The 123,510-nt window shown below is 62.5% G+C and overlaps 6 protein-coding genes, 2 long non-coding RNA genes and 2 other non-coding genes across 35 annotated transcripts; 5 read left to right on the top strand and 5 right to left on the bottom strand.

Moving 5' to 3' along the window:
* Nucleotides 1-9,518: 9,518 nt before the first annotated feature.
* AANAT (aralkylamine N-acetyltransferase) lies at nt 9,519-13,350 on the top strand. 3 transcript variants are annotated; one of them, XM_008250906.4, is made up of 6 exons: nt 9,519-9,728; nt 10,270-10,520; nt 11,289-11,350; nt 11,785-12,012; nt 12,264-12,418; nt 12,681-13,350. In XM_008250906.4, exons 4-6 carry the CDS (start codon nt 11,850-11,852, stop codon nt 12,984-12,986), a joined length of 624 nt encoding a protein of 207 aa, XP_008249128.1. In that variant the 5' UTR covers nt 9,519-9,728; nt 10,270-10,520; nt 11,289-11,350; nt 11,785-11,849; the 3' UTR covers nt 12,987-13,350. The 3 variants fall into 3 exon arrangements, with proteins under 3 accessions (XP_008249128.1, XP_069916367.1, XP_069916368.1); XM_070060267.1 differs by lacking the exons at nt 9,519-9,728; nt 10,270-10,520 and adding an exon at nt 10,761-10,906; XM_070060266.1 differs by lacking the exons at nt 9,519-9,728; nt 10,270-10,520; nt 11,289-11,350 and adding an exon at nt 10,760-10,906.
* Nucleotides 13,351-13,678: 328 nt separating this feature from the next.
* RHBDF2 (rhomboid 5 homolog 2) lies at nt 13,679-39,550 on the bottom strand. Of its 8 annotated transcripts, none has more exons than XM_070060264.1 (19): nt 39,422-39,550; nt 27,896-28,087; nt 22,386-22,542; nt 21,684-21,808; nt 21,211-21,406; nt 20,918-21,121; nt 20,101-20,229; nt 19,725-19,843; nt 19,412-19,606; nt 18,075-18,186; nt 17,801-17,875; nt 17,441-17,602; nt 17,204-17,313; nt 17,042-17,105; nt 16,844-16,938; nt 16,538-16,613; nt 16,356-16,456; nt 15,353-15,506; nt 13,679-14,814 (listed from the first exon to the last, which is right to left on the bottom strand). In XM_070060264.1, the coding sequence occupies exons 3-19, from the start codon at nt 22,527-22,529 to the stop codon at nt 14,395-14,397; spliced, it is 2,481 nt and encodes an 826-aa protein (XP_069916365.1). In that variant the 5' UTR covers nt 22,530-22,542; nt 27,896-28,087; nt 39,422-39,550; the 3' UTR covers nt 13,679-14,394. The 8 variants fall into 8 exon arrangements, with proteins under 8 accessions (XP_069916365.1, XP_069916366.1, XP_069916360.1 ...); XM_070060265.1 differs by having other exon boundaries at nt 15,353-15,404; XM_070060259.1 differs by having other exon boundaries at nt 16,538-16,557.
* Nucleotides 39,551-53,821: 14,271 nt separating this feature from the next.
* Nucleotides 53,822-63,794, bottom strand: CYGB (cytoglobin). Of its 4 annotated transcripts, XM_070060257.1 has the most exons (5): nt 63,656-63,794; nt 62,292-63,580; nt 57,542-57,773; nt 57,154-57,317; nt 53,822-54,894 (listed from the first exon to the last, which is right to left on the bottom strand). In XM_070060257.1, exons 2-5 carry the CDS (start codon nt 62,426-62,428, stop codon nt 54,861-54,863), a joined length of 567 nt encoding a protein of 188 aa, XP_069916358.1. In that variant the 5' UTR covers nt 62,429-63,580; nt 63,656-63,794; the 3' UTR covers nt 53,822-54,860. The 4 variants fall into 4 exon arrangements, with proteins under 4 accessions (XP_069916358.1, XP_069916359.1, XP_051694322.1 ...); XM_070060258.1 differs by lacking the exon at nt 62,292-63,580; XM_051838362.2 differs by lacking the exon at nt 63,656-63,794 and having other exon boundaries at nt 62,292-63,634.
* A 529-nt stretch (nt 63,795-64,323) lies between these two features.
* Nucleotides 64,324-78,498, top strand: PRCD (photoreceptor disc component). 11 transcript variants are annotated; one of them, XR_011383335.1, is made up of 5 exons: nt 64,324-64,763; nt 65,023-65,088; nt 66,851-66,913; nt 68,037-68,840; nt 78,158-78,498. It is a non-coding gene; the product is annotated as a photoreceptor disc component (long non-coding RNA). The 11 variants fall into 11 exon arrangements; XR_011383338.1 differs by having other exon boundaries at nt 78,143-78,498; XR_011383336.1 differs by lacking the exon at nt 78,158-78,498 and adding an exon at nt 76,638-77,667 and having other exon boundaries at nt 68,037-68,319.
* Nucleotides 78,499-80,263: 1,765 nt separating this feature from the next.
* Nucleotides 80,264-85,232, top strand: LOC138843036 (uncharacterized). Of its 3 annotated transcripts, XR_515529.4 has the most exons (6): nt 80,264-80,386; nt 80,427-81,181; nt 82,289-82,482; nt 82,686-82,740; nt 83,933-84,015; nt 84,910-85,232. It is a non-coding gene; the product is annotated as an uncharacterized lncRNA (long non-coding RNA). The 3 variants fall into 3 exon arrangements; XR_515531.4 differs by lacking the exon at nt 80,264-80,386 and having other exon boundaries at nt 81,028-81,137; XR_011383344.1 differs by lacking the exon at nt 80,264-80,386 and having other exon boundaries at nt 81,040-81,181; nt 83,933-84,057.
* LOC127488559 (small nucleolar RNA R38) lies at nt 82,536-82,610 on the top strand. The gene has a single exon (XR_007916303.1). It is a non-coding gene; the product is annotated as a small nucleolar RNA R38 (small nucleolar RNA).
* On the top strand, nt 83,774-83,854 carry LOC138846356 (small nucleolar RNA R38). The gene has a single exon (XR_011383838.1). It is a non-coding gene; the product is annotated as a small nucleolar RNA R38 (small nucleolar RNA).
* A 1,500-nt stretch (nt 85,233-86,732) lies between the features above and the next one.
* LOC127488557 (testis-specific serine/proline-rich protein) lies at nt 86,733-91,411 on the bottom strand. The gene is made up of 3 exons (XM_070060256.1): nt 89,875-91,411; nt 87,880-87,979; nt 86,733-87,337 (listed from the first exon to the last, which is right to left on the bottom strand). The coding sequence occupies exon 1, from the start codon at nt 90,847-90,849 to the stop codon at nt 89,959-89,961; it is 891 nt and encodes a 296-aa protein (XP_069916357.1). The 5' UTR covers nt 90,850-91,411; the 3' UTR covers nt 86,733-87,337; nt 87,880-87,979; nt 89,875-89,958.
* On the bottom strand, nt 86,733-102,914 carry ST6GALNAC2 (ST6 N-acetylgalactosaminide alpha-2,6-sialyltransferase 2). 2 transcript variants are annotated; one of them, XM_070060255.1, is made up of 9 exons: nt 102,791-102,914; nt 98,631-98,691; nt 94,474-94,648; nt 93,870-94,038; nt 93,435-93,573; nt 91,428-91,531; nt 89,875-89,958; nt 87,880-87,979; nt 86,733-87,337 (listed from the first exon to the last, which is right to left on the bottom strand). In XM_070060255.1, the coding sequence occupies exons 1-9, from the start codon at nt 102,868-102,870 to the stop codon at nt 87,170-87,172; spliced, it is 1,080 nt and encodes a 359-aa protein (XP_069916356.1). In that variant the 5' UTR covers nt 102,871-102,914; the 3' UTR covers nt 86,733-87,169. The 2 variants fall into 2 exon arrangements, with proteins under 2 accessions (XP_069916356.1, XP_008249121.3); XM_008250899.4 differs by lacking the exon at nt 102,791-102,914 and adding an exon at nt 101,609-102,117.
* Nucleotides 102,915-103,883: 969 nt separating this feature from the next.
* LOC138846131 (uncharacterized) lies at nt 103,884-104,282 on the bottom strand. Its single transcript, XM_070060893.1, has one exon. The coding sequence runs from the start codon at nt 104,280-104,282 to the stop codon at nt 103,884-103,886; it is 399 nt and encodes a 132-aa protein (XP_069916994.1).
* Between the last annotated feature and the right edge of the window lie 19,228 nt (nt 104,283-123,510).

Below are 123,510 nucleotides of genomic sequence, written 5' to 3'. Positions count from 1 at the left end.
AAGCGGAGTGGTCGTCCAGGACCTGGGCAGGGGCCGAAGCGGGGAGGGCGCTTGGTCCAGAGGCCGTCCATGCGCTCCCGGGCGTCCCTGCCCGGTGCTGGGCGGTGCGAGGCTGCCTCTGGCTTCCAGGTGTTTACAGGCTCTCCGGAAAGGCAAAACAAACACGCGTTAAGCAGCCTGTCCGCAAGGCTCTGATAGACACGTGAGGGAAGGTCGCGCAGCACTGGAAGGTCGCGCAGCACTGGGCCGGGCCGGCGAAGGGGAGTCGGGGAAACAGTAAGAAAGCAAAGCAAACGTCAGGGCCCCAGGGTTTAAAGCCATCCAGAGGCGCCGCCCGCATCCCATATGAGGGTTGAACGTCCAGGCTGCTCCACTCCCCGTCCAGCTCCCTGCTAGTGCACCTGGGAAAGCAGTGGAAGACGGCGCAAGTGCCTGGACCCCTGCCACCCGTGAACCAGCAGATGGAAGATCTCAGTCTATCTCTCCGGCTCTGTCACTCTTTCAAATAAATAAGTAAATCTTTAAAAAAATTTCGATGAGTTCAACGTTCCACAAGGCCTAGCGTGCATAGCAAGAGATAAGATAATGAGGTGGTTAAAAGATTCCAGTTCCAAGAAGTAGAGGATAGCCCTGGCGCTTGGGCCCCTGCACCCGCGTGGGAGACCCAGATGAAGCTCCTGGCTCCTGGCTTTGGATCCGCACAGCTCTGGCTGTTGTCACCATTTGGGGAGTGAGCCAGCGGATGGAGGATCTCTCTCTCTCTCTCTCTCTCTCTCTCTCTCTAACTCTGCCTTTCAGATAAATAAATAAATCTTTTTAAAAAGATTTTATTTGAAAGACAGAGTTACAGAGAGAGGTAGAGACAATGAGAGAGGTCTTCCGTCCGCTACTTCACTACCCAGATGGCTGCAATGGCCAGAGCTGCACTGATCCGAAGCCAGGAGCCAGGAGCTTCTTTTGTCATGTGGGTGCAGGGGTCCAAGGACCTGGGCCATCCTCCACTGCTTTCCCAGGCCACAGCAGAGAACTGGACCAGAAGTGGAGCAGCCAGGACTAGAACCAGTGCCCATATGGGATGCCGGCACTTCAGGCCAGAGCTCTAACCTGCTGCACCACAGCACCTGCCCCGGATAAATAAATAAATATTTAAAAAAAAAAAAAAAAGGATTCCAGTTCCACAGATTCTAATTTTTGACATTGCTACTCACTAATGTACATAAAGGTAGGCACAATAATTAACTTTTTCACCTTAAAAAGTGTTCATTCACTTGAGAGGCAAAGGGGGGGGTGCCCCCATCTGCAGGTTCACCCCCAAATGCCCACAGTGGCCGGGGCTGGGGGCGGGGCCTGAAGCCAGGAGCCCGGAGCTCAACCCAGGTCTCTCACGGGTGGTGGAAACCCAAGCACCTGAGCTGTCACCATGGCTTCCCAGCATGCACTCCGGCAGGAAGTGCAGTCAGGGGCCGAGTACCCAACCCAGTATCCCCTGCGGGATGAAGGCGTCTTAACCAGTGGGCCAGACGGCTGCTCCTCGCCTTAGCTTTGTCGCCTGTAAAATGGGGTGATATTGTTGTGTCGTCGTTCAGCTGAGAGGGCTGGATGAAGTAGAACCACGCCTCTGCAAGCTTAACCATGATTGTGATGTTGAAAACCCGTCTAAGCCCAAGCTCCAGGCCCCCAGAACTGTTACTGTATGGTCTGCTCCGTGTCGCCGTTTCAAAATATAAGTCATTCAACCAATTAAATGTCACCTAAGTCAGTTCCAAAAGATTTAGATAATATTCTCAGAGGACAGATTCACGACGAGTGGCTAGAAAAAGTTAAGAATCCTCAAGAACTGGCCCGAATCTTTCTCAGTCTAGTTCATTTTCTGCAAGACCATCAGTAAGAAGGCTGATATTACAGTATCCAGGTTCTTCAAAGCCGGCGAGCACCACCCACTTGTTCACTCCCCAACCGGCCACAATGAGGGGCTGGAACACGATGAAGCCACCCAGGTCTCCCACATGGGGCCCAAGCCCTTGGTCGTCTCCTGCTGCTTCCCCAGGTGCATTAGCAGGAAGCTGGATGGGAAGTGGAGCAGCCGGGACTTGAACCGGTGCCCACACAGAGGCCAGCGCTGCCGGCAGCGGCTTCACCCACTGCACCGCAAAGCCAGGCCCTACCCAACATTCATCAAGTACATACCATACCATGGCCTGTGCCGGGCTCTTCCACACGCATTATCCTGTGTGCTACCTTGGACAAAGGAGCTGTGGCCCCCTTCCACCAGCATGGAAACACCAGGGGCCTAAGAGGTGGAGACCTCGCTTTGCAAGCAGAGGGGCTGTGTCTCCAGCTGTCTCTCTGCAAGCTCCTGACTGACAGGGGCATCCATGTGTCCCTGTGTCCACGGGGAGGGGGTGGAAGGAGCAAGTAGGCCGAAGGGGCGGGGCAGTGCCGGCCTCAAACCTGTGTTTGATGTGAAAAAAAAAAAGACCCAAATGCGTTTTGCATCCTACTCGAGCGCACGCCTGTCATTTTGACGTAAAAAATAGGGATGTGCTTTCTGCCCTAATCCTTGAGGGAAATCGGCACTCCAGGAAGATGTGCCGCGTTTACTCTGCAGCTTCTTGTAATAACAGCTAATAATAGCTGCCACTTACTGAGCTGGAAACGTCCTGCCAGGCACCAGGCTAAGTGCTTTGCATAGGGTATTAGGAACCCGCCGGGTTGCAGGTAAGAGTCCCCGATGTCGAATGCTGCCGGCTTCCTCACCAGACGGAATCCCAGAGCGCGGGGCTCGGGTCACGTCTGCCTGGTGCAGGCTCAGTACAGGCTGAGTGTTGGAACTCAGTCAATCCTGTGTCAGCTGCCGGGTGTCGAAGGCCCACCTGGGTTCCCCTGCCCCTCCCCCCCACCATGCCCCTACACAATGAGCTGAAGCTTGGGGCAAGAGACTTTGACCTCCTGGGCAAGCCTGCAAACCCTTCCAGCTGCCTCCAGTCAGTTCCTCCCCACCTTTCAGTGACCGCACTGGGGCCCGAGGTGCTCTGGACGCCGCCCCAGACCCGGAGCCCTCAGCCGCTGTCCCTCCCTCCCAGGCTGGCCAGTGGGGTGAGTGTGGATGGGCACGCCTCTTAGTGTCTATTTTCATCATCGTAGAGAGATCCGTAGAGAAGAATCTTTATGTGCTAACCAAGAAACCTGGTCCCCCGGGGCCCCCACAGCTGGCTAAGGGGAAGAGAGGAGCTCCCTTGTTTACAAATGTGCCTGCCCAGGCACCCAGCCAGTCTGGCCACGCCCCAGTTGAGTAGGGTGGGCAGAGTGCAGGCAGCTGAACCGATCTAGGGGAAGCAGGCCTGTCCCGCCCGTATCTTAATCAGCCAGGGCCACCTCCCCAGACCCAGCTCGGCTCCCCCCCTCCCATGCCTCTCTGTGCCAGCAAGTCCCAGGCTGGTCCACAGAACTCCCTCCACCCTGGACCAGGTGTCTGGGAGGCTCTGTGGCGTAGCCGAAGGCACCAGGGTGAGAGGCAAGCAGCCCCGGAGCCCTCCCGTGCCCCGGTGTGTCCAGCCGGTCAGAGGCCTCTGTGTCTGAACCTCGGGCTGGGGTTGGTCGGGAACCAGGTGCTTGTGGAATTACTGGGCCGTTCCTGCTCCTGCAGTCTCACTCCTCCTCACACTGATGCCCCAGGAGAATGGCGGGCCTCGCCCAAGTCGCCCGGAGCCATCTCACCGTGGGCTGCAGTCCTCTGGGGGCCGCGGTGAGAGGGCTGAGCCGGCGGTGAGAACCAGGATTGCAGCCTGTGCTTCCCCCTCCTTCGTGGAGACCCAGGGGCCTGGCACCCTGAACGGCTGGGCGGCTTGAAGAAAGAGACAGACAGGGCCGGCGCCGTGGCTCAATAGGCTAATCCTCCACCTTGCGGCGCCAGCACACCGGGTTCTAGTCCCGGTCAGGGCGCCGGATTCTGTCCCGGTTGCCCCTCTTCCAGGCCAGCTCTCTGCTATGGCCAGGGAGTGCAGTGGAGGATGGCCCAGGTGCTTGGGCCCTGCACCCCATGGGAGACCAGGAAAAGCACCTGGCTCCTGGCTCCTGCCATCGGATCAGCGCGGTGCGCCGGCTGCAGCGGCGGCCATTGGAGGGTGAACCAACGGCAAAGGAAGACCTTTCTCTCTCTGTCTCTCTCTCTCACTGTCCACTCTGCCTGTCAAAAAAAAAAAAAAAAAAAAAAAAGAGACAGACAGCTGTCCTCCTCCAACCGGGCCCCTCCCCTGCCCGCTCCGAGGCCAGGCTCCCCAGCACCGAGTCCCGGGTGCTTCCTGGTGCGACCAGCCACACGCACAAAAGGCATCTCCTGTCCTGGTGGTTTCTCACCCTGGCTGACGGCAGCGTCACCTCCCACGCTGGCCACCTGAGAGCCCTCTCGCTTAAGCTTCACAAGCTGTCAACACCCAGGTGTCGGCCCCTGGGTCCCCAGTGACATCTGTCATGACTGACTGGGCTGTTCCCCTAGGGCAGGGGTGAGGGAGGTGGGTTAGGGCGCCCGTGGGAGTGGATCTGCACTTGAACCTGGCCCTGCCACCGGTCACCGTGTGACTCGGGCCACTTATTTTACGTCTCAAGCCTCAGATTCCTTTCTGCAGAGTGGCAACAGCGCCACTGCCTCCTCTACAGGACCACTGGGAAGTCCAGTGCCGCCACGAGCCGAAGGGCTTTCCACCGCACCTGCCAAGTCCGGTCTGGTAAACACGACCTCGGCCAGCCGTTCGTCTCCGTCTCCTGCCTACACTGTCGCTGGGGTCTCCTCACCGGCTCCAGGCCGCCCAGTCTACCTGCCACCTTGTTCCAGGACTAATCGAAAACGCACACGTGCTCATCAGACGTGGGGGCTTCACCTCCTCCCGTAGTCCGCCGGAGCACGGCACATGGAGCCCTTTGTGGTTGGGTTCCCTCCCCGCCCCCTGCAAGCCCATCTCCTTCCCCCATGTGGTTCGAGTTCCCTGCACTCTGGCCTCAGCTGCTCCCTTCGGGGACCCTGGCTGTTCGATGCCTTTGCACTGGATTTGACATCCGGGAGTTTTTCATCCTCTGATGAAAACTGACCCGGAGCCAGGAGCCAGGTGCTTCTCCTGGTCTCCCATGGGGTGCAGGGCCCAAGCACCTGGGCCATCCTCCACTGCACTCCCTGGCCACAGCAGAGAGCTGGCCTGGAAGAGGGGCAACCGGGACAGAATCTGGCGCCCCGACTGGGACTAGAACCCGGTGTGCCGGCGCCGCTAGGCGGAGGATTAGCCTAGTGAGCCACGGCGCCGGCCTGGGGAACCTTCTGAGTGTCTCAACCCCGCGCTTGCGCCATCACAGTCGCTTCCGGGCACACCCCTCTCCTGTGGGACCAGCAATGCCTTGAAGACAGGAGCTGTGTCTTCGTCTAGCACATGGTAGGTGCTCAGCAAGGGGAGAGGCTCCCTCCTGGAGGTGCCAGGAGGAGCCGGGAGCGTGTGGGTCTGGAACTGGAGGATCCCAGACGAAAGGGTTCAGATCAGAGCGTTGCAGAAGGAGAGCGCGTTGGTACGGAAACACTTCCCGGTAACATGGAAACAGTTCCCGGTAACAGGGCTCGTCACCCTGGCAAGTCCCAGTTCGAGGGCAGCTCTGGGAAGCCTGGAGGACACTGCCTGTGTAGGGGGTGGAGTTACAGCACAGGGGGTTAAGCCACTGCTTGTCACGCCCACATCCCTTACTGCAGCGCTGGTTCGAGTCCCAGCTGCTCCGCTTCTGATCCAGCTCCCTGCTAATGTGCCTGGGAGAGCAGTGGAGGACGGCCCAAGTGCTTGGGCCCCTGCAGCCATGTGGGAGACCTGGATGGAGTTCCTGGCTCCTGGCTTCAGCCCAGGCCAGCTCTGCCCTTTGTGGACAATTGGGGAGTGAACCAGTGGATGGAAGATCTGTCTTCATCTCTGTCTCTCCTTTTCTGTCACTTGGCCTTTGAGATAAATAATGTTTGGGGGAAACAATGAAGTGATGCCCCCTACCCATGGCACACGCGCAGCCTCTCCACAGTCAAGACCCCCTCCAGGGGCCCATTTATTCCTGTTGCTACACAAGGCCTCACCCACCCACAGCCTTGTATTGGTGCTCACTCTTTTTTTTTTTTTTAAGATATCTTTTTTTATTTATTTATTTGAAATGAGAGTTACAGAGAGAGGGAGAGACAGAGAGAGGGAGAGACAGAGAGAGAGAGAGAGGTCTTTCAACTGTTGGTTCACTCCCCAAGTGGCTGTAAAGGCTGGAGCTGGGCCAGGCGGAAGCCAGCAGCCAGGAGCTTCTTCCAGGTCCCCCCTATGTGGGTGCAGGGGCTCAAGCATTTGGACCATCCTCTGCTGCCTTCTGAGACACATTAGCAGGGAGCCGGATCTGAAGTGGAGCAGCCAGGACTCAAACCAGTGCCCATGTGGGCTGCCGGCGTCATAGGCAGCAATTTAACCCGCTGTGTCAAGGCGCCAGCCCGGTGCACATTCGGTGCTGCGTCTCCTCTGGGTTTGGACAGGCGTGCAGTGACCTGCGTCCACCCGACAGAACCACACAGAATAGTCTTGCTGCCCTAAAAATCCTGTTTGCTTTGGGGACATTGACTGTTACGGGTCAGACAGAAGGAGGGGAGTCAGGAGGGAGATGGAGGGAGAGCCGGTGGCGGGGTGGGGAGGGCACGGTGTGGCTAGCAGTGTCCAAGGCCAGACAGGCCCCCTGCAGTGAGCTTCCTCACACACACTCACACTCACACACATACATGTTGCTGGATTCCTTCTTGGCCCGCTGTGGTGTTTCTACCCAAAGAGGTGAGGTCAGAGCTGTCCAGGTGGGTGATGGGGAGAACCTGCCCATCTCAGGTTGAAGGCAGGCAAGGGCATAAGAAACAAAGACCTGTCCCTTCCTGTCCTGGGCCTGGGCAGAGCTGTAGAATCCCCCTCCGAGCAGCCGAGGACAGGTGCAGCAGGCACCGGGGACACAGGAACACGGCCAGGAGGGGAAGGCAGGTACAGGGTGCTTCAGAAGGGCTGCACCCTGGGCCTTGGGGGGCCCACGTGTCCCCCGCCTCGTCCTGGGCAGGGCCCCCAGTGCCCTGATGCAATGACAGCAGTTTTGACCAGGCGTCTCTTGATCTGTGTTACGTGCTAGACAAAGATTCCACTCGCAGAAAGTTGCCTGCGCTAAAAAGGTTTGAATGCCCCCTGCACAGGGCGGGCTGCGGCCCCTTCTCTGCCCACGAACGGGAAGGGAGGTGTGGCATGAAGGCTGCCTGGAGAACAGCACTTCCAGGTGGTTCTCAGCCCTGGTCCACCTGCTACTCAGCTGGGAGCTGCTCCGCCCCCAGGTTCAGCCCTGGAGCGTTAAGTGAGCCCCAGCGGGGAGGGACCCAGGTGTTGGAATTTCTCAAACTCCCAGGTGATTCCATTGTGCAGCCGGGAGTGCGAGCGGTGGTTTGAAGCAGGGAGTGTCGTGTGGGATCGGAGCAGCACGCGGCGTCACATGTTAGAGGGGCTTGCAGGCCCGGGGCCCGCCGCCTGCCCACAGCTCAGCACGCCCTCCCATGCCCCCGTCATGGGATGCCGCTCCTCCTGCCGGCTCCCTCACTACCCTGTCCCTCATCTGTGCTGGCCACTCCCTCTCTCAGACCTCACAAACAGGGTTGCCAGACAAAATATAGGCTGCCTGAGTATATATATATAAAGCTGAACTCTTGGGTAGACGCCAATTTTTTAAAATTATGCTCCAAGTATTGCATGCATCTACTTCTATTTTAAAAGGTGTTCATTGTTTATTTGAAATTCAAATTTCACTGGGTGTCTTGAGATTTATTTATTTATTTATTTGAAAGTCAGAGAGGTCAACAGGGAGCTGGATTGGAAACAGAACAGCCGGGACTGAGCCAGGCGCTCCGATATGAGATGTGGGCATCCCAAGCAGTGGCTTAGCCCACTGTGCCAGAATGCCTGCCCCCTCTTTTTTGTTTTTTAATGACATCTCTTATTTATTTATTTGAGAGAGAGCGCGTGAGCGAGTCCACCCACTGGTTCACTTCCCAAATGCCCTCGATGGCCGGGCCTGGGGACCTCTTTGTGTCTCCTACATGAGTGACAGGAGTCCAAGCACTCAAGCCGAGTCACCCCCTCCTCCCAGAGTGTGCATGAGTTGGAGGCTGGCACCAGAGCCGGGAATCTAACCCAGGGGCTGGAGGCTGGCACCAGAGCCGGGAATCAAACCCAGGCACTTCCAGGTGGGACACTGGAGCTTTAACTGGCTCTTAACAGCAGCCTAAACACCTGCCTTGCTCTTTAAAAAAAAAAAATTATTTGAAAGGCAGAGTTACAGAGAGCCAGAGGCAGAGAGAGAAAGAGAGGGGTCTTCCATCCTCTGGTTCCCTCCCAAAATGGTTGCAACAGTCGGAGCTGTGCCAATCCGAAGCCAGATGCCAGGAGCTTCTTTCAGGTCTCCCACATGGGTGCAGGGGCCCAAGGACTTGGGCCATCTGCTACTGCTTTCCCAGCCATATCAGAGAGCTGGATCGGAAGTGGAGCAGCCGGGACCTGAACCAGTGCCCATATGGGATGCGGGCCCTGCAGGGCAGGGCTTTAACCTGCTGTGCCACCGCGCCCTCCCTCTGCCTCCCCGTTGATTACTTTCCCTCGTTTCCGGATGCTCTTGTCTCAGCGCTGTCCTTCGCAGCAGTGTGTGTTGTTCCCTCCTGCTCACCGGGGGAGGAGCCCCGGCACTCACCCTCTCCTGCCCGGGGGTGGGGGCTTGACCCCCAGTTTGGCCGTGCTCAATCTTCTGCATCCTCTTGTCCTCTGAGGTGCCCTGTGTCTAGAGGTGTCCACTCCGGGTCAGCAGTCCTAACACAGCAGGTGTGATTGGCCACCAGGGGGTGCCAAGGAGTCAGACGACAAGAAGCGACCCAGGAGACCTCTCTGAGACCCTTGAGGTTGAAGCAAGTCTGGGACCCCCAACGGGCCAGAGGAGGCCCAGCCAATCCCCAGAAGCCTGAACAGGGTTTCCAGAGGGGGAGAGTTGGGAAGTGCCTGATGACGGGCAAGTGAGGCAGCAGCTGAGCCCAAGGTTTGGGGGGTCTGGGAGTATCCTCTGACAGAATAAAGGGCCCTGGGAGAAGGAGACCCCACAGAGGGGGAGAAAGGGTGCCTGCAGTGGCCGGGGGTGTCTGGACCCCTCGTGGGTCTGCCCAAGGTCAGGGGCACCTGCCGTGGGCTCAAGGGCAAGAGCGCTGCGCCCTCTGCTGGCTGATCTTGGAAGTGCGTCTGCAGGGGGAGAGCAAGGTCTGGGGCTTGGCAGCCGGGAGGCACGTGGGTCTGAGCTGCTGCAGGGGGCTGGCACAGATGGGGCAGGGCCAAGGATTAGGGGAAAGACCGGCGGGATGGGCCTGATAAGGAAAGAGGTAGAGAAGGCAGGACAGGGGTGTGGAGGGGAAAGGGGGAGCCTGGTCAGTGTGCTGGCTGGAGAGGTGGGGACAACCCCAGGAGTGGGTGGGCAGCCTTGGGGATGCTGGAAGAGCAACCCCCTGAATATTTAAGTAAGCTCCAAGGAGACGACCTGTGCAGACAAGTGGACACATGGCCAGCCTGGCGCACGCCCCCAACCTCCCCCACCATAAGCATTCCAGGTCAGCGAAGCGTTCTGTGCCCCCTACAGCCTGATCCTGAGCGTGACTAGAACCCAGGCCCCAGCTGCTCCAGGTGTGTGCCCTGTGGCTCGGCCTTCCGGTCCCCTTGGCTGTGCATTCCAGGGGCCCTTGAGCCATGGGTGGGCGTTCAGGTTGCTTCCTGCTCTTTGAGGTTCTGTCGGGTCCATGGAGCAGTGGGATTGTGGGGAGCTGTGGGATTCTGGGGCGCAGTTATCCTCAGCTTTAGCAGTCACTGCCCAGGTTTTGCAAACTGGCCGCTGCCCCGTTGGGACCTTGGGGGCAAGGCGGGATGGGGAATGGGGCGGGAACACGGGTGGCGCAGGAACTTCTCAGCTGAGTTGGTTTTTGCGGTAGGTAGACCAGATGGTGCAGAGCAGGGTGGGTGGGGACTGAGCTCCGCTTCCGGATGTGGGAATTTTCCCACGTGCTCTGGGCAGAGGTGCGCGTGGGGTGCCGGAAGGCGTGTGGGCAGTGGCTGTCCAACCGCGACCCTTGCAGCGGCTCCCGGCTCCCGGCTGTCCGCACAGCAAGGCCGCTACCGCGCCCCCACCAGTGCCCTGTGGCCCTGCCAGATTTGGGGGTTTCTTCCCCAGGCTGAGGGGCTGCTTCTGCACGATGCCCTTCACTCCTGGAGAGCCTGACTCGGGGACGCCACCCGCGGACCTGCAGGAGCGCCGGCCGTGAAGACGTGAAGACATGAAGACATGAAGACGTGAAGACGGCCGGCCTGGGTCCGCCTCTCCCGCTCAACCGGGAGGCTCAGACAGGCTGTTTGGTCTGGGTCTCAGTTCCCTTCCCTACACGGAGGGGCTGACACCCACCTGGAGGGGCCGTCACGCGGGAGGTGAGTGCTATGCCTGGGCTAGACCCCCCCAGGCCCGTGGCTGAGTTGCTGGTGCCCAGCCAATAGGTGACAGAGCCGGGATTACAGCCAGATCCCCGAGGCTTAGCCCCGTGCTGTCTCTTCCCAAGCTCGGGGGCCTCGGTCGGCCACGCGTAATCCCATCTGCCTCCTTGCGCCGGCACTGACGTTGGCTGCCCAGCTCTGCTGGCATCGCCCTGCCTGGTGGCTCGGGAGGCGGGGCGGGGGGCGGGGGGATTCAAGTCTCAGAGAACAACATCACATGCTTCCCCGGGTGACACCTGCTGCGGGAGTCTCCCAGGCGGCAGGGCTGGATTTTCCCGGCTCCTGCACCCGAGCACGGGCCCCCAGCTCTGCGGAGGGAGGAGGTAGGGGCCCCCTCCCCCCAGTCTTGGATAGTGTGACCCCTCCAACCCGTGGCTCTCGGGCTTCGGGAAGGAGAGCTTCTAGACCATGGGGAATTGTGGGAGCCGTGGGCTTTTTCCGTCTGAAGTGGCCTTAAGAACTGTGCACCTGCAGGCTGCCCTGGGAGAGGCCCCCGGGGTGGGTCTGCAGTCTGATGAGCAGGGGTAGGGGAGCGGCAGGTGTTCTGTGTGCCCTCCGTGACTGCTCCTGCCTACGTCCCCCGCTCTCTGTAGCCTGACTCCCTCCCACTGCCCTCCCACCTCCGCCCCAGCCCAGTCCTGTGTGTGGGCAGGGGCCCACTCTGTGGCTGGGTAAGAGGAGAGACTTGGGGTCACTTTTCTGTAGGACTGAGGCTGCCTAGAAAGCTCCATCTTGCGCCTGAGGCACTGAGGTCTCCCTCTGGCCAGGTAAGACCCCACGGACGGCGCACGGGGGCCGGGGCACTGGCCTGCCCTGCAGTCGCATCAGAAGTGGTCCATGGAGGCTCAGGGGCCCTCCCTCCCCTCCCACCCTGGGCAGCAGCGCTGGGGGCCCCAGACTCCGCTGAAGCCTGCTCATCGCTCCCCCTCTCCCTTGGGGCTCAGGTGCACCCAGAGGGCAGTGGGACCAGAGCCTGGAGGTTTGCGGGGGCCACCCCACACATGCATCCCTCTGGGCTGTGAGCAAAGATGGGGAGAGAGCCCGGGCCAGGCATCGCTTAGAGGCTTCCCCGGGGACCAGGCTTCTGGGAAGGACCCATCGCTCTGGGGGCTGACCCCACCCCAGTTCTGGCTACAAGAGGCCAGATTCACTGCTTCTCTGGAGATGAGAACTGGACCCACGGCCATTGCCATTCTGACAGGTGCTGGGGGCCCTCCTGGGCCGGAGGTCACTGCCAAGGCCTGGTCACCCCAGGGAGGCAGCAGGATGTCCACGCTCAGCACCCAGCCCCTGAAACCCAAGGCCCTGCACCCACCACCGGGGTCCCCGGAGTCCCCAGGCCACCAGCGGCGCCACACGCTGCCCGCCAGTGAGTTCCGCTGCCTCACCCCAGAGGATGCGGCCGGCGTGTTTGAGATTGAGCGAGAAGGTGAGCAGCTCTGGGAGGGGCCCCTTCTGTCCCTGGGAGAAGACCCTTGGGTGTCCTGTCCTGAAGGCCAGGTCCCAAGGGTCAGACCACGTGTGTGCATTCAAGAAAGTCGGGGGGCAGCAGCCCTGTTCCCATGCTTCCCTGGAGAGGGAGGGGTGCGGTTTCTGGGTGGACCCTCAGCGGGCAGTGCATGGTGGGTGGGCGGCACATTGACCCCCTCCTCCACGCCTACCCCGTGCCTCCGGCCACAGCCTTCATGTCCGTCTCGGGCAGCTGCCCCCTGTACTTGGACGAGATCCGGCACTTCCTCACCCTGTGTCCAGAGCTGTCCCTGGGCTGGTTCCAGGAGGGCCGCCTGGTGGCCTTCATCATCGGCTCACTTTGGGACAAGGAGAGGCTCACCCAGGTAAGGGTGGGCGTGGCTGCAGCTCCGGAAGAAATAAGCCCTGGGCTGCGATTTTCTTGCCCCAAGAGCGGGGAGCTGAGTTGCTGGGTCCCTCCCAGGCTCCTAGGCTTCACCCAGGGGGCTGGGATGTGGCTCCCAAGTCGGGGTCCTCCTTGTGTGCAGAGGGGCCCCCAGTGGAGGCACTTGGAGTCACCTGCTCTTGGCCTGGGCTGCATGGCTTGGGGGAAGCAGGTGCCAGAGGAGCTGCCTGGCTCACCCGCAGGAGTCGCTGACGCTGCACAGGCCCGGGGGCCGCGTGGCCCACCTGCACGTGCTGGCCGTGCACCGCGCCTGCCGGCAGCAGGGCAAGGGCTCCGTCCTGCTGTGGCGCTACCTGCAGCACCTGGGCGGCCAGCGGGCCGTGCGCCGGGCGGTGCTCATGTGTGAGGACGCCCTGGTGCCCTTCTACGAGAGGCTCGGCTTCCGCGCCGTGGGCCCGTGCGCTGTCACCGTGGGCTCCCTCGCCTTCACTGAGCTCCAGTGCTCCGTGCGGGGCCACGCCTGCCTGCGCAGGAAGAGCGGTTGCTAAGGGGGCTGCCCGCCTGGCCCCCGGGCCCCTCCTCTGCCCCAGCTGAGTGTGGCCGGAGGGGTTCCCGCCTGCCCCGTGCTCACAGCCGGGTGCCCTGTCCTCTGTGCCTGAGGCCAGGCTGGATCCCAGGTGCCCAGTCCTTTCCTGTCCACTCTCGCTCACGCCCACACTCGCTGCCCTTAGTCCTGGACGCAGGGTGCAGGGTCGGCGGTGGCAGCCCTGGGCGCCTCTTCCCCAGCCCATGGGCACCCCGTGTGTCCCCTCTGCCTCCCCAGGACCCCCTTCTCTCCCAGCTGCCCCCACCCGACCCCAAGCCCTGTGCTGGCTCCTGGGTCCACAGAAATAAAACAGCTTTGCCCCCAGGGGCTCCTGGTGCGGTGCGGTGCGGTGTGGAGGGTGCAGAGGGTTGCGGGCGAGGCACAGGTGCAGTGAGGGGGCTCGTGGCAGGCAGGACGGAGTGGCCAGGCCTCGCCTTTGCCCCCAGGGCAGGTCCTAGGCGAAGGCAGGGGCGGGTGGCGGCGGGAGAAGCCAGGGGAGTGAAGCCAGCGCAGCTGTCCCCCGCGGCTCCGGCCTGGCTTCTGATGCCAGGCAGGCTCCGAGCACGCCCACACGGTCACGGGTCCCGTGGGCCCTCTCACCCCCGGAAGTCCCCAGCTTTCTTCTCCCTGAGGACTGGGCTTAAAAGTCACGACTTCTGTAAAGACCATTTAATACATCGGAGACGTCATCCATACAAAGTTAGCATTACTTTTAAAAATTAAGACCATGATAGAAACTGGTAAAAATAAACAGGCCTGATCGGGTCTCAGGCGCCCCAGCGGGAGCAGGTCCTGAGGCGGCCCCCGCCTGGGCGGGAGGGAGGCCGTGAGCGTGGGGGTGGGGGTGGGGGAGGCCCCAACACTGGAGACAATCCCTGAGGCAGAACTCTGCTGAACGGGGCCAGGAGGGTGAGGCGGGGCCCCCGTTGTCCATTTGCCAAAAACGAGCCGAGACTCCTGGTGCCCCAGCCTGGAGGTCTCTGCTCTTCCTCTGACCACCTGGGAGCCTGCATGGACAAGCTCGCAAGGCCACAGGGGAAGGCAGGCTGGGCTCCCAGGGCAGAGAAGGGAGAAGAGGAATGGGCGCCATGGTGGGGACCCCCGTTCTGGGAGCAGCTGCGGGGTGGCTGGGTCCCTAGCGACGGCCACTCACGCTGACAGCCGGGAGAAGGCACTGGCAGAGGCGGCCGCTGAGGACGCCGGGAAGAGGAAAAAACCCACTCCCCAGAGGAGGGCCCCACAGAGAGGGGCGACGTCAGAGCCTGGGACCCAGGCCCGGGAGAAGCAGGTGCCCTGAGTGTCCCCAGCGTGGCCCAGGAGTTCCAGGGAGCCCGCCCTTGTCGACGCTGGCCCGGCCCTGGGGGGGGCGGTCAGTGCAGCACCTGGTCCAGCTCGTACTTCTCGCAGAAGCGGCCGGTGAAGGGGAAGCAGGTGAGGTACTCGATCCAGGGCCAGTTGATGGGGTAGATGTAGAGCCAGAGGACCAGCGAGGAGAACAGGCCGGCGAAGACCAGCAGCGACACCAGGATGAGGGCGCGCTTGCGGTACTTGTCGCTCGTGCCGAAGGTGATGTAGGGCAGGAAGGCGAAAGCCAGCAGCAGGCCGCTGAGGAAGCCGAAGATGTGCGCGATGTTGTCGATCCAGGGCAGCAGGCCGCACACGAACAGGAAGAGCACCACGGCCGCCAGGTTCAGGAAGGCCTTCCAGGGCCGCTCCAGCAGCTGCCAGCTCTGGAACAGCTCCACGAAGAGGCAGGCGAGCAGGCCGAACTGCGAGCCGGCCGGGCCGACCTGGGGAGACGGGGCGGGGCGCAGCCGGGCACCCCGAGGCTCAGGGGCTGGGCTCAGCGCGAGCTGCCGGCCCAAAGCCAGCAGCAGCCCGCAGCCCTCTCGGGGCGCCGCTGGCCGGCTGTGGCCGCGCCCCATGCGGCTTGCTGGACAGACAGGCCTGCTCCGGGGAGCATGCGGCGGGAGGGCACGCCCATGAGGGGTTAAGGTGAGTCGTGGCAGTGTCACACGGCTCAGCCTGGAGACGCCAATCCCACAGACAGATGGCACGGTCTCAGGCAGGGTCACGGAGCGCCGAAGCGGTGCACAAGGCCTCCCGGGAGGTGACATCTGAGCAGGCAGGGGGCGGGACCTCAGTTGACTCAAGAGTGCCACCATGGCCGGGATTAGGGTCTGGGCGCTAAGCCCTGAGCTTAGCCGTCCACCTGCTGCTGAGCCTGGTATGGGAGGGGCCCTGGGTCCTCCTGCCAGACCTGGGGGTGGGCAGGGGCAGGGAGCACCACGGCTTTGGGCCCGGAGGGTCCCGTCCCCACGTCCCTACCTCTGCCCGGTACGGGAGGAAGATGGCGCTGGCGAGGTTGCCCGTGATGCCACTGAGGATGAAGATGAGGGAGATGCGGTGCCAGCCGGCCAGCTTCTCCAGGTCCCGCAGGATGGTCATTTGGAAGACCACAGACACGAGGCAGTGCACCACGCTGGGGGCAGCACAGCAGGCACCGGCCCTCCCACACCTGCCCACGGCCGCCAGGGGCACTGGGGGCTGGCGGGGGGGGGCCTGTCTCTGGGGGCTGGCAGGTGGGGGCCTATCTCTGGGGGCCAGCAGGGGGGGCCTGTCTCTGGGGGCCAGCAGGTTGGGGCCTGTCTCTGGGGGCACTGGGGACCGGCAGGGGGCCTGTCTCTGGGGGCTGGCGGGTGGGGCCCTGTCTCTGGGGGCACTGGGGGCCGGCAGGGGGCCTGCCTCTGGGGGCTGGCAGGGGGGCCTGTCTCTGGGGTCTAGCAGGGGGCCTGCCTCTGGGGGCTGGCAGGGGGGCCCTGTCTCTGGGGGCACTGGGGGCTGGCAGGTGGGGGCCTGTCTCTGGGGTCACTGGGGGCTGGCAGGGGGCCTGTCTCTGGGGTCACTGGGGGCCGGCAGGGGGGCTGTGTCTCTGGGGGCACTGGGGGCCTGTCTCTGGGGGCCGGCAGGGGGCCTGTCTCTGGGGTCACTGGGGGCCGGCAGGGGGGCCTGTCTCTGGGGGGCACTGGGGGCCTGTCTCTGGGGGCTGGCAGGGGGGCTGTGTCTCCGGGGGCACTGGGGGTCGGCAGGGGGCCTGTCTCTGGGGGCCTGTCTCTGGGGGCCAGCAGGGGGCCTGTCTCTGGGGGGCCCTGTCTCTGGGGGCACTGGGGGCCGGCAGGGGGCCTGTCTCTGGGGGGCTCTGTCTCTGGGGGGCTCTGTCTCTGGGGGCACTGGGGGCTGGCAGGTGGGGGCCGTGTCTCTGGGGTCACTGGGGTCTGGCAGGGGGCCTGCCTCTGGGGTGCGGGTGGGCAGCCGTCCCGGGGCCTCTCACCCAGCGTGCAGGAACAGAGACAGCCAGAGCCGGTAGAACTGATCCGGGACCTCGGGGTTGAGGAACGGCAGCAGCCCGCACACCTTGTTCAGGCAGTGTACCTGGTGGGCCGGCGTGGCGGTCAGGCCCGCGGGCTGCAGGGAACGCAGGAGCCCCGGCCGTTCCCTGCCGCCTCGCCTCACCTGCGAGCAGAGCGTTGCTTCTTCGTGGAAGTAGCCCTGCATGAATTCACAGTACTCCCGCGTGGTGATCTCGCAGCTGGGGACAGGCGGCGAGGGCACATCGCGTCACCTCGCCCGCAGCCCCGTGTGGGACCAGCAGGCGTCGCTGGCAGAGACCTCAGCCCGGAGGCCCCCCGCCCTCTCCCTCATGCTGTGGGCTGCCCCCATGGGGCACCGGGGAGCAGCGTCGGAGGGTACTGGCTCGGCGCAGGACGGGGTGCGGCAGCATGGGAAGCGTGGCCCTGGCGAGGGGCACCGCCGGCTCACCTGCCCTTGGTGCCGATGCAGCAGGGGCGGCCCTTGATCTCACAGTCCATGTGCGGGAAGCTGGTGTGGTTGCTCTCGGCCTGCTCCGTGCAGATCTGCAGAGGGGCAGACGCCGACGGGAGTGGGGGCCCGGAGGGCGGGACAGCTCCCCACCTCTGCCCTTCTCAGACCTCTCTCTGCCCAGGGGCGCCCCCTCACCGGCCACTTGGTGATATCGTCAGGCCAGATGTGGGCACCGCTGGAGGCCGGTTCCTCGCAGGTCCTGGGAGGCAGAGGCCAGACTGGGCAAAGTGAGGGGCCGTGGCACCCCCAGGGTCGCACCCACCTGCCACTGACGGGCGGGGCCGCACGAGCCCCTACCTGGGGTCCTGGTGGCACACAGCCCCTGACGTCCGCTTCTGGCCCAGGTCAGACTTGTCCAGGGGGGGCCCTGTGTCTTCCTGCCACTTGATAAAAGTGGCCAAAGTCTCCTGGAAGGGAGATGGTGATGTCACCCTTGCTGGAGCGGGCACGGGACCCTCCAGCACAGGGCCTCTTCCCACTGAGACCCCAGCTGGGTGCCCGGCTGGGGAGCCCGGGTGAGAGGGCCCGGCGCACCGAGCAGTCCTTGCGCAGGGTCTGGATGCAGCCCGAGTGGTCGTTCTGGACGCAGCAGCCCGAGTCCCGCTCCAGGTCTCGCTCCCGCCGCACCAGCCGCTCGATCTGCTGGTCCTTCCGGATGCACGGCGAGAACTTGGCCCCCAGGTGGATCAGGTCGATCTGGGGGGGGCGGGGGTGAGCTCCGGCCCCAGAGTGGGGAGGGGTCCTCTCCCCACCTCCGCCCCCCTGCTGACTGGCCCGGCTGGGGACCACTCCGGTCTCAGATGAGCCCCCCCAGCTCCCCTCCCCGCCCGCCCTCACCGAGCTGGGGGGGTCTCAGATGAGCCCCCCCCAGCTCCCCTCCCCGCCCGCCCTCACCGAGCTGGGGCCGATCCAGAAGTTCTCCTGCTGGATGTACTTGACACTCTCGTACACACCTTTGTTACGCAGCACCTGCACGTGGGCGGGGCGAGGGGCGGTGTCAGCCAGGCACAGGCCCCGGGCAGGACAGGGGCACTCGGGCAGGGACCAAGCCCCCAGCACCTCCTGCCTGGGCCCAGGTTGTTGTCACAGGAGAGATTCGGCACCCATAGCACTGAAGCCCCTTGGGGGAGGCTGGGATCCCCCCCCAGGGAGGGGGAGCCCCGCTCACCAGCTGGGTGGTGACGTGCTGCGCGAAGCCAATGGGCGCGGTGCCGTAGGTGCAGATCACCAGCAGCGTGATGATGATGTGGACGAAGGTCAGCCAGTAGGTGAAGTAGGGCCTGCGGACAGGGCCGGCGGGCAGCACTCAGGTCCTGCCCCGGCTCCCGCTCTCACACAACTCATCTTTCCCCGGAACAAGGCGGAGAGGCCCCTTGGTGCACCCCGCTCCCTGTTTAAACCCCCGGCGGCTCCCTCCTGCCTGGGGATGCAGGCCCAGGTCAGCTCCCTCTCGCGGGCTGCCCGGCCTGGCTGTGCTCGCTCGCGTCTCTGGCCTCGTTGCCCTCCTGTGCGCTTGCAGCCCCTGGACCGCGCCAGGGCACCGGCACATGCCAGGGGCACCTTTCCCACCGCCCCTCGCCCAGCTGACGTCTGCTCTCCCTGATCACCCAGCCCGTGTCCGGTCGCTCGGACGCCCATCATTGCTTGAGCTTTTTGGGATTTGGGATCCAGCATCCACGGAGGGGCCGCCCACTGCGGGACTCACCCCTCCCCAGTCGTGCGGCCGCTCCGTTGTGGTGGTCCCAGCTTTTCAAACACTTTTATCTAGTTGTTTACATGTTTTAGAAGCAGAGAGCCAGCGCCCATCCACTGGGTCACTCCTCAAATGCCCACGACAGCCGGGGCTGGGCCAAGACAAAGCCAGGAGCCAGGAACCCAACCCGTCTCCCAGAGACCCACTGCCTGCTACTCCTCGGGTACACCTTAGCAGGAAGCTGGAATCGGGAGTGAAGCTGGGACTTGAACCCAGGCACTGCTGTGGCCACTCCACTGGCCTTTCAGCTGCTGGGCCAAATGCCTGCCCCTCACTGCCCCAGCCTGTCCCTGGACGCACTCTGTGGCCCTGCTCCCTTCTCCTGGGGCCTGCACGTGGTGGCGCTCCGTGCTTTGCTGGTGACTGCCACCTGGGAGTGTGGCCGGGGACGCAGGCGCAGAAGCAGGAGGGAAAGAGGCAGCAAGCGCCCGAGGCCGTTCCCGGATCACACGCGTGTTCCCGAGGCCGTTCCCGGATCACACGCGTGTTCCCGAGGCCGTTCCCGGATCACACGCGTGTTCCCGAGGCCGTTCCCGGATCACACGCGTGTTCCCGAGGCCGTTCCCGGATCACACGCGTGTTCCCGAGGCCATTCCTGGATCACACGCGTGCGCCCACGGACAGGGCTCACCTGTGTGCTTGTCACTGACCCCCTGACCCAGGAGAGGCTCAAAGGGCCGGCTGAGCAAGGGGGCGGTGCGGGAGGCCCGGGGAAGCGGAGGCTCTGGTCCCCGGGGTCCCGCTGTCCTCACCGGTGGCTGTCGAAGCTCTCCAGCTGCCGCTGCACGGTGCTGCTGATGCTGCGCCGGTAGCTGCGGTTCAGCCAGTTGCCCACCACGCCCAGCCCGTAGTGCCGCTTCTTCCGGTCGAAGGCAAAGTGCTTCACCGTGGACGCGATGCGCCGGCCCCGCTTGGTCACGGGGCCCTGGGCTCGGCCGTACTCCTTCCTGGGGGGGACAGCGGCTCTCAGCCAGGCAGCAGCTGGTGCACTGGCCCTGGCAAGCGTGGGGGCTGGGCTGAGACAACGGGGCGGGGGGGCGGCGGGGGAGCCAGCCCAGCACTCACAGAGGGATCTGCACCCTCTCCGGGGACACCGGGGAGGCCGAGCGAGGGCCGGCGCGGAAGTAGTTGGCAGAGAGTGGGGGAGACTCGAACACATCATCGGGCATGGAGCTCATCTCTTCCTGGGTGGGGGACACGAGAGACGCGGCGTCAGGATTTCACTGTCACAGAGACTGGCCCCCGTCAGCCCTGGGCGGGGAGACTTCCTAGCAGGGGCCATCCCCAGCCTGGGTCCTCACGCACTGGGTCGCGGCAGCTCCACGCAGGGAACACCCATCCCGCCCACGAGTCTCTGTGTCTCCTGGGACCCGGCAGAACACGATCAAGGCCAACGCCCGCCCCCCGCCCGGGTCCCTGAGGGCCCACACCCCATGCTTGCCTTACTAAAAAACGAGGAGTCGAAGGTGTCTGCCCCATCGACCGCGTCCTCTTCCAGGGAGCTGGGGTAAGCAAAGCTGCGCTTGACCACCCGGCAGCGCTGGCCCGTGGCTTCCAGCACCGAGCGCCCCTGTGCAGGGGCGGGGGCACGGGCATCAGGACTGGGGTCCAGCACCAGGTCCCCAGCCCTCCAGCACCAAAGGACTCATGCGATGTCTAAGATCTGCCCAGGGAGAGGCAGCCCCCGGGGTGGGGGGTGGAGAGAGGCCAGGACGTGGGCTTTCACCACGGCCTGGGGTCAGCTCTTCCCTGGCAACCTCCCAGCCCTCTGGTGTGGGCAGCTGGCCCAGCGCTCAGAGCAGCACAGGATTCACACCCTCGCTGCCGAGGCTCCAGCCACGTCCTCCTGTCCAATTTCCCGGCACGGCACAGCAGACCCCACCTCCAGCCCCCACGGAAGCCCCCTGCTCCTGCTCTCCACCTCCGGGCTCTGCACAGGCCACTCCCTCTGCTGAGGACGCCTGCCCGTCCTGGTGCACCTGCCTCGTTTTTCTCGGCTCAGCCCCACACCTTTCCTGCTCGGACGGCTGACACCTGCACCTCTGGCCCCGCAGCCCTCCCTCCCCCCATCCCACCCCCACCGCCCGTGCCAGCGTCCACAGGGGCGTGAGTGGCCAGCACACGCCCACTCGCCACCCCCCAGCTCGGGAGCCCCTGCAGAGCGAGAGGCAGGGGAGGACTCCCGAGGGAACTGGCGCTGGGCTTCGGGGTCCCGGCACGTGCTCTGGGCGAGCAAGCAGCCTGGGCCAGGGGCTCACTTTGAGCAGGGCGGCAGCGGCCTGGAAGCTCATGTGGGCCACAGACATCCTCTTGCGCCGGGGCAGGTGGGAGAGGCCGGAGCGCACACTGCTGAAGGAGGTGAGGGACAGCACCCCGGGCGTGAGCGGCGGGTGCGGCGCGTGGGCCCGGTCCACCTCGTCCGGGTGGCGGAAGGCCCGGCCGCGGGCCAGTGGATCCACGATCTGGACGGGACGGAAGCGGTGAGCAGAGCCCCCCCGGGGAAGCCGCCCCCACCCCACCCCCGGGCCGGCGCGCGCCTCCTGGAGCCCACCTTGGGCAGCTTGCAGGGTTTGGGGGACTCGGTGCCCTGGAAGGACGGCACCTCCTGGCTGGGCAGCTCCAGCTCCCTCTGGCAGGAGGCCTTGAGGCGGCCGTAGCGCACGCTGCAGTGGTGCAGGCTGCGGTGCTGCCAGTGCTGCCGCTTGCCCTCCCAGTCGCCGCTTACCCCGAACCACTGGGCTGTGCCCCTGCGGGAGCAGAGGAGGTGGGCGTGTGTGAGGGTGACGGCGCGTGTGCACCGAGTGCGCGTGCGGGGAGGTGATGCCCACGGCACAGGTGGGGAGCAGATCAGCCTTCCAGCCCCCATGGAACCCAAGGACCCGGGGTGCCGGCTGGGAGGGCCCGGCCCCTGGAGCTCTCTCCACCTCCACCATTGCTGCGCTGGGCAGGGGGACCCGACACCCGCCCGCTCTCGGCTCTCTGCAGGGGCCTGGCCGGGGCAGGGCCGGGCCTCGGGGCGCTCACTTGCGGATGCTCTGGGACAGGGAGGCCTGGCGGCGGAAGCCGGGCCGCTTCTCCGCGCCCTCCTGCCATCGGCCCCGCGGCTCCTGGAGGCTGATGCTCTTCAGGTAGGCTGGGTTCTTGGGCCTCTGCGGGCACAAGGGAAAGAGAGGGCGGCGATGTGCGGGGCCCACACCGCAGGCTGCCTCTGCCTCAGCCCCTGCTGGGAAGAGACTGTCAGTCCACGTTCTAATCGGCCCCTTCCCGAGGTTTCCAGCTCCCCGCCCGCGCCCGCCCGGCCTGCTTCGGTGCCTGGGCGGGCGGTGCCTGGGCGGGCGGCCGGCGCACACAGCTCCCCTTTGTGTGTTCAATGAGCTCTTTATGCGGCCCCAGTCGGTCCTGCGGGCTGGAAGCGGGGAAGCTCTGACACTTCTCGGCCTCCCCCGGGAAGTGGGCGCTGCATGGGCAGCCTCTGGGTGACAGCCCAGCCCTCAGACGAGGCAGTGAGCCTGGGCAGCGAACAGGAAACGGCCAGCGCCAGGTGGAGGACAGTACCACCTGCCACCCAGCCTGAGTTCAGGGGCCCACTGCAGACCAGGAAGGGGGAGGGGGAGGTGTGAGCTTTCCGAGCAGTGGCTCTGGGGGAAGTGAAACCACCCGAGGGGCGTCGTCTGGGCACACCTGTGGCCCGTGGCGGGGCAGCAGACCCCCAGGCCGGGCCCTCACCTCCGGCAGCATGCTGTCCTGCTCCCCCGGGGGCTGCGTCTCGGGCGGTGGGATGGTGATGGACAGGTTAGGCGGCTTCCGGCTTTGCAGGCGGCTGCTGGACACGGAGGAGAGTCTCCCGCCATTCTCATCAGCAGATGCCATGCTGGGCAGGGGGCTGGAATGAGACAGGGAGAGGTGGCACGACCCCACGGGTGGTGGGTGACTTGTGGCAGGGTGGGCAGCCCCGTCCGAGAACAAACCTGTCTAAAGCTGCTTCAAACCGAACTCTGACACAAAGCCCAGGCCACCTGCCCTTCATTTGCATAGTCTGGGAGGCCCTCAACCTCCCACCCACTCCTGCCACCTCTGGTCTCTGCTTCAGGCAAGAACCAAACCTCCGGGGCCGGCGCTGTGGCATAGCGGGTAAAGCCGCCACCTGCAGTGCCACATCCCATATGGGCGCCTGTTCAAGTCCCAGCTGCTCCACTTCCAATCCAGCTCCCTGCTATGGCCTTGGAAAGCAGTAGAAGATGACCCAGGTCCTTGGGCCCCTGCACCTGCGTGGGAAGAGGCTCCTGGCTCCTGGCTTTGGATTGGTGCAGCTCCAGCCGTTGTGGCCATTTGGGGAGTGAACCAGTGATGGAAGACCTCTCTCTCTCTCTGCCTCTCCTCCTCTCCCTGTGTAACTCTGGCTTTCAAATAAATAAATAAATCCTAAAAAAAAAAAAAAAAAAAAAAAAAAAAAGAACCAAACCTCCAAAGGCACACAAAGCGGCCAGCATTGTGGCACAGTGGGTGAAGCTGCTGCCTGTGACACTGGCATCCCATACAGGTGCTGAGTTGGGTCCTGGCTGCTCCATTTGCAATCCAGCTCCCTGCTAATGTGCCTGGGAAGGCAGCAACAGATGGCCCAAGTGCTTGAGCCCCTGTACCCATGTGGGAGACCTGGATGAACCTCCGGGCTCCTGGCTTTGGCTTGGTCCAGCACTGGCCATCGCAGCCATCTGGGAAGCGAACCAGTGCATGTAAGATCTGTCTCTCCTCTCTCTGTAACTTTGCCTTCAAATAAATAAATTAATTAAAAAAAATTTTTTTAAAAAGGGGGCTAGCATTGTGGTATGGTGGGTAAAGCTGCTGCCTACAATGCCGGCCTCCCACATGGGGCTGGCCTAAGTCCTGGCTGCCCCACTTCCGGCCATGGCAGCCACTTGGAGAGTGAACCCTCAGATGGAAGATCTCTCTCTCTCTCTCTCTCCTTCCCTCCATCTCAGTAACTTTGCCTTTCAGATAAATAAATCTTTTTTTTTAAAAAATATGATCTAACAAAATTACCTTTAAAGAGATAAAAAAACAATGAATATGCTTATTTAAAAAAAAAAAAAGCATGAAGCTGAGGAATTCAGAGCTTGAGTGACCTGGCCACTTGGTCAGGGCAGGGCAGCCCCAGGGCCACAGGGGCAGGGGCAGAGTTTGGGGGAGGACGAGGAGAAGGCTCCAGGACGGGCAGGTGCCCTGAGCCACTGAGCAGGTGCCCAGGGCTTGGCTGGGCAGGCGCCTTCTACAGCTCGCAGTGGCCAGGCTATGCAGGGAGCAGTGGCTCCGCCCAACTTCCAGGGAGGAGAGAAATCCAGGAAGCTGGTCCTGTCCCGGGGCCGCCCAGCTCCTTTTTCAAAGATATGTGGAACTGCCACCTACCTGCGGCTTTTCTCTCTCCACAGTGGGAAAGGATTTTTGTTTAAAGATTTATTTTATTTATTTGAAAGAGTTACGGAGAGAGGTAGAGAGAGAGAGAGAGAGAGAGAGAGAGAAAGGTCTTCCATTGGCTGGTTCACTCCCCAAATGGCTGCAATGGCCAGAACTGAGCTGATCTGAAGCCAGGAGCCAGGAGCTTCTTCCGGGTCTCCCACGTGGGTGCAGGGACCTAGGGACTTAGGTCATCCTCTACTGCTTTCCCAGGCCATAGCAGAGAGCCAGATGGAAGAGGAGCAGCCGGGACTAGAACCAGTGCCCATATGGGATGCTGGCACCTCAGGCCAGGGCATTAACCCGCTGCGCCACACCGCCGGCCCCTGGGAAAGTATTTTAACAGAAGTGACTTTGGTGCAGCGGCTGGAACAGTGGCGTCCCACAGTGCCTGGCTCAGCTTCCTGTCAGTGCGCACCCCGCGGGCAGCGGGTGATGGCGCAAGCCGTGTGACTCCTGCCCCCGACGTGGGAGACCCAGCGGGGGTTCCTGGCTCCCAGCTTCGGCCTGGCCCAGCGCCAGCTGTTGTGGGCATTTGGAAAGTGAACCAGCAAACGGCGATCTGTCTGTCTCTGTGTCTTTCAAATAAAATGAACTTAAAACATTTTAAAATCTAAAAACTAACACGTCAAGGAAGTGCTGGATGGTCTGGCATCCTCGGTGTCTCGGAAAGGAGGGTGGCGGGGAGTCCTGAGCTCACGGGGGCGGGCCTGAGGCCATTCTCACGGGGGTGCTGGTTATACGAGGAGGGTCCCAGCTGGCTTGGCCTCTGCTCCCTGGCCCCCTGCGTGAGCCTGCCTGTGTGTGCCACCCTCACCATCCTCACCAGACCACAGTCCCCAGACCCCAGACCCCATGTATAACCCTGTCTCAGACTACGAGCCTCCACAACCAGGAGCCGAAATCACCCTTCTCCCGGCATTAGCAGCTCCTCCTAGGGGCTGTTCCAGCGACAAAGAGCTACCCGGTGCTCACCACAGAAAGAACTGGCAACAGCCCGCGCCGTGGCATGGCGGGGTAAGCTGCAGCCTGCGACCACGGCTCCCGTACGGGAGCACAGGTTTCATTAGGTCCTGGCTGCTCCGCTTCCGATCAAGCTCCCTGCTAATGCGCCTGGGACGGCCGTGGAAGATGGCCCCAGTCCTTGGGCCCCTGTCCCACTTGTGGGAGACCAGGGTGGGGTTCCTGGTGCCCAGTCCTGGCTGTTGCAGCCACTGGAAAGTGAACAAGCAGGTGGAAGATCTCTCTCTCTCTCTCTGTGTCTCTCCCTCTGTCTCTGCACTCTGTCTTTCAAATAAATCCATTTTTAAAAAGAGAGGAAAGAGGGGCTGGCGCTGTGGTGCAGTGGGTAAAGCTGCTGCCTGCAGTGCCGGCATCCCATACGGGCACCAGTTCAAGTCCCAGCTGTTCCACTTCCAATCCAGCTCTCTGTTATGGCCTAGGAAAGCAGTGGAGGATGGCCCAAGTCCTTGGGCCCCTGCACCCACGTAGGAGACCGGGAAGAAGCTCCTGGATCCTGGCTTCTGGTTGGCACAGCTCAGGTCATTGTGGCCAATTGGGGAGTGAGCCAGTGGATGGAAGACCTCTCTCTCGGCCTCTCTCTCTCTCTACCTCTACCTCTACCTCTACGTCTGCTTCTCTCTCTGTGTAACTCTGACTTTCAAATAAATAAATAAACATTTAAAAAAAGAAAAAAAGGGAAGAGAAACCCCACAGAGGCTCAGAAGAGTACAAGGCAGGCCGTGAACACAGACAGGGCCGCCTCTGCTTCTGCAGGCAACGCGTGCACTCACACAGCTCACACACCCGGCCCTGCGTGCGTGTGGCCAGACCGCTCTCCCTGCCGACTGCTGCACACGCCCTCTGCCTTTCTCAGCGATGGCAAAGCTCTCACCGAGCGGCACGCGCCACGGCGTAATTGCTGGCCGCCGGCTGTTCAGGATGCGTCTGGCCGCTGAGGCTCGTACCTGGTGTCGGCACGCACACCTCACCCCTGCCTGCACCGCGTGTGTCTGTTTGAGCACCATCACATGACGGCGTTTGGGAAGCAGAGCGGCTGGGGAGGGCAGGTGCACCCCGGATTTCAGCGGCTCTGCTGGCAGCCCCGCACAGCCGAGACGGCGGGCACCTGCCTGGGGCTCTTGGCCACTCCGCTGTGACCTCACCAGGGTCATCTTGTTCAGCTCACCTCCAGCTGGGCCCTGAGAACTTCTCTGCCTAAACCCCCAGCTGTTTCCTCTCCTCAACTTCCCAAGGTGCCTGGCACGGGTAGAGCTTCCCCGCCCTCTTTGTTCAAGGCCAGGGACCCCGCACCCACCTTCCAACATGGGTGCTGACCCTGGGGGTGCACAGACGGAGGCTGGGGGCGTGCGTGGGGTTAATGTAGGGGTGGGCGGCTGGGCACCGCAGCAGCCACATTCCCTCCACACCTGTCCTTCTGCCTCCCTCTCCTCTCACCTGGGGACCACGCCGGCCTCCAACACCCCACCACTGTCACTCCTACGCAGCTGCTGGGGCCACCTGTCTTCCTTTTCAGATTTATGTATTGAAAGTCACAGAGAGAGAGACAGAGGCAGAGACAGAGACAGCGAGGCCTTCCACCCGCTGGTTCACTCCCCAAATGGCCCACCCGGCAGGGGCTGGACCTGGCTGAAGCCAAGAGCTTTGTCTGGGTCTCTCACATGGATGCAGGGGCCTAGGCACTTGGGCCGTATTTCCTGCCTCCCAGGCACATTAACAGGAAACTGGATTACAAGTGGAGCAGCTGGGACTCAGACGGGACAGATGCCAGCACTGCAGGGACTCAGACATTGGACCCCCTGCTGTGACCACACTGGACCCCCTACTGTGGCTGCACTGCACCCCCCCCCCCGTGAGTGCTCTGTTCCCCCTACTGTGTGCCTGCACCCTACTGTGTGACTGCACTCCCCCGCCACGTGAGTGCTCTGTTCCCCCTACTGTGTGCCTGCACCCTACTGTGACACTGGACCCCCTACTGTGTGACCGCACTGCTCCCCCTACTGTGGGACTGCACCCCTCTGAGGGGCCACGGGGGGGATGGTAATGGGGATGCGAGGGTAAAATTAAGGGGAGCACAGCTCCTCCTCCGGGTCAGGAAAAGGTTCTGAGATGGAGAAGGTGACCACCGCGCCACCGTGAGTGCGCTAAAGGCCACAGTGGCTTGTGAGGTCCACCCCCAGGAAGCCCTGGGGAAGGGAGCTGGAGCAGGAGCGCTGGCGTCCCACCTCGGGGCCTCCTCTGTCCCACCCCGGGGCCTCCCTCATGGCAGGGGGCAGCTCCTTCCCAGCCCCTCCCCTGGCAGTCCCACCCCAGGGCCTCCTCTGTCCCACCCCAGGGCCTCCCTCACGGCAGGGGCAGCTCCATCCCAGGGCCTCCCCTGGCCATCCCACCCCAGGGCCACCCTCACGGCAGGGGGCAGCTCCATCCCAGGGCCTCCCCTGGCCGTCCCACCCCGGGGCCTCCTCTGTCCCACCCCAGGGCCTCCCTCACGGCAGGGGGCAGCTCCTTCCTAGCCCCTCCCCTGGCTGTCCCACCCCAGGGCCTCCTCTGTCCCACCCCAGGGCCTCCCTCACGGCAGGGGCGGCTCCATCCCAGCCCCTCCCCTGAGCCCCCACTGCTCCTGGCACTGACCCACCCCACCCACCGTCCACTCTGCCGCATCCAGTGCTGTACGCCTCCAGCGTGCCAACCCCACAGGAGGCATCAGGAAACCAGACGGGGAACAAGCGGCCGGCACCGCGGGCCCTGGGCACCCAGCTTCCTACCCGCAGAATCTGGGCTCGGCGTGCTGCTCCTGGGCTCGGCGTGCTGCTCCCTGGGCTCGGCGTGCTGCTCCTGGGCCCTGCTGGAGGCCGTTAGAGTGCGTTGTCTCCCCACTCGGTGCAGCTGCTCTGGGCTGCAGCCTCAGCTCGGAGCACTCGGGCTCAGGTCAACCAGGAGCCTCCCTGGCTCTCGGCCTGTAAGGAAGGAAAGGCAGGCTTGAGGGGCAGGCCCACCCTGCATCTTCTCATCTCCCAGCCTCAGTCTCACCATCCACAAAATGGGAACAATCCCACCCCATCAGAGAGGCTAAAGGAGAGGGATTAAAGGCTCCTGGTGGGGGGCTGGCGCTGTGGCCTGCAGCTCTGTCAGGCCACACGGGCACAGGTTCAAGTCCCGGCTGCTCCACTTCCAATCCAGCTCCCTGCTAACGCGCCTGGGGAAGCAGTGGAGAATGGCTCAAGTCCTCGGGCCCCTGCACCTGCATGGGAGACCTGGAAGAAGCTCCTGGCTTCGGCCTGGCCCAGCCCCGGTTGTTGCAACCATTTGGGGAGTGAACCAATGAATGGAAGATGTGTCTTTCTCTCTCTGTGCGTGTGTAAAACTCTGCCTTTCAAATAAATACATAAATCTTTCTTTTAAAAGGTAGAGTTAGAGAGAGGCAGAGGCATAGGTAGAGAGAGAGAGAGGTCTTCCATCCTCTGGTTCACTCCCCAAGTGGCCTCAATGGCTGGAGCTATGCTTATCCAAAGCCAGGAGCCAGGAGCTTCTTCCAGGTCTCCCATGTGGGTGCAGGGGCCCAAGGACCCAGGCCATCTTCTACTGTTTTCCCAGACCACAGCAGAGAGCTTGATCGGAGATGGAGCAGCTGGGGCTCAAACTGGTGCCCACATGGGATGCCAGCACCACAGGCAGTGGCCTTACCTGCTATATCACAGCACAGGCCCCTATATAAATCTTAAAAAAAGGGGGGGGGCTCCCAGTAGTGTTGAGCTGAGCACCTCTGGGTGCCAGGCAGCCAGGGGCAATGGCTCTTGGGGTGGGCGCTGGCTTAATGGCTAAGACCCCAGGTCCTGTATCCATCCCACACTGGAGTGCCTGGGTTCAAGTCCCAGCTCCAATCCCGACTCTGGGAGGCAGCAGTGATGGCTCACGTCATTGGGTCCCTGCCACCCAGAGTGAGCTCCTGGCTCCTGGCCTGGGCCTCAGCCCAACCCTGCCCACTAGGGGCATTTGAGGAATAAACCAGCAGACCCGAGTTCTGTCTCTAGTTAAAAAAAAAATTAAAAACACCACTGTTGGGGCCAACAGGGCAGTCAGATGGCCCCGTGTTTCCATTTGTTTCGATGTTACTTAATGGATGCGTTTAAGAATCCAGGAACCGCTGGCTGTCCTCCGATTAGGATTTCTTTTTGCCTGGACCCCCATCAGCCTAACTAAGGCAATGTTCAAGGGATCAGGAAGTGTCTGGTTTTCGTTAACAATCCGTCAGGGATGTGAAATGAGCCACTTGTCAGTGAGCTGGGTTAGTAAGTCCTGCAGCTGGGCTCAGAGAGGCGGTGTGGCCTGCAGTGGGCCCCCCAGGGAGGGCCCCAGGGCCTTCGTCTTGCACTAGGCCGGCCTCAGGCCCCTGCCGGCACCGCCCTGCTGGGTCCTCAGCACCCTTGGAGGGAACAAGATACGACCACTTTCGCTCTGGAAGGAACGGAGGCTCAGAGGGGCTCAGCAGCTGCCCAAGCTCACACAGCCAGGAAGGGGTCTTGAGGTCTCTCAAGCTGGGGTGCACCTGTGGCTGGAACCCCTCTCCAGGGGCCTGAGCCGAGGGCCCAGCGCTCATCAGAGGCCCGGGGCTGCCGTGGGGTTAGGGTCAGTTCAGACCCCTCTGACGCCACTGGGCTCTGCCATTTACGCTCTGCACACTGGGATCTGGGTTTTGGTTGTCAGAGCCCCCCTGCCCCCCGGGAGCAGGGTGTTGGGTGAGGAGGGGCTGCCTTAGACTGGTCTCGAGGCAAAGCCCCGGGCCCAGGACATTCCTGCTACTTGAAGGCTACACCGGGCCCACGCTGTGACACACAGGATTACAGCACTGCCTGCAACGCGAACCGAGTCCCGGCTGCTCCACTTCCGATCCAGCTCCCTGCTGGTGCACCTGGGGAGGCAGTGCAAGCCGGCCCCAGTGCTTGGCCCCTGCACCCACCTGGGAGACCCAGATGGAGTTGCAGGTTCTTGGCTCCAGCCTGGCTCAGTCGCAGCCGTTGTGGCCATTTGGGCGTGAGCCTGCAGAAAATCTCCCTAAATTGTGCCCTTCAAATAAATTAATCAGGAAAAAAAATTCTCGACTAACAACCTTGGCTTTTCTCCATCTGTCCCAAAGGGCAGGGAGTATTCTTTACTATTTTAAGATTTACTTATTTATTGGAAAGGCAGAGTTATGCAGAGAGAGAGGGAGATACACAGAGAGAGAGATCTTCCGCCTGCTGGCGCACTCCCCACATGGCTCAGACGGCCAGGGCTGGGCCAGGCTGAAGCCAGGAGCTTCAATCAGGTCTCCCATGTGGGCAGCAGGGGCCCAAGTAGCGGGGCCACTCTGCTGCTTTCCCAGGCCATGAGCAGGAGCTGGATTAGAAGTGGAGCAGCCGTGACACAAACCAGCACTGGTGGCGGCTTTACCCAGCACGTCATGACGCCAGCCCCAGGCCCACATTCCCAGCCACGCACGACAAGGCCCACCAAGACCACAGGCAGACGCCCGGCTGGCTCCACAGAGCCCCGGCAGCCGCTGGAGGATGCCACCCGGGGACAGCTCCAAGACAACAGCTTCACCAGAGGCCTCTGCAGGGGAACTGCCCGGCCCGGCCTCCTTTGGGACCAGGATGCAGGAGAGGGCACTGCCCCAGGAAACTGTCGCCGCGGGAGGGGGAGGAGGCAGAGGAAGGCTGGGGTGGGACCACACCGCAGCTCAGTGATCCAGGCAGACAGGATCCTGGAGCTGGCCACAGCTGCCCGGAGTCAGCACTGCAGGATGGCTGGGGCGGGACCACACTGCAGCGCAGCGATCCAGGCAGACAGGATCCTGGAGCTGACCACAGCTGCCCGGAGTCAGCACTGCAGGTCTGCCCCCGCCTGGCTCCCCCTGGCTGCTTCGGGAAGCCCGCCTGTCATCACCAGAGTCGGTCCCTGTGTCCCTGGCTCTCTCACGGCACCTGCGGTCTGCCTCCATGTGGGTGAACCCCACCTGACCTTGGGCAGCACAGGGCCGGGCATCGGGCAAGCCTCCATCAGTGGCTAGAGGCCGGGAGGCTGGGGTGTGCGAGCGGGTGTGGCCGGGCTGCTCACCCCACGTCCTCCTGGACAGGAGCCGTCTCCCCTAATTCTGCAGCCAGTCCAGGAAGCAGCAGCCCCCAGAGGTCTCTACGAAGAGCTGCCTGCTCTGCCCCTGAGCCCACTGCAGAGCCTGGGTGTGGGATGCTGGGTGCGGTCCCCTAGCACAGCCTGTGCCCCCCCAACCCCCCAGGTCTTTGGGCGCCATCAGCACTCCCTTAGGCACTGAGGAACTGCCAGTCAACCCCCCCATTCTAAGGCGGTACCACTCCAGCTGGGGCCTTGGCATTTGTGCCAATCTCCTGGTGGGAGGGGCAGAGGACAGGGGAGACTGGACCAGCCCCAGGCAATCCTGGGGGTCACAAAGAGGGGCTGTCTCCAGAGGGTTTGAGGCAGGGCTGGGGAGCGGGCACATTTGCCCAGGACAGCCGTCCCCACCACCTTCACGGGCAGCAGTCCTGGTGACGGCCTGCGAGCAGCTGCACCCTCAGGCCTCGGTCAGACCCCAGGAAGCCACCGCTCTCCCCAGCCCGTCTCGGTCAGACCCCAGGAAGCCACCGCTCTCCCCAGCCCGTCTCGGTCAGACCCCAGGAAGCCACCGCTCTCCCCAGCCCGTCTCGGTCCAAGACTGCCTCCCCCGGCTGTTGCAGAAGTGGGTAGGCCTGAAGCCAGCCCCTTCCTCAGGGCTCGGTGTGTGTGGGGGTGGTGGCAGGTGTGGGGCCTGCAGACCCACCCTGGGCTCCACTGCTGCCCACACCCAGGAGAGGAGGAGCACCTCTGGCTCAGGCCAGGCGGAAGAGGGCGCCGGGGCTGCCTGCCCAGTCTAACCCAGCCCAGGAGCACTTGCTCACCACTCAGTAAACTGTGACATCCTGGCCCCAGCCTTCCTCCCGCTGGCCACAAAGGCACCCACTGCTCCCTCCAGCCTCACAGGCAGCCAGGGGGTGGGGGTGAGAGGTCTGAAGGCCGCCCCCAGGAGGCGGGGCCACAGCCACCTGCTCAGGCTGGAGACTCCCAAAGGGCCCATGGGAGGGGGTTGGGGTGGGGGCCTGAGAAAAGGTGAGGGTGGAGTCCAGACCACCGAGGTGCCCCTGGGTTGGGGCGTCTGTACCCCACCCTGCCCCACTGTGGATGGGACGGTCTAGGCCAGGCGACAGCCAAGCAGGCTCAGAACCACTGCCAGGCTGCCTGGAAATTGGGTTTCCCGAGGGTGGGGCTGAGCACTCCAACCAAGGGGATCTGTTCCAGCCAGGGTCAGCAAGGCTGGCCCAGGGGAGACCCCCACGACAGACCACTGTGGCCAGCCCAGGTGGGGGCCACAGGGCGCCCCACCCAGCGCTGGCCTCCCAACTGCCCCAGGCGCGGTTCTACCTGTATCCAGGGATCTGGCTCCAGTCCCCTTCCCCCTCTCCACCTGCCCGCCAACGGCTCCCACACCAGCAGCTCTCCGGAGGGAGGCTGGGAGGGGCCCTCGCGGGAGGAAAGAGGGGGCCCACTACCAACCGCTGGGTGTGACCAGGAAGTCCGGGGCCTCCCGTGGGAAGGAGCCCAACCAGCTGTGCGGAGGGCGGGAAGAAACCGCCACCTGGCCCGGCCACCTCCAGCCCGGCCCGTCTGGCAGCCGTGGGCGTCCGGGGAGCAGGCAGCGAGGAGAGAAGGGGCTGGGCTGAATCACAGGATGACAGGGTGAGGGCCGGGGGCGCCGCCGCCGCTGCAGCCCCAGAAACCGAAACTCATCCTCCCGCTCAAGGCCCTGCTGGGAACTGGGGCATTTTTAGAAAGTCGCGAAGAGGAAGCTGGGCCCGTGCCGGCCCGCTGTGCAACGCAGTTCTGCTGACCGCGGGAACCCGGGGACGTGGAGGATGGCTCCTGGAGCCCTGGCCCCCCGCACAGGGCATGGGATGGAGCAGAGCGCGTGGGGCGGTATTTGGAAGTCAGGAGAGGAAAGCGGGCACAGAGAATGGCGATTTGCCTGCGCGTGACCATGGACACCAGCGTTAGGGCAGGTGGAGGGGCACGGGCAGTCATGGTGGGAAACCCGGCTCTGCCAGCCCAGAACCCAGCCAGGAGCGAGCTCCCGGCCCCCACTTCCCCAGAGGGGCCAGGAGCGGGGGTGCGCACCTCACCGGCACACACGCTTCGCGCTGGCAGCTGGAAGGGCCAAGGGTTTGCGCCCCCGAGGCGCCTCGACCACACGGCCTTGCCTTCTTTCTCCCTCTCCCCAGTCTTGCTCCAAACTCAGATCCAATGATACATGACGGCAGGGGCAGCTGCGGGGCTTGGCCACCCGCCAACTTCTCCCCGTCGGACCCCGGGCTCCCCTCAACCCAGCTCGGGCGGCTTGGGTGTCATGGGCAAGCAGGGCTGAGGGTGTGAGCCTGCGCGCCTCCAGGCAGCGGCCCAGTTCCTGGAGCGGTGCAGACCCCCCACCCCTCTGCCCATCCATTTCTAAAGATCCCCTCGCCCCTGGGGTTGGCAGAGACGTGAAGGACCCCTCTCCAAGCACCAGAAGTGGGCTGCAGGCGCCCGAGCCTGGGGTCCTGGAGGCTTAGGTTGCAGCTGGCAACAGACAGGGGCAGGTGTCACGGGAGTACAGCTGGGCCCCCAGCCGGGCACACTGCTGGGGCCCACCCACCCTGGCACCTTCAGGACCCCTCTGGGAACCTGTGGACTCCAGCGGCTGCTGGTGGAGACAGGCGTCCGGCTGGCAGCAAAGCCGGGACGCAGGTGACCGGGGCGGAACCTGGGACGGGACCTTCCACACCCCCGGCAGGCAGCAGCAGCTCCGAGCGCCTACAGGCTCAACTGCAGGACTGGTGGACAACGGAGAAAGAAGCTGAGTTCTCACAGGACCCGAGGCAGCCATGGCCGGCGCTGCTCAGGGCTGGTGGGCAGCAGTGCACGCCCCTGCACTCCACTGGGGGCTTCCTGCCGCCACCCCACGTACATAGGAGAGCTCCGTCTTGGGCTTGCAGCGAGAGCTCACCCACTTCCCACCCCTTTCCCCCACGGTCTGGCTCCAATGAAAACGCTGCCTGGTGTGGGACACAGATGAGGGGCCCAGCCTTAGCTGCCGTGCAATCCCGGGCAGGCCACTTGGTCCCTGGCCGTCGGCTTATTTATACTTAAGGTGCTGGAATCCTCCCTGTGGTCTGAGAAGCCGAGTGGCTTCGTACCCCTCACCAGGGCTCACCCCACAAGCGTGCTCAGCTAAGGAACCAAGTCTCACCCTGTCCCACGAAGCACACGCACCCTGCCCAGCACTGCCCGGCCACACACAGGCCCAGGAAGCCGGCCTCACCTCGACACGCTGGACACTGGGGCCAGCTCTGCTCCTGTCTGTGGCAGCCCCTTGGCAGGCGGGCAGGGAAAGCCAGGCAAACACTTTTGGGCTTGTAAACATTCATTAAGGAGCTAATAAACCTGATCTCCCAGAACCTTGCCCTGGGGCTCTCGGCTTCCCGGGAAGAGGCTGGCCCCAGCCCCGGTGGCTGCAGCACTTCAGGGTACTTGGACATGGGCCCAGCGGGCTTGCGAAGCCACCTGCTCGCTGCCCCTGCCCACCCGCCGGCAGCTAGGCGATGCCTCGCGGAGCAACGGGAGCTAGACTCAAACCTGGCCAAGCCGCCTGCCTCGGTGACACTGGGCTCACCACTACTACCGAGCCTGCTTCCTCTGCTGCCCACCGGGCAACGCCCCGGCACCGAGGGAGCCAGCAAAGATGGCACGAGGTGACGAACCCGCAGCGCCTGGCATGCGGTCCACAGCCGGCTTCTGGCTGAGCTCGGCCGCCACCGCTCACTCGGTCTCTGCATCTAGGCCACGAGGCCCAGACAGGTTAAGTCACCTGCGAAAGGCCTCACAGTCCAGCCCTGGCCATGTCCCCCCTGCAGCCTCGTGACACCCAGGGACTGGACAGGCTAGAGGGGGCGGCGCCGAGCGCTGGGGCTGAGCAGTGGCTCCCGAACCCCACCGGACCCCCAAGCACAGTGTGCACACCTATCTTGGGGAGCACTTCTCAGCTGACACTGGCCTGGCAAACGCCGTCTCACCGAGGGCGAGAGGCAGCTGTCACGACACTCAAGGCTGAGAAAGCCCCCGGGGTTCAGGCCCAGAGCTTCAGTTCCGGTCCTGCTCCTGCCCCCAACCCCACACTGAGACGAGGGCCTGGGGAGAGCCAGGGGACGGGGGAAAGGCACTTCCTCTGCCAGGGACCTGCGGCAGGAAGCCCTCCCTGGCCCACCCGCAAGGCTGCTGCACAGGCCAGGAACACAGCCGGGAGGCAGAGACGAAATCCAGGGTTCTGAAGGTTACCCACTCCCGGCCCCAGGAGCACAGCGGAGGGCCACGGCCTCCATGAGCCCTCCGCCCCTCCCTGCCCCACACAGAGCCTCCACGTCACGCGCCCAGCGGCCCGGGAACCCTCCTGCACAGGAGTCCCAGTTTATGCCTGGATGGAAACCCACCCTCGCTGCCCCTGGCCACCAAGGCACGGAGGATCTCAGCCCCACGGCCGCCCCGCTCTCCTCCAGCCCGCGACAGCCCATCAGGTGGGGCTTCTGCCATTGCCGAGTCTGTGCCCGGGCCCCGGCCACACTCCGACAGGGACACCTCCCCTCACCGTGCTCCCGCCACGGCAGCCTCCCTGGCACACTACTGCCGCCCCACTGTGCAGCTGGGAAAACCAAGGAAAAGGCCCCTGAAACACCCCGCATCCCACTGCACGTGCTCCCGTAAACCCTGTGCCTGGGACTTGTTTCTGGGCTCCTCCCCGAACCCAAGACCAGCCCCCTCACTCTGGGTCAGCGGCCCTGATCGGCTGTCCCCCTGCACTGTCCACCTGCTGCCCCCACCTTCCCCGTGGGGTCGGGCAGCCCTGGGGCTGGCACTACTGTTCAGTGGTGTTTGAATCACAACCCACTCGTGTCTGGACCCCGGGTGATTGTAATAAGAGAGCCCATCTCTCCTCCATCGGCGGCTGAGACGCAGGCAGGGTGCCTAGACGTAGCCCCGGGAAAGCCGCCATCCCTCCCGGTGCCGACGAGGCCGTGGCCAGTCCCAGGCCCGCTGCTGCGCCAGCCGGGCTGCCGCCCTGCCACTCCCCCTGCCTGGCTCAGCTGGGAAACTGGAGCCACTTCCGATGTGATGCGTGAGCTCACCCTGGAAACTCCCGCGGGCGGCGGGGACGCTGGGGCCTGCTCCAGACGCCCGGGGGAGGGGGGCTCGCAGAGGGAGACACAGCCTGGGAGCCAGCCAGTCTCCCCAGGGGCACCAGGGGCAGGCCCAAAGGAAACACCAGGTTGCTCACCCAAGTCACTGGCACAGGAGCCGGCCTTGGCCACGTACACGTGTGTGTGCACGCGCTGCCCTGACCCAGACCTTGTCCTGGAGAGTCTACACGACAAGCAGGACGGGGACCCTGGCAGAGGGCCGCAGTGGTGTCCAGAACACAGGTCAGGGAACCCCAGCCAGGCCCAGGCCCCCCGTGCACCTGCGGCCCCCACGCACCTGCAGTGTGGCGTGTTCCTCCTCCCGCAGGGACAGAAGCCCCCTTCCCGGGCAGGAGAGGGAGTGTGGGCTTTTCCACCAGGCACAGCTGCGGCTCAGGAACCAACAGGCCAGCAAAGAGTCACTGTCTGGTCTCTTTAGCAGGCTTGGGGTCGGCAGCCAGGGTTCAAACCTGGGCACCGCCGCAAACCAGCAGCTCTGAGCAGACCGGAGGGCTCGGCCTGTGCCTGGAGAAGACAGCGGCAGCCAGGGCCGCTAACCCTGCTCTGTTCAGCGGGCGAGGTGAGTCTCACCCCAGCCTTTCACCGCCAGCACAGCCGGCCAGCCATCCAGAGACCCCTGCCTGCCCTCTTCCCGCACCAGGCTTCCCAGGCAAGGAGCTGTGTGTGTGTGGAAGTGAACGGGACAGGGGCTGGGGACACCAGCGTCCCTTATCAGAGCACAGGTTCGAGTCCCGGCTGTTCCAGTTCCTATCACGCTCCGGGCTAATGCACCTGGGAAAGCAGCGGGTGACGGCCCAAGTGCTTGGGACCCTGCACCACGTGGGGGACCCGGATGAAGCTCCTGGCTCCTGGCTCTGGCCTGGCCTAGCTCCAGCCTTTTGGAGAGTGAATCAGCAGACGGAAGAGCTCTCTCTCTCCATCTCTCCCTGTCACTCTGCTCTCCAAGTAGATACAGCATTTTTTTTTTTTAAAGTAAGAACAGGACAGGAGTAACAGATCCTGTAGGAAAGTGGGGAGGGAGGGCCGGGAGGTAGCTGCCCCCTCCTGGTTCCCAGGAAACTGACAGCACATTCCTAGAGCCCAATTTGAATGACTGCAGCTCTGACAGTCCTCCCACTGTCACCTCTGCCCGGCTAAACGCCAGGGGCGGGGGAGCCTCACTCCTCCAGCAGTGGGTACCACGCTGGGCCTCAGCCGAGCAGGGTTCCCACGGCCGCACGGAGGGAAGACGGGGGGCCGCAAGGAGTCAGGGGCCCTGACACCGCTCGGAGGTTGCTTCCAAGGTGTAAAATACCAGGATAGCTCCGTGTCTGATCGGAGGAAAATTCCAGATCACGTGGCAGGAGGCATCCGCACCGGCCTGGGCCACCCGGCCGGGAGGGAATCTATGGGGCAGAACTCAGCCCTGCCCCTCCTCCACTCCCAGGGATATTTGAGCTCCAGGCTGCCTGCGCTGCCCTACACAGGAAGCCGTCCTTGGGACCAAGGACTCCAGCCTGGGTGAAGCCAGGGCCCCTGCTCCAGCCCCTCCTCCACGGCACCCGGACCCACTGCCTGGTGGGACCAGGACTCCAGCCTGAGCGGGGCCAGGGCCCCTGCTCCAGCCCCTCCTCCACAGCACCAGACCCAGTGCCTGGTGGGACCAGGACTCCAGCCTGGGTGAAGCCAGGACCCCTGTTCCAGCCCCTCCTCCACGGCACCCGGACCCAATGCCTGGAGGGACCCGGACTCCAGGCTGAGCGGGGCCAGGGCCCCTGCTCCAGCCCCTCCTCCACGGCACCCGGACCCACTGCCTGGTGGGACCAGGACTCCAGCCTGAGCAGAACCAGGGCCCCTGCTCCAGCCCCTCCTCCACGGCACCCGGACCCGCTGCCTGGTGGGACCCGGACGGCTCAGGCCCCGTGGAGGACTCTCGCCAGGGCAGCAGCCGCCTTCGCACCTCCTCATGCCCAGCTCAGTCGGGTTTATTCCCGAGTTCCTCCCCTAACTACTGGGGAGACCCAGGCAGGGAGGACGAACAGGTGGAGAGCGACTCGGTGGTGGCGGCCCAGGCTGGCTAATTCCCGGGGGCCTGTCCCGCGCAGCGGCTGGGTGCGTGGCAGCGCCCCCGGCCTCCGCCCAGCACACACGGGTGGCGACAACACTCAGTCCTCCTGACACTGCCCCAAATCCCCCGCCCCCCACCCCCTGCTCTGAAACACCCCCAGCTTCACTCCCCGCCCCACAGACACCCACAGACACCGGCTTGATAGCGTTTCACCCGCAGCTGCCGGACCCCTGGGGCCCCAGGCCCTGTCACTTGGGACACCGAAGCCCCTCCCCACGCACCGCACCTGCACGCCCTCTAGCCCCGCCCACGGCCTTCGCCCGCCTTTCACCACCTGGGTGCCCTTTCTGCCATGGCGGAAGGGCCCCTGACTTCCAACCCGTGCCCTGCAGGAGCCCCGCAGTCCAGAAGTCAGGGCCCCGGGATCCAGCCCCGCGGTGGGAGCCGCCTCCCCGACCCCCGCCCCTGCCTCACCTCGTCCCGAGGCAACGCACGCACCCCGGGCCCGGCGGCCCCGCGCGCCCCCACGAGAAAGCGAAGGCGGAGAAGGGTCCGAGGTCCCGGCACTTGGGGGACCAAGGCAGGACTGCCCGGTGCTGTCCGGACGGCCCGCTCTTCCTCCCAGGGCTCTAAACTTCTGCCCAATCGCCGTGCCCCACATGCGGTGACCCCTGGCCCGAGGACCCCTGAGGCGTCTAACCCGCGCCGAGCCCAGGGGCAGACAGACCCGGTCCAGCGGCGCCGCCGGCGCCGGCCGAGGCCAGCCCAGGGCTCTGGCCCGGCTCACGTGGGCCCCGGGCGCTCGCAGGGCGGGCACCCGCCCCGGCCGCGCGGCCGCGCACCCGCGCACCGCCGCCGCAGGCAGCCTCGGGCCGGACCCTGGGACCCTGAGGGCGCCTGCGGCCCAGCTCCGCCCGCGGCCCCGCGCTCACCTCCCCGCGGCCCCAAGTCCCGGGACGCAGCTCCGCGCGGCGAGGCCGGAGGCTGGGCGGCGGCTCCTCGGGGGCGGGGCGCCGGCTCCCCGCCTCTTCCCTACCTGCGCGCAGGGGGCGGGGCCGAGCCGCGGGGCGGGGTTTGCGTGGGGGCGGGGCCGAGCCGCGGGGCGGGGTTGGGCATCAGGGAGTGCTGGGGCGGGGCCGAGCCGCGGGGCGGGGTTTGGCGTGGGGGCGGGGCCGGGCCTCGGGGCGGGGTTGGGCATCAGGGAGTGCTGGGGCGGGGCAGGGCCTCGGGGCGGAGTTTGTACATCGGGGGCGTGGTGGGGCGTGGCCAAGCCTCTGGGGCGGGGCCCGCGGCGCCCGCCTCCGCCCGCTCCCCGGGCTGACGTCGCCGCCCTCCTCGCTCCCCCTAGCCGGGTCCCAGCCCCGCAGATGGTCTCTTCCCGGGACCTCACGGTTGTCAGCTGCCATCACCGGTCACCCTTCTCAAGAAAAGCGCCCCCCACCCCGGCGCTCTCACCTCAGGCCAAACGGACCTGTACCCGGCCCTGTCAGCCCGGGACCTCCGCCCTCGGTGCGGCTGCCGCCTCCGGGAAGCCTGCTCTGATAACCTCCGCCCACATCCTCCGAGCCCGGGCCGGGTCTGTCGTCTGCCGGCGGCCGCAGCTGGTGCTGGCCTGCAGAGCAGCAGCCCCGTGCTTTCTGACCGTGGGAGTCGGGAAGGCCTGTTAGCTAGGGGTCATCGGATGTGGGGCCGCGGTTCAAATCCTGCTGCTGCCCAGGGCGGCCAGTGTGGCCTCAGTCACGCGAGAAGTGTCGGGACCCCTGCTGGCCCTGCTGGCCCCGGGGGAGCCGAGGGCTCTGTCCAGCCCACCCCATCACCAATGGTCCTGGGCCTCTCCGCTCAGCTGCTCCACTGGGTAGGGACAGGCATCGCTCCCTCCCGCACCCACAAGTGGGACCCCACACCCTCCCACCTCTGCAGGGCAGCGGGAGCCAAGCTTGGTGACCTGTCCCCTCCTGCCCAAGGGCATTGACCCCAGGGCCTGCCCACTGGGTGTGACAGCGGCGGGAGCGGGGTGGGGGCCCCAGGCCACACCCAGCCAGAGCCTTCTCCCTCCTCGGACTCCCAGGGCCTGGCCCAGCCTCTCCCCGGGGGGGACCCAGGACGGGGACGCGGGAGGGGCCTCATCCTGGGCCCTGCCCCCCCCAGAGGCCTGGCCCAGCAGAGACGGGCAGTTTGGAGGGGGCTCTGGCCGCGGAGGGGTGTGTGTCTCGTTTCAGGAGTGACCTGGGCGGGGCTCTGGGGTTGAGAAGGGAAGAAGGGGCTCCCGGCTGCTGGGGTGACCCAGAGAGAGGCGCAGGCGCCCCCGACCCCACAGAGAGGCGCAGGCGCCCCCGACCCCACAGAGAGGACGCAGGCTGGGGGGGGCTCGGCCCGAAGCTGGGGGTGCTCCTCCGTCTCAGACAGCGGCCGTTGGCTTTGCCCCCAGCGTGTCCTGGGGTTCTGGGCAGATGGGGACGCCACCAGGGCGCGTGGGCAAAGTCTGGCGCTCCGCCAGGGGGAAGGGAGAAGCCAGCGCGTGACAGGAAGGGGGAGGGCGGCGGGCCATTCCGGACCCTTCCTGCTGACTGCCTCACAGTCTTGCGCCATCCGAGCCCTGGCACAGCGCCAGGAACTGACGCCGCTGTTACCACCCCATTTTAGGGATGGGGAAAGTGAGGCAGAGAGAGGGAGCCCATTCACAGCCTGACCTTTGAGCTGCCACACCCGAGCCAGCTCCAGGGAAAGCCCCCGGGAGGGGCGGGGCGCCTGGTGGTGTTTCGGCTGATGTCAGGGACTCGTCCCCTAGGAGGGTGGCCAGCTGCCCGGCCATGCAGGTGCAAAGATGCTGACCCAGCCTTGGCCGCCACAGCGATACCTTTCCCTCCAGAGAGACAGGGGTGTGGTTTGCTGTCAGTGCAGCTGTGAAAAGCTGATACGGGTTATCGCCAAGGCACACTCAGCGAAAAGGAGCCGGGCACGGGAGGACAGCCCCACTCGCCCACCTTTAAACAGGGTGCACACTGGTCGTCCACAAAGTTTCCGACAGAGGGGTGGGCATGGGGCAAATTGGGGGAGGAGGGAGGTGCGCGTTTTCTTGAACACCCTGTGTGTGTGTGTGTTACTGTCAGAATCCAGAGAGGGGGCCGGCGCTGTGGCGGAGCGGGTAAAGCCACCACCTGCAGCGTCGGCATCCCATGTGGGCGCAGGTTCTAGTCCCGGCTACTCCTCTTCCGATCCAGCTCTCTGCTGTGGCCTGGGAAAGCAGCGGAAGATGGCCAAGTGCTTGGGTCCCTGCACCCGCGTGGGAGACCTGGAAGAAGAAGCTCCTGGCTCCTGGCCTCGGCCCGGCCCAGCCCTGGCCATTGTGGCCATCTGGAGAGTGAACCAGAGGATGGAAGATCTCTCTCTCCCTTTCTCTCTCTGTAACTGTGCCTCTCAAATAAACAAAAATAGATCTTTTTTTTTTTTTTTGACAGGCAGAGTGGACAGTGAGAGAGAGAGACAGAGAGAAAGGTCTTCCTTTGCCATTGGTTCACCCTCCAATGGCCGCCGCGGCCAGCGCGCTGCGGCCGGCGCACCGCGCTGATCCGATGGCAGGAGCCAGGAGCCAGGTGCTTTTCCTGGTCTCCCATGGGGTGCAGGGCCCAAGCACCTGGGCCATCCTCCACTGCACTCCCTGGCCATAGCAGAGGGCTGGCCTGGAAGAGGGGCAACCGGGACAGAATCCGGCGCCCCAACCGGGACTAGAACCCGGTGTGCCGGCGCCGCTAGGCGGAGGATTAGCCTAGTGAGCCGCGGCGCCGGCCCAAAAATAGATCTTAAACAACAACAACAACAACGCGGTGAGAGGGGAGCAGAGGAGCTGGAACTGGATTTGGATCTCGTCCGGATTCGGTGCCCGCTTGGTGGCTTAGCCCGCGGCATGGTAAAGTCCGCCCCGTGTTTTCAGTCTTCAAGGCCATCCCACGAGGCGGGCTGCCGTTGTAAAGCGAGAAGCCACAGCCCTTTGTCCACAGTGGCAGGAGTGGGGGTCTCCCCAGCGAGGGCCACACCCCCGAGACCCCGTCCCGACTCACCCAGGCACCCTCACAAGTGAGCAGCTCAAAGCGGCTGCGATGACATTCCTTCGAAGGGCAGCTGGGAGTGAGATTCGGGCGTTCGGGGTCTCTCTCAGCGCTGATTGAAGATTCTCCTGAATGGGGGTGCTGACTCCTGCGGAGACCCGGCCCACACCCATTGCAGCCATCGGGGCAGCCATCTGTGCCAAGCCCTAACTGGGGAGGGTCAAGGCGGGGAGGCTGTGGGCCAGGTGTCCCAGGGGCCAGGTGAGTGGAGCAGACACAGGCCCTCAGCCGCTCTTTCCATCTGTGCCCACCTGCAGGGGGCAGGGTCCGGGGGAGCTGGCCCGGGTGGGATGACGGTCAGGAACCCCCGGGGTCTCAGGTGGACCCCGGAGCTGGTGTTGATGGTGCAGAGTCTCCATCTAGTGGTGACAACTGGGTATTGCACCCAGGGACCCCAATGGGAACCTGGGGGAGGCGCAACCTTGCTCCTAGTACCTGCTGTCTCACTAGGGAACCCGGCAGCCCTGCCTAACTTAGATATAAGGGCACAGTAAGACGTCAAAGCCCATGCAGCTGTCTCCCTGCCGTCCTGCCTGCCCCTCAGCCTCTCCCCACGTGCTTAGGACCTGGGGAGGCACCCTGATGGCCGCTTGCCGGGCAGAAGCCAAGGAGGAGGCTGATGGGGTAAGACACCGCCTGCTTCCGTCCCCTCCCCACGGCAGCCCCGAGATCCGCCTCCATCTGCTCCTCATAAAGCCGCTCTCATACGCGGTTCACTCCCCAAATGCCTGCAACAGCCGGGCTGGGCCAGGCTGAAGCCGGGAGCCTGGAACCCAATCTGAGTCTCCCACGTGTGTGGCAGGAACCCGGGCACTTGGGCCGTCTTCCGCTGCTTCCCATGCTCATGAGCAGGGAGCTGGGTCGGAAGCAGAGCAGCCGGGGCGGGAACTGGCGCTCTGATGGGGGAAGTGGCGTTTCAAGTGGCCCTTAACCCACTGCACTACAACGGCCACCCCTCGTTTTTATCTTTAAGTCGCACGTCGTAGTTATATACTTGTGTTTATTAGGCATTTATTAAACCAACATTGTACTTTGAAAGTTGACAAACACGGGGCAGGAATGAGGCCTTTACCCTGCATTCCCAGTAGGAACCCAACTTCCGAGGAGCCACATCCCAGCTGGGGCAGGAAAACCACAGAAGAGTCTGTCCGTCTCGGAGAGCCTGGTTTGCATCCTGGCTCTGGCTCTGCTCCAGCTTCCGGCTGTCGCACACTCTGGGAGACAGCAGGTGGCGGCTCAAGGCCACTGACCCAGGTGGAGTTCCAGGCCCCTTGCTTTGGCCTGACTAAAACATTTGGAGAGTGAATCAGAGAATGGAAGACCTCTCTCTCTCTCTCTCTCTCTCTCTCTCTCTCTGCCTCTCCTCTCTCTCTGTAACTCTGACTTTCAAATAAATAGATAAATCTTAAAAAAAAAAAAAAAAAAAAAAAAAGGACTCCGGTCTCAGCGCACGTGGGTGAGTGATCCCGGCCAGGCCTGGCTGGGCCCTGTGGCTTAGGGTCCCGCATAGGCAGCCGTGGAGGGGCTGGCCAAGCCTGTAGGCTCCCGGGGCTCCCCTGCTTGACCCCAGCGTCTGTCACGAGGTTCTGGGCTTCCGTCTCCCTGGCTGCGGCCCAGAGGCTGGGCTGTCTCCGTGGGCGCGTCCCCTGGGCAGTAGCTCAGGTTCCCGTTGGTTTAATGCTTTGCAGTCACTGCCTTGAAATTCTCCGTAGTTTTATCTTTGAACTTGGGGTTGGAAGTGATGTCTAGCTGGGCGATGGTGCGCCCAGGTGGGCGGGGGAGATGCGCGTCCTTGGTGAGCCCCGAGCACGCGGGCTGGGGGACCGGTCCCACGCGGGAGAGTGGCAGGATCGAAGGGGCGCGTGAGGAAAGTGAGGTAGGAAGCCGCTGGCTTTCGCAGGGTGCGGGTAGAATGCACACGGGAAAGAAAACCGGTCAGATGGGGTTGGCGCAGCGTCTCGCCGTTCCGGTCGGGATGACGCACGCCGGCCGCGGGGCTTGCACCAGCTGTGGGGAACAAGCTGTGTCGTTTTGCTGACTCTGCGTCTCAGTTCACCGCTCTTGAATTGGCACGGGAGAACAGGCGTTGCGCAAGACAGAGACGACCCGTAAAATTCCTGCAAGTAGTTTAGACGCTTGTTACCAGATACAGAGCACTGGGGCTGGCGCTGGGACACAGCGGGTGAAGCCCCCACATTCCATGCTAGCGCCGGTTCAGGTCCCGGCTGCCCCACTTCGGATCCAGCTCCCTGCTAATGCGCCTGGGAAAGCAGTAGAAGATGGCCCAAGTGCTTGGGCGCCTGCACCTTAAAGAAGCTCCAGGCTCCTGGCTTTGCACTGGTCCAGCTCCACAGCTGTTTGGGGAGCGAACCAGCTGATGGAAGATCTCTCTCCCTCTCTCTCTCTCCCTCTGCCTCTACCTCTCCCTTTCTGTTAACGTTACCTTTCAAGGTAAATAAATAAATCTTTTAAAAAAAATCTGGCTGCCCCTCCTTCTAAAGGAAAACATGGGTATGCCCTTGCCAAAAAAAAAAAAAAAAAAAAAAAAAGAGTCCAGGGCATTAAATCATGAGCTGCCCGGGCACTGTGGCCCAGCAGGTCAGGCTGGGGTGCACGCATCCCCAGAGCAGGGTCCTGCGTCCAAGTCCCTCCTCGGCTCCAGTCTGATCCAGCTCCCTGCCAATGCACCTAGGAGGTGGCACGTGATGCCCAAATACCTGGGCCCCCGCCACCCACAATGGGAGACTGGGATGGAGTTCCTGGCTCCTGGCTTCAGCCTGGACTGGGGCATTTGGGGAGTGAACTAGCAGATACACGGTCTCTCTCTGTCACTCTGCTTCTCATATAAGTTAGAATGAATTTAAAAACACCTAAAATACGAGAACTGCCGTGAAGCAGCAGGTGGGAGATTCCGTCGTGACAACTCAATGAGAGGACAGCGACAGGACGAACTTTTTCTATTTCAGCCCCCTCCCCTTAAAGATTTATTTATTTATTTGAAAGATGGAGTTACAGAGAGGGAGAGACAGGAAGAGAGAGGTCTTCCATTTGCTGGTCCACCCCTCAAATGGCTGCAATGGTCAGGGTGGGGCCAGGCTGAAGCCAGGAGCTTCTTCCGGGTCTCCCCCATGGGTGCGGGGCCCAGGCACTTGGGCATCTCCGCTGCCTTCCCAGGAGCACTATTGGGGGCTGGATGGGAGGTGGAGCAGCCGGGACTATCGGGCGCCCGTACAGGATGCCGGCACTGCAGGTGCTCGCCTTCTACACCACAACGCCAGCACACACACACACACACACACACACACACACACACACACCCGCCCAGGCGTCGTCACTGCTGGGCCAAGGCAGTCTTTTCCGGCCACTCCTACTCTGTGTCCTGAAAGAAGCAAATCTCCATGTCTGAGCCAGCGCCGCAGCTCACTAGGCTAATCCTCCGCCTGTGGCACCGGCACACCGGGTTCTAGTCCCGGTCGGGGCGCCGGATTCTGTCCCGGTTGCCCCTCTTCCAGGCCAGCTCTCTGCTGTGGCCAGGGAGTGCAGTGGAGGATGGCCCAGGTGCTTGGGCCCTGCACCCCATGGGAGACCAGGAGAAGCACCTGGCTCCTGGCTTCGGATCAGCGCAGCACCAGCCGCAACGCACCAGCTGCAACATGCTGGCTGTAGCGGCCACTTGGGGGGTGAACCAACGGAAAAAGGAAGACCTTTCTCTCTGTATCTCTCACTGTCTAACTTTGCCTGTCAAAAAAAAAAAAAAAGTCTCCAGGTCCACAAGCCGTGTGCACGAAGCCAAGCGCATAAGCCCACACACGTGGCTGGCGCTGGCACTTAGAAGGTTAAGCTTGCGCCTGCAGCACCGGCAGCCCATGTGGGCGCTGGTTCTGGTCCCGGCTGCTCCTCTTCTGATCCAGCTCTCTGCTGTGGCCTGGGAAAGCAATAGAAGATGGTCCAAGTCCTTGGGCTCCTGCACCCGTGTGGGAGACCTGGAAGAAGCTCCTGGCTTTGGACCAGCTCAGCTCTGGCTGTTGCGGCCATCTGGGGAGTGAGCCAGTGGATGGAAGACCTCTCTCTCTGTAACTCCTCTCAAATAAATAGATTTTTTTAAAGAAAAATGTAAAAACAAGAAGCCCACCCACAGGGCACCTCCACCAGGGCAGGCAGTGGAGTGGGGGTCGGTGGTAGCCTGGGCTCCACAGGGCCTGGGGCTCCCTTTGCTTGGATCCCAACAGTGGCAGTGGTCGTGCAACCCTGCGACGGGCCCAGGGCCTCTGCGTCGCTCTCCAAAAAGCTTCTGAGTTGGTGTGATTTTAGTGCCTTCAAGGAAAGCCCCCCGGGGCCCACCCAAGGCAAGGGGCTTGTGTGGTTGTCAGCAGGGGCCTGTCTCCCTCCCAGACCTCAGGAGGTTGTATTTGGGAGCAGAGTCATTGCACACAGAATGAGCTAAGATGAGGTCATCCTGGAACTGGGCGGGGCCCTAAACCCGCAGGATGGGTGTCGTCATGAAACTGGGAAGTGTGGAGGCAGGGACACCCCGGGGCGGGCAGCCTGGGACCCTGGGAGGGCGCAAGGCCTGGGCGGGTCGCGTCTCGAGTCAGACAGAGGCTGTCACATGTTATCAGCACCGGGCAGTGAGGGCCAGCGCCGAGTCCTTGGGTGCCAAGGCAAAGTCACAAGGAGTCCCTCTGGGCCCAGCTGCTGGCGCACGCATCAGCCTGACACGCGGGAACCCGGGTCTGCACACTGGGACCACACGGTCTCTCTCTCACTTTTACAATTTATTTATTTATTTATCTTAGAGGCGGAGGGACAGAAATAGAGTGGGGAGAGAACCCCCCACCCACTGGTTCACTCCCCAAATGCCTTCAATGGCCAGGGCTGGGCCAGGCTACAGCCAGGAGCTGGGAACCCAGCCCAGGCCACCCACGTGGGCAGTAAGTACTGGAGCCGTCTCCCCTGCTTCCCGCGGTGCCCCAGGAGGAAGCTGGGTTGAGGAAGCGGAGGTGAGCGTGGGACCCACGCGCTCCCCTGTGGGATGCCAGGGCGGCGAGCCGGCAGGGCTCGGGGCCAGGGGAGCCCACACAGGCATCAGGGCCTCCGGCAGCAACCATGGCCTCACAGAGCCAGGGAGGGCAGGACCAGAGCCTCAGCCAGATCCTTCTTTGGGGACAGGAATCTGGGGACGGTGGGGCCAGCACTGTGCACTGGGGTTACACCTCTGCCCGTGACCCCCGCAGCCCCTATGAGCACCGGTTCAATCCGGCTGCTTCAGCTCCCCACTATGGTCTGGGAAGGCAGCAGAGGACGGCCCAAGTGCTTGGGCCCCTGCTACCCACGTGGGAGACCCGGATGGAGCTCCTGGCTCCTGGCTTCCGCCTGGCCCAGCCCTGGCTGTCGCAGCCATTTGGGGAGTGAACCATAGAAGATCTCTCTTTCTGTCTCTCACGCTCTCTTTCAAATGAATAAATGAATCTTTTTTTAAAAAAAGTTAACACTCTCTGGATGAGATTCCCCCTAGATTTAGGGGAGCCCTAAGTCTGATGACACGCACTCTTATGAGAGAGTGAGAGAGAGAGAGAGAGAGGTGGAGAAAGCCGCGTGACCACAGGGGCAGAGACCGGAGTGTCGTGGCCACAACCGAGGAACGTTGGGGCCGCTGGCCGCTGAGGAGGGGGAAGGACCGTCCCCAGGGCACTCAGGGCGGCCCCAGCGCCCGAGAGAAGCCACTTCTGTCGCTTTGCCCTGGTCTGGGCTCAGAGCTCCCTGCTGAGGTCTTTGGGTCCCCTCCCAACGACGGCCACCGCCGCAGAGCACGGCTTTCCCGGCATTCCCGGTTCTGAAAGCAGAACCCTGGTGCCCTCCTCCCGCACTGCATCTTAGAGCCCCCCACCCTCACCCCCAGCTTGGGAGCCGCCCCCCCCCCCCCCGTCCTTTCTCCTCCACCGACTCCATCATCACTGTGGCCTCGTGGTCCCAGGCATATGAGGGACATTAGTTTTTATTTGAAACTTTTTTTTTTACTTTATAAAAATTTATTTATTTATTTGAAAGGAAGTGTTACAGAAAAAGAGTGAAAGAAGGAAATTTTTAAATGGCTGACAAACTATGATTATTCAGACTTAAATATGTGGCAGATATTTTCTTTTTTTCTTTTCTTTTTCTTTTTTCTTTTTTCTTTTCTTTTCTTTTTTTTTTTTTTTTTTTTGACAGGCAGAGTGGACAGTGAGAAAGAGAGAGACAGAGAGAAAGGCCTTCCTTTGCCATTGGTTCACCCTCCAATGGCCGCCGCAGCCGGCGCACCGCACTGATCCGATGGCAGGAGCCAGGAGCCAGGTGCTTATCCTGGTCTCCCATGGAGTGCAGGGCCCAAGCACTTGGGCCATCCTCCACTGCACTCCCGGGCCATAGCAGAGAGCTGGCCTGGAAGAGGGGCAACCGGGACAGAATCCGGCACCCCGACCGGGACTAGAACCCGGTGTGCCGGCGCCGCTAGGTGGGGGATTAGCCTAGTGAGCCGCGGCGCCGCCCTGTAACTTTTTTTCTTACAAAATTATATTGAACATTTCCCCCCGTTTATTTGAAAGGCAGAGAGACAGAGACGGAACAGTTTTCATCCCTAATGATCACACAGCCCGCGCTGGCCAGGCCAAAGCCAGGAGCCAGGAGCTCCACCTGCATCTCCCTCATGGGAGGCAGGGGCCCAGGCACCTGCTGTGGCCCAGGGTGTGGGTCGGCGGAGCTAGAGTGGGAGCAGAGCCAGGCTCGAACCCAGGTGCTCCGATGTGAGACGCACGTGACCCAAGTGGCATCTTAATCATTTCGCTGAACGCCCACCCCTACTATTAATTTAAAAAAATCACGCTTGGGGTTAAAGCACCACCTGCAACACTGGCATTGCTTAGGAGTGCTGGTTCGAGTCCTGGCTGCTTCACTTCTGATCTGGCTCCCTTCTAACGCGCCTGGGCAAGTGTCAGAAGATGGTGGCAAGTCCTGGGGCCCCTGCCATCCATGTGGGAGACCCGGATGGAGCTCCAGGCTCCTGGCTTCGGCCTGGCACAGCCCTGGCCACTGCGGCCGTTTGGGGAGTGAACCAGCAGAAAGAAAATCTCTCTCTCTCTCTCTGTCACTTTGCCTTTCAAATGAATAACTCCATACATAAACCTTTCACAAGTTTTATCCAGTGAGTGTCCAGGCTTGCCCACGCGTGAGGCTCGGCGCTCAGGACGCCCCTGGCCTCTGGGCTGCCCTCCCTTCGAGCTCACGGTACACACGTCCTTCAGGAGGTGCCCTGACTGGGGGCACCCCGCTCCCTCCCACACGCACGGCTCCTCAAGTGATGAGCTTGGCTGGGCAGTGAGGAGAGGGGACAGCCAGGGCGGCCTCACCGTCACCCCCTGGCCGCAGCACAGTGCACCGGCCCGTCCCCAGGATGTCCTTGGAGACCACCTCCCCAGCCACCGCAATGGCCTGTCGGTGTCCTCCAAGGTGCTGCCAGGGTCAGCGGGTGATCCGGCCATGAGCCCGGAGCCCTCCTGAACGGGGCTGGGGTCACTGTCAAGGGGACCCCAGAGAGACCCCGGCCCCTCCCACCACGTGAGAACAAAGTGAGGAGGGGGCTGTCTATGGCTGGCACCCCAGACTCCAAATGTGCCAGCACCTCCATCTTGGCCTTTTGGGCCCCCAAAACCGAGGAAGGAATCGCCCCTTTCTCTTCCCTGGGGACCTCCCTCCTGCAGCCTCCCCCACCCCCGCCAGGCCCCTCTCTGCCCCTCTGCCAGGGCTCAGGCCGCGCATGGCTGGCACCACTGTCTCCCCACTCCATCCGGCCCTCTGCCCCACCTCTGGCCCCTGCAGACCCCACCCTGAACAGGCCTCGTCACACCCTGGGCGGCTCTCCCACTGCTGGCTGTCTTAGGGCTCTGGACCCCAGGAGCGTGGCCGCGTAGCCGGCCGTGGCCACCCAGAAAATCCCTCCCCTCCCTCCAGCCAGCTTCAGGGCCCCTGGCTCCAGGGCTCACTCCTTTTTTAAAAAATTATTAATAGTGATGTCTTTTTTTTTTAAGATTTGTTTTCTTGAAAGGCAGAATTACAGAGAGGGAGAGCCAAAGAGAAAGAGAAGGAGGTCTTCCATTCACTGGTTCACTCCCCAGATGGCCGCAATGGCCGGAGTTGGGCTAATCTGAAGCCAGGAGCCAGGAGCTTCCTCTGGGTCTCCCATGCAGGTGCAGGGGCCCAAGCACTTGGGCCATCCTCCACTGCTTTCCCAGGCCACAGCAGAGAGCTGGATGGGAAGTGGAGCAGCCGGGACCAGAACCGGCGCCCTATGGGTTGCTGGCACTGCAGGGCAGAACCTTACCCACAATGCCACAGCACCAGCCCCAGGCCTCTCTCTCTTCCCAAGCTCTGTGCTCAGGGACCTCATGCAATCCCCACTTCCGGTCCCAGCCGACATCTTTGCCATGCTGCAGAGCCCAGCCGCCTGCCACACACCTCCTGCCGAAACTGCCCTGCCCTGGTGCCTCCCCTCAGACAACAGCGGCTCCACTTGCCCACGTGAGCGGGCCCCGAGGATTGACCCCTGGCTGCTGCAGGGGGCACAGAGACCCTGTGGCGACAAAGCCAGAAGCCACAGGAAGTCATCTGGGGCTGGCGGCTGTGCCCTTTGCCAGTAACTGCGGAAACGGGGGCAGTGGTGCAGGACCACACCGTGGAGCTGGTTGGACCACAGGTGGGCGCCTCCCGCAGGGCAGCCGAGGGCTTATGTGGTGGCCTCGAATGAGAGCCCCGCCCACTCACAGGACCGAGAAAGGCTTGGGCCAACCAGCGTCTTTCCGGGGCAGGTGTTACCCCCGGGCCACCGGGACCCCCTATCGGTGCCCCCTCACTTCCAATGCAGCCCCCTGCCGAGCTGCACCCTGGGGGGCAGCACCCCGTGGTTCAAGTACTTGGGTCCCTGACACCCACAGGGGAGACCTGGACGGAGTTCCAGACTCCTGGCTTTGGCCTGGCCCAGCCCTGGCTGTTGACGGCTTCCAGGGAGTGAACCAGCAGATGGAAGATCTCTCTCTGTCTCTGTGCCTTTCAGATACAATGAAAAAAACAAAGTTTTGGAAAAACCAGTATTAATAAACGAACAACAGCGTCTTGGGGCTGAGGAGATGCCGAGAGGGCTGGAGGCCCAGGGCCCGGAGCTGCACCCCCACCCTGGCCACTGCAGCTTCCCAGGCTCAAGGCGCTGTGCTGCCCCACCCCCCCACCACTTCCAAACCTAAGACTTCTCACTTAGGGAGCCTGAAAAGCTCCTGACTCAGTGCCTCCAGCCCAAAGGGGCTGCCAGAGTCCCAGCTGTCACCCTACTGTGACAGGTTCCTTCCCCCAAGGAACCCTCCTGGTCCTGAGCAGGTGCCGGGAGTGGGGACCAGGGAGGGGCTGGGCCAGCAGCCGTGTGTGCGGTTTTAGTGGAGCATCATTAGCTGTTTCTCCTCATCCTCGTGGCTCACGGGTGGGTGTTCCCACGGGTGTCTACAGCGCTTCTTGCCTCTGGCTCCAACAGGGCTTTAAACCCCCGGGGACGGGCGACCCTGGGCGGCCAGTGGCTGCGGCTGCGCTTCCCGCCGCGGCCAGCAGGGGGCGCCGTGCAGCCGCTCCGTCGGGAAGCCGCAGCCCGCGCACTCCCAGGCCCCGAGCTCAGCCAGGGGGAGCTGCCCGGCGCGTGTGGCTCTTCGGGGAGCGGGCTCCCTCTTCGTGTGGGGCGCGCAGCGGAAGCCCAGGCCGCCCCCGACCGAGAGCCCACCCCGCACGCTCTCTCCCCTCGAACTTGCTCTGCCCGGGACCCAGGCAGCAGCCCCCGCCCCCCAGCCGTTCGCGACCTGCCAGTGGCGTCGTCCTGGGGGCAGGGATGCAGGGGACATTCCTGGGGGGTCAGGGGTGCTACGTTCCAGAAAGATCTGCCGTGGTGACCACCTGAGGAACAGTGTGGGGGGGGCTGACTCCTCAGATTCTCCCCGCCCACCTCAGGCCTTAGGTCCTCCCCGTCCCACCACGGCCAGGCCGAGCCCACCGGGACCACCCACCACATTGGTTCACTGTCCTCACTACTGCCCTGGCCCCAGCACCGTGCACCCTGCCCCCCACCCCTGCCTTGCAAGGCGGGGTTCACGTTCACTCCTACTTAGGTGATACGGCCGGGTGTTGTTCAGCCAGCACCCGGGACAGCGGGTGACCCTGCCCTGGGTGCCCCACTTCCCACCCAGCTCCCTGTGAATGCGCCTGGGAAGGCGGCAGAAGATGGCCCAGTGCTTGGGCTTCTGCCACCCACGCAGGAGACCCGGATGGAGCCCCTGGTTCGCGGCTTCAGCCTGGCCCAGCCGTTTGGGGAGTGAGCCAGTGGCTGAAAGTTCTCCCTCCCTCTGTAACTGTGCCTTACAAATAAACACATTTTAAAGATCGCAGCTCAGAAAGGCTGAGTGACTTGTCCAGGGGCGCACAGTGTGCAGGAAGTCGGGCCCTGGCCTGCGGTGCTGCCTCCCTGGGAGGGCATGGCCCGCTGCACCCTGCCGGGCTCGGCACAGCTCACCATGGCGCGGGGCCGTGCCCTGCTTTCTAAGAGCGGGGCTCACCGTCCTCTCCACATTTCCACCCTGCGTTCGCATGCTGCGGCCCGGAGGGGGAGGTTGGGCCGTGCTGCAGGAGGTCAGACTTTCCCTGTGTGTCAGCTGACGCTTCCCAGGCAGCCCGGGCGCTCCCCCGGGGCACGGCTGCTTCCTGCCTCTCCTGCAGCCCACGGGTGGTGACCTCCTGTTCCCTCGGGGAGCTGACGCTGCCGATGAGGTCTGCAGGCCTGGCCCAGTGGGCTGGGGGGCAGAATGGGGGGCGTCCGGGAGCCGGGGGCTCGGGGAAGGAGCGGGCTTCCTCTCCCAAGCACCGCGGGCTGGGCCACCCGGTCCAACGTGCGGCTCCCCCCGTGTCCCCGCACTCAGGCCCAGGAGGCCAAGGTCACTAGGAGCACTCAGACCCACAGGACCCTCGATTCCTTCCTCACTGACCCTGCCCTTGCCAGGAAATTTCTAGAACAATAGCCCTCGTGACCCTGACTTAACAAGGGAGGGGCCCCCAGCCACCAAAGCCCCCATTCTGACGGCCTGGAGCAGCCAAGGCTCACGCGCAGGGGAGGAGGGACCTGGGGGAGGCCCCAGCCCCGAGCGAGGGAGCGAGGGAGCGGCACAGACGCAGGAGAACGGTTGGTTTAATGGCCCGGGGTCCGGCTACACACGGGAGAAACCACGACAGGACAGGCAGTTACGCGGATGGAGGAAGACGGCACGGAGGAACACAGGTGCAGCAGCCACAGCGGCAAACATCCCGGAGGACAACACATGTGACCAAGGGGCACACGGGGTGCGGGGGGGCTGCTGTGCACAGAGACCCACTGCCGGTCGGGGGCCGGGCCGGGCAGGGCAGCCCTGGGCCCTGAGGCAGAGGGATGGGGCCGGAGGAGGCAGCGTCTGTCTGGTTCTGCCACCTGCCGAGATCCCGGGGAGGGGGAGCTATCACACAGGGGTAAGGCTGGCAGTGGAGGTGTCCCTACTGCCCCTCCCCCCACAGCATCACCCTGCCCGGAACCTCTGGGCCTCTCCGTCTGTCCTTGGCCATGGGAAGCCAAGTCAGTGAACCTAAGCCTTCAGGGGAGGGGCCGCAGGGGTGTGGGAAGCCGGATGACCTCACTCCAGCCCACGCTGCGCCCCTGGGGGACTCGCACCCGCCAGAGCCCTCTGCCTCCTGCCCCACACGCGGGCGGGCGGGCCTGCAGATACAGGTGGTAGGTATGTACTGTGCATATATATATATTATATATATTTATAGAGAGAGGTTGTATATAGAATATATCTGTATATACGGTGTGTGCGTGATCTCTACATGGTGAGACGGAGGCCTCCGTGCCGGCCGGCAGACACGGGGCTGGCTCCCTTGTCCTGCTTCCCGCCAGCCGCCAGCCACGTCGGAGAGTAGAAAAGCTAAGAGCGGCCTGGCTCTGCAAGGCGGAAGGGTCCCCGCCCGCCCCGCGCTGGGGTCAGCATCTGGGCAGCCGCCTCCCGGCAGCTCCAGGTGTGTGTGGGGGGACAGCGGCCACCGCGGAGGCCCCCTCTGGGCAGACGCATCGGGGATCCCTCCAGCTTCCTTGGCACCCGGAAATGGAGGTTCAAGGAGGGTCTTCGGAACTCGGCCTTCGCTCAAGGTGCTGCCAGGGACGGGGGAGGTGGGAGGGGTCCTACGGCCCCGAGGAGGGCAGCGTGGCCGGTGGGCTGTGGATGAGACAGGAGATGGGGGGAACAGGTTATGGGGAGCAGGGGAAGGGCACCTGGGGGAGGCAAGGCCGGGGCCTTCCTGCCCCTGAGCCCCCAGACCCCAGTTCTAGCGCCCCCTCTGCTGTGACCTGGGTGGCTTCCTGTACAACGTGGGTGATGCCTGTTTCGGCTGCCTACGGGGGCTGCAGTGCCAGGAGCTGCGTTAAGGGAGTGTTTCATGAAGTGGGCGTTTAGCCTAGTGGTTATACCTCCCGCATCTACACTGCCATGCCTGGGTTTGAGTCCTGTCTTCCGGTCCTGCTAATATGGACCCTGGGAGGCAGCCCAGATGGCTCAGATCACTGTGGGAGACCTGGCTTGTGATCCTGCCCCCCCCCCCCGCCCCCAGCCATGGCAAGCATTTAGAGAACGAACCAGGGGACGGGAGTTCTGTCTGTCAAATTAAAACAGAAAAGTGTTTCGCAAACAACACGAGCTCTTTCTCTGTTCATGCTGAAACGTGGTGCCTTCTGTCTGGCCTGGCGCCGACCCCCTCTGGCCACCGTCTTCCCTGCCTGTGCGGGTGGTCCCTGTGGGCTCACTGCCTTGTGCCCCCAGCTCTGCTCCACCCACACAAAGGCACACACGCCCTGACCGCCCTGACGCAGAGACAGCTCAATAAACAGCGGCGCCTGGCCCATCCCTGCTGCCGATAAGAGGCGTTGGATGGAGCCTTCTAGAAGCTTCTCTGTAACTCCATCCCCCGCCCCACCCTCCAGTCCAGCTGGACCCTGGGAGGAGGGTGGGTCTGCAGGCCTGGGCCCAGGGAGACTGGGGTGGGGGGACACGGTGGGAAGGCTTCAGGGGACAGTCCCAGACGTGACAGCTGGGGGTGCCAGCAGGGAGGGTGCAGCGGCCCAGCCGGGCGGGCAGTGAGTCCCGGCCAGGACCTGGCGGGCTCAGTCTACGGCAGCAGGACCAGCGGCAGTTGAGGCAATTTGAGAGTTTCCTGCTGTTTGGGGTTTGGCGAGATCCGGGTCCCTGCGGGCGGGCGGCGGGGTGAGCAGGCGGGGCGCCGGCCATGTGTCTCTGATTCACTGGGGGCTCGCGGGCCGGCTCGCTCTCCCGTCCCTGTAGGCCCCTGGAAAAAGCCCTTTCTCTAGAAGCAGGAAGCTTGTCTCCTGGCTGTAAACAAAGCTGAGCTGCCTGGGGAGAGGGGTGGGAGGGCAGCCCCCTCCCCCTCCCCCTCCCCCCACCACCCACTGGCTCCTCCCGGCCCCTGTGGGTGACAGCTGGGGTGGAGGAGTGACCCCAGCCCCCGGCTCTGCCAGTGCCCTCCTTTGCGGGCAGGTGAGGCCCCCTGCTTGCCCCCTGTGCACTCCAGGGTCCGCAGCGGGCCGGGGCCAGCTGTGTCCATCTGGATATGGGCCTTGCTGCAGCCAGCAGTTCCCCCGAGGCCTCCGCGCTGTCCTGGGGAGGAGCCGACGTGGGGGCAGGGAGCGGGAACAAGCTGGGGGCTGGTGTGGTCAGCGGCAGGAAGGGCAGCAGGCCTGGCCTCCTCGGTGGAGCTGGGGCTGGGGGGAGCCTGTGAGCAGGAGGTCTGGCCCCAGGAGCCCGGGGGAGGGGACGCCGCCTTCTCCATGGGAAACTACACGCAATGCGTCTCCAGAGCTGGGGCCTGAGCCGCTGGCTGACCCCTGCTTCCCATTCTGGCCTCTCTCTCTCCGTCCTACTCCATCCCCACCTCCGCCCCTCGGGGTCCCAGGGAGGCCCCAGAGCCCCGGGTCCGCTGGAGTCCCTGAGGCCGGCCACCCTCCTCGGTCCTGCCAGCGGGTGCGTGTGAGCGACACCCACGCGGGGTCCCATGCGGGCTCGGGCACACGTGTGCGTGCGCATGGCCACCCGGCCTCGTGATCCTGGCTCCAGCCCTTGTGGGGGCAGAGGGCGGATGGGAGCGGTGGTCAGCGTTAGATGGAAAAACAGGCCCGTGTGATCAGCACTTGGGGAGGGAGTGGACGTCGGAGCTGGCCTGGGCTGCCTCTGGCCACGTGAGCCAAGCTTCCCGCCAGGAACCTTGGGCCTCGGGTGCTCTGAACACTCCCTTACTCCAGCGAGAGTTTGCTCAGTGTTCCTGGCCCTGTGTAGCCAAGAGCAGGGGCCCTGGGCCAGTGCCCCAAGAGGACAGCCCCCCCGGGCCCCAGGAAAGATGGGAGGCCTAGGGGACAGGGGAGGACACGCCAGGGAGGCTGCCCGGCCCACCCTCACCCGCCTCCTCACGTGCTGGCGTTCGGGACCTGCTGTACCCAGCCTGCCTCCTTGTAGGCAGCGGTCACGTGACTGTAGATGAGGCCACGCAGCTTGGCCCAGGCTCTCTGCGTCTCAGGTGGGAAGTCGTTGGCAAACTCCTCGGCGATCACCTCCAGGATGACCCCAGAGAGGATCTGGCGGCAAAGGGAGGAAGGGGGTGTGAGCAGTGGGGCGCCCTGCGGCCCCCAGGCCCCGGCTGGCCAAGGATCTGGCCACCAGGAACCAGATGGCAGGCCCCCGAGGCAGGGCCGGCACTGCTCCCCTCCCTGCACCCCAGAGGCTGGGGCCGGGGTCCCCTGCTGCGCCCCAGGGAGCCCCCCCCCCCTGCAGAGCCTGCGGGCAGCTGGGGCACGCCTACCTTAAAGTACACGGGCTCCACCTTGTGCTTGAGGGCGTGGGCTTTGCCCACGAGTGCCAGCACGGAGGACACCTTGTCGGGGTCATGCAGGTTCTCCACCACCGTGTTGAGGGCCCCCATGACCCGGCAGGCGTGCTTCCGCAGCTGGGGGCTCCGCTCCATCTCCAGCGGCTCCTCCATGTGCTTGAACTGGCTGAAGTACTGCTTGGCTGAAGGGAAGTTCACGAAGAACCTGGTGGGACGGAGGGGCCGGCGCTGAAGCCGGGCTGCCAGAGCAGGAGGACAGGAGCCGTGGGCCGAGGAGTGGGCAGGAGCCACGGGCCCGAGGTGTGGGCTGGTGCCACGGGCCCGAGGTATTGGCAGGAGCCACAGGCTGAGTTGTGGGCTGGCGCCACAGGCTGAGGTGTGGGCTGGCGCCACGGGCCGAGGTGTGGGCAAGGAGCCACAGGCCCAGGAGTGGGCAGGAGCCACGGTCCGAGGAGTGGGCAGGAGCCACGGGCCGAGGTGTGGGCAGGAGCCGCGGGCCCAAGGTGTGGGCTGGTGCCACGGGCCGAGGTGTGGGCAGGAGCCACGGGCCAAGGAGTGGGCAGGAGCCACGGGCCGAGGTGTGGGCAGGAGCCACAGGCCGAGGTATGGGCAGGAGCCACGGGCCGAGGTGTGGGCTGGCGCCACAGGCTGAGGTGTGGGCTGGCGCCACGGGCCGAGGTGTGGGCAAGGAGCCACGGGCCGAGGTGTGGGCAGGAGCCGTGGGCCGAAGCCACGGGCCGAGGAGTGGGCAGGAGCCCCGGGCCGAGGTGTGGGCAGGAGCCGTGGGCCGAGGAGTGGGCAGGAGCCATGGGCCGAGGAGTGGGCAGGAGCCGTGGGCCGAGGAGTGGGCAGGAGCCCCGGGCCGAGGTGTGGGCAGGAGCCACGGGCCGAGGAGTGGGCAGGAGCCCCGGGCCGAGGTGTGGGCAGGAGCCACGGGCCCAAGGTATTGGCAGGAGCCATGGGCCGAGGAGTGGGCAAGAGCCACAGGCCCAAGGTATTGGCAGGAGCCCCGGGCCGAGGAGTGGGCAGGAGCCACGGGCCGAGGAGTGGGCAGGAGCCACAGGCCGAGGAGCAGGCAGGAGCCATGGGCCGAGATGTGGGCTGGCTCGCATCTGCCTCCATGCAGGTCCCGCCCAGGTCGGCAGGAGTTCCTGTCCCAGGCGTCTGCACCCATTCGCTCTCTTCTCCCGTCCAAAGTCTACCCGCTCCTCAAGCCCCCAGCCGAGACGGCTCCGGAGTCACCAGCCAGTGTGATTCAGGGCGAGGGGTTTAACGTTTCTGAGCCTCAGTATCCTCATCTATAAAATGGGCACGGTCATTCTGTCTCCTGGGTTGTCGTGAGGCTGAAATGAGAAACCACCCGCCTCGTGCCCGGTGCTGACACGAGACACGGTTTTGGTTGCAGCTGAACCAAGCAGAGCCTGGTGTGGAAGTCGGTTCAGGCTGCCCGGCAGGGGCGAGGACACTGTCTTCCTTCTCCTCTCTCCACTTCCCTGCAGTGATCGTTGGTCATTTTATTTAATTAGAAACGGCCCTTGGATTGGCCTGCCTGGCGTGGGTCCGGCATTACGTCGTGTGTGTGCGCGTGTGCCTGTACATGCGTGCGTCTCACCTCCCCGGCACGCCCGCTCCTTGCAGACCCCAGGCCCTCCTGGCCCCTGGCGCCTCCACACTCCAGCTTACCCGAAATGATCCGATTCCACCCCCCCCAAGGCAGCTTTCCTTGGGCCACTCCCATCCTCAGAAACCTTCAATGGCTCCCTACTGTCTACTGGACAAAGTCAAAACTCCTTAACAGGGCAAGGCAGCCTCTTACAAATGTGGGAACGCTCTCCCCCCAGCACACCTCGGTTCCAGCCAACAGCTCCCCTCACCAGCCCTCCGCGGGCTGCGTCTCCTTCCCGGCTAGCCCAGGCTGTCCCCTCCAGGCCCTCCCGGCTAACTTCCGTCTGTCGGGCTGGATCTCCGGCACCCTCCGCCCGGGCCCTGCGGCTGGCGAGCGTGCGGACAATCCACACCTCCTTTCCCAAGCGGGGCTGTCACGTGAGACACATGCACGGGCTCCGTCGGAACTTACATAACTTAACGGAACCCTCGGAAAACAGCCAGGCTGTCTGGGGCCTGTGTGCCGGGCGGCTTCACGCCGGGCGGCGTCCCCCTCGCCGATCCTTTGCCAAAGCGGCCCCTTAGCCAGAGATGGGCTGCAGAAGCGGGGGTGGGGGGTGGGGGCTGAGAACTTCCGGCCGGGCCACCCCTTCTGGCAACAGAGCTGCTGTATCCTTGTGGGCTGTGGGTGGGGGGAGTTCAGACGGAGACCAAACCGTTTCCCAGCTCTGAGTCCCACGCCTCATGGGACCCGGGTGAGGATGAGGGAGGCGGTGGGTTTGCCAGCTTTGCAGCGATGAGAGACCAGCCTGAAAAACCCCAATGTGGATGTCGCTGACCGCCTCAGCCTCTGGGGCTTTTTGGAATTGCAATTTAAAATTTACAAAATGCTCTTTCGCTTTGCCTTGCACGCGACAAGGTGCCAAGCATCTCAAACGGAGCGAGTGGGGATTCTACCCATTTTATAGATGAGCAAGCCACAGGCAAAGTTTCTTGAGCACTTGTTGTATACACAGCTCCCTCATCCCTGCCCCGCTGTTATCGCCATCCTGGGGACGGGAAGGAGCCCAGGAGGGGCCCTGCCACCTGCATAGGCTGCTGGTCAGGGGACCGTGCCTGGGGCCGTCGCCTGCTTTACACTCAGGCCAGGGTGTGGCCCTGAGGACAGTCCCCGGGCGTCTGGGCCCTCTTGATCCCAGCCTCCCCGGCCATTCCTGGGGACTTTCTCCCTTCCTGGAGGCATCTGGGCTTCCAAGAGAGCCTGAAATAGGCTTGTCTGAGCGTGGGGGGGAAGGCGGCCGAGTTACAACCAGGAGGGAGGGTGGGCGTTCCTCCCCCCAGGCCTCTTCCACCACCACCCATGTGGCCGCCAGGGGGGGCCTCACCCCACCGGCCTGGTGGGGATGAGTGAGGGGCAGAGAGCTGGTCTTGTGGATGTGTGTCGGGTGTGGGAAAGGGGGGGAGTTGCGACAGGTTCTGGGGACCCTGAGGACGGCTCCTGCCCTAACCCCTTTCTATCCCTCCGTCGCTGGCCAGGCCTGGGGCATGGGGCTGGCGGGGAGTGGCTGCCCCGGGCTCCGGTGGACATGAAGGAGTGAGCAGCGGCCCCAGCCGAGCCTTCGCAGATGAACGGTGGGCCTTTCTCTGAACACAGAGTGCTTTGGGTAATGCCTCTCCCAGCCCGGGCCCAGCCCATCCAGGAGTCAGAACAGGGAACCAGGAGTGGGTGCAGAGAGAGAGAGAGAGAGAGAGAGAGAGAGAAACAAAACCTCCCAGGAGCCCAGACCATCCCAAACAGAGCTCATGGGTTCGGCTCCTCTGCACCCCTCCGAGGCCAGGCGCCTCGGCGGCACATGGCAGGGCCCAGGGACAGAAATTCCCCGGGGGTCTGGGAACCCTGCCTCATTTCCCCTCGGTGACTTCCGTGTGTGCCAGACCCACGGCTGCGGGGGCCCCTCGGGGCTGCCAACTCTGGCGCATCTGTGGCTCTGCTCCCGCTTGGAGTCTGTGGCTTCAGGATCCTGGCCCCTCTCACCCCCCCCCCACCGCTGTCTCTGGGCCCGGAAGCAGCTGGCACAGACGCCCCTTCCTTAACTCATCGGAAGTGGAATCAGGGCAGATCGGCGTGCTGCGGGGTAGGTCCCAGGTGTGGGGGGAGAGCGTGATGGGGAGAAGAGGAGCCAGAGACGGGGCCGGGACAGGGCGCCAGGTGGGCATGGAGCTGTCCTGACAGATGCCAGTTTCGTCCCCTCTTCGTGCAGCAAGCCTGCCCGCTCCGTCCTCTGTCTGACAGCTCCCCTCTGCCACGGACAGGGGGCTTAGAGCGCCGGTGGCCTGGCGCCTCGAGGCCCGCACCCCAGGGACCAGCAGGCGTGGGAAGAAAGCATCGGTGGTCACCATGGTCAGTTAGTGGCTTGTGGGGCTTGGGAACAGGCGCTCTACAGGGATGCTGCCCGTGCACCCTGCACAGGTGTTGTGTCCGTGGGTCTGTCGGGGACACCTGGAGCCGGAATGACCCCAGAACCCAGGTGGGGGCTTCAGGGCGGGGCCCCTCTCCAACTCAGCGGGGGATGTGTCCTGGAGGATGGCTTGCTGCTCCACTTACCTGTGCCTCACCTGGAGCGCACGGCTGGCCGGCCCTCCCTTTGGACAGCGGGGAGAGCCAGGTCCCCCTGGCCTCCACTCTCTCGCCCTCTGCTCTGCTCCTTCCAGAGGGTTGAGCTGAGAGAACTCTGCCCCTCTGTGTCCTCCTCTTCGGTTGCACCTCAGTTTTCCTGTCTCTAAAATGGGGATCCCCTACTGCCCCAGAAAAATGTGTGTGGGCCTCACAGCTCGTGGGGGAGGTGGTGGCGGTGGCCAGGAAGGCAACCGGCTCAGAGTCTGAGCCAGGAGTTCCGAGGCTGGGGAGAGGCGGGATCCGAGGGGCCCTCCTCCTGCACCCCAGTGGCTGGGAGCCCTACCCCGGAGCCAGCAAGGGCTCATCCAAGGCTGCGCCCCACGCTGCCCGCGCTCTGAACGGCCTGGCCCCAGTCGCGGCTGGGGAGGTGACGCCGGAGCTCGCCCCCGGGCCGCGACCGCCCTCCCTGCACAGGGCCCGGCCGGCCGGGGTGACACCTACCTCACCAGGATGGCCACCCCCACGTCCTCGCAGTTGGCATACAGCCGGGCCCAGGTCGCCTGCACCGCCTTCCTCTCCGCCTCGGACAGCTCCTCGCTCCGCTCCCGGCGCTCCATCTCGCCGGGCACTTTCTCCATGAGCAGCTGCAAGCCCAGCCCGGCTTCGCTCGGCGGCGGCGGCGGCGGGGCGCGGGGAGCCGGGGCCGGCTGCGTGCGCGGCGGGCGGGCGGGCGGGCGGGCGAGGGGCAGAGCGCCGGAGGGAGGGAGCGCGTGTGTCTGTGCGCGCCGGGTGTGCGCGCGAATGTGTGTGTGTGAGTGCGGGGGGCGGGGGCCCGCCGGCGGGGGGCGGGGATGTGGTCTGCTGGGAAAATGTTTAAAAAAAAATAAATACGTTTCAAACCCCTACCCCGCGTCGGCGAGCCAGTTCCGGCAAGGTGAAGGCTGGGCGGGGTGGGGGCGAGGCGGCGGGCACTCGCCCGCCCCACCCGCCAGGCCGCGGTGGGGTCGACCTCTGGGCGACGCCGGGGTAGGTGTGGCCGGCGTGCTGGGGGTCTCCCGGGGCGCGGCGGTCACGCGGCGCCGGCTGCCCAGGAGTGCGCACCGCGGGTGCGGGTCCGGGACCGCCGTGTCCCGCTCTCGCCGCGGGCGCAGCCGGGCGTGTGTGCTGTGTGCACCCTTTGCGTGGTGGGGACTGGACTCGAAGTCGATTCCTCCCAGGCATCGGCGGGGGCTCTCTCCCGCCATCCCTGCCAGGAGGTCATGCCAGCCCCTCTGGCGCCCGCTGCGGACCCTGGCCACTTCCAGTGCGCAGGACCCCAGGCCCAGGAGGGGTGAAGGCTAGGGTCGTCTCCCCGCGCGCCTGCCACGCCCGGGGTCGTCGGAACCTGAGCTCAGCCGCCAAGGGTGCCCAGGCCTGCACCCCCTTTCCTTCCGGCCAGCACAGGCTGGGGAGATCTGGGCACCACCCTGACCTCAGGGCCCTGGGTGTCCAGAAGCCCAGAGGAAGGCCCAGGTCATTGGAGACGGCCCAGCCACCACCAGCTGCAGGGCTGGGGGAGGAGGGGACAGACTTCCACAGACTTCCTGGGGATGGCCAGGCCCCACAGCAGGTGTTCCAGCACGTGTGGGGTGACCCTGGCCTGCTCCAGGCCTGGCGTCCCGCCGCCCAGCCGGCCGTGTCCTCCTCCACTTGGGTTCCTGTATTTATTTTAACAATCTTGTTTCAAGGTCAAGCCTGGGCTCTTCCAGGAACTCAAGGTCCAAGTGCTCCATCTAATGACCGCTGGGTTCCTGGACCAGGGAAGGAGACCGTGTGGGCTCGGGTCCTCTCATCCCACTCTGCCGCCAGGCTCCACACACACTCACCTGCGCCGATGGCGTCCCACGCGGCTGCCCGAGAGGTGCCCCTGGGATGTGGCTGGGCTCCCCTTTTCCATGGGGTTTCAGCTCATCCTTTGCGTGTGTCCTGTGCGCGGTGTGGGGACGAGTCGGCACCCAGTACCGCATCTGTGAGCGCAGGCTGATTTCCGCCCTGGTCCTGAAGTGGGTGCCGGAGAGGATGAGACAGAGCAGCCTCCCTCGGGGTTCGCCTTGCTGGCTTCCCTCATCCTGCTCTGCGGCTGCCCTCGCTGTGGCATCCTTCTCCCGGCCGCTCAGCTCCGGTTCCCGGCAGCTGCCACAGCCCCGGCAGAGCTGTGAGGGCCTGGTCTTCCTTGGGCACCTGCAAAGTCAGTCGTCCCCGGCTCTTCTTGGAAGTCATCCCGAGACGCGAAGCTTCCCAGGTGTTCAGCAGGTGCCTTTAATAGCTCCCAAACCAGTCTGTTGCGGCATTAACCTGTCTGGAGTGTCAGCCCCTTGACGGCAAGACCTAAAGATTTTTTTTAAAGGATTTATTTATTTGATAGGCTAGAGTCCTAGAGAGACAGAGAGAGAGAGAGGTCTTCCATCTGCTGGTTCACTCCCCAAATGGCCACAATGGCCGGGACTGGGCCAGGCTGAAACTGCGAGGCAGGAACTCCAACCAGTTCTCCCTCATGGGGTGCAGGGCCCTAAGCCCCTGGGCCATCCTCCACTGCTTTCCCAGGCGCATTAGCAGGGAGCTGGATTGGAAGTGGAGCAGCTGGGACTCGAACCGGTGCTGCAGCATGGGCTGCTGTGCCACAACGCTGGCCTCAAGGCCCGCGTGCTCTCAGATCTGCACTCTGGGTAGTGCCCGTGTCCATTTATCCTGCCACTCGAGGGAGACCTTGGGCCCGGCCAGCTTAATCAGCCCTCACAAGGTCAGAGCTGCTGATCCCACTAATCAGCTTGTGCCTCCTAAATCCATCCCAACCAGAGCCTCAAGACAGCTGGCCAGGCCATCGTGGCCTCCGCCTGGGAGGGGATGGGGCAGCGGAGCCATGTGCACCACCCTCTTTGTGCTCAGCACCTTGGCCATGCTCTGGCGCCGCCGGTTTGCCAACCGGGTCCAACCGTGAGAAACCGCCTGGGCTCCGGGCAGGGGGTGGGGTGGGGGGGGTGATTGGGCTGGGCGCCAGCCAAGTGGGAGGAGGGCTGGACTGCCTGGACCCCCAGGCAAGGAGGCAGGAGACCTAGGAGGCTCTGAAAGGGGGGACCGTAAAACCTCAAAGGCACTGGGCTGCAGCCTCCTGCCCGGAGTCCAGCGTGGCCAGGTCGTGGGGAGCAGCGGGGCAGGGGGCCTGGGCACCGCCCACAGCCCTTCTCTCCCACAGAGAGCCCAGCGACGTGGACGGGGCAGTTACCAAGAGCTCCGACACAGACCTGCAGTCGACAGGCAGGTGAGGCTGGAGAGTCTGCTGGGTGTGTGTGTGCGCGCGCCCTTGTGCCTGCCTGGCTACTCCCCGGTCACCCCTGTGTGCCTGGCCAGCAGGCCAGGGGTCTGCTCTCTCCAGCTGGGGATGGAAGCCCCCATCCGCCTCGTGCGGCCCTAGACGTCGCTGCCCGCTGGCCCGAGTGCGAGGCGGTCCCCGGGGCGCCCTCCGTGGGAAGGCGCAGGGGAGCGGGCGAGGGAGGAGGCCGCAGCCGCCCTGCACCGCTGCGCCCGCCGCTCCCGGCCCTGCCCTCCCCCTCCGCCGCCCGGCCCCCGCCTCCGCGGCCCCGCGGCCCGAGCCGCCGGCTGGATTCGCCGCCTGGTGCCCAATAGCAGGCGCGGGAGGAGCATGACATCATCAGCGCCGCGTGCCATTGGCTGGGCCGCCCCTGCGGGCAGGACGCTGTCTCCAGTGGCCGGAAAGTTAACTCCTGCCTGGGCTGCGGCCATCTGGCCCTTAAGGGAGCGAAGTTATGGGAACTTCCTGCTTTTCCCTTCCCTGGGCCGCTTCCCAGCGTCCATGCATGACCGAGGTTCCCAACACTGAAAAGAAAATCAGCAAATTTGCATCAAGTACCTGCGGGCGACGCGCTCTTTCTGTGCCTGAAGACCCACGCGGGGGGGGGGGGTGGGTGGGACGTGTCTGAGACCCCCCCCCCCCACTCCCAGTGACAGGCTGAGAAGCAGAGATCCTTAGGCGGCTCCAGGGCCTCTGGCTTGTGTGTCCACACAGGGCACCGGCAGCAGGCCTGCCAGCCGTGCTCCGAGTCTCTTCCTGGCTGGGGAACCTGCCCGCCCCCAGCCCCGCTGTGTCCCCCTTGAAATGCCTCCTTGTCGCTGTGAGCGTCCTGGGAGCCTCCCAGGTTCTGATCGTCCCAAGGGCAGCCCCGGGCAACTTCGGGAAGCATGTGTCTCTGTGCCACTGTCCCTCGACCTGCAGGAGGGCTGGGGTCACCCTCATAGTGCCTGGCTGACATGAGTCAGGCTGACCCTGCCCACTGGTCCTCGCTGTGAGTTTGGGTCTCCATCCTGGCTCCCCTCTGCTGTCTGGGACACTTTGGACCGATGATGCGGCCAGGCTGTTTCCACGTAAACGCGGGTTAATAAGAGGTTAGCACGAGGGTTGGGAGCTGCTGCCCGGCCAGCGTGGGTGATTCTCGTGATTTTATGCCTGATCAGTGCGTTCTTGTTGCCTGACGTGGCTCGGACATGAACTCACTTGGAGGTCGCAGTAGCCTTGGAGGGCTGGCGGGACCCGTGTGTGTGTCCGTTTCCTGTTACTGGGTCGGGAAACTGGGGGTCCGGGGGCTGTGAGCGACTTTGCTTAAGATCACTCTAATTTGTGGCTCACCGGACGCCATCCGGCCGCCGACTTCCACGTGGACCCGGCCCAGACCTCCCGGCAGGAGAGGAAAGGCCAGATCTGGGGACCATCTGGCCGGGCCTGGTCTGGCGTGATTTAGCCAGAAGGAAGCAGTTACCTATTAACTCCTTGGGACCCAGTTAACTGGAAAAATCGGTCTGACGTCGGGGAATCACGGGCTGGTGGGGGGTGTGGCTGGGGTGTGATTTCTGCTCTCTAGTGCCAGGGTCACAAATTCCAGTGGGCTTCTTAGGTGCGCCTGCCCCGCGGCGTTGGGGCGGATCGCCGGGGGTAGGGGTGGAAGACGAAAGACAGAAGCGTGGGGAGTGGTCCGGTCAGGCCTCTGACTCTGCTCTCCTCCGTTTAGGGAGAAAGAGCCTCTGAAGTGAATTCTCGCCTCCTCAAGACCAGGATCAGCTGGCTCAGGCAGGTAGGGCAGGGCCGGGAGCCCCAGAGGGCAGAGGGCAGGGATGGGGCGAGGAGGGGAGAGTGCGAAGGCCACGGGGGACGCAGCAGGCGGTCCCGAGCTCCCGTGGTCGTTGGTGGAGGCTGGCAGCAGGAGGGTGGGATCCTTCATGCAGCTCCCACCTCCGGTCTGTTCTGTTCTGGGCCGCGGGGCAAGAGCCGGTTCGGAGACGGCGGGTGCGGTCTCGATGGCACCTTCTAGGCCAGGGGAGGAGGCTGGGGCGGTGCTTGTGGACACTGGGGTGTCCGCCGTGGAATGCAAGTCCCAGCTCTGGGCACAGATCTGTCCTGGCTTCCGAGGTAGCCCAAGCCTGGGTCTGGCCCCCTGCCCCTGGGAGGAGGGGGGAACAGAACCGGAAGGAAGCAGGTGGACTCTGCACTTTCAGCCTGTGGGCTCCCCTGGGAGCTGGCGGGGAGACCAGAGAGGCCTGTTGCCACTGAGCCCAGAGGGAGGTGGGCTGGCCTGGGTGGGCAGGCTAGCTCTGGGGCAGCTCAAGCAGGGAGTGAGGCGGTGCAGAGCCCAGAGCGCCCAGCCACCCGTCAAGGTCTAGTTCGTCCTCTAACAACCCAGGTGCACGGTGATGCTGTCACCCACGGGCTCCATGGGAGGAAACGCACAGGCAGGGTCAACCGTTTGCCCGGCGTCCCTTCTCTGGGAAGTGGAGGATCCGGGCTCCCACAGAGGCCGGTTGCCAGCTGCTTGGGCAGAGGGGTTCCACCCGCCTGGCCGCCTGTCTCTGCCAGCCCGTGGCCCAAACCTGCGCCGGTGTCCGTTGGCCGTGGTGCCACTCACTTCCGTGGCATTGGCCTTGGCACCTGTGCCCCTGGCAGCCGGGCTGAAAGAATCAATAAGAAAGGCCAGCTGGGTGTGAGACAGGTCTGCCTGCAGCTGGATGGGGCAGCCGCCAGCCCGCCCTCCCCGGTGCTGAGTGTGTGTGTGCGTGTGTGTGTGTGCGTGTGTTCCCGTGCGCGGGTGTGCTCCAAATGGGCAGGAGCAACACTTGTTTTGTCAGTGCGCCGACTGCTCAGTACCAGCAGCGCCGGCCTCCCTGGCCCCCAGCTGCTCTGCCATTTCGCTCTCTCCACAGCCCTGCCTGGTCCCAAGCAGACAGAAACGCAGACTTCCGCTTCTGCTCCCGGATCCGGGCTCAGCCGCTGCAGGCAGCTGCTCCCAACGGCCTCACAGCCATTCATCTTCAAAAGCACCCCCCACCCCCGCGCAAGCCAGCATCCCTCCTCCCCATCCAGCCCCCCACTGCCGGGGCCCAGCGGGGTTGTCTGGCTGGCTGGCCCTTGCCCTTGACTCAGACAGCAGGGGAGGGAGGAGTTCTGTAGGGAGCGGCACCTCCGCGGAGGCGAGGACGGGAAGGGGTGAGCAGCTGAGGGAACCCACTTGAGGCACTGGGGTAGGGGGGCGGGGAGGCCGCAGCCTGCCGGGAGGGGCCGCTGCAGGCAGCCTGGCTGGGGTGTGCACAGGCAAAGTAGGGCAGGGAGGAGGCAGGGCCGGGTCGCTCCAGGGCAAGCTGTGCCGGGCCGGCGCGCCCCCTGACCTGCGCCAGGAGTCCGTGAGCACCTGCCTGGCCCCCGCCAGCCTGTGTTTCTCCTTTGTGGTGACAGCGCCTGTCAGGCCGAGAGGCAGAGGGCAGAGTTCCCGCCACCCTGTCTGTTGCCTGTCCCATCTCACGCTCCTTCTCCAGTCTGTCTGCCGTGTCCCTGTCACCTCGTCGCTGCCTCTGCTCTCTGCCGTTCCCGTCGCCTGCCTCCTTCCACTGGCTCGAGGAATTGTCAGGCCAAGGTCACGGGGGCAGTCCTGGGGCTGGCTCCCAGCCTGGATGGACGCGCGTCCACAAGGCAGCGGCACCCCCTGCGCACGCTTCCAGGCGTCCAGACGGGTGAGCGAGAGGAAGGGGCTGCCGGCGCGGCGCCGGGGGTGGGGGGATGTGGCTGCCGGGCGGCCTGGCAGCTGGGACACCATGTGGGCTGGGAGGGAGGGGCCGTCTCCCCCAGGAGCAGGCTGGCTGTGGTGGGAACAGGCTGTGTTTACACCTTCCCCGCACACCCGGCCCACGCGCACCTCTTATTCCCGGGGCCTCCCCCACCCCTGGGCTCCCTGTGCAGCCTGCACATTCACAGCGCCTGCTGCACCAAGATGTTGCCTCCCTCAGCCGACAGCGCCTCCCCAGCGGGCTCCTGGGACCCATCGCCCCTGTGGAAGCTCACTGGTTTCTGTCCCCCGGGGGCTGGCGTGCAGTGTGCGGCCAGAGGGCACGGTCACTTAGGTCCTGGCCGTGACACTGTCCCTGTAGAGGCTGAGCCCTGTCCCCTCCCCTTTCCTTGGGAGGAGCTGCTGCTTGGCAGCCTGAGGGTTCAGAGGGCTTTGCTGGGCACTTGGGGCAGAGCTGGGTCGCCAGGTCCAGGCAGCAGAGGCGCTGAGCCCAGACTCAGAGCCCCTGGGGCTGAATCACACATTTCCTGCCTCCCTGCCTCGGTTTCCTTGTCTAAGAAGGGGATGATCGCAGGGTCCGTCTCTGAGTTGCTGCCAGGGCGAACGAGACAGTGCGCGTGGTGTCCGGTGTCCGCGCTCACCGTATGAGCGCCCGTGACTGCACAGCGGCAGAGTCAGAAGCCACGGCGGTTCTTCGGCCCCGTCTGTCTGTGTGCACCACAGCTGGGGGGGGGGGGCGCCACGGCCGCTCTGTGCTTCACTTTCCCGGGGCAGGGCCGGTGGTGGGGGAGGCAGCACAACCCGGACACCTGCCCCCAGGGACTCTCGCTCAGCAACTCGGGAAGACAGGAGGCGACTGCCCAGACAAGCCGGAAGGCCGGGCCTGCTGGAGGGGGCCTGAGTGACAGGGGAGAGGCTGCTGGGAGCCGCAGGGTGGCCCAGGGCAGCAGCCAGGGGCAGGGACGTACTCTGGTCTGCTACTTCTGTGGCTGACGCGCGGGCTGGCTGCCAGTCTCTCCTGGAGGTTGGAACATGACCGGAGAACAGATGAGGTGGCGGGGGTGGGGGAGCAGGGCGAGCAGCCAGAGCGGCCGCAGCAGCTGCTGCCATCCTGCGCCGTCACCCAAGGGTGCAGGACGACGCGACCTTGGGCCGGGACCCATGCACCCCAAAGCTGCGAGGCAGCCGTGATACAGCCCAGGCCCTGGGCAAGGCATGGTGGTGCGAGAGCCGTGAACCCCACGGGTCCTGCCGGGGCCTCTGTGGGAAAAAGCCCAAGACCTTGAGCTTCTCTCTAAGCCTCCAAAGAAAGAGAACAGCCAAGTGGCACACACTAATTTCCTGATGATGATGCTAATAGCACTATTAATAATGGCCGACATGGACCCGGCTCTTCTTCTCTGCCGGGCTCCGAGCCAAGAGCCGGATTTGCAAGCCCTCTCATTTACAAGGCAAGAACGGGTGTCTCCTCGTTCACCCGACACGGAAAGCGGAGTTCGTGGAACTTGCTCAAGGTCACTCACTAGCAGCGAAGCCAGGACCTGCTCCTGGGAAATCTGACACCGCAGCTTGGGAACCAGAGTTGGGGACCTGGAGAAAATCCTGGGCGTGGCCTGTCTCCAAGGGCCCTGCAGGTGGGCGGGCGTGGGCTGGGCTCACTCCCCTGGCCGTCTCTGCGGGAGCCCTTCCTGCCCACTGCCTCTCTATGGTCCATCAGTTCCTTGGGGAGGAAGTGGAGGCCCGGCAGGAATGACAGGCAGTCAGGCCATCACCTGTCACTCACAGTCACTGCCTTCACCCAGGGACAGGGCCCCGTGGAGAGGGCGGGAGGGCAGCCCAGCAGGAGAGGAGGGAGCTGGGGGGAGGCCGGTTGTGTTTGCAGGGGGAGGGTGGAGGGGATGGAGACCCAGGGGGTGGCTTGCAGGGGGATCCACCAACAAGCTGGGAGCAGACTTTGGGACAAGACCACAGACCCCCCTCTATGGGATACTGGCGCCCCCTAGTGGAGGGATGAAGACCAGAAGGTGGCTGAATATATCTTAAAGAGGATCGGAGCGGCTGGTCCTGTCCCAGATGACTGCTCCTACCGTCCTGTGCAGAGGCAGGAGCCATTGCGACCAAGAAGCAGCATCTGGGTGAGTCTGGTCATCGAGGTGCCCACTAAGCAGGCACGCGGTGGGGCGTTTGGTGTCGGAGCACAGCCCCCGGGCTGCTGGCTGGCACCGGCCCAGCAAGGCTCATTCTGCCAGGCTGGACCTGCCTGCTCCTGTGGCCTCTCTGACTCTGGCCCTCGGTTTCCCCCGTTCAACAAACGTGGCTTGAAGTGAGGAGGTGCGCTGCTCGGGAAAGAGCGGGTAGAGGGGCACAAGGCCGGTGCTGCTGTGCGGTGGGTTCAGCCGTCACATGCGACACCAGCATCCTGGATGGCCGCTCCGCCTCCGATCCAGCTCCCTGCTAACAGCCTGGGAAAAGCAGCAGAAGATGGCTCAAGTCCTTGGGCTCCTGTGCCCTCGTGGGAGAACTGGATGAAGCTCCTGGCTCCTGGCTTCGCCCTGGCCCAGTGCTGGCCATTGTGGCCATCTGGGGAGTGAACCAGTGGATGGTTCTTTCTCCCTCTCTCTCTCTCTGACTTTCCAAATAAGGAAATAAATCTGGAGAAAAGAAAAAGTGCAGGCACGGAGCTGATCGCCTGGGAGCCCATCGACTTCCCCAGTCAGGAGAGGAGGCTATGTCTGGGCTCCGTCAGGGGTGCTGGTGAAGACTTGGCCTCATGGGGTTCCTGGACGCCAGCTCTGTGGATGCAGAAATAGATGAAGGCCTTCTGCCAGGAAAAACCAGACCGCTGGGCAAAATCTAAGAAGCAGATGGTCGGCAACAGGCATCAGGCAGGGCGGTGACCCCATGACGGCTCAGCCTCTGCCCGTGGCTTGCGGAGCGGAACGTGAGTGAGCGGACCACAGCAGCCTTGCTAAGGTGAGGAGATGGCTGCTGAGAAGAGACAGTGTCTTTCCTGAGGATGGCGCAGCCCTCAAAGGAACCCAAAAGCAGGAGCCACAAAACTCGGTAGCAAAAGAAAGATCCCCTCCGCGGGCGGGTCGAACCTAAACGCAAACTTTACCCACTGAACTTCGTAAGAATCAAACTTCTGGGGCCAGCATTGTGGCCCTGTGGGTTAAGCTACTGCCTGCAGCCCCGGGATCCCTAGTGGGCACGGGTTCAGGTCCTGGATGCTCCACGTGTGATCCGGCTCCCTGCTACTGTGCCTGGGAAAGCAGCAGAGAGGTGGCCCGAGGACTCAGGCGCACAGGAGACCGGATGGAGATCCAGGCTCCGGCTTCTGCCTGGCCCAACCCTGGCTGTTGCAGCCATTGAGGAGTGAACCAGCGATGGAAGATCTGTGTCTCTCCTTCTCTCTCCTTGTAACCCTGCCTTTCAAACAAATAAATACATCTTTATTTAAAAAATCAAACTTCTGTTACTGGAAGATAAGAAGTAAATATTTTGCCAAACAAATATTAGAGAAATTTTTTGAAGTAAAAGTAAAGAACTTTTACAATTCAATAGTGATAATACGGGGGGCTAGGGTTGTGGCTTACTGGGCTAAGCTGCCACCTGTAGTGCTGGTATCCCATATGGGTGCCAGTTTGAGTCCCAGCCGCTCCACTTCTGATCCAGCTCCCTGCTAATGCACCTGGGAACACAGTGGAGGACGGCCCAAGTGCTTGGGGCCCTGCACCCATGTGGGAGACCCGGAGGAAGCTCCTGGTTTTGGCCTGGCCCAGCCCTGGCTGTTGTGGCCGTTTGGGGAGTGAACCAGAGGATGAGAGACTGATCTCTGTCTCTCCCTCACTCTAATTCTGCCTTTCAAATAAATAGATGAATCTTTTTTAAAAAGTAGTAACACAGCCTAATAAAAAGAGGGTAGTGTAACAGACACTACTGCAGAAAACACACAGATGGCCATAAACACAAAAACATGCCTAGCACCACCAAGCAGCAGGGAGACGCCAATCAAACACACAAGGACTCCCACACTCCTGGCGGGAGTCAAGTCAAGGCCTGAGCGTGATCAGGAGCAGGTGCGGTGACTGGGGGAGGGGACAGCGCCACACCCATGTGGCAAACCAGGGAGTTGGTTTCCTTCTTTCTTTCTTTTTAAGTGTAATAGTCTTATTGGTTTTTTAAGAAAGCTGTTATTTAACAAATACAAATTTCATAGGTACAGCTTTTGGAATATGGCGGTTCTTCCCCCCATACCCACCCTCCCACCCCCACTCCCGTCCCACCTCCTACTCCCTCTCCCATCCCATTCTTCATTAAGATTCATCTTTAATTATCTTTATATACAGAAGACCAACTCTATACTAAGTAAAGATTTCAACAGTTTGCACCCACACAGACACACAAAGTATAAAGCACTGTTTGAGAACAACTTTTGCAGCTAACTCTCATAGCACAACTCATTAAGGACAGAAGTCCAACACAGGGAGCAAGTGCACAGAGACTCCTGCTGTTGATTTAACAATTAACACTCTTATGTACGATGTCAGTGATCACCCGAGGCTCTTGTCATGAGCTGCCAAGGCTATGGAAGCCTCTTGAGTCCACAAACTCCAACCTTATTTAGACAGGGCCATAAGCAAAATGGAAGTTCTCTCCTCCCTTTAGAGAAAGGTACCTCCTTCTTTGATGGTCCCTTCTTTCCACCGGGATCTCACTCACAGAGATCTTTCATGTAGGCCATTTTTTGCCACAATATTTGGCTTTCCATGCCTGCAATGCTCTCATGGGCTTTTCAGCCAGATCCGAATGCCTTAAGGGCTGATTCTGAGGCCAGAGTGCCATTTAAGGCATCTGTCATTCTATGAGTCTGCTGTGTGGCCTGCTTCCCATGTTGGATCATTCTCTCCTTTTAAATTCTATGTATTGTTATTAGCAGTCACTTGGTCTTATTAATGTGAACCCTTCGACACTTATTCCAATCTATCTGATCAATTACACACTTGAATGATCTAACATGTAAGATGGCGCTAGTAGGGAGGTAGTTTCTTACAGAGTCCTCCAACAGAATATTCACAGTGGACGGGCCTGCAGCGGCTCTGTTCATCCTAGCTCCAAACCAGAAGCAAACCAAATACCCAGCAGTGAGCCAAGACAAAGGAAGGTGTGTCAACACAGCAACGTTAGACTCGGCAAGAAAAAGGGAGTGAGCAACTCAAGGAAGCAGCAACCTGGGAGAGCTGAGAGGCCTCCTGGATGACCAGAGCTGTTGGAAATTCCAGAACAGGCAGAACCGACTGTGAGCGGCAGGAGGCAGACGGGCGGCTGGCTGGGGCCAGGAATGGATGCGCTCTTGGGGGCCGCCAGGATCTCCCCCTCTCAGCTGGGAGTGCGGCTGTGTGGTGTGCGCTCATCAGACCCACACGACTGAAATGGATGAGCTCTGCCTCTGTGGCGATGACTTCAGGAGTTCAAGACGAAGCAGACCAGGATGCAGACCCGAGCCTTGTGCCCCTCACCGTCCAGCAGAAAAGCCAGACATGACGGGGGATGGGCGTTCAGAGAAGCAGGATCCTGGGCAGGAGCCTGTTGACTGTCTACCTGCTTCCTGTCGCCATGCCTGGTGCTCTGGGGGTACATCCTTAAAACAAGCCTGTGGGCTGCGCATGCCCCCCGCCCCTGCTCGCTGTGCACCCCCCCGCTCGCTGTGCACCCCCCCGCTCGCTGTGCACCACCCCCCCGCTCGCTGTGCACCACCCCCGCTCGCTGTGCACCCCCCCCCGCTCGCTGCACGCGCCTCCTCCTCCTCCTGCTCGTTGCACACGCATGGGGAGATGAGACCCGGCGACAGGTGAGGTCCTCGCTAGAGTCTGGAGACCTGGGGCTGGTCTCCAGGCCGGCAGCGCGGCAGCCCAGACTGCACAGGGGACCCGTTCAAGTGTGGGCCAGGACTGCCACGCAGGGCGGAGGAGGGAGCCGAGGGGACTTAGGGCGGAGGGAGCACAGACCGCTGCAAGCAAAGGTAGGCAGCGACCATGAGGCAGGTCCCCCCCCTCGGGAAAGCAGATGCCCAGGGAATAATACATTTGTTATTGTATTTTTTTAAAGGATGGTAAGCTGATGACTGATACAAAGTAGCTGGTTTTTTTAAAGAGATTTTTAAAAAGTATTTATTTATTTGAAAGGCAAAGATAGGAAAGATATAGAGGAGAAAGAGAAAGATCTTCCATCTGCTGGTTCACTCCCCAGATGGCCACAGCAGTTAGGGCTGGGCCAGGCGGAAGCCAGGAGCCAGGGGCTTCCTCTAAGGTCTCCCATGTGGCTGGCAGGAGCCCAGATACTTGGGACCATTCTCCACTGCTTTTCCGAGGCCATTAGCAGGGAGCTGGACCGGAAGTGGAACATCCTGGATGCGAACTGGCGCCCACATGGGATTCTGGCATTGCAAGCGGCAGCCTTACCCACTTCTCCACGATGCAGGCCCAGTAGAAAGTAGCTTTTTAAGATTTATTTTATTTGAAAGGCAGAGACATCACTGTCTCACTGCCCAGATGTAGCCACAGCCAGGGCTGGGCCAGGCTGGAGCCAGGAGCCGGAGACGCAGTGCGGTTGTCCCAGGTGGGGGGTGGGGACCCACCTGCTGCCTCCCAGGACGCACTAGCAGGAAGGTGGATGGGCGTGGAAGAGCTGGACTGAAACCAGGCACAATTATGGGATGTGGGCCTGGCTGCTGTGCCACACACTCTCTCTATTTTTACTTTTTAAAAATACATTACTGGCCGGCGCCGCGGCTCACTAGGCTAATCCTCCGCCTTGCGGCACCGGCACACCGGGTTCTAGTCCCGGTCGGGGCGCTGGATTCTGTCCCGGTTGCCCCTCTTCCAGGCCAGCTCTCTGCTGTGGCCTGGGAGTGCAGTGGAGGATGGCCCAGGTGCTTGGGCCCTGCACCCCATGGGAGACCAGGAAAAGCACCTGGCTCCTGGCTCCTGCCATCAGATCAGCGTGGTGCGCCGGCCGCAGCGCGCCGACCGCGGCGGCCATTGGAGGGTGAACCAACGGCAAAGGAAGACCTTTCTCTCTGTCTCTCTCTCTCACTGTCCACTCTGCCTGTCAAAAAAAAAAAAAAATACATTACTGTTGTGGCCAGCGCTGTGGCTTCGCAGGTAAAGCCACCACCTGCAGTGCCGGCATTCCATACGGGTGCTGGTTCAAGTCCCAGCTGCTCCACTTCTGATCCAGCTCTCTGCTGTGGCCTGGGAAAGCAGTAGAAGATGGCCCAAGTGCTTGGGCCCTGCACCTGCATGGAAGACCCAGAAGAAGCTCCTGGCTCCTGGCTTCAAATCAGCTCAACTCCGGCCGTTGCAGCCATTTGGGGAGTGAACCAGTGGAGGGAAGACCTCTCTCTCTCCCTCTGTCTCTGCCCTTCTGTAACTCTGCCTTTGAAATACATAACTAAATCTTGGGGAAAAAAAAAGGTAAAGCGTCAAAGCATGAAGAAATAATCAAAAGAAGAGAATCCAGGGAGCTCCGGTGGTGACATCTGTAACAACACGTGCAGGAAAATGATAACACAATGTATAAAAAAGCCCATTTTTAAGTAACGATTTTGCTGGGGGGAGTGAGTGCAGAGCAGGTAGTGAGAGGCACTGCTGGTCCTCCTGGGTGCTCCTGGCGAGCACAGAGCAGCCCACAAGGCCAAGCTCACGGTCTCAGGGGGGTTCACTGTGCGTTTCTCTCCCTCCAGAAAGACGAAGCTTCGTTCAGTGATCTGATTGGGCGGAAGAGGATTCGTGGCGCTGTTTCCCCGACCTGAGAGATCTCGGGGGAACACTGCTTCCCGGCCCCCACTGTGTTTCCCTGACCGCCTTTCTAGGTGGGTGCATTCGAGTCGCGGGAGGTCAGCGACAGCCTGCTGCCGTGGTGCGCGGTGGAGACCTCCGGCTTTCGGTGTGGATTGTCTGAGCCCCCGGCCTCGCGCTCCTGTTTGTGGAGCCCTTGAACCTTTCTGCCCCGGGCCTCCCTGGCTGGGGAGCGTGGGCGATAACTGGCAGCTGTCATGGGACTGAAGCGAGACAGCGAGTGAGAGGCGTTCGGAGCAGCGCTGCACCAGGCGGACCCATCACACACGCGCGGCTGTGACCTCAGAAAGGCAGACGCCCACGGCAAGTTTCACGGCCCACGGCAGCTCCTTCACCGCGATCCATTCTTCCAGAGAACTCTTATTAAAAAAAAAAAGATTTGGAGAACGCCGACATCACTTAGGACGGTTTTGCCTCTAACAGGAGATGACTTCAACATGGAGATTTCATTTCAAAACCTTGCGTTGTGCGTTTTACTGAAGCGATCATGCATGGCCGGTAAGACACCCCTTGCGTTCAGAAATGTGAAAATGTAGAAACGCATCGCTGATCAGCACGAGAGGCCTGGGGCCGGCGCTGTGGCGGAGCGGGCTGAGCTGCCACCACGGGGCGCCGGATCGAGTCCCGGCCGCTCCACCTTTGAGCCAGCTCCCTGCTGATGAGAAAAGCAGAGTGGAAGATGGCCCAGTGCTTGGGCCCCTGCGAGATCTGGAAGAATCCGGCTTCGGCCTGGCCCAGCCCCAGCTGTTGTGGTCATCTGGGTGGGGAGTGAACCAGCGGATCAAAGACCTCTCCCCCTGCTTCTCTGTCACTTTGCCTTTCAAATAAATTCAAAAAAAAAAAAAAAAAAAAAAAAAAGGTCTGGGTGCTGGGGCCTCAGCTCCGAGCTTCCCAGCAGCCCCACCGCTCATCAAAGCCTGATGCTCCCTCTTCTTTCCACTCTGCCACCGCAGGTGTCTGGCGCTGGCTTGCAGGGAGGCCTCGCAGGTGCGGGATGAGGGCGTCACACCTTGGCCAAGTCCCCAGGCCCAGAGAGAGGCTGCCATGCTTCAAAGCGGGAGACCGCTCCTGAACTTGGCCAGCATCACCGTGCAGACCTTTTCCCGACATGAAGGCTGGCAAAGGGAGGGCCCTCCTGTCGGGGCTGGGGAGAGGCCCGCGGCCCCAGCAGCCGAGTGGGAGCTGGGCCTGGGGCCGGGGAGAGGCCCGCGGCCCCAGCAGCCGAGTGGGAGCTGGGCCCGGCTCGCCAGGTGCAGGTTAGGGGCTCGCAGACTGGCCACTCCGTGCCTGCTGAGCCGACCCACTACTGTGCTCTCGCGGGGGCAGCGCCCCGAGTGTAGGCAGCCAGCTGCGTGGGACACGCCTACCCTCCTGCTCTTACCAATAACAGGTGACTCCTTCCCAGGCTAAGAAATCACCCTCGGGGCCGGCGCTTCGGCGTAGCAGGCTGAGCTTCTGCCTGCGGTGCAGCCATCCCATATGAGCACTGGTTCATGTCCCAGCTGCTCCTCTTCTGATCCAGCTCCCTGCTAATGCACCTGGGAAGGCAGCGGAAGATGGCCCAAGTGCTTGGACCCCTGCACCCGTGTGGGAGACCTGGAGGAAGCCCTGGCTCCTGACTTTGGATCAGCTCAGCTCTGGCCATTGCGGCCATTTGGGGAGTGAACCAGTGGATGGAAAATCTTTCTGTCTCTCCCTCTCTCTGTAACTCTGCCTCTTAAATAAATAAAATAAACCAAAAAAAAATCACCCCGAATGTTCCAAGACCCTGTTTTCATTGCTGTGGGATTCAGAGGCCACATCCCACGTCCTGTCCGTGACCTCCCGGCACACAGCAGGCCGGCTGACTTTCCCTTTGCACTCAGGGTCGGTCCAGTCTCTGGACAGCGCTGGGGACTCCTGCCCTGTTGAGCTTGTGACCTGCCTCTGTCACTTATCTCTGGATTGTGACATTCCCTGTCCATGTAGACAGATCTGCACAACTCATCCATGACAGAGCCGCCTGCAGGGCGAAAGAGACACAGTGACCGTAAACGCCACTGGCAGCGGCTCTGGGTCCTGGGTGCGCATTCTCTGGCCTTTCTCCAGTTTTTCTGGATTCCCCAGACACTGTGCCCTTCCCACGAGCTCAGGAGCAGGGGCTGTCACTGTAGCTTCTTAAAGAGATTTGTTTAATTATGTGAAAGGCAGAGCAAAAGAGAGAGAGAGAGAGAGAGAGAGAGAGAGAGCGAGCTTCCACTACTGGTTCATTCCCCAATGGCTGCCTAGGCCAGGGTGTAGCCAGGAGCCAGGAACTCCATCCGGGGCCCCCACGTGGGTGGCAGGGACCCACCTGCTGCTGCCTTCCCGGGTGCATCCACAGGGAGGGGGATTGGAAGCAGAGAGAGCAGCCAGGACTTGACCTGGTGCCCCAGTTGGGATGCAGGCGCCCCAGGAGGCGGCTTCACTGTGCTTTGCTCCAGCCTCGGGGTCACTGCCCAGCTGCCCTGGTGCCCCGTCTGCAGAGAGCCTGCTCCTGACCCACCAGACACAGGAGTGCTCTGCAGGGAAGCCGTGCCCGTCAGCCGCCAAAGCTCCACGGCGGCCCGTGGTGGACACGGGCACCCTCGCTGGACACTTGGTGAGGACCGGTCTGTGCCAAAGCCAGGGCCTCTCACCCTCACTCGTCCTGCCCCCAAGTGGCTCAAAACGGTAGAGCAGCAGCCGGGCACGCCCGTCTGTCAACGTCATTTCCTATTTTGTCCCCAAACAACCCTGCAAACATGCAAACATCCTTTTCTGTCCTCTTCTGCCACCTCCTGCCCAGGAGGAACCCGCAGAAGCCCTTCTGCACAAGGTCAGCCTCTCGCAGGGGCTCCACGGGCCGGGGTCAAGCCCTGGCCGAGCCGGCCGCTGGCCCGTGAACGTGGCTAAGCTGCCTCGTCTCAACACTTCTGCGTCTTCGTCTGTGAATTGGGAGTGGGGAGCACTGGCGTCACAGCGTGGGTGTGGGGTTCAGTGCCGCGGAGTCGTGAGGGGCAGTCAGCTGCTGCCGCTCTGCTGCCGCGGGGCCCTGGCCCACCAGCCCTGGGCCAGCTGCCCGTGGAACTCCCTCCCCAGGTCTGCGGGAACGCGGCTGGCAGGGAGAGATCCCATTCTCCCTTTCAGTGCTTCGCCAAATAATTTGTCCTCTAGGGTAAGAGAAACCCAGGAGCCTCAGTGGCTGCTGAATGAATTCATGGTGGCTTTGCTGAGCACCAGCCAGGCCCTCTCAGGACGACAGGGACTGGTGAAGCCGCCACCTGCCACACCGCATCCCACGGGAGCGCAGGGTGGAGTCCCGGCGGCTTCACTTCCAATCCAGCTCCCGGCTAACGCGCCTGGGAAGGCAGCAGACCGGGCCTGCCAGCTTAGGCCTCTGCAGGTCAGGTGGGAGGTCTGGTTGCAGCCATCTGGGGAGTGAATCACCCCCGTCCCTCTCTCCCCCGCCCCTGGGCCACTCTGCTTTTCAAATAAACAAGTACATCTTAAGAGAAAAAAATCAAAGCCAGTGAAATTCAGGGAGGTAAACAGAAACAGACGCGCTGGGGGGGGGGGGGGGTGAGACCCGGAGGAGGGTCCGCACGTGTAGGCCGGCGGCCGCACAGGGGCACGGGTGCACAGGGGCACAGGGGCACAGGGGCACAGGTGCACAGGGGCACAGGGGCACAGGGGCACGTGCCGGTCCTGGCGCCGGCCGCGCCCGGGCCCCCGGGTGGATCTGCAGCGAAGCCGGCGTGGCTGCGTGAACAAACGGCAGGCAGAAGAGCAGAGGCTGCTCCTGTTCTCCCAAGCCAGCCTGACGCAGCCGTCGGCTTCCTTCTCGGAGTTAAAGCCCCGCGCAGGTGGTGGGACCCCGGGCGGGGCGGGGGGCTCCCCGCCGGCCCCGCCGCTCCCGGACACCCCCATTTTTAAGGCAGCTGAGCGAGTGGAGGGATGCCCCCGGGGTCCCCTTCCCCTTCTCTTGTCCACGACCCACTCCAAAGGGCCCCTCCGCGCCCAGGCAGCATCCGCCTGGCAATTAAAGTTCCTCCGGCCTCAGTTTCCCCGTGGGTCCCGGCTCCCTTTGCCCTTTCGCGCCTCCTGGTCTCGGCCGGGGACAGTCTGCACGCGGATGCCCAGTGACTGCCTTCGTTTTCCGGACGGCCGGCCACGGTTCTTCACAGATCAGCCCCTGGCGGCTCCAAAGTCGCCATGCAGACGCGGCCCCCGCCTCTGCCGCCGTTGCTTTGAACTACATTTCCCATCAGCCCTTTCTCAACATCGCGAGAGCCGCGGCGAGAACGCAGCGGGGACTCGTGCGCAGGCGCAGGCCCGCGTTCTTTCCCCGGGCTGCCGCGTGGCTGGAAGCCATGGCTGCTGCTCAGGTCGGGCCGGAGCTCGTGACTTTGGTGGCGGCAAGGTTGCCGAGGTGGGGAAACGGCGTTTGCCGCAGGGCTGAGACACTTGGCCTCGGCCTCAGAGGCGGGGTGCTCACGAGGGCCCGGCGCCTGCCCGGGGAGGGAACTGGGGGGCTGTTGGGGGCTGGCTGAGAACACGCGTCCCGGGCGGCAGGGAGCTGACTGCGGCGCGGCTGTGGCGTCGGGGACCCTCCTGGGTGCGTGGGGAGAGGGGAGCTGCCCGCGCAGCCACCCCGCGGCCCGGGGCTCCCGCGCCCCGCGCGGCCGATGAGACGCCGGCGCCTCCAAGTGCTAGCTTTTTAAGATCATTCGAAAGGCAGAGTTAGAGAGAAAGAGATTCCGACCGCTGGTTCAGGTCCCAAGTGGCCGAGCCAGGAGCCTCTCCCGGCCTCCGGGTGGAGCCGCCTGCAGTGCGCGTGGGCGCGGGTTCGCGTCCCGGCTGCTCCACTTCCGATCCAGCTCTCTGCTGGTCCTGGGAGAGCAGTAGAAGACGGCCTTGGGCCCCTGCACCCGCGTGGGAGACCCGGGAGGAGCTCCTGGCTCTGGATCGGGGCAGCTCTGGCCGTGCAGCCATCTGGGGAGCGAACCAGTGGGTGGAAGACCTCTCTCTCAAATAAACAAATAAATCTCCAAAAAAGAAAAAAGGGAGGTGGAGCAGCCGGGACTGGAGCTGCTTAGCTATCGGAGAGAATGTGGACGGCCTCTCTGGTGTCCCAGGAGGGCCCGGCAGTCCCAGACAGCAGTGAGCCTGGGCAACCCTGGTGTTTTTGTTTTTGTTTTTGTTTTTGTTTTTTTTAAGACTTATTTATTTGGAAGCGGCAGAGAGAGAGGTCTCCCATCTGCTGGTTCACTCCCCAGATGGCTGCAGTGATCAGAGTTGAGCTGATCCAGAGCCAGGAGCCTCGTCCAGGTCTCCCACGTGGTGCAGGGGTCCAAGGGCTTCGGCCATCGTCCACTGCTTTCCCAGGCCACAGCAGAGCCGGAAGAGGAGCAGCCGGGACTCAAACCAATGCCCACGTGGGATGCCGGCGCTCCAGGCCAGGGTGGTAACCTGCCGCGCCACAGCGCCGGCCCCGTGGGCAGCCCTGGTTTTTACAACCCCTTTTTCCTCCCCGAAGGCCTCTCTCGGGCGTCTGCAGAGGCGGCTTGAAGCTGACGTGTAGATGGAGCCCCGGAGTGGACAGGGGGCCGGCGCGCCCTGGGCGGTCACCGCGGACATCGGCCGCCTGGTTTGTTCTGGAGCCAAGTCCAAGTGTGCGCTGGAGACCTGACACCTGAGACGGATCGGACAAGAAGCCTGCCCGGGGCCAGAGTGAGACCACAGGGACTCCTGGGGGCCGGCCGGGCTGGGGAGGGCTGGGCAGGCTGAGCTGAGGATGGACAAAGTTATCCCTGTCTGAATCGGGTGTCGGTGAGGAATTCTGTGGTGCTGAAGCTCGGCCTCGGACGCGCAGGGCTCGATGTGGGCAGCGGGGACGCGCTCCCGGGTGGGAACGCACGCTCCTTCTCTTCCAGCCTGGCGGACCCGGAGCTGCGCAGGAGGACCCCGCCACGACCTTCCTAGGGAAAGGTGAGGCAGCACCTCCAGTGCGTCGCCTGGGGGCTCTCCGGGGGGGGGGGGGTTCTGTCCTGGGCCCCTGCAAGCACTGCAGACAGCGGCTGTCAGGACGCCGGCTAAGGTGTGTCTTCCACTGGACACTCGGGGTTCTCAGCCTGGGCTGGAGGCTCCGGGCTCCGGGCTCCTGCCTCCTGCGTCCTGCAGTCAGGGCCAGTGCCCGGGAGAACTCATCGGGCCTCGGGTCGCGAGGCTGTGATGGGAGCGGCAGAGTCAGGGCTGCCGCTGGGTAGCCGCGAGAACTTTCACTTGTAAACCAGTTAGGGGCGTCCAGACTGACTGCCTTAGGCACTGTGAGGGTGAGGAGAGCCCCTGGGTCCCGCCCTGGAGCAGCGGGACATCCGCGTGGCTCTGGGCCTTCATTCCCCGGGATTATACGGGGCGCCGGTTATTTTTAAGTGACCTGGGACAGCTCGCTAATCCCGCGTCTTGAAGACTGACGGCTGCAAGCTTGCTTTAGGAAAAGATTGGAGCCGCCTCACTCCGGCACCAGAGTGTTGGGGGGGGGCAGACTAGAGGGACAGTGCAGGCGTCCACAGCCAGACCGAGTTTATTCGGAGAAAACGAATCCGTAGAGGTGGTGACCGCGTGTCCATGAGGGAACACAGGGCAGCCCAGGGGCCAGGCAGGGGCGGCAGGCGGAGGGGATTCCTGGGACGGGGTGAGGCCTTGGCCCCGGAGAGAATGCAGGGTGGGGTGTGAGGCCCAGCTGAATGTGGAGGGCCAAGACTAGTTCCAGAGTTTATCCCTGGGCAGTGAGGGAGGGCGGCCGCGCCTTAGGTCCTCGTTCCAGCACCGGTGGCTGCAGGAGTGGCCTTGGGCAGGGACACTTGAGAAAGGCTGGGATGTGCACGAGGCACCGGAAACAGCTCTGTCCTCGAGGGGGCGCTAGTGCACGGGGGCGGAGCCTCACGCAGTGGACTGAGCGGGTGAGAGAGCCTAGGGAGGTGGCCCGGGTCGTGAGAGGATGTGGGCCAGTGGTGGGGGGCCGAGTCCGTGATGATGGAAAGTTATCCCTGTCTGAAGGCGCAGCGAGCCTGGCTGTGGAGCGTGGAGGTCTGAGACTCGGCCCCCTGTTCGCTGGGGCGTGCGAGGCGTGGCCGCCGCCCCTGGCTCAGTAGATTTTCTCCTACACTTCTCTTGCCAGGTGCCGTCTCGGCGCGAGGAGGCTTCTTCAGCAGCTGCCCTGGGACAGCGAGCGCGTGGCGTGGCGTGGCGTGCCTCACTCCTGTGAGCAGAGGGGCCTTCCCGGGAGGCTCACGTCGGGCCCAGGTCCCCCTCCCCTACCCTGCGGAGAGGCATGGTGACAGGCGGGTGCCCCTAGGGGAGGACTCTGCCCCGTCCAGTGCTCTGAGGGTCCCGGCTGGGCGAGGTGACAGGTGGGTGGGCAGCCAGGCCCTGGTCTGTTGTCTCCTGTCTCAGGAGAACTAAGAGAACGTGGTTGTTCGTGGCCGTTCGTGGCCGCCCGGCCGGGCCGCTGTGCCAGGTCTTGGCATTTAGGAGGGGAGGGGCCGCACCACTGCCAGCGCCGTGTGGTTTCCAGGCAGCCCTCCTGACCTCAGCCCAGACCTGTGGGTGGCAGGCCGGCAGCGGAGGCTGGCGTGAGAGCAGACGAGAGCAAAATGGCGTCTGCCTTTGTTCCCGCGGGGCGCCAGGGCTGAGCCGCACAGATTGGCCTTTCCCCTCTTGAAGTGGGGAGGTGTGTGTGCCGCCTGCTTCAGGGCACATTTCTGCGCAGCCACCACAGAAGCAGTATTGGAGAGAGAGAATGAGACTGGGAACCGGCCAGGCAGCTCTCCTCCAGGGTGAAGCAGGGCGGGGCGGGAGAGCAGGTGGGGAGATCCGACGCCTGGCGGACGTCCTTGGGTGACCTTGGTGACCGTGTTTGACCCGAGCTCTGCGGAGCTCACCTAACCCCAAGGTCTGACCTAAAGGGCTGCGTGCGGAGGGAGTGGAACAGGGAGACCCTGGGAGTCCTGCCTGGCCTCAGCGGCACCGGCGTCTCCCCCGGCACGTGCAGCAGTGCTGGTGGGCCGAGTGCATTTTTCTCCTGAATGATGTTTTAGCTGGCGGGTTTGGGTCGTGGCTGTTCGCTTAGACGATGGTCGTCCTTTGCTTTTACAGGCGGCAGCGGCAGACCTGCGTCTGCTGATGGACCACCTCTGAGGAGGATCCAGAGGTTCTGCGGGCGTCACCTTCGAACGTAGGAACTTGAGTGACAGATTGTCCCAGAAAACTTGGAGGAGTTAACAAGATGAGGGCGTAGCTTAAACAGAATTCGGGTTTTGGTCGCCGGGTGTAACGTGTGTGTCGGTGGGATTGGAACCAAGTGGTGTGGACACTGCTGGGCACTCAGGAGCCAGGTGCTTGGCCCGGGACTTCCTGTGCACCTGCTATGTCTGGCTTTACATTTTGAAGCACAAATAAAAAACTTCTTGGTTGGCTCACTAGCGCTGGATTTCAGACTGGCAGGGACGCACGGCAGTGGACAAAATGTGCAGCCTCACCACCCAGAAGGCACTCTGGCGCTGCCGAGTTTCTTAGTTTACCCAGATTTGAGAGGCAGAATTATAGACAGAGGAGTCTTGCATCCGCTCGATCACTCCCCAAGTGGCTGCATCGGCTGGAGCCAGGAGCTTCTCCCCAGTCTCCATGTGGGTGCAGGGACTCCAGCACTTGGGCCATTTCTATTTTCCCGGGCCACATCCCAGATGGGACGCCAGCACTGCAGGTGGCAGCTTTACCTGCTACGCCACAGTGCCAGCCTCAGCACTCTATTTTTAAGGTTTTTTTTTTTTTGAAAGATAGCAAGGAGAGAGAACAAGATACTCATCCACTGGGCACTCCTGAAATGGCCGTGGTGGCCAGGGTTGGACTAGACTGGAGCAGGGAGCCAGGAGCTGCATCTGGATCGCACACGTGAGTGGGCCGTCTGCTGCAGCTTTTCCAGGCACGTCAGCGGGGAGCTGGACCGCAGGAGGAGCAGCAGGGACTCCACCGTGCAGATACTGGCATTCAGGGACGGACGGCTGTTACCACAGTGCCACAGCGCTGGTCCCCCACTCCGTTCATTTTATGCCCACAAACACTGCTTTAGCGTTCCACATCTGATGAGTTGGCCAGGGTGTCCTCCTGTTAGGGAAGTGCCAGACGAGCCAAAGCCTCCGGCCATGCAGAAAGCGAACACAGGGCGTGCTCAAAGGCTGGGTGTTGGGCTTAAAACCACTTTTTTTTTTTTTTTTTGACAGAGACAGAAAGGTCTTCCTTCCATTGGTTCCCCCCTCCCCCAAATGGCTGCCACGGCCGCGCTGATCCGAAGCCAGGCACCAGGCGCTTCCCCTGGTCTCCCATGGGGTGCAGGGGCCCAAGCACTTGGGCCGTCCTCCACTGCCCTCCCCGGCCACAACAGAGAGCTGGACTGGAAGAGGAGCAGCCGGGACTAGAACCTGGGGTGCTGGCGCCGCAGGTGGAGGGTTAGCCTAGTGAGCCGCGGTGCCGGCTAAAACCATTTTTTTAAAAAAGATTTTTATTTGAAAGGTGGAGTTACAGTGAGGAGACAGGAAGGTCTTCCGCTGGTTCACTCCCCACATGGCTGGAACTATACCAGTCTGAAGCCAGGAGCTTCTTCAGGTCTCCTACGTGGGTGCAGGGGCCCAAGGGCTGCTTTCCCAGGCCATAGCAGAGAGCTGGATCGGAAATGGAGCAGCCGGGATTCGATCCGGTGCCCACATGGGATGCTGGTGCTGCAGGTGGAGGGGCCCCTAAACCACTTGTGATACAGACCTGTGAGGACACTGCCTACCAGCCAAGTTCAAGTTTATCTGAACTCCTCGTGGGGTAATGGCCGCCTGTTGGAGGCAGGGCGTTGTCTAGTGGGACTTCCTGTCGGGGCAGCACCGCCCCCCACCTGCCTGTGGGCACCCCGCACTCAGCGGCACACAGACAACCACCATCCATCGTTTATTACTCAAGTTAGGCGTGGCCTCTGCCCATTTTGTCGGGTGGAAGTCCGTCTCCATCTCGGGTTCTTGAGAGGTGTCCTCAAAGCTGCTGAGTCGCCTTGGTGTCTGGGCGGTGGGGTGTGCTGCGTCACTGAACCACAGGCCCGGTCACCACTGAGGCCTGGAGTCACCTGGACCGGTGCCGCCCTGAGACACACCTGCCCCTTGCTGGTGAGGGAGAGCTCAGCGGGGCGGTCCATCTTCCCTTGGGTGAGCTGGGGACCAGGTCAGGGGTTCTGCACGGAGCAGGTGTCTGGGTGCAAGGCCACCTCAGTGCCTTCCCTTGGGAGGGAGAGGGTCAAGGGGGTGGAGGTTCCGAGAAAAGGGGCTTTGGGGCTCGTGGGGGGCCAAAGCCAGGGCTCTGCGGGGCTCAGTGCTCGGGCTCAGCGCTGGTACAGCCAGAGGATGCCGGCCTTATGCAGGTCCCTCCACAGCGTGGCTTCCAGGGGCAGGTCGTGGTTTATGTAGAACACCAGTGGCTGCTTTTCCCGGTCAAAATAGTGGTCGGAGTACTTCCAGTAGTCGCTCGTGATGAAGCCGTAGGCACTGACCTGGGCGTGGGGAGCCAGTGCTGGGTCAGTGCGGAGCTGCTGGGAGGCGGCTCAGAAAGGCGTGGCCCCCACCGCCCTCCGGTGGAGTGAGTGAGCAGTGCTTCCCTGCCTTTGCAGCCAGTGGGGAGACCGGCTTGTAGAGGCTGTGAGATGCCTCCCGCGGCAGAGCTGGGAGGGCCTGGCTTCAAGTCAGGAGCAGGCGTGGGGCCAGAGTGGCGCCTGCCTTCAGCTGGGTCAAGGGCCGGGCCTTGAGAACTGCCACTCAGTCTGTCCCCCAGGCTCCTCACAAGGGCCGCCTCGCCCTGCCATCTCTGTGTGTGTGTGTGTGTGTGTAAGGCTAAACGTGCTGCCCCATGCCAGCTCCAAGGTGTGCCCATAGAAGAGTGTTGTTACCGTGCTCCTCTGAGGACTTCACCTTGACTGCCACAGAGGGGCTGCCCCCCCCCCGGGGGGAGGAAAGCAAAGGAAGCCAGCCCTGGGGTGGTCCTGGGGGTCACACCTGGCCCTGCTGCCACAGGCTCCTGAGGCCGAGGCCCTCTTACCTGGTCACAGGTGTGCAGAGCTGTCAGCAGCATGAGGGCCCCGGTACTCGGCATATATAGGTCTCCAAAATTCGTGTTAATCAACTTTGATTTCAAAAACCTGGAAGCAAAAAGACATTAAAACCCGAGACGTGTGGGTCTCACGTGCTAGTGTGACGGTGGTACCTGCGCTACCACCACCATCCAGACTCGCTGGACAGCTGATGGACTGCAGCCCGGGGCCTGCGTTGTGGCACAGCAGGGAAGCCGCCGCAGCGGGTGGCCCCTGCACCCACGTGGGAGACCAGGATGGCACTCCTGGCTCCTGGCTTCGACCCGGCTGCTGTGGCCGTTTGGGGAGTGAGCCCATGGGTGAAAGATAAATACATTTTTTTAAGATTTATTTATTGGAAAGGCAGAGAGAGAAGTCTTCCATCTGCTGGTTCACTCCCCAGATGGCTGCAACAGCCCGAGCTGAGCTGATCCAAAGCCAGGAGCCAGGAGCTTCTTCCGGGTCTCCCATACAGGTTCAGGGCCCAAGGACTCGGGCCATCCTCCACTGCTTTCCCAGGCCACAGCAGAGAGCTGGATCGGAAGTGGAACAGCACCCATATGCGATGCTGGCACTGCAGGCACTGGCTTTACCTGCTATACCACAGCACCTGCCCCATCCCATAAATTTTTTTTATTATTATTTTTGACAGGCAGAGTGGATAGTGAGAGAGACAGAAAGGTCTTCCTTTTGCTGTTGGTTCACCCTCCAATGGCTGCCAAGGCCGGCGCACCGCGCTGATCCGAAACCAGGAGCCAGGTGCTTCTCCTGGTCTCCCAAGGGGTGCAGGGCCCAAGCACCTGGGCCATCCTCCACTGCACTCCCTGGCCATAGCAGAGAGCTGGCCCGGAAGAGGGGCAACCGGGACAGAATCCGGTGCCCCGACCGGGACCAGAACCCAGTGTGCCGGCGCCGCTAGGCGGAGGATTAGCTTAGTGAGCCGCGGCGCCGGCCCCCATCCCATAAATCTTAAAAACAACAAACCACCTCTGACCTTTCTATCCTGACCAGTTCTGTATCTGAGGAAAAAACTCAGTGGGCTGCTAAGTAAATCCATCTTTAATTGAAATAAAACACCCTGGGCTGGTGCTGTGGCCAGTGGGTAAAGCCACAGCCTGCAATGCTGGCATCCCGTATGGGCAGTGATTTAAGCCCAGCTGCTCCACTTCTGATCCAGCTCCCTGCTCAGGCACCTGGGAAGGCAGCGGAGGATGCTCTTGGGCCCCTGCGTCCACATGGGAGACCTGGATGAAGCTCCCGGCTTCGGCCTGGCCCAGCCCCTCGCTGGTGTGGCCATTGGGGAGTGACCCAGCAGCGGGAAGATCTCTCCCTCTCTAACTCTGCCTTTGAAATAAATAAAAACAAAACTGAAAAGCAGGGAGGGAGATGGGGCTGTTTGAGCCCTCGGCTCCTCCCTGGCTCACCTGGGCGGCCGGGCCAGGTTTCCCCGGGATGAGCTCCCTGCTGCTAACAGCCCTACTCCTGCCCCACACCTATGCTCCCCGCTCCTGGCCTGCTCCAGGTGAACAGTGCCTAGTGAAAAACCACCCTGGGGGTCCCGAGTTCCTGTGCACTTGCCGCTGACCCTGTAACACCACCTCCATCAAGGCAGGAAACGCCACGGGGTGCCGGGTCCTCCGCACTGTGAGCTGTGCACCTACCTGCTCCAGCCGGCTTATGGCGTGGGCAGGGAGGAAGGAGAGGACCCCGGGGACCCCCAGGCCCATTCCACCCGCACCTGCTCCAGCCCGCTCAGGGACGGCTGTGCGCCTGGGGGAAAGACGGGAGGACCCCGGGGACACCCCAGGCCCATTCCACCCGCACCTGCTCCAGCCGGCTCAGGGACGGCCCCACAGTGCCTTGGCGTGGGCGGGGAAGAAGGGGAGGACTCCGGGGACTCCCAGGCCCCTGGCACCTCTACGTGGGCGGGGAAGGACGGAGACCACCCCCGCCCCAGGCCCTACCTCTTGGTCACGTAGCTGATGAAAGCCGGGTGGAGCAGCTTGAACTTCCTGGCAGAGGCGTGGGGTCCGAAATAGGCGTCGGGCCTAGGAGCCACGATAGAAGTGCACAGAGCGCCCGCTGCTGTCGAAGGGCAGGCTGGGCAGCGAGGGCAGGGGGAAGGGGCTGGGGCGCCGGCGCGGCAGGGCGCGGCGCGGGCGCGGCTGCGAGTAGTAGCGCGAGAAGGGCGTGTAGAAGGTGGCGGGCAGCACGGACGGCACCACGTGCGGCCGGCAGTGCAGCAGCACCTCGGCGGGCGGGCAGTAGGACAGGGACGAGGGCGGCGTGAACAGGGCGGGCGGCGTCCGGAAGGAGCAGGTGGCCTGCGGGTGGTGCGGCGGCGGGGGCAGCAGCGGGAAGTAGAGCGAGTCCGGCGGCGGCGGCGGCGGCGGCTCCCGCGCGCCGCAGGGCACGGCGCAGGGGGCGCAGCGGCTCAGGGGCAGGGGCGCGGTGGGCGGCTCGAAGAAGGGCGGCTCCTTCAGGAAGCGGGGCACGTAGGGGGCGATGTAGGACGGGATGCCGCGCACCGGCCCGATGTACGAGGCCGAGGGCGCCGGGCTCTGCGAGGGCGAGCGCACGAAGGGCGCGGCGGGCGTGAGCGAGGGGTTCCGCGACAGGGCCTTGAAGCCGGACTGCGAGGGGGACTTGGACGGGGGCGGCGTGGGCAGCTGGCCGCCGCCGCCGCCGCGGGGCACATGCTGGGTGTGGGGGCTGGGCGTCAGCGAGGACGCCCGCGACGACGGCTGCGAGGTGGTGGGGGTGGGCGGGTGGGAGGGCGGCCGGGACGAGGGCCCTCCCCGGGTGGGGGAGGGGGACGGGGCGGAGCCTCCCGAGCTGGCGTATTGCTGCTGGGCGGGAGGGGCGACGATGTTGTTGGAGCGGGACTGGGAGGGGGATTGGGTGGGGGACGGAATGGGGGTGTGGGAGGGGGAGCTCATTGGTGTCGGGGAGGCGTCTGTCCACCCCTCCCGGGGCGCTGCGGGAAGCCTCCCCGGAGCCCAGGCTCGCCCCTGTCACAAAGCCCAGCCCGGTGACAGCAGCACCGCACCGGGCAGCAATTGTTGGGTCATCACTGGGTGGGGGAGGGGAGGGGCCACCACGGGGCGGGGGTGGGAGGTGGCCTGGCCTTTGTGACTTAACCCCTGAGGAATTGTCCTAGAGCCGCAGGGAGGAGGCTCCACGCCAGGCAGCCGCCCCCGGCCCAGGACAGCAGGGCAAGGGAGACAAGGTGCCCTTTGTTCCCAGGACGCTGGGCCTGCGTCTTGGGCCTGGCCTTGCTCTGCCCAGAGCAGTGGGCCAAGCCCTGAGCAGCTGGCTCTGTGACAGGGGAGCCAGGTCCACTCACCCCCTCCAGAAAACTGGCAGCCCACCTCGTGGGACCAGGAGGGTCCCCAGGGGCTAGCAGACAGCATGAGCCCCCACCCCGTGCAGTGCTGAGTGATGCTCCATGACGGGGAGGGGGCGCTTTGGTGCCCCTGCGCCTCCCACTGCTCCCACCGCACGCGGGCCTGCTCACCTGTCTGCTTTATCGGGGCCCTCGGGGACGGGCACTCCTAGAATGGCCGATCTCAGCATCAGGTAGTCACGGATGTCTGAAGGGATGAAGATGTAGCGCAGGTCCTGTGGGGACACAGGGACACAGAGCACCAGGGGCCAAGGCCACGCTGTCTCCCTCCTGCTCAGAGTGGACGCCCCCGCCCCCTCGGTCCTGCCACCCGCGCCCACCAGGGCATCTCCCGAACGTGTCTCAGGTCCTGTGCTGGGGCCAGTGTCTCCCTCCTGCTCAGAGTGGACGCCCCCGCCCCCTCGGTCCTGCCACCCTCGCCCACCAGGGCATCTCCTGAACGTGTCTCAGGTCCTGTGCTGGGGCCAGTGTCTCCCTCCTGCTCAGAGTGGACGCCCCCGCCCCCTCGGTCCTGCCACCCGCACCCACCGGGGCATCTCCCGAACGTGTCTCAGGTCCTGTGCTGGGGCCAGTGTCTCCCTCCTGCTCAGAGTGGACGCCCCCGCCCCCTCGGTCCTGCCACCCGCGCCCACCGGGGCATCTCCCGAACGTGTCTCAGGTCCTGCGCTGGGGCCACTGCACAAGCCCACAGCCTTTGCTGCTTTCCTCCAAGAGGGCCTCGACTGCATGGAATTCTTTAATAAACGGGAGTGGAGGTGGCAGCGTGGACCACCTGGGGACCCTCCAGGAGCCGGTGGCCAGGAAGCCATCAGGCCTGCAGGTGCAGCTCCCTGCCCGAGAGCCCCAGAGCCAAAACCACTCTGCTGAGCTGCTCCCAGATTGCTCGGCCAGTGAGACTGAGACGACACACGTGTTGTGTGTGCAGTTTCCCGTTCTGAGCCGCACGCCGTGATGGGTACTGTGGCCGCCCCAGAAAGCAAGCCGCCTTGTTTCGCGCGCTCAGGGGCTAAGAGAGGTTCAACCGTGAGGACTCAGAGAGCCGACCCTGTGGCCAGGACATCTCTGGGTGCCCGGGGTCAGGAAGCGCTGGAACCCCCTCCCCCGGTGCTTCCTCACCCTGCACGTGGCACTCAGAGTTGATGACGGAGCCGGGGGATTATGGCGACTGGGGTTGCTTTGGCAGAGCCCTGAGCTGGAAGACAGGACTCCGGGGCGGTCTCCTCCCGGGAAGCCCGGCTTCCTAACAGGGCTGTCGGGGGCACCCTAAGAAGCCACCCACTGTTCCCTTGGTGGGCAGTGCAGGCAAACGGAGCCCGGTGGTCACAGGGGCGTGGACCTTGATGATTCTCGCGTGGGGGCCGTGGCCACTTTCCTGAACCTCTCGGTGTGTCTGCGCTGCCACCTGATGTCTGCTAGGACGGCCCTGGCCCTGGCCCTGCCCTCTACCAAGCTGGGGACAGAGGAGGCAGGGAGTAGCTCCCCCCCCCCCCCCAGCACTGGCCACGGCCGGCCGATTGCCCCAGGGAACGTGGGCTCTGAGAGAGGCAGCCCCGACTGGATCCTGGCCCTGCCCCTTGCCGCTGACTTGGGGAAAGAAAGGGCACGGAGGGGCCGGTGCTAGGGCGCGGTGGGTTAAGCCGGCTTCCCACTTGGGCACCCGTTTGAGTCCCGGTTGCTCCATTTCAGATCCAACTCTGCTTATGGGGCCTGGGAAAGCAGTGAAGGATGCCCCAGGACCTTGGGCCCTGCCACCCATGTGGGAGACCCAGATGGAGTTGTGGGAGCCTGGTTCAGACCACCCCAGTCCTGGCTGTCACGACCATTTGGGGAGTGGACCAGTGGGTGGAAGATCTCTCTCTCTCTCTCTGACTTTCAAATAAAATAAATCTTGAAAAAACAAAAGGGCACCAAGCTGTAAGGGGGTAGACGCGGTGCCACTCCAGGGCCTGGCACGTGAGCGGTCAGTGAGCAGGAACCTTTGGCCTCCCACACCCTGAGGAGTCCTGGGCCACCCGAGCCCGTGGGGCGGCCCTGGCCAGAGCCTCCTCCTGGGTCCGGGGCGTGTGTGCCCCGGGGCCCGCCCCACCGAGGGGGCCCGACACCGGCTGGAGGCCTCACCTGTCCTTGGGGCACAGAGGTGAAGCCCAGGCGCCAGTAGGTGTACAGCGAGTTCTTCATGGTGTTCACCGTGAAGCCGTAGAAGGAGGTCTTGGCGCCCACGTCGTGCTCAAAGCCTTCAACCACGGCACCGTTGAGCCTGCGTCCGAGAGAGGCGCCCGCGTCTCCGCAGCCCGGCCTCGCCTGTGCCCGCGGCGGGGCCTGTGCCCCGCTGCCTGCCCGATCCCCAGCCCTCGAGGGCCGTTCTGGGAACGGCTCGGCCACGGCTGCTCGCCTGCAACACCTGTGCTCCGTCCTCAGGGCCTGGGTCCCTTGGTGCCCGTTGCATCTGCAGCCGGTGCTGCCTGGGCCCCACGGTCCCCACACAGACACCCCCAGGGCTCTCTCTGCCAGGGCTCCCTCCCACCTCGCCCCACCCCGCCCCGCCCCACGCACCTGAACACAAAGTTGTGGGCGTCGATGTTGCGACCCTGGCGAGACCCGTTCAGGATGCCTCCGTTACCCACCACGGCACACCGGATACAGGGGCGTGGCAGGTCCCCAGGGGCAGCAAACAGCTCTGCGCTCTCCGAGCTGTTCAGGAGGTTCAGGGTGGAGGTGATGGCTGTGGGGGAGGGGAGCAGGCGGGGGGGGGGGGCATGAGGAGTGCCCTGTCCGCCGGTGCCACACACAGGGTGTTCCGGAGACTGGGCTGGTGTCCCGCCTCACCTGAGGTCTGACCCGGCCCCTCGCAAGCAGCACAGAGCGCAGGAGGAAATGGGGGTGGCAACGGGGAGGGGTCTTGGCCTTAGGAACCTGAATGATTTGCCCCAAAGGAAAGAACTCCAGGAAGGGGTGGGTGGGAGCAGCTATGGGCCCAGGTGCGGCCGCAGCCAGAGCCCCTGTCCTGGCCACTGCTGGACGCTGGAGTCTGCATGCCAGGGCAGCCCCAGGGTGGCCAGAGCCGCCGCGCCCTCTCCCCCCTCTAGCTCGTGCTTGGAAGGAGACCTGGCCCAGCCCAGAACAGGAAGAGGGGACCTTGGAGGCGGGAGGGGCTGACCTTGGCGAGAGAGGTTCTGCCAGCCGTAGGGGGCCTTGTGCCGGCTCAGGCTGTCCCAGAGCTCCGGGCCCAGGAGCCCCCCCCACAGCAGCACAGGGGCCGAGAGGTTGAAGAGGCCGCGGAAGTGCCGGTGCTGCTGGATGGCCTGGCGAAGCGGGCGTGGGCAGGCGTGGCCCTGCGGGCAAGACGGCAGAGGACTGAGCACTGCGGGGGGGGGGGGGGGGGGGACACCGACTCCACACAGGGTTGAGAGGAAGAGCTGCCTTCCCACCCCCAGCCTGCACACCAAGTTGGCCTGTGGTCCAGCACCCTGGGCAGGAGTGGGGGGGTGTGGTCCAGCACCCTGGGCAGGAGTGGGGGGGTGTGGTCCAGCACCCTGGGCAGGAGTGGGGGTGTGTGGTCCAGCACCCTGGGCAGGAGTGGAGGGGTGTGGTCCAGCACCCTGGGCAGGAGTGGAGGGGTGTGGTCCAGCACCCTGGGCCGGGGTGGGGGTCTGAGAACTTTCTAGATGTAGCCCAGGGCGTCCAGCCCTTCCTGTCCTGCATGCCACGTGCCCACAGCCTGATGGCTCTGGCCAAGTCCTCCTCCGCCTCACGCTTGCGCCAACCCCAGGGCCGTTGTCTGGTGCCGGGGCCTGGGCCGCAAGGGCCCTGTGGTTGGAGGCGTGTGGGCCTGGGTGCCCTTCTCAGCCCCGGCAGTGCTCGCCAGGCTCCGCGTGTGGGCAGGCGTGGGAAGGCTGGTGCTCCTGTGGGCTGCACAGTGTCCCCCCGCAATCCTGTCCTCCTAGCACGTGGCCTCACTGCAGGCGCAGGTGAGCTCCCGTCGGGTGAGGCTGGGCCTAACCCCACGGACTCGTGTCCTTTAAGGGAGCAGAGACCCGAGTGAGGCGGAGGCGGGAGAGAGGCCATGGCCCGGGTGGAGGCGGGGTGGGGACCCGGCTTCCCCAGTGGCTTCTGGGAGGAAGGCGCAGAGCCGACGGAGCGTCCATTTCAGTTGCGTTCAGTCCCCCGGTCTGCGGTCACGGCTCCGGCCGCCGCAGGAAGTGAACACAGCATTTCTGCACTCGGGCCCCCGCTGCCTGCCACCCCAACCACGCCAGCTCTCGCACAGCCGGCCCGGGCCCTTTGAATGGGGCTCTTTGTTCAGCCGTTAGCCTGATCAAAGGACGAGGCAGGAAGCGGCTGCTCAGCCATGGCTGCCGTAATGAGAAACATGAGTGCCTCAAACTCGCCACGCTATGCCAGACTGTTCAATCGCAGCCACAGGGCGGGCGGGGGACTGCGCCGGGAGCCACAACACGGAGAGCATTGTGGGGGTCGGGGGCTTGGCCCAGAACCCAAATCCAGCGCCCCGGGGCCCTGCCCAGCTCCAGCATCCTGTGAACGCAGACGCCGGGAGGCAGCGGTGCCGGCTCTAGGAACGGGGTTCCGACGTGGAAGAGCCGGCTCGAGCTCCTGTTCCCCACTTCAGCCCCCGCCCAAAACCTACGTGCAGGGGAGCGAAGCCCACACACGGAAGCTCTGTCTATCTCTCTGCCTCCTAAAGATACACAGTGCTTATGCATAAAACCAGAGGTAGGAACTTGAGGAACACGGAGGCGCTGTTTCACGGCTAAGAAACAGACTACTACCCCGACCTGGCCTTGACCTTGGAAATGACTCGCTTGGGAAGTGGGCGTTGGAAGCAGCCACTCGCGGTGAAGGGGACGTCTGGACCACATGTGCTGGAGACGGCAGGCGTGCGGGCGGCCGTGCTGTTCGTGAATTACTGCGCGGTCATTCGGCTGGCTTTAGTTTTCCGCACTCACCTATGTCCCCACAGACAAAAGCACTTGGAAGCAAATGCGACACATGTACGATGTTGCGGGCAAGCTGACATGTTCCAAGTGGGCGTTACAGCAGACTGGGCTCTAGGGTCTCACTGTTGCGCTGGGCACAGGGGGGTTGTCCGGGCCTCTCTAGGGAACTCCGGGAGGAAAACCTTCAAGTCTCCTCTGTGCAGACCGCGCTTCGACTTGGCCACCTGCCTTGCTCTTTGCATGGAGGTGGTGGCAAAGTTTCCTTTTTAGCCTCGGCCACTGGGAAGCTCACAGCCAGCTCCAGGGCAGGACTCTTCCACTCTGTGGCACCGTTTTCATGCACTGGTCCAGCATTGTCTTATTTCCCTATCTTTATTTTTATTCTATTCCCACCCGTTTTGTCCGATTTTGGTTTTGCCTTGTTGTTTGCAGTATATCTGAAGTCACCTCAAGCCACCATGTTTAGCCTGGCTGGGGAGAAAGGACTTTGGGAAACTTGGATGACCTGGTCCAAGCACTCAGGAGACGCTCGAGGCCTCTCTGTTCTCCAGATGGCCCCCCACACCTGTCCAGGGCCACCTGCTGTCTGCTCGGCCATCACGAAGGTCTCCCTGTGGTGTAATGAGAAGGCCATGCCAAGATGGCTGCTGGCAACGGAAACTGCCTGGCAACAGGCTGTGATTGGATGGCTTTGGAAACCACATGACAACAGAGCCTGCCTGGCAACAGGCTGTGATTGGATGGCTTCGGAAACTGCCTGGCAACAGGCTGTGATTGGTTAGGGCATAGACTGCCCCTTGCCTGCCTTGGCTATATAAGCTGCTGTACCAACTGAAATAAACGAGTCTGCAGGCTGCTGCCTCTGGCCCACTTTCACCCAGCTCCCGGGGTCTGTGTGGTGGCCCCGTGCCTCTTGCCCCCACCACGCTCCTCCTCTCAGAACAAATCCACTCAACACCGCCCAAGCAGCAAAGTCTCCCTGAGGCTCAGATCCTTTCTTGGGCACTGAAGTGTGCATGCATTTATTTGCCTTTTAAGATTTATTTTCTTGAAAGGCAGAGTTGACAGAAAGGGAGGGAGAGAGAGAGGGACCCTCCCTCTGCTGGTTCACTTCCCAGATGCCTGCAATAGCTGGGAGCTCCACCTGGGTCTCCCATGTGGGTGGCAGGAACCCAGGCGCTTGGGCCACCCTCTGCCGCCTCCCAGGGCGCACATCGGCAAGAAGCTGGACGGGGAGCAGGGTAGCTAGGACTCAGTCCCAGGCACTCTGATGCAGGTGTGGGCGTCCCCTGGGCAGCTTTCCTCACTGTGCCGCAACACCTGTCCTCCAAGCTCTCCCTAATCCACCATGACACAGACAGCGGGCGCACAGTGGCTCAGAGCCAAGGTCAGGGTCAGCGGGAGGCTCACTCCCAGCACCCATGTGACCTCTGTGTGATCCTGAGTGGCGCCTGCCTTCTCTGTGCCTCTGTTCATCTATAAGAACTAAGCCTCCTCCTGGGGTTGCCGGGAGCTTCAAGGGCAGAATACAGCTCGAGAGCTGTGGGTTGGTTGGGTTTGGTGTCACGGCACAGCAGGTCCAACCATGGGCATCCCAAAGCAGAGCTCTGGGTCAGACCCTGGCTGCTCCGCTTCTGATCCAGCCCCCTGCTGTGGCCTGGGAAGGCAGTGGAAGATGCCCAGTGCTTGGGCCCTGCACCCACGTGGGAGACCCAGATGATGTTCTGGGCTCCTGGCTTCAGCTTGAGCCACCCCTTGCTGTTGCAGCCATTTGGGGAATGAACCAGCAGATAGAAAATCAATCTCTCTCTCTCTCTCTCTCTCTCTCTCTCTCCCTCCCTCCCTCCCTCCCTCTCTGTCATCCAGCCTTGCAAATAAATAAATAAAAGAAATTTAAGAAAAATAAACAAATAGATAAAAGACAATGTGAATTTGTTTTTGAAATAAAAAGCCCCCCACCCCCAGGTCAAGGCCGGCTGTTGTTCAAGGCTACGGAGCAGGGCCCAGAACACCCTCAAAGGCTCTGGAAACTGCGCCACATCCTCCCAGGGCTGGGAGCTCACTCCTCGGTGAGCAGTGGAAATGTGGCTTTATAGTAACAAGAAGCCTTGGGGAGTATGGTGTAAAATTCAGGGGACTAAATTTTAAAGGTAAAATCTTGTTCATCCTTGTCTGCTGCCGGGTTTCAGGAGGGCCTGGCAGTCGGCCGTGGAGCCCCGAGCCCACAGCTGCCCAGCCCTGAGCATGGGGTGTGTGTGTGTGTGTGTGTGTGTGTGTGTCTGGGAATCTCCCGGGAATGTTCTTGTTTGCCCTCCTCCCCTCTCCCTTAAGCACTGCCACAGAGCGGCCAGCCACGTACCTTTCTGGTCCCAAAGTTCAGGGTGTTGAGTCGAAAGCTCCCCCGGGATAGCGTGGTGTTCCTGTGGGAGGAGGTAGAAGTGAATTGGGGGACCCCTGGACCCCCGCAGCCAGCCCTGGGGTGGACAGAAACCATTTGGGACCCAAAGGGTTTCTGTTCTTTGGATCGTTCTACCTCCAGGCTCTGATTGTAGCCCATGTCTTCCTTTTTTTTTTTTTTTTTTTACAGGCAGAGTTAGACAGTGAGAGAGAGACAGAGAGAAAGGTCTTCCTTCCGTTGGTTCACCCCCCAAATGGCCGCTACAGATGTGCCAATCTGAAGCCAGGAGCCAAGTGCTTCCTCCTGGTCTCCCATACGGGTGCAGGGCCCAAGCACTCGGACCATCCTCCACTGCCCTCCCAGGCCACAGCAGAGAGCTGGCCTGGAAGAGGGGCAACCGGGACAGAATCCGGCGCCCTGACCGGGACTAGAACCCGGTGTGCTGCCACCGCAAGGTGGAGGATTAGCCTAGTGAGCCGTGGCACCGGCCGCAGCCCATGTATTTCTAGACACACACAAGACAGTCGCTCTACCAGCCCCAGAAACGCAGGAGAAGTCAGCCCTCAGCGAGAGGCAGAAAGAGGGGGTCTCCCAGACAGTGGCTGGGGGATAGGGAAGCCTACCACAGGAAGGGCAGCCAGCCCCCCGGAATTCGGCCATGTGAGGGGCCTCCGGCCAAGCCCCAGAGCTGGGTGCCAGGTCTTAGACGACCCCTCCCCCTCCCCCTTTGCGGGGCTGCTCCTGGTCAGGGGTGTGGCTCTGCCACCTGCCAGCGCTGGGCTGCTTAGACAACCTTTCTGCTTGGGACAACCGGGAGGGTGGCCGAGGAAGGTCCACGGAGTCTGCCCTGCCCCCTAGATGTTAGCTGTGGCGGGTGGTGGTGGTGCGTGGGGAAGCAGGGAGAGGGCTGACGTCACTGCCCACTCCTCACAATTCCCAGGTGTGTGGGGGGAAACAGGAAGGAAGGAACGGGGACCCAGCCCATCCAAAGAATGGCCAGGCTGCTCCCAGACCCCGTCCTCACCTGGGCAGCCACCAGGGGGCAGGAGGGCTCGGGACCGGCAGGTTGGCAGAGACAGGCAGGCCTCCCCCGCTGTCTTCTAGGCTCTGACATGGGGAGGTGGGGGGGAGGGGGCAGGGAGCCTGGATCTGCCCCCCTTTGTTTCCTGAGAAGCCCATGGGAGCAGCCTGGATGACCCTTTCCGCCCCTCTCCCCCCCCCCCCCCCAGAATCCTGCAGTCCCTCCCTTGAGGATGCACGGGGCCAGGCCCCCGGGACAACACCCACGCGCCCACCCACAGGCTCACATGTGGGTCCCACCTCCCCCACCAGGTGAGTCAAGGGGCAGACATGAGGGGGTCGCTGCAGGCCAGTTGTTGCCCCCCACCCCCACCCCCGTTCAGTTAATCCCGCACGGATTCTCCCGCACGGAGCTGTGGCCTGGGAGCCTGCAGGTGTGGCCGGCTTTGTCCCAGCCCGCCCTCTCAGGAACCCAGGTGTTTCCAGTTACCTGCCAGGGCACCTGGGGCGGGGGGGGGGGAGGGACTCCGGGAAGTTGGACCAGCCCGGGAGAAAACAGGACAAAGGGCTGCATTTTTCATAGAACTAAACCTACTCAGCTCAGAGTCCCAGTGAGGCCTGTCCTAAAATGTCCTTACAAAAGTCCTGCTGGGTCTGTGCTATGCGGATCCTCAGGCCTCCCCCTGGTTCAGAGGAAAATGGATCGTGTCTTTGCGGGTCTACAGGTGTGGGGACCACTCATCCAGGTTCTTCTGCGAGTGGGTTCCACCACAACCTGCAGTAACGGCCCACTCCTCAGGCCCCACCCCCCTGCACAAGTCCCTGGAGGGTGGGGGGGGGGTCACACAGCCTGCACCTGCAGGCTCCAGGCCCCTCCCACTTCTCTCCAGGACTAAACACCCCCACCCCGCCCCCTGCTCACACCAGACCCCTGCAGGTGGGCCCTGCTGCCACGTGCCCCCTGGGCTCCAAGCTGCAGCACAAATATGATTTCTGAGTCAGATTTGAAAAAGGTGAAAGATTTATATTAAAGAAAAAAACAAGAAAGAAACACCTCTGTTGAGATACAATAGGCATAGAGCAAGCCCCCTGAAGGGTATGAGGGACGTTTAAAGGATGTGTACTTTAAGTTTGTGTAAGCATCTTTACATAAAGTTGACAGGGAGCGCCCCTCCCCCTTTCTCAATGCCGTCCCCTCTCCCAGGCCTCTTTATTATGCCAGCTTCGGGTGTCACACCAGGTCCCTCCGTGGGGACGCACTCCCAGGCTCCCTGGCGCCGGGCCCCTGCTGGCCAGCTCTGTGCCCTGATTCCACCTGGTCTTCAGCCAGCGGATGCCAGCTTGGTTTTCAGAGCGTTCTGGGGAGTGCGCAGTGGGGGCACAGGTGGGGAACCCGGCATGGAAGGGCCTGGTGATCTGCATCCCCAAGTGCAGCTAAGTCGCGGGGAGCCACCCCTCGCCAAAGGCAGGCTCTCAGGTTTCCCCCTGTTGCGCACAAAGAAAGGAGGGTGCCCCGGGCCAGCCGGAGGAAGCGCCGCGCAGGGGCGCAGACTGGGTGGGGGGCGGGGGGCCGGGACCCAGATCCGGCTCCCGTGCCCCTCGGATCCCACAGCCGATCACTCGGAGGCCAGGGAGGAGGTAGCCTGGCCACCGCCCCGTTGGAAACCCGGGCGCCTGGGTCCTTGCCCAAAACTTAAGAGTCTGAAAAAGTGCGACTTCCCGAAGGCGCCCGCGCGGGGGTGGGGTGGGGTGGGGTTGAGGAACAGTGCAAGAACCCAGGAACCGTCTCGATCAGACTCAGGTGGCCGGGCCAGACTCCGACAGCAAAAGGCGCATCTGCTCAGACCCGGGGAACAATGAGCGGCTCGCCGGGCGCAGGGCGGGTCCCCACGGCGCAAGGTGCCCGCCGCAGCCCCTACCTGGCTTGGGCTCCGGGGCTGGGGTGCGGCTCCAGCGCCGAGTACAGGACGACGAGGAGCCCCGAGCCGGCCGCCCAGAGCAGCAGCAGCCAGCGGAGACGGCCGCGCGGGGGCTCCATGTAGCCCCGGCCCGCGGGCGCCCGTCCGCCGCCTGGCCGGGACGAGAGAAGAGGCCCGGGTGGGGCGGGCCGGGAGCGGCTTTGCCGGGGCCGCCCAGCCGCCCCCGCCGCTCGCCGGACGTCGCCGCGCTCCGGGGCGCTGGGCTGCGGGGTTGGGGAACGGCGCGCGCCCCCGGCGCTGTCCCGTGCCCTGGGCACCTCGACGGCGGCCACGCTCCCGCCGGCGCTCGGACCAGCGCCGCCCGCCAGCCAGGGGCGAGCCGCGCGCCTTCCCCGTAAGGTTCAGGGCGGGGACTTGCGGGCCGGGCAGCGGGCGGGACGCGGGGAGACGCCGCCACCTGCCGCGTTGGCTGCGCACTGCGCGCTACGGGACCGGCTCCAGGGTTCTGGACGCCCGGGGCAGGTGGGCGGCAGCCGGGAAGCGCCCTGCCCTGCTCCCCTCCCCTCGGAAAGTCTCTAGCGCCTGGCACTGGCGCCTCGGGCGGGCGCGTCCCCAGCTGCGGCTGTCATCCTCCGCTTTGGTGACCACGCGGGGCGGTCAGGCCCCCAAACCTCATTGCCTCTGTTACAGAGCAGGCCATGCCGGAGCCCTCAGCTGCGGAGAGACCTCCCGTGGGGTCCAGCGGGCAGGGAGGGCTGCGCTCCGGCCGTGAGCAGAGCCCCCGTACGCGGGAGCTGATGGGGTGGCCCGCCAAGGGCAGTGTCCAGGATCTAGACTCGAAGAAGCCGTGAGATACCCCCGACCTTCGGAGGGCCGCCGGCCCCTCTGCTTTCTGCTCCCCTCTGGGTGCACAACAGGTTTTTGCCCCAAGGGAGGGCTTTCCCGCAAAGCTACCTGGGGCCTGCACCTGTGGCCAGGAAGGGGTCACTCGGGGTCAGCGTGGGCCAGGCCTTTGCTTTTCTCCAAGATGGCTAAGCAGAGCCAGAGCCCCCTTGCTTTCCCACTGATGGGTGCGGTGGAAATTTTCTGTCTCTCTCTCTCTCTCTCTCCAAAAGGCAGAGTTACAGGGAGACAGATCTTTCATCTGCTGGTTCACTGCCCCGGACTCCACCCCAGACTCACATGGGTGGCAGGGGCCCAAGCCCGTGGGCCACCTCCTGCTGCTTTCCTTGGGAGCAGCCAGGACTCCAAATGGCACCCATGTGGGATGCTGGCGTTGCAAGCAGACTTCCATTTCATTTCTTAAATATATATATATATATATATATATATAACTTATTTGAAAGAGTTATACACACACACACACACACGTGCGCAGACAGAAGGGAGATCTTCCCAGGCCATTAGAAGGGCACTGGATCGGACATGGGTCAGCCAGGATGTGAACCAGAGCCCTTATGGAATGGCCACCTCCCCAGTAGTGGCTTTGCCCCTGCGCCACGGCGCTGGCCCCTGGTTTCCACTGTAACCCTCGCGGGTGTCACTTGCCATAATGCCTGTGGTTGTGACTCGGGCTTCGCGCATCGCGTTCTCAGCTTCCTCCATGGTGCGCAGGGCCTCAGCCCCTCCCTCTCCCTCAGCCTGCAGCCCCGCCGTTCAGCGGGGACCCCACCTTCCACGTCATGGAGACAGTGGGGGTCCCTGGTAATTCATTCGGCTGTCCGTCTCCAGCCCCGCAGAGGTCTGGCAGCTCCTCCCTGCCTGGACTCTGGCCTCTTCTCCCACGCGGGATTGACCCCATCCGTGTCGATGAGCGCGGTCCGCCTCCAGCACAGCCACCGAGCTCCGTCCATCTCCTGGACTTCCCATGCCTCCCGTCCCCAGCTTCCCAGGGCCCCCAGCCTCTCCTCGGCTCCACCTCCTCCCAGGTGCCTGCTGGCCCTCAGCAGTTCTCATTCTTCCCCACGTGCACCCCTCCCCCACTGAGCTCTCTCCACTAACCCAGGTTCTCCTGGTCTTGGCTCTCTGCCCAGCAAACCTCCCCATGGGCACCTGCCGTGCCCCCTCCCCCGGGCTGTGGACGGCGTGGAGCTGCCACTGGCCCAGCCCCCTCCGGGCTCTTCCGCATCCCCGGACAGGGCCGGCTTGGTCCTGCTCAGTGATGATTCTAGAACAGCACCCTCTCCCGGCCTCGCCTCTGGATGTGGCTGTGTCCCCGTGTGGCAGCTGAGTCTCCTTTGTGAGGTTTTGAGCAGGTGGGAGTTTACTGACTGCTTTAGGGGCTGGGCCTTGGGGGTGTGGTTAGGGTCAGTGGTGGTCCTGGGGGCGTGGCTAGGGTCAGCAGTGGTCCTGGGGGCGTGGCTAGGGTCAGCAATGGTCCTGGGGGCGTGGTTAGGGTCAGCAGTGGTCCTGGGGGCGTGGTTAGGGTCAGCGGAGGTCCTGGGGGCGTGGTTAGGGTCAGCAATGGTCCTGGGGGCGTGGTTAGGGTCAGCAGTGGTCCTGGGGGCGTGGCTAGGGTCAGCGATGGTCCTGGGGGCGTGGTTAGGGTCAGCAGTGGTCCTGGGGGCATGGTTAGGGTCAGCGGAGGTCCTGGGGGCATGGTTAGGGTCAGCAGTGGTCCTGGGGCGTGGTGGTCCTGGGGCGTGGTTAGGGTCAGCGGTGGTCCTGGGGGCATGGTTAGGGTCAGCGGTGGTCCTGGGGGCGTGGTTAGGGTCAGCGGTGGTCCTGGGGGCGTGGCTAGGGTCAGCGATGGTCCTGGGGCGTGGTTAGGGTCAGCAGTGGTCCTGGGGGCATGGTTAGGGTCAGCGGAGGTCCTGGGGGCGTGGTTAGGGTCAGCAGTGGTCCTGGGGCGTGGTGGTCCTGGGGCGTGGTTAGGGTCAGCGGTGGTCCTGGGGGCGTGGTTAGGGTCAGCAGTGGTCCTGGGGCGTGGTTAGGGTCAGCAGTGGTCCTGGGGGCGTGGTTAGGGTCAGCAGTGGTCCTGGGGCGTGGTGGTCCTGGGGCGTGGTTAGGGTCAGCGGTGGTCCTGGGGGCATGGTTAGGGTCAGCGGTGGTCCTGGGGGCGTGGTTAGGGTCAGCGGTGGTCCTGGGGGCGTGGCTAGGGTCAGCGATGGTCCTGGGGCGTGGTTAGGGTCAGCAGTGGTCCTGGGGGCATGGTTAGGGTCAGCGGAGGTCCTGGGGGCGTGGTTAGGGTCAGCAGTGGTCCTGGGGCGTGGTGGTCCTGGGGCGTGGTTAGGGTCAGCGGTGGTCCTGGGGGCGTGGTTAGGGTCAGCAGTGGTCCTGGGGCGTGGTTAGGGTCAGCGGTGGTCCTGGGGGCATGGTTAGGGTCAGCGGTGGTCCTGGGGGCGTGGTTAGGGTCAGCGGTGGTCCTGGGGGCGTGGCTAGGGTCAGCGATGGTCCTGGGGCGTGGTTAGGGTCAGCGATGGTCCTGGGGGTGTGGTTAGGGTCAGCGGTGGTCCTGGGGCGTGGCTAGGGTCAGCGATGGTCCTGGGGGCGTGGTTAGGGTCAGCGGTGGTCCTGGGGGCGTGGCTAGGGTCAGCGGTGGTCCTGGGGGCATGGTTAGGGTCAGCGGTGGTCCTGGGGGCATGGTTAGGGTCAGCAATGGTCCTGGGGGCGTGGTTAGGGTCAGCGGTGGTCCTGGGGGCGTGGTTAGGGTCAGCGGTGGTCCTGGGGTGTGGTTAGGGTCAGCGGTGGTCCTGGGGCGTGGTTAGGGTCAGCGGTGGTCCTGGGGTGGAGGCCTCAGCCTGAGAACCAGAATGAACCTCTTTTCTTAGAGATTTGTTTATTTGAATGAGTTTTGGGGGGGAGAGGGAGAGAGGGAGGGAGGGAGAGAGCGAGTATCCAGCTGCTGTTTTACCCCCCAGGTGGCTGCAACGGCCAGGGAGGGCTGGGCCAGGTCAAAGCCAGGAGCTTCATCCAGGTCTTCCAAGTGGGTGGCGGGGACCCAAGCACTTGGGCCATCTTCTGCTGCTTTCCCAGGCCACAGCAGGGAGCTGGACCGGAAGTGGAGCAGCCGGGACTCGAACCAGTGTCCACGTGGGATCCCGGCATCACAGGCAGCACCTTGTTCCTGGTGTGCTACAATGCTGATCTCAAACCTCTTTTCTCGTAGCTCCCTAGCCCCAGCTGTTTCATCATAGTAACAACAACAACAAAAACCAGACTCGTACGAAGACAGTCGGGCCGAGCCCCACCTGGCCGCGCCTCTCACTCCGAAGTCACGTCCACATCTTCTGAGAAGGACGGGGAGGGGAGGGTCAGCCCGCCTCAGATCCGTGTCTGTTGGCAGAAGGCGTGCGACCCCTGGCTCAGAGACTAAGGACTTTGCCACTCACGTCACAGCTGGTGGCCGTCCGTGGTTGTGTCACTTCCTACCTGCCAGGCCCACGAGGGTGAGCAGGCAGGCCCAGGTGGGTTTTGCAGAGCAGTGAGGAGCCCTGGGCGAAGGGAACCAGAGGGAGGCACCACTTTTCTCTTCCAAGGCCATTTGCTATTCCAACCTGAAAGGAGAGGCTGGGGCTGGCTTTGTGTTGGAGCCGGTTAATCCCATCTGGGCACCGGTTCATGTTCCAGCTGCTCCACTTCTGATCCAGCTCCCTGCTGGTGCAGCTGGGGAAGCAGCAGAGGACGGCCCAAGCCCTTGGACTCCTGCCACCAGTAGGGGAGAGCCATCTGGAGCCCCGGGATTCTGGTTTGGGCCTGGCCCAGCCCGGGATGTTGCAGCCATTTGGGGAGTAGATGGAAGATTTCACTCACTCGCGCTCTCTCTCCCTCCCTCTCTGTAACTCTGCCTTTCAAATAATCAATAAAACATCAGAAAAAGAAAAAAAAAGAATCTGGGGTAAAAGGGTGGTTGGTGCCTGGGCTCGCAGGTGCAGAAATGCGTCCCACCCACTGAGGGTGAGCTCTCTCTGATCCCTTAGGAATTCTTACCCATCCTCCTCTCCGTTCCCACAGGCCACCCTGCTTCCGGTGCTGTGTCTTCCTCCTGTTCAGGTCTTGTTATGGCAGCCGCCCCATCCTCTGCACAGCTCCCAGACACGCCCCCAGATATCACCCTGAAGAGCAAAGCCGAACAAGTAACCTCTGTCACACTGCACCCCTCCTAGCTGCTCCCTTCTCTCCTCAGCCAAGTCCTTGGCAAGAGGAAGTCTCTTCTGTCTCCACTTCTCTCTGCTGATCACGCCACGGAGGCTGGACCTGACCCACTGGGGCCACTGGGACCCCAGCACCGGTGCCGGCCCTGCTGGCTCTGCCCTTGGCCTTGGCACTGAGCTCCCCAGGATCTCCAGCCTGGGTGCTCCTCTCCCTAAGCCCGGCGCTGAGTCCTGAATTTGTCTGCATTTCAGGGCCAGGCCCTTGGCTTCAGCCGGGCACCTGCTCAGCCAGACAAGGGGCATCCCTGGGGCCCTGGGCTCCTTGGGGGGGTGCCCTCCTGAGGCCTTCGTGTCCCCCAGACCCTTTCCCAGTCTGTGCCCCCTCTCAGTGGTGGCATCGATCATGGCTGGTACCAGACTTTATGCCGCTCATCCCTTTCTGCTCCACCCCCAACCCTGGACTCAGTTATCAGGTGGTGGCCACTTTATTCCCCAAATTAGCAAATGCATGATGACAGGCCAGCATCATAATACCACAGAACTGTAATTGGTCCCTGAGGGTTTCATTAAAAAAAGAAAAAAGAAGAAGAGGTGCCGGGGCTGTGGTGCAGCAGTTGAAACCCCGTTCTGCAGTGCCGGCATCCCATATGGGCGCTGGTTCTAGTCCCGGCTGCTCCACATCTGATTGAGCTCCCTACTATAGCCTGGGAAAGCAGTAGAAGATGGCCCAAGGCCTTGGGCCCCTGGACCCACGTGGGAGACCTGGAAGAAGCTCCTGGCTCCTGGCTTCGGATCAGCACAGCTCTGGCCATTGTGGCCATCTGGGAAGTGAACCAGCGGATGGAAGACCTCTCTCTCTCTCCTCCTGTAATCCTGTCTTTCAAATAAATAAGATTTTTTTTTAATAAAGAAAGCTCTGGAGGTTAGCCACACAAAGATGCGGATCTTCTCCCCGTGAACAGCCAGGATGGGAGCCAGTGCCTGGCCCAGGGGTCCCCAGGCTGGGTCCAGATGTCCAGGCCCCAGGGTGGAGGACCTGGGTTCAAGTGTCGCTTCCAACTCCCCACGTCAGTCCTGCTGATGCAGACCCTGAGCGGCAGCAGCAATAGGTCGAGTAACTGGCTGCCTGCCACCCACGTGGGAGATGTGGATTTAATTTCAGCTCCTGGCTTTGGTTCTGGCCCAGGTCCAGCCCAGCCCTGGCCACTGCAGGCATCTGGGGACTGAGCCAGCCGATGGGAGCTCTTTGTCTCTCTGCCTCTCAAATAAAATAAAAAAAATTTTAAATGGCTAAAGTGGCAAATTTTATGTTATGTATATTTTGCTGTAATTTATTAAATGCAAAAGAGAGAGAGAGAGAGAGAGGGAGGGAGGGAGGGAGGATTGGATTTCTGCTCGGGTCTTGTCATCAGAACGTGGACCTGTTCCAACAGCGAGCAGACCCGCTGAGGGCAGAGCTCTGGACGTGTTTCCAGGAGTGTGGTGGGGGAGGGCATCCCCGTGATGCCGAGGAGTCGGCCGAGACGGGGACTGAGCGGACCCAGCCACGCGGGGCAGCGGAGTCACCTGTGGCTTGTGGGCTCTTCAGTCAGCTTCAGTCAGTTTGAAAGCCTGCTGTGCGTTTGAACGCCGAGTCCTGGCCTATAGTTTTTAAAGTAAACCTGTAGGCTCATACACAGTTGTAAGAAATAATGGGGCGAGACAGCATGACCCTGTTACCAGCTTTCACCCAGCGGTAACACCCTGGAAGATGAGATGGTACAGTGTCACAACAGGATGGTGGCATCGACAAGGCCCAATGGGGCCGGCGCTGTGGAGAAAGAAGCAGGTTAAGCCACCGCCTGCAACGCTGGTAGGCCATGTGGTTGCTGGTTTGAGTCCTGGCTGCTCCACTTCCGATCCTGCTTCCTGCTAATGGTCCTGAGGAAGCAGCGGAGCATGGCCGCGTGCCTGGGCCCCTGCACCCACGCGGGAGACCCGGATGGAGCTCCAGGCTCCTGGTTTCAGCCTGCTCCAGCCCTGGCTGTGTCAAGTTGAAGAGCTCCGCCTAGCCCCAAGGCCCAAGGGTTTGCTTCTCTGTGCTGCGCCAGTTCAGCCTTCTGGTCTACCTCTGGGTCTCTGTGTGTTCTATGAGTTGCTGTGTGTTGCAGTGAGGTTGATGTTGGGCTCATGGATGTCCGGTGGCTCCAGCACCATGTGTGGGGAGGGGCGTGATTTTTGTTGAAGTTCTCGAGACTGATCCAGCTTTGCCCCACCCCCGCCTTTGTGCTGTGATGGACAGATCTTGGTTGGGGGCAGGTGAGTCCCTTAGGGCTGCCGGTGGGAGGGGCTGGGACAGGGAGCTCACTGGTGCTGGGGAGACATTCAGACCCCCCCAAGAGCCCAGCCTCCCCCTCCCCACGAGCAGCACAGGGAGCAATTGTTGGGTCATCACCAGGGTGGGTGCAGGGCTCCAGGGGGACCAGGGCTGGAAGGTGGCCTGGCCTTTGTGACTTAACCCCTCAAGACCGCCTCTAAAGCTGCCCCTGGGGAGCAGGTGAGATGGCCGGACAGGTAGGGGCCTGCACTTCTCAGGCCCTGATGTGTGGGGGATGAGGAGTTGTCCTGGAAACACAGGGAGGAGGCTCCAACGCCCAGGACAGCGGGCAGGGAAGACAAGGCGCCCTCTGTTCTCAGGATGCTGGGCTCTGACGCGTCGTGGACACGGCCCTGGGGAGGAGCGGTGGACGCTGGCCCTGCTGTGTGTGAGAGCCGTGCGCCCAGTGGGAGCCACGCAGCGAAGAGGGAAGCAGCCCCGCAGCCCTGCACTCAGCCTCGGGAGCAGGTGCTCGGGGCGACCTGCGCCTCCCGGGAGGAAAGCCTGGGGTGGGAGGGAGTCCCCTGCTCTGGGCTGCGCACTGTGGGGTTTCTGTCTCACTGGCTGGGAGAGAGGGCTGGGAGAGAGGGCTGGGGACGTCGGCTGTTCATGCTGCTTGCCCAGTTCCCCAGGGAGTTGGTCTGCAGCGCGCCGCCTGCTGGGAACCCAGATTGCGTCTTAACATTCGATTTGTGAACAAGGGAAATTTGAGTATGAACTGGATATTTGGTGAATCTAACTTTTTTTTTTTTTTTGACAGGCAGAGTGGACAGAGAAAGAGAGAGAGAGAGAGAAAGGTCTTCCTTTGCCGTTGGTTCACCACCCCCCCCAATGGCCACCGCGGCTGGCGTGCTGTGGCCAGTGCATCGCTCTGATCCGAAGGCAGGAGCCAGGTGCTTCTCTGGTCTCCCATGGGGTGCAGGGCCCAAGTACTTGGGCCATCCTCCACTGCACTCCCAGGCCACAGCAGAGAGCTGGCCTGGAAGAGGGGCAACCGGGACAGAATCCGGCACCCCGACTGGGACTAGAACCCGGTGTGCCAGCGCCACAGGTGGAGGATTAACCTATTGAGCCGCGGCGCCAGCCTGAATCTAACTTTTTAAAGATAAAGATGTATTTATTCAAAAGGCAGAGCTACAGAAGAAGAAGAAGAAGAAGAAGAAGAAGAAGAAGAAGAAGAAGAAGAAGAAAGAGAGAGAGAGGGAGAGAGAGAGAGAGAGAGAGAGAGCTTCCATTCACTGGTTCACTCCCCAAAATGAGTGCAACAGCGGGGTCAGGCTAAAGCCAGGAGCCTGGAGCTGCATCTGGGTCTCCAGGCACTTGGCCCGTCCTCTGCTGCCTTCCAGGTGCATCAGCCGGGAGCTGGGTCAGAAGCAGGCAGGTGGGACTTGAACCAGAACTCCGAACTGGGCTGTCCGGGTGTCACAGCTTAATCTGCTGTCGGTCCCTGACCTGGTTAGCTTTTTTTTTTTTTTAAGATTTATTTTTATTTACTTGAAAAGCAGAGTTACAGAGAGGGACAGGAAGAGACAGAGAGAGAGGTCTTCCATCCACTGGTTCACTCCTCAGATGGCTGCAACAGCTGGGGCTGGGCCAGGCTGAAGCCAGGAGCCAGGAGCTTCTTCTGGGTCTCCCACGTGGGCGGCAGGGGCCAAGCACTAGGGCCGTTTTCCACTGCTTTCCCAGGTGCATTAGCAGGGAGCTGGATTGGAAATGGAGCAGCTGGGACTTGAACTGGCTCTCGTATAGGGTGCCGGTGTTGCAGGTGGTGGCTTGGTCCGCTACGCCGCAGAGCTGGCCCGGCTGTTAGCTTTTTAAAGGTGTGATAATAACATTGTGGTTACGCTTTCCATGAGTTCTTTGTTACTAGTGACGTGGGCGAGGAGTCGGTGAGGGACACGTCGCTGAGTTCGGCCGGCTGACTCAGCTCGGCTGAAGTCCAGCGCGGCCACTCTGCACCAGGCTGCTCGGCCTCGCCTTCCGTCACGCTCCAGAAGCCACGAGCTCCCCACGGCTCCACCTTCCTGGAGACCCCCGGGTCACTGCAGCCCCACCCCCATCCCATCGGGCACTACCCTGCCGAAGTGCGACCAGCCTGGGTGGGGGGATTCCCGCACCTGAGGTTGGCAGCACTCACGTCTGAGCGTGCACTGTCCCTGTGCCTGTGCCGAGATCCTGCTTCTTTGCTCACCTCTGTTTTCTTGCACACAGGAAGTCAGGACCTGGGCTAAGTCTGGGGGGGGTGGCGGGGGTGGGGATGCCTCTCCGAGCTCAGCCGGGGCACTCGGTCCCCCCACAGTGCTAACGCCGCATACTGACGTCCTTGTAGGGAAACAGTGTGGTGCATGGGATCCGCTAGGAGCAAGTCTGAGCTGTGAGTGGGGAGCCCTGGGGAGACGGATGAAGCAAGAGTGGCTGGGTCTGCCGCCGCCGGAGGTCTGGGTCCGCCGCCGCGGGAGCCAGGGGGTGGCACCGGCATTCACTGCACTGCGCACTCCGCTTCTGCTTACGTCTGAAGTCATCCATGAAAAGGGGCCAGTTTGTTTTTGTTTCTACATCTGAAACAGATGTCATTACACATTTTATTTTTAATAGATTTATTATTTGAGAGGCAAAGTTACACACAGAGAGAGGGAGAGACAGAGAGAGAGAGAGAGAGAGAGAGAGAGAGAGAGAGGTCTTCCATCCACTGGTTCACTCCCTGAATGGCCACAACGGCCGGAGCTGGGCCGATCTGAAACCAGGAGCCAGGAGCTTCCCCCGGGTCTCCCACGCGGGTGCAGGGGCCCAAGCACTTGTCCTGTCTTCCACTGCTCTCCCAGGCCATCAGCAGGGAGCTGGATCAGAGGTGGAGCAGCCGGGACTCGAACTGGAGCCCGAATGGGATGCTGGCACCACGGAGGCTCAACCCACTATACCACAGCGACGTTTTAGAAACATGAAGATGTCTGTTTCACCAGGGGCAACACAGGAAGCTTCTGCCCCCTCCCAAAGCCACGGCCACAGCAAAGGCCAAGAAGGCAGTGCTGAGACCGTCCAGAGCACACAAACGAGATCGACCCACTGCCCAGGCCCCAGCGGCCGGGACGCCAGGCCCCGGGAGGCAGCCAGGCCCCCTCGGAGCAGAGCCCCAGGGGAGCAGGTTGCCCGCTGTGTCAGCATCCAGTTCCTGGCCACTGAGCCCGCCATGAAGACAGAGACAGCAACACACTCGTGTTCACGGTGGTTGTCAAGGCCAAAAGCACCAGAGCCAGCAGGCTGGGAAGAAGCTGTGACAGTGAGGGGCCGGTGCTGTGGCACAGCGGGTAAAGCTGCCACCTGCAGTGCCGGCATCCCATATGGGCACTGGTTTGAGTCCCGGCTGCTCCACTTCCCATCCAGCTCTCTGCTGTGGCCCGGGAAAGCAGCAGAAGATGGCCCAAGTGCTTGGGCCCCTGCACCCTGTGGGAGACCTGGAAGAAGCTCCTGGCTCCTGGCTTCAGCCTGGCCCAGCCCTGGCCATTGCAGCCATCTAGGGAGTGAACCAGCAGATGGAAGACCTCACTCTCTCTCCTTTCTCCTTCTCTCTATATAACTCTGACTTTCAAATAAATAAATAACAAACCCATGACACTGTGGTGATGAAGGTGAGCTCCCGGGTGGGACACGATGGGAGAAGGCCTGCGTCCACCTGGCCCTTGGTTCTGATGCTTTGGACGTGGTCGCTAAGCTAAGATCATCTACGCCAAGCCCATCTTCTAAATATGTTTTTTTCACCATAAAAAAGCTATAGGGACCAGCCGGTGCCGCAGCTCAATAGGCTAATCCTCCGCCTGCGGTGCTGGCACCCCAGGTTCTAGTCCCGGTCGGGGTGCTGGATTCTGTCCCAGTCGTTCCTCTTCCAGGCCAGCTCTCTGCTGTGGCCAGAGAGTGCAGTGGAGGATGGCCCAAGTGCTTGGGCCCTGCACCCCATGGGAGACCAGGAGAAGCACCTGGCTCCTGGCTTCGGATCAGCGTGGTACACCGGCCACAGCGGCCATTGTGGGGTGAACCAACGGAAAAAGAAGACCTTTCTCTCTGTCTCTCTCGCTCTCACTGTCCACTCTGCCTGTGGGGAAAAAAAAAAAGCTATAGGGACCTCATCAAAATTCCAAGTTTTCTGGGGGCTGAGTGGGGGGAGGCACTGCGCTGCAATGGGTTAAGCTGCAGCTTGGGACGTCCTGCACACCATATCAGAGGGCCTGGGATCAAGTCCCGCCTGTTTCCCATCCAGCTCTCTGCTGTGGCCCAGGAAAGCAGTGGAGGATGGTCCAAGTCCTTGGGCCCCTGCACCCCACAGGGGAGACTCAGATGGAGTTTGTAGCTCCTGACTTTGGCCTGGCCCAGCCCTGGCCACTTGGGGAGTGAACCAGAGGATGGAAGATCTCTCTGTCTCTCTCTGTCTCTGACTCTGTCTCTCTGTCACTCTTGCTGTTTCAAATAAACAAAAATAAAGATTTGCTTTTAAAAAAAGTTCAAGTGCTCTGTGTTCTGGAATAATCAAGTGTAAGCATCTTTGTAAAATAAACTTTCACGAAAATCAGTCGCTCTGAAATGGCCTCCATCTCGAGCCGGTGCCTAATCAAAATTCATTAGAGGCTCTAATTGCACACCCAAGGCGAGGGGTGTCATTTCAATCAAAGCCATTTTGGGATGATTAATTATTTTATGAAAAACGCAGTGATGAAAATTGCTCCCGTTGTATTTTGCGAATTTATAAAAAGGCCGACTCATGCCCTGAATGGAAGCGGAGCGGAGACCGAGTTTGCAAAAAGAAACGCAGCTGACGGCCAAGCTCGCGTGCGAGCTGGGGGATCCGGACCAGGGCAGGACGGAGCGGGCTGTGGTTCTCACGGCGGCGCCCACGACGCTGTCAGGGCTGCAGACGTTTCTTTGCCATCTTTTCCTACAGACCTGTTCACGGGAAGGCTTTCCAACTTCTTGAAAAGAATAAATGTGGTTTCTTCAGAAGTGAGACACAGATAAGAGGACTGATTTGTGCACTGTGCCTCACCGAGCAAGTGATCGGTGCGGGCTGGGGTCGGCCTTGCCAGCAATAAGAGAAAAATATTAAAATTGTGACACTTAAAACTGGCTTCTCATTAATCTCAATTGTGCTGCTGTAGCATTGCATGTATCACGTAATTCATTAACTTTCTCAGTCAGTGCTAGCGATTTGTTACTTTTCTGCCTGTGGTGCATCTGTTAAAATTATTCACGGTGCTTATTTTTTTTTTTCTTATTAGTTTGGAGTCCAAACTGAACGCATTTGTCACCTTGATCTTGAACATTTTCCAGCGCCCCATTGTCTTGCAGGTCGCATCCCTGCCCCTGCCTCATCCCCCCCAGGTCAGCCCCCCTCCTGTCCCCCCAGCTAACCGCCAGCGAGCGCGATGCAGCACCTGGGCCTGACCAGCTCTCGCTCCTGTGGACTTTCCCGGGGGCCGGTGCCACTCGACCGTGGCTGCCCCGCTGTGAAAACACACGTGTGTGTGGAGCCAGGAGAGCCTGACCCCCGAGCCCTCGGAGCACTGATCCCACCACCGTCGTTGAGACCGAGACCTCTTCCAGCCCGCGACCTCTTCCAGCCCGCGTGGACCGGGGTATCCTGGAGACACTGTGGGGGCCGTGGCACAGTGGTTTTGCCTAGGACAACCCCAGTGACAAGACTTTGGAGGTGGGGGCTTGGCGCTGTGGCACAGCAGGCTAAGCCGCCACCTGTGACGCTGGCATCGCGCGTCTGAATGCCGGCTTGAGTCCCGGCTGCTCCACTTCCAATCCAGCTCCCTGATAATGCTCCTGGGAAAGCAGAGGAAAATGCCCCAAATATCTGGGCCCCTGCCACCCGTGTGGGAGACCCGGATGGAGTTGCAGGGTCTTGGCTTTGGCCTGGCTCAGCCCTGGCTGTTGCAGGCATTTGGGGAGCGAACCAGTGGACAGAGGATTCTCTCTCTCTCTCTCTCTCTCTCTCTCTCTCTCTCTCTCTCTCTCACACACACACACTATTACTCTATTATGAAACAAATTTTTTTTTAACCAAAAGTTGGATGTCGTCCCCCACCTGGCCACAGGATCCTCTCCCTGGATTGAAGTCACGCTTTGTAAGAATATTGAGGGCACGCGATCACACTGGCTGGGGAGCACCTGGGGTGCACACGTGGCTGGGACCTGGGTGGATAGCGAGGGAGGGGGCAGCTGGTGGCCTTCACGGCCGGGGCCTCCCCGCTCCCAGCCGCTCTGGCCGGTTCTCCCATTTGCTAAGCATTTGTGGGGAATGCAAGGCCGGGAATGCAAGGCTGCTGCTCCCTGGGACAATCCCCACCCCCGCCCAGAGCAAGTCCTCACCTGCTTCTCTCCCCAGGGAGTCCCGGGTCCCAGCTGGGCCCGCGCAGCCCTGCCTGCTCACTCCCTAGTCCTCCCTGGCTGCTGGCTCCCTCCAGAGAGGCGGGGATGTGTGCACAGCCGCTCCCAGCCCCCAGCCCCCAGCTGGCACTAGGGAGGGAGGGGGGAGGACTCTCCAGACACCTGTGAAGGAGGAGAGCACTTAGGAGGGGGGACTCCCAGCCCCAGGGGAGCGAGGTCAAGTTCCCTATATGCCCTCCGCCTCCGTTTCCTCATTCGTGACACGGAGAGGCAACAGCTGTGCCAACTTGGTAAGGACGGCCGTGCCCACGAAATGTGTCCGTGACAGCTCTGGAAACACTGGAGGCATGCCACAAATGTTGGTGGTTGGGGTCCCAGGCGGAGTGAACTGAGGTGCTGGGACAGGTGCTGTGTTCTGTTTGGTGAGGGACTGGTGTGTTTGCATGGCCAGGCGTCCACCGTGGTGACAGCAGGGCTCGGCTCGGCACAGAGATGTGGTGTCACCGGTGCACGCGCAACTGTGGACGAGGGCAGCGACAGCCACGCATGCACCCCACTCCACAGCAGAACCCTCTGCCACCTGCCAAGAGGCCCAGTGCACCTGCTGGGCGACGAGAGGCCTTGGGGAGGAGAAGCGAGGTAGCCAGCAGAGAGCAGGCACCAGCTGATGGACAGAAGAGCCAGGCCATCATGGGTGGTCCAGCTGGGTCCTGGATGGACCCCCCTTGGGTACCCACCCCTGGCCCGAGCTGAACCCACCCAAATGCTGATGTAGGCAGCATGAGCGAATACCCGGCCACGTTTCTGAAACTGCGGATTTTGGAAGCACCAGGACGGAAGGCACTTCCCAGCCACTTGGTGGTTTGGGCCCTGTCTCTAGGGAAAGCTGCTGCCTGCCCAGGGGAGCCTCGGGCAGCGGCACTTCCTCCCCGGGCTGCTGACAGCCCCAGAACAGGAAGCAGCCCAGGGCGAGTACAGGCAGCGCAGGAGGGCTGCCCCGGGCCGGGTGTGCCACGAGTCAGCCTTCATCCCGCCCCGGCCCAGGGCCCAGCGGGGCCCACGAGGCGAAGGCGGCAGGGACGTGGTCCCTCTCGCTCTCAGGCCGGGCCAGAGGTGGAAGCGCGTGACTTGTACCACCCTGGGCAGCTCCTGCGTTGGGATTGGGGGTGTGGGGTGTAGGTGTGTGTGGCTGGGTCAGCCTCTGGTTCCCTGGCTCCCAGCTCCGCAGTGGGACCAGCCAGGGCAGCCTGGTTTCCCCAACACCCGGCGACAATAACCTCAAGGACTGTAATTTCTCCCAGGTCCTTTAACCCAAGGACGAGCCGAGGAGGCGCAGAGCCTTCCGGAATTAGTCTGTGGACTGCAGTGCGCATCAAGGCGGAGTAAGCAGAAGGAATAGAGGAAAGGCCAGGGTGGGTGAGAGCCGACCGTTCTCGCACAGAGCGCCAGGGACGATCCAGACACCGCGCCCGTGCAGCCGTTTCCCGAGGGCCCTGGGAAGACGCCTCCTCCACGGTGACTCACCGACGGCCATGAAGCCACGGGCTTTCCCATCAGTCTCTGCAGAGAGAATTCGCACAGAGGGCGCGGCACAGCGAGACATGGTGCACATGCAGCCGGAAGGCGTGGGCACTTGTGGCCCCAGAGGGGGCGTCCTCTGGGCTCCTTGGAGGGAAAGGCCCCGGGCCGTCATCTTATCCGCCTAGCGGTGCACGGCTGTCCGTCACCGTGCTTGTCTTAGCCGGCCAGCCAGGAGCACCTGCCGCCTCACTGTCTGCCAGCGCAGTCACGTAATCACCTAATCACGGGGACAGCACGGCTGACCTCAGGCCTCCCAGCGTCCCAGTAGCAGGACTCACAGCGCAGGACAGGTGGCAGCACAGGGCTGCTCCCCGCACCTCCCACAGTGGGTAATCCTGAGAGTGCCACGTGGTCCACAAGCTGATCAGCAAACGGTTTGAGGGCAGGTGAAAACCCACAGGATTGTAAGACGCCCTCCGTGAACACGAGTGTTTCGCCGTAGCCTTCTCTGTGTGTACGGTCAGCAGGGTGAGGACTAGAGCGGGAGCCCCGGCTACTGCCCTCCATCCACCTGCTACAGCCGGGTATCCGTCCTCCTGAATCTCTCCTGATCTCTCCAACACACTCCTTAAAAATAATAAAATAAAATAAGACAAATAAATAAGATGGGGCCAGTGCTGTGGCGTAGCAGGTAAAGCTGCTGCCTGCAGTGCCAGCATCCTATTCGGGCACGGGTTCGAGTCCCAGCTGCTCTGCTTCCCATTCAGCTCTCTGCTGTGGCCTGGGAAAGCAGTGGAAGATGGCCCAAGTCCTTGGGCCCCTGCATCTGTGTGGGAGACCCAGAAGAAACTCCTGGCTCCTGGCTTTGGATCAGCTCAGCTCCAGCCATTGTGGTCATCTGGGCGGTGAACCAGTGGATGGGAGACCTCTCTGTAACACTGCTTTTCAAATAAATACATAAATCTTAAAAAAAAAAGATTTTTTAAAATTTATGTGAAAGGCAGAGCTACAGAGAGAGAGAGAGGGAAAGAGAGAGAGAGATTTTCTATTCCCTAGTTCAGTCCTCAAATGGCTGTAACAGCTGAGGCTGGGCCAGGCCTTATCCAGGAGCTCCAGGCGGGTCTCCCACACGGGTGCAGGGCCCAAGCTCTCTGGCTTCTGCTGCTGCTTCCCCAGGTGCACCGCAGGGAGCGGGATGGGAAGCAGAGCAGCCGGGACTGGAACCAGCGCTCCAATCTGGGAAGCCGGCACTGCAAGCGGCAATTGACCCTGCCGTGCCCTGCACCATTTCCATTTGTTTGTTTTTGAGAGGCAGAAAGACATCAAGGATCAGAGAGAGTTTCCGCCTTCTAGTTTAGGCCCCAAATGCCCACCGCAGCTGGGGACGGGCCACGCCAAAGCTCTCAGGAGCTGGGGGCTCAATCGGGGGCTCCCACGTGTTTGGAGAGAACCCAGCCGTGACGGCTGCCTCCGGGGTCCCCCCCGCAGGAAGCTGCAATCAGGAGCTAGAGCCAGAACACATAGCCAGGCCTCCAAGGTGGGCCGCGTGTGTCCCCGGCAGCGACTTGGCCGTGGCACCAAACACCCGCCTCCCCTGCCCCCACTCTTCATGCTTTCGTTAGCGTGGCTTCTTTCTGAGATGTTTGTTCACTTATTCAGTCATTCATTCGTTCCCCCGTGCAGGTGCCCGGCGCTGCGCTTGTGCAGAGACGCTCGGCCACCCCAGCTGTCGCCACCTTCTCGGCTGAGACCCGGATGGAAGCTGCCCGGCCCATAGGGCGGCCCAGACAGGCACCCTACACTCTCGCCCGGAGCAGCTCTCATAAACCAAAGCCTTCTTAAAGGAGCCTCTCATTTTCCAGGAAGATAATTTTTATTGCATCTTTAGGGTGTGAGATTCAGCGGATTGTTCGGGTTCTTTATGGAATTGTGAAACCATAACCACTCTCTTCCGGCTGTAAAGTTGGCAGGCACAGAGCTCAGGTGTATGTTATGCACACCCTAATTCACTTGTAGCCAGTTTGATGTGTCCCTCAGCGTGCAGACTCCCAGGGCAGGGACGGCCAGCTGTACCTTCTCGTTCCCGGCACCTCAACCGGACTGGCAGCCAGCAGGTGCAGGTGAGTTTGCTGAGTGCATAAGAGGATGTCATGGGTCGTTCGTGGTTTGAACAGTGTCCCTCACAGGGGACCGGTGCTGTGGTACAGCGGGTTAACTTACTGCCTGCAGTGCTGGCATCCCGTACCAGTGATGGTTCAAGTCCTGGCAGCTCTGCTTCCCATCCAGCTCTCTGCTGTGGCCTGGGAAAGCAGTGGAAGATGGCCCAGCTCCTTGGGCCCCTGCACCCGTGTGGGAGACCTGGAGGAAGCTCCTGGCTCCTGACTTTGGTGCACCTCTGGCCATTGTGGCCATCTGGGGAGTGAACCAGCGGATGAAAGAGCCCCCCCCCCCTCTCTTTCTGTAACTCTGACTTTCAAATAAATGGAAAATCTTTAAAAAGAACAACAAAAATTCCTGTGTGCTCAGAGCCTGTGAATGTAACCACACTTGGAGTAGGATCTTTGCAAATATCCGTGACTTACACACAAAGAATCAGGTTGTACACGGGTAGGAAAGTCAAGGCGGCATGGGTTAAGATGGCGGCTCAGACACCTGTGACACACAGTGGGTGACTGCATCTGATCCGAGGCTGGGCTCCTGACGCCAGCTCCCTGCTAATGCACTCGGGAGGCAGCCGGTGGTGGCTCAAGTAATTGGGCTCCAGCCACCCACGTGGGAGACCTGGATGACGTCCTTGGCTCCTAGCTTTGGCCTGGCCCAGCGGTAGCCACTGCAGGCATTGGAGAAGTGAGCCAGGCAGGGAATGGGAGCTCTGTCTTCCTCCGTAGCATCTCCCAGACGCCAGGAGCTCACTTTCCCACGCCTCTGCTGTGAGGCAGGACAATCCTACCTGTAAAGGACTCGGGTTCCATGTCCTCAAGCACTGAGAAGCGCCTGACCGGGACGTGGGAGGAGCTGTGGCCCCTGAGCACCTGTAGCTCCAGCTGAGGCCGGCACGCTCTCTCCCTCCCTCTTTCCTTGCTTTTCTTTTTTTAAAAAACACTTATTGTATTTACTTGAAAGGTAAAACATCAGAGAGAGAGAGAGAGAGAGAGAGAGAGGTCTTCCATCCGGGGGTTCAGTCCCCGAATGCCCACCACGGCTGATGCTGGGCCAGGAGCCAGGAACCCCAGCCAGGCCTCGCACACACACGGCAGGAACCCAAGCACACGGGCCAGCATCTGCTGCCTCCCAGGTGCCTGAGCAGGAAGCTGGACAGGAAGCAGAGGCGGGACTCCATCCCAGGCCCTCTGAGTGGCAGCCTAACCCACCGTGCCGCTACACCTGTTCCTTGAAGTGGTTTGATATTGTTCTTCCCCTCTGGGACATGGTTTCTATTTATTAGGATGGAATTCAACACAGCTGTGTGAGGAAGGGAAGGAAAATAATTTTTTTCTTCAACTGTCATCAGTTCCTGGCTGGGTTGGCCCCTGTCACACGGGACTGATGGACAGGCGGAAAAACCATCAGGAGTGCGTCGCTGTGCACCCTGGAGACACCCAGACAATGAGTGCTTCTCCCCAAGGGAGCGTCGGCAGGCACAGGGGGTGTGTTCCTGGGGGTCAGGCCTTTCCTAGCTGGGCGTGGAGGGAGGGCTCACGCATGCACATCTGACCCACACCGTGTGACAGGTGACTCAAGAGCTTAAACCGTCTACAAGCTACAGCACGCCCGGGTGGTGATAGACCCTAGGTTATTTGTTTGGTTGTTTTAAAAGCAGGGCCTGTTCTTCATAAAAATAATGTTGGTTTGTAACTGGCCCATTTCTGACCTCTGCTTGCTTGATAATGGCCAAGGCCACCAGACTACGGCTCCTCCTGCCTTCTCCCGGCTGCAGCGCAGGTAACACAGGGGGCACCCAGGTCGGTGCCGCCAGGCCTGACCCCAACTGGAAACAATTGAATAATTGAATCGTTACATTTTTCAATAAGGTTACAAAGAAACTGGCTGATTGGCTAACGGCTTCTGGCTTCTGTATACTTGCTTTCTGCTTATCCAAGCCCTCACACCTCACATGTAATTAAACGACAGATAGAAAGTAAGTTTTGTCTTTAGCCACCCCCCCCCCCCCCCCGCAACTGAGACTCAGGGCTGTCTTCTCCGGACTTGCTCTGTGAGAGGGCCGTCGCCAGCTGGATAACAGACCCTAATTTGACCTCAAATATCTCGCTGTGTTTTCCATCTGTGCGCCCCACACAGCTGGGGTCCTGCAGCTTGGCCAGGCCCTTGCTTGTGGGGGTCTGCCCCGCTCAGAGCTTGGGAGACCCCTGTTTAAGATCCCTGGCCCTGTGCCCCCCGCCCGCTGCTGTCTACGTTGTCCCTTCGTTACAACGCGTGGCCATTCCTTCCAGGGATGTGATCAACCCTGTCCGATACGGACCGCAGAAGCTGGGTTTGTTAACTTCCCGGAGCACGGAAGCTGCCGGCTCCCGCGGGAGAACCCGGGGGCTGCCTTTCCCTGGATGTGGTTATAGGATCTGGGGAAACGGGAGAAGGAGATAAAGCGTGCAAGACTCTGCTCTTTGCCGGGCTCCACACGCAGCAAGACCAGGCCAAAAATCAGCCTCGGGGTCCTGTTTAATTGACAAAGAGACACAAGGACGCTGGGCTCCAAGCCGGGTGATCTGGCGAGGGCACTGGGCTGAAGGCACCCAGGCGAGAGGGGGCGTGGCCCGGGGCGCCCCAGAGCTGATGAATTCATTTCCTTGTTCTAGGTCCTTGACGTTCAACGGGAGAATGGCATTCCGGTTGGCATGGGTTGCACCAGCTTCTGGGGCGGGGTATCGGCTCCCCATGAGTCCTACCCCCTCTGCTTTGGCCAGGAGCTGAGTGATGGGGCGGGGGTGGGGGGAGGTGCTGCTCCCCTCCCGCTGTGTGGCCCAGGGAGGAGAATCTGTGTGCGCTCCAGTGTGGGGAACTGGGTTCAAAGCTGACTGTGTGGTCTGAGCTTGCTCCTGTGTCGTGTGCAACACGTTCTCCTCTTGGCTCCCTAAATAGTCTGTAATTTGGCATGGTTTTAAATTTTTTTAAAAAAGATTTATTTGTTTATTTGAAAGTCAGAGTTATACAGAGAGAGGAGAGGCAGAGAGTCTTCCATCCACTGGTTCACTCCCCAGATGGCTGGAGCTGCGCTAATCCGAAGCCAGGAGCCAGGAGCTTCTTCCAGGTCTCCCATGAGGGTGCAGGGGCCCGAGGACTTGGGCCATCCTCCACTGCTTTCCCAGGCCATAGCAGGGAGCTGGATCGGAAGAGGAGCAGCTGGGACATGTGAAGCAGCCGGCACCCATATGGGTGGGTGTAAGAGGAGCCACAGAGCCCGCCCCGAGTCCGTTTTCTTACACCTCTGCCCTGCCCCCCGCACTCCACATTATTTTAAGCAGATCCCAGATATCTCCTCGCCCATGTGTAAAAGTGATTCTTGGAAAAACAGAGCCAGAATGCCATCAACACACCTAACAATTTATAATAATTCATTCAATGCTAACATTTTCCTGTCTCATAAATGTCAAATTAGGATCTGCTCAAAACCCTACACTGGGGTCCAGCGTGGGTGGGGGCGCAACAGGTTGAAGCTGCTGCTCTGCCGTGCCGGCCTCCCAGGTGAATGCTGGTTCAAGTCCCGGCTGCTCCACTTCCCGTCCACTCCCTGCTAATGGCCTGGGAAGGCAGCAGAGGATGACCCTGGTGCTTGGGCCCCTGCACCCATGTGGGAGACCTGGATGGAGCTCCAGGCTCCTGGCTTTGGCCTGGCCCAGCCCTGGCTATTGTGGGCATTTGGGGAGGGAACCAGCAGATGGAAGATCTCTCTCTCTCTCTCTCTCTCTCTTTCTGTAGCTCTGCCTTTCAAGTAGATGAAAATCAATAAACATAAAAAAGTCACCAAAATCAGCAGCTAAATACTAGCAAGGCAAATCCAGCAAGAAAAAAATACTCAAAGTTGAGACTCCTCACAGGATCCAAGGTGGCTCGGCGCCTGCAAATTTGTCACTGCAGTTCCAATGCCCTCAGTGACTGGGCCATGGCCAGGGCCAGGGGCTGGCAACTCAGCCCAGGTCCCCGCACGCGGGCAGGGACCCAGCCACCGGAGCCCCCGTTGGGGGACTCCCACGGTGCGCGTCAGCGGAGCCGGCCAGGAACCGGGTGAGAGGCGGGCTTCTGGACTGCTGGGCCAAACGCTTGCCCCGTGCTCTTGCGTTTTAAAGAGAGAGCAGGCCAGTTCTTGGTAGAATGTTCCCCAACGCGGGCTTGCTTGGTTTCCTTATGAAGAGACTGGAATGGCGGTGCCGGTTCAGCCGCGCCCCTGGCCGCTGGGCCGGGTGCTGGTGTCAGGCCGCTCCGTCGGGAAGCTCCTGGTTTGTCCTGTGTGCTCAGGAAGGGTCTTGGGGGGATGCTCTGCGCCTCTGCACCCGTCTTGTCATCCATCAGACTCTCACCTTCGAGTTTCAGCTCGC

Source organism: Oryctolagus cuniculus, chromosome 17, assembly GCF_964237555.1.
Source record: "Oryctolagus cuniculus chromosome 17, mOryCun1.1, whole genome shotgun sequence".
In the NCBI taxonomy this organism is placed as follows: domain Eukaryota; kingdom Metazoa; phylum Chordata; class Mammalia; order Lagomorpha; family Leporidae; genus Oryctolagus; species Oryctolagus cuniculus.
Note: the sequence above shows the minus strand (reverse complement) of the source record. Positions and strands in the feature narration are given on the sequence as shown.

Coding starts and splice junctions, on each gene's coding strand:
- AANAT (XM_070060266.1), top strand. CDS start 10,801: ATGCTTCCCCGGGTGACACCTGCTGCGGGAGTCTCCCAGGCGGCAGGG. Junction 10,907..11,784: donor CAGCTCTGCGGAGGGAGGAG/GTAGGGGCCCCC, acceptor CCATTCTGACAG/GTGCTGGGGGCCCTCCTGGG. Junction 12,013..12,263: donor GTTTGAGATTGAGCGAGAAG/GTGAGCAGCTCT, acceptor CTCCGGCCACAG/CCTTCATGTCCGTCTCGGGC.
- RHBDF2 (XM_070060259.1), bottom strand. CDS start 22,529: ATGGCATCTGCTGATGAGAATGGCGGGAGACTCTCCTCCGTGTCCAGC. Junction 21,122..21,210: donor AACCCTGCAAGCTGCCCAAG/GTGGGCTCCAGG, acceptor CGTCCCGTCCAG/ATCGTGGATCCACTGGCCCG. Junction 17,314..17,440: donor CCCTGCGCAAGGACTGCTCG/GTGCGCCGGGCC, acceptor TCTCCCTTCCAG/GAGACTTTGGCCACTTTTAT.
- ST6GALNAC2 (XM_008250899.4), bottom strand. CDS start 101,727: ATGGAGCCCCCGCGCGGCCGTCTCCGCTGGCTGCTGCTGCTCTGGGCG. Junction 93,574..93,869: donor GCCCACAACTTTGTGTTCAG/GTGCGTGGGGCG, acceptor TCTCGGACGCAG/GCTCAACGGTGCCGTGGTTG. Junction 87,338..87,879: donor CTCTGCACACCTGTGACCAG/GTAAGAGGGCCT, acceptor CCCCACGCCCAG/GTCAGTGCCTACGGCTTCAT.
- CYGB (XM_070060257.1), bottom strand. CDS start 62,428: ATGGAGAAAGTGCCCGGCGAGATGGAGCGCCGGGAGCGGAGCGAGGAG. Junction 57,774..62,291: donor GGGGTGGCCATCCTGGTGAG/GTAGGTGTCACC, acceptor CCGTCCCACCAG/GTTCTTCGTGAACTTCCCTT. Junction 54,895..57,153: donor CAGGTCCCGAACGCCAGCAC/GTGAGGAGGCGG, acceptor TCTCATCCACAG/CCCACCGGCCACGCTGCCCT.
- LOC138846131 (XM_070060893.1), bottom strand. CDS start 104,282: ATGCCCCCAGGACCACCGCTGACCCTAACCACGCCCCAGGACCACCAC.
- LOC127488557 (XM_070060256.1), bottom strand. CDS start 90,849: ATGAGCTCCCCCTCCCACACCCCCATTCCGTCCCCCACCCAATCCCCC.